The 125,835-nt window shown below is 46.5% G+C and overlaps 2 protein-coding genes, 1 long non-coding RNA gene and 1 pseudogene across 6 annotated transcripts; 3 read left to right on the top strand and 1 right to left on the bottom strand.

Annotated features, from left to right (window-relative positions):
* The first annotated feature begins 4,468 nt into the window (after positions 1-4,468).
* LOC135525440 (proton-activated chloride channel-like) lies at positions 4,469-13,349 on the top strand (annotated as a pseudogene).
* A 6,903-nt stretch (positions 13,350-20,252) lies between these two features.
* On the top strand, positions 20,253-26,016 carry LOC135526902 (uncharacterized). The gene is made up of 3 exons (XR_010453359.1): positions 20,253-20,514; positions 25,067-25,185; positions 25,981-26,016. It is a non-coding gene; the product is annotated as an uncharacterized LOC135526902 (long non-coding RNA).
* Positions 26,017-40,003: 13,987 nt separating this feature from the next.
* LOC135526867 (zinc finger protein 106-like) lies at positions 40,004-71,989 on the top strand. The gene is given in 20 exon segments (XM_064955537.1): positions 40,004-40,756; positions 44,809-47,577; positions 47,955-48,511; positions 49,802-49,956; positions 51,570-51,630; positions 51,838-52,179; positions 52,280-52,462; positions 52,465-53,116; positions 55,882-55,971; positions 56,404-56,548; positions 59,454-59,588; positions 60,302-60,418; positions 60,785-61,039; positions 62,466-62,585; positions 62,720-62,791; positions 64,085-64,269; positions 65,492-65,593; positions 69,082-69,095; positions 69,583-69,665; positions 71,927-71,989. Coding segments are annotated over 20 exon segments (6,342 nt in total). The 5' UTR covers positions 40,004-40,514.
* A 5,037-nt stretch (positions 71,990-77,026) lies between these two features.
* On the bottom strand, positions 77,027-125,552 carry LOC135525438 (calpain-3-like). 4 transcript variants are annotated; one of them, XM_064953067.1, is made up of 22 exons: positions 125,159-125,552; positions 120,484-120,553; positions 115,919-116,037; positions 115,460-115,593; positions 107,430-107,598; positions 106,752-106,834; positions 106,350-106,445; positions 103,820-103,897; positions 101,687-101,847; positions 100,679-100,848; positions 100,435-100,446; positions 100,043-100,251; positions 96,387-96,423; positions 94,458-94,562; positions 92,827-92,835; positions 88,183-88,240; positions 87,376-87,440; positions 84,364-84,432; positions 84,173-84,251; positions 78,773-78,889; positions 78,216-78,268; positions 77,027-77,298 (listed from the first exon to the last, which is right to left on the bottom strand). In XM_064953067.1, the coding sequence occupies exons 1-22, from the start codon at positions 125,408-125,410 to the stop codon at positions 77,272-77,274; spliced, it is 2,172 nt and encodes a 723-aa protein (XP_064809139.1). In that variant the 5' UTR covers positions 125,411-125,552; the 3' UTR covers positions 77,027-77,271. The 4 variants fall into 4 exon arrangements, with proteins under 4 accessions (XP_064809139.1, XP_064809137.1, XP_064809138.1 ...); XM_064953065.1 differs by lacking the exon at positions 92,827-92,835 and adding an exon at positions 94,392-94,424 and having other exon boundaries at positions 94,476-94,562; XM_064953066.1 differs by lacking the exon at positions 92,827-92,835 and having other exon boundaries at positions 94,476-94,562; positions 106,350-106,435; positions 106,751-106,834.
* Between the last annotated feature and the right edge of the window lie 283 nt (positions 125,553-125,835).

Raw genomic sequence — 125,835 nt, 5'->3', positions numbered from 1 at the left:
AATGATTCCCCTCTAATCAGGGCCTGATTTAGACCTGGGACACTAGGTGAGTGATTCCCCTCTAATCAGGGCCTGATTTAGACCTGTGACACCAGGGGGGTGCAATTAATTATCAGGTAGAACGTAAAACGTAAAACCAGCAGGCTCCAAACTTTCCCCTCATCAGTCTACACACCATAATGAAAAACCGAAAACCGTTTTTTTAAATTTTAGCAAATGTAATAAACATTTAAAACAGAAATACCTTATTTACATACAGTGGCAAGAAAAAATATGTGAACCCTTTGGAATTACATGGATTTCTGCATAAATTGGTCATCAAATTTGATCTGATCTTCATCTAAGTCACAACAATAGACAAACATAGTGTGTCTAAACAGCTTAGGGCTGTTGTTCTGTTGGAAGGTGAAACTTTGTCCCAGTCTGAGGTCCTGAGGGATCTGGAGCAGGTTTTCATCAAGGATCTCTCTGTACTTTGCTCCGTTCATCTTTGCCTCGATCCTGACTAGTCTCCCAGTTCCTGCCGCTGAAAAACATCCCCACAGCATGATGATGCCACCACCATGCTTCACTGTAGGGATGATGCCAGGTTTCCTCCAGACTTAACGCTTGGCATTCAGACCAAAGAGTTCAATCTTGGTTTCATCAGACTAGAGAATCTTGTTTCTCATGGTCTGAGAGTCCTTTAGGTGCCTTTTGGAAAACTCCAAGCAGGCTGTCATGTGCCTTTTACTGAGGAGTGGCTTCCGTCTGGCCACTCTACCATAAAGGCCTGATTGGTGGGTTACTGTAGAGATGGTTGTCCTTCTGGAAGGTTCTCCCATCTCCACAGGGGAACTTTGGAGCTCTGTCAGAGTGACCACCGGGTTCTTTGTCACCTCCCTGACCAAGGCCCCTCTTCCCCGATTGCTCAGTTTGGCCGGGCAGCCAGCTCTATGAAGAGTTGTTCCAAACTTCTTCAATTTAAGAATGATGGAGGGCACTGTGTTCTTGGGTACCTTCAATGCTTCAGAAATGTTTTGGTACCCTTCCCGAGATCTGTGCCTCGACACAATCCTGTCTCGGAGCTCTACGGATAATTCCTTTGACCTCATTGCTTGGTTTTTGCTCTGACATGAACTGTCAACTTGTGGGTCCTTTTTAGACAGGCGTGTGCCTTTCCAAATTATGTCCAATCAATAACATTTACCACAGGTGGACTCCAATCAAGTTGTAGAAACATCTATCTAAAGGATGATCAATGGAAACAGGATGCACCTGAGCTCAATTTAGAACCTCATACCAAAGGGTCTGAATACTTACAGTACCAGTCTAAATTTTGGAAACACTGACTCATTCAAGGGGTTTTCTTTATTTTTTTTTTACTATTTTCTACATTGTAGAATAACAGTGAAAACATCAAAACTATGAAATAACACAAATGGAATCATGTAGTAACCAAAGAGGTGTTAAAAAAAATCAAAATATATTTGAGATTCTTCAATGTAGCCACCCTTTGCCTTGATGACAGCTTTGCACACACTCTCAATCAATTTTTTTAAATATTCTTTTATTTTTTTTATTTCACCTTTATTTAACCAGGTAGGCTAGTTGAGAACAAGTTCTCATTTGCAACTGCGACCTGGCCAAGATAAAGCATAGCAGTGTGAACAGACAACAGAGTTACACATGGAGTAAACAATTAACAAGTCAATAACACAGTAGAAAAAAAGAGTCTATATACATTGTGTGCAAAAGGCATGAGGAGGTAGGCGAATAATTACAATTTAGCAGATTAACACTGGAGTGATAAATGATCAGATGGTCATGTACAGGTAGAGATATTGTTGTGCAAAAAAGCAGAAAAGTAAATAAATATAAACAGTATGGGGATGAGGTAGGTAAAATTGGGTGTACAGCTGCAGCGATCGGTTAGCTGCTCAGATAGCAGATGTTTGAAGTTGGTGAGGGAGATAAAAGTCTCCAACTTCAGCAATTTTTGCAATTCGTTCCAGTCACAGGCAGCAGAGAACTGGAACGAAAGCCGGTCAAATGAGGTGTTGATTTTAGGGATGATCAGTGAGATACACCTGCTGGAGCGCGTGCTACGGGTGGGTGTTGCCATCGTGACCAGTGAACTGAGATAAGGCGGAGCTTTACCTAGCATGGACTTGTAGATGACCTGGAGCCAGTGTGTCTGGCGACGAATATGTAGCGAGGGCCAGCCGACTAGAGCATACAGGTCGCAGTGGTGGGTGGTATAAGGTGCTTTAGTGACAAAACGGATGGCACTGTGATAAACTGCATCCAGTTTGCTGAGTGGAGTGTTGGAAGCTATTTTGTAGATGACATCGCCGAAGTCGAGGATCGGTAGGATAGTCAGTTTTACTAGGGTAAGTTTGGCGGCGTGAGTGAAGGAGGCTTTGTTGCGGAATAGAAAGCCGTCTCTAGATTTGATTTTCGATTGGAGATGTTTGATATGAGTCTGGAAGGAGAGTTTACAGTCTAGCCAGACACCTAGGTACTTATAGATGTCCACATATTCAAGGTCGGAACCATCCAGGGTGGTGATGCTAGTCGGGCGTGCGGGTGCAGGCAGCGAACGGTTGAAAAGCATGCATTTGGTTTTACTAGCATTTAAGAGCAGTTGGAGGTCACGGAAGGAGTGTTGTATGGCATTGAAGCTCGTTTGGAGGTTAGATAGCACCGTGTCCAAGGACGGGCCGGAAGTATACAGAATGGTGTCGTCTGCGTAGAGGTGGATCAGTGAATCGCCCGCAGCAAGAGCAACATCATTGATATATACAGAGAAAAGAGTCGGCCCGAGAATTGAACCCTGTGGCACCCCCATAGAGACTGCCAGAGGACCGGACAGCATGCCCTCCGATTTGACACACTGAACTCTGGCTGCAAAGTAGTTGGTGAACCAGGCAAGGCAGTCATCAGAAAAACCGAGGCTACTGAGTCTGCCGATAAGAATGTGGTGATTGACAGAGTCGAAAGCCTTGGCAAGGTCGATGAAGACGGCTGCACAGTACTGTCTTTTATGGCGGTTATGATATCGTTTAGTACCTTGAGCGTGGCTGAGGTGCATCCGTGACCGTCTCGGAAACCAGATTGCACAGCGGAGAATGTACGGTGGGATTCGAGATGGTCAGTGACCTGTTTGTTGACTTGGCTTTCGAAGACCTTAGATAGGCAGGGCAGGATGGATATAGGTCTGTAACAGTTTGGGTCCAGGGTGTCTGCCCCTTTGAAGAGGGGGATGACTGCGGCAGCTTTCCAATCCTTGGGGATCTCAGACGATATGAAAGAGAGGTTGAACAGGCTGGTAATAGGGGTTGCAACAATGGCGGCGGATAGTTTCAGAAATAGAGGGTCCAGATTGTCAAGCCCAGCTGATTTGTACGGGTCTAGGTTTTGCAGCTCTTTCAGAACATCTGCTATCTGGATTTGGATAAAGGAGAACCTGGAGAGGCTTGGGCAAGTAGCTGCGGGGGGGGGGGGGGGGCAGAGCTGTTGGCCGAGGTTGGAGTAGCCAGGCGGAAGGCATGGCCAGCCGTTGAGAAATGCTTGTTGAAGTTTTTGATAATCATGGATTTATCGGTGGTGACCGTGTTACCTAGCCTCAGTGCAGTGGGCAGCTGGGAGGAGGTGCTCTTGTTCACCATGGACTTCACAGTGTCCTAGAACTTTTTGGAGTTGGAGCTACAGGATGCAAATTTCTGCCTGAAGAAGCTGGCCTTAGCTTTCCTGACTGACTGCGTGTATTGGTTCCTGACTTCCCTGAACAGTTGCATATCGCGGGGACTATTCGATGCTATTGCAGTCCGCCACAGGATGTTTTTGTGCTGGTCGAGGGCAGTCAGGTCTGGAGTGAACCAAGGGCTATATCTGTTTTTAGTTCTGCATTTTTTGAACGGAGCATGCTTATCTAAAATGGTGAGGAAGTTACTTTTAAAGAATGACCAGGCATCCTCAACTGACGGGATGAGGTCAATGTCCTTCCAGGATACCCGGGCCAGGTCGATTAGAAAGGCCTGCTCACAAAAGTGTTTTAGGGAGCATTTGACAGTGATGAGGGATGGTTGTTTGACTGCGGATCCGTAGCGGATACAAGCAATGAGGCAGTGATTTTCCAACAGTTTTGAAGGAGTTCCCACATATGCTGAGCTGAGCACTTGTTGAAATTAAATGACACCATATATAGATTCTACAGACCCTACTTTTACATTGGCACAAAGAAACATTTATTTTTCACTATAAGCCCAATATTGGCAACATGGTCTTAAAATAACGTTTAACTATTTTTTTAACATAAATTCCTTCTTGCATTTGTTTATAAGCACAATAAAATTCGACATTGATTAAAATGTAATATCTTTTACATTAGTTATCCACCTTGCAATGTTTTGAAACGCGGGCTTTTATTTTGAAAGTTTCCTCATTACCATAGGAAATGGACGTCACATCGTCAGTGCTCGCAGAATAACTAGGGACAATAAAGGTGTTTTCTACTGCTTTAAAACTACGCACGAACGTGAACGAATCCGCCGGTTTAATATCTCCAAATGCGCGAGATCCACATGATGAGAAAATTATATTATGAATAAAAATGGATCATTTATAATATCCGGAGTTTTAATGAACTATATAGTAATTCGAAGTATTCTTTAAAGACGAATCGGAATGCTTCGGAAGGAGACCTCCCGGTCATACCACGAAGTAAGTTCTGTTATGGCCACTGACTGTTATGGATTTTAATTGATTATTGATTTCATATCATTATCAATTACTTTACAATCGCATCTATCTGTATTGATCGATCACTTTTCAGGAAATTGGGGGGAAAACATTGGGACTTCTCTAGGAGGTGATCCTCGTATAGAAACAATATCATGTGACTTTTAAGACGTTTGTTTTACAATTACAGTAGGGAACTTGGAAGTCTACAGACCTACATGATCTAAAAGTGGATGACACTGTGTACTTTATATACGCTGGTACTTTGTGTTAAATCAACCATTAACAATGTAAATCTGTACCCTTATTTGATACAGTTCAATGACGAGGAAGAACTTCAAACCCCCGACTTCTACCAAGACAATGACAGTGCCAACGGTGGCCCGGAGGAGCCAGAAGAATCCATTGCCAGTGTTCTACCAGGTTCTATTTTTTTCTCTCACTATATTCAATTGTATTTTCTATTCTATTATAGTCTATCCTATAATAGTCTATTATATTATATCCTATTCTTTTCTATCCTATTATAGTCTATTATATCCTATTATAGTCTATTATATTATATTATATCCTATTCTTTTCTATTCTATTCTATTATAGTCTATAGTCTATCCTATTCTTTTCTATCCTATTATATTATATCCTATTCCTTTCTATCCTATTATAGTCTATCCTATTATAGTCTATTATATTATATCCTATTCTTTTCTATTCTATTCTATTATAGTCTATTATAGTCTATCCTATTATATCCTATTCTTTTCTATTCTATTCTATTATAGTCTATTATAGTCTATCCTATTATAGTCTATCCTATTATAGTCTATTACATTATATTATATCCTATTATTTTCTATCCTATTATAGTCTATTATAGTCTATCCTATTATAGTCTATTATATTATATCCTATTCTTTTCTATCCTATTATAGTCTATTATAGTCTATCCTATTATAGTCTATTATTTTATATCCTATTCTTTTCTATCCTATTATAGTCTATTATATCCTATTATAGTCTATCCTATTATAGTCTATTATATTATATCCTATTATAGTCTATCCTATTATAGTCTATTATAGTCTATTATATTATATCCTATTCTTTTCTATCCTATTATAGTCTATTATAGTCTATCCTATTATAGTCTATCATAGTCTATTATATTATATCCTATTATAGTCTATTCCAAAAAAATAATATTGTAAAGACTACTGTAATATTCATATTATCTCTATTTTATTACCTATAATATGTAATTCATGTATTGATTAACAATCTTTCCTTACTATTGAAGTATTATTTGAGTAGTTTTGTCCTTTATATTTACTGCATTATTCCAGAGGAGGACATGGTGAACAGCAATCCATTTACACTGTTCAACAAGGCCTGTCTGAAGAACGTGTTCACTGTCCTGCTGCTGTTCATCTACCTGGTGCTGACTGCTGTGGCTGTGTTCCTGGCCTATCAAACCATCACTGACTTCATGGAGAAGCTCAGTCACCCTGTCATGTCTGTCACATACAAGGAGGTGGATGCCTTCTCTCCCCAGGTTGGTGGAACTGCTCTTAAGTACAGATCTAGGATCAGCCTCGCTCAATCCTAACCTTAAAAGGGTGGGATGCAGAAACTGACCCTAGATTAACGTCCAGGGGCAACTTCACCCTATGTTTAATAAAGGTGTCAATTTAGCAGGTTGTATTTTTACAATACTGATCAGAGAGAATATCGTTTTTAAACATAAAAAAAACAGAATTACATGCTTATATTTATCTTTTTTTGAAAGAACAAGTTCAAGTTGATTGAATTCTTAGTTTTCTTGATGAAACTTTATTTTCTTGTCTTTGTTTGTGAGCAGGCATCGCCCTGTACCCTGGTTCGGCTCAGTTGCTGAGCTGTAAACACCACTACCACGCCCATATCCCCCCGCTGGTTACCCCAGGGAAGCCCCAGCCAGGAGATTGTGTCATGGAGGAAGTGACCTACACTGGCCCCTACACCAACCACACTGTGGTGAGAACCATACTATTATAGAGCCCCTACACCAACCACACTGTGGTGAGAACCATACTATTATAGAGCCCCTACACCAACCACACTGTGGTGAGAACCATACTATTATAGAGCCCCTACACCAACCACACTGTGGTGAGAACCATACTATTATAGAGCCCCTACACCAACCACACTGTGGTGAGAACCATACTATTATGGAGCCCCTACACCAACCACACTGTGGTGAGAACCATACTATTATGGAGCCCCTACACCAACCACACTGTGGTGAGAACCATACTATTATGGAGCCCCTACACCAACCACACTGTGGTGAGAACCATACTATTATGGAGCCCCTACACCAACCACACTGTGGTGAGAACCATACTATTATGGAGCCCCTACACCAACCACACTGTGGTGAGAACCATACTATTATGGAGCCCCTACACCAACCACACTGTGGTGAGAACCATACTATTATGGAGCCCCTACACCAACCACACTGTGGTGAGAACCATACTATTATGGAGCCCCTACACCAACCACACTGTGGTGAGAACCATACTATTATGGAGCCCCTACACCAACCACACTGTGGTGAGAACCATACTATTATGGAGCCCCTACACCAACCACACTGTGGTGAGAACCATACTATTATGGAGCCCCTACACCAACCACACTGTGGTGAGAACCATACATTATGGAGCCCCTACACCAACCACACTGTGGTGAGAACCATACGGAGCAACATTTCCATTCTTAAGAGCATTTTCACTTCAGAACTCATTATGGAGCCCCTACACCAACCACACTGTTGAGAACCATACTGATTGGTCACCAACCACACTTGGTGAGAACCATACTTTATGGAGCCCCTGACTGTGGTGAGAACCATACTATTATGGTACACCAACCACACTGTGGTGAGAACCATGGTATTATGGAGCCCCTTCACACCAACCACACTGTGGTGAGAACCATACTATTATGGAGCCCCTGGTTGAGAACCATTGGAGCCCCTACACCAACCACACTGTGGTTGGTTATGGAGCCCCTACACCAACCACACTGTGTTGAGAACCATACTTTATGGAGCCCCTACACCAACCACACTGTGGTTACTTTATGGAGCCCTGCTGTGGTGGTACTATTATGGAGCCCCTACACCAACCACACTGTGGTGAGAACCATGGTTGATTGGTTATTAATGGAGCCCTACACCAACCACAGGTGGTGAGAACCATACATAAATGTGGTATTTGATAGGTTATGTGAGAACCATATTTTAGTCTCACCAACCACACTGGGTTTCTGGAGATTAGTTGAGAACCATACTGGTTGGTTCAGTCAGCCATTCAGTCATTCATTTAATACATTAATTCCTCTCCTGGGTGTTGTAGAAGCAAGCCTTGGTGGTCAGGGTCCAACAGATGTCAGAAACAGATGGAGTTGATCTTCCTGCAGTTCAGTCAGAACCATACTATTATGGAGACAGAAGAGAACCATTTAGTGCCATCACACTGTGGTGAGAACCATGCTCTTACACCAACCACACTGTGGTGAGAACCATGTCCGGGAGCCCCTACACCAACCACTGTGGTGAGAACCAGTTTAGTACACCAACCACACTGTCAGCCCAGTTTAATACAACACCAACCACACTGTGTCAGAACCATACTTTATAGAGCCCCTTTACCAACGGTGAGAACCATACTGTCAACCCAGTTTAGCCCCTACACCAACCACACTGTCAGCCCAGTTTATGGAGCCCCTACAACCACACTGTGTCAGCCATAGTTTATGGATACAACCACACTGTGAGCCCAGTTTAGTACAACGACCATCAGCCCAGTTTAGGTACATACTATTATGGAGCCCCTACCTGTCAGCCCAGTTTAGTACACCAACCACACTGTGGTGAGAACCAGTTTATGGAGCCCCTACACCAACCACACTGTCAGAACCATTTATTATGGAGCCCCTACAAACCACCTGTCAGAACCATACAGTTTGGAGCCCCTACAACGACACTGTCAGCCCAGTTTATGGATACACCAACCACCTGTCAGCCCAGTTTGGAGCCCCTACAACCAACCACACTGTGGTGCCCATAGTTTATGGAGCCCAAACCAACCACACTGTCAGAACCATTTATTATGGAGCCCAAACCAACCACACTGTCAGAACCAGTTTGGAGCCCCTACACCAACCACACTGTGTCAGAACCATACAGTTATGGAGCCCCTACACCAACCACACTGTGGTGAGAACCATACTTTATGGAGCCCCTACACCAACCACACTGTCAGAACCATACAGTTTAGTACACCAACCTGTGGTCAGCCCATGGAGCCCCTACACCAACCACACTGTGGTGAGAACCATACTATTATGGAGCCCCTACACCAACCACACTGTGGTCAGCCATACTAGTTTGGAGCCCTACACAACCACACTGTGGTGAGAACCATACTTTAGTACACCAACCACACTGTGGTGAGAACCATACTATTCAGCCCAGTGGTGAGAACCATACTATTATGGAGCCCCTACCCAACCACACTCAGAACAACCAGTTTTGATAGATCACAACATTTCTTCTAAGCATTTTCATTCACTCATTAGTCAGCCCATTGTTTGGTTGATTGGTCAATTGGTCGGTTGTCATTGGTCAGGTTTGGTTGATTGGTATTGGTCAATTGGTCGGTTGGTTGCTTGGTTGGTTGGTTGATTGGTCGGTTGGTTGCTTGGTTGATTGGTTGGTTGATTGGTCGTTTGGTTGGTTGATTGGTCGCTTGGTTGGTTGATTGGTTGCTTGGTTGATTGGTTGGTTGGTTGATTGCTTATTAATCTCTCATGGACAGGGCACGTAACATAAATGGTATTTGACAGAGTTATGTAATATTTTAGTTCTGGGTTTCTGAGATTAGTTGGTTGGTTGGTTCAGTCAGCCATTCAGTCATTCATTTAATACATTAATTCCTCTCCTGGTTGTTGTAGAAGCAGTTTGGTCAGTCCAACAGATGTCAGAAACAGAGAGTTGATCTTCCTGCAGTTTAGTCACAACGAGACAGAAGAGGATTTTAGTGCCATCACATACATGTTTAAAATACAACACCCCGGTCACTGCCCAGTTTAATACAATGACCTGTCCGGGAGGTAATGCACTGGCCCAGTTTAATACAACGACCTGTCAGCCCAGTTTAGTACAACGACCTGTCAGCCCAGTTTAGTACAACGACCTGTCAGCCCAGTTTAGTACAACGACCTGTCAGCCCAGTTTAGTACAACGACCTGTCAGCCCAGTTTAGTACAACGACCTGTCAGCCCAGTTTAATACAACGACCTGTCAGCCCAGTTTAGTACAACGACCTGTCAGCCCAGTTTAGTACAACGACCTGTCAGCCCAGTTTAGTACAACGACCTGTCAGCCCAGTTTAGTACAACGACCTGTCAGCCCAGTTTAGTACAACGACCTGTCAGCCCAGTTTAGTACAACGACCTGTCAGCCCAGTTTAATACAACGACCTGTCAGCCCAGTTTAGTACAACGACCTGTCAGCCCAGTTTAGTACAACGACCTGTCAGCCCAGTTTAGTACAACGACCTGTCAGCCCAGTTTAGTACAACGACCTGTCAGCCCAGTTTAATACAACGACCTGTCAGCCCAGTTTAGTACAACGACCTGTCAGCCCAGTTTAGTACAACGACCTGTCAGCCCAGTTTAATACAACGACCTGTCAGCCCAGTTTAGTACAACGACCTGTCAGCCCAGTTTAATACAACGACCTGTCAGCCCAGTTTAATACAACGACCTGTCAGCCCAGTTTAGTACAACGACCTGTCAGCCCAGTTTAGTACAACGACCTGTCAGCCCAGTTTAGTACAACGACCTGTCAGCCCAGTTTAATACAACGACCTGTCAGCCCAGTTTAGTACAACGACCTGTCAGCCCAGTTTAGAACAACGACCTGTCAGCCCAGTTTAGTACAACGACCTGTCCGGGAGGTAATGCACTGGCCCAGTTTAATACAACGACCTGTCAGCCCAGTTTAATAGCCCAGTTTAGTACAACGACCTGTCCCCAGTTTAAGGTCCAGAATAATGCACTGCCCCAGTTTGTTCGTTTAGAGCACAGGTTTCAAACTTAATTGATTAGTTCGGAACTCCTCTCACCTCCCCTTATCTAGGTCTTGATTGGACATGATTTGAAAGGAGATTTAAAAAAACACCAGCACAAACTCAGCCCTCCAGGAATAGAGTTTAAAATCCCTGGTTTAGAGTAATAAAGTTTAACATTTCTAGTTTAGAGTGTAATATTGTTTAAAATCCATGGGTTAGAGTGTAATATTGTTTAAAATCCCTGGTTTAGAGTAATAGAGTTTTAAATCTCTGGTTTAGAGTAATATTAAAATCCCTGGTTTAGCGTAAGAGTTTTAAATCTCTGATTTAGAGTAATAGAGTTTTAAATCTCTGGTTTAGAGTAATATTAAAATCCATGGTTTAGAGTAATAGAGTTTTAAATCTATGGTTTAGAGTAATATTTAAATCCCTGGTTTAGCTTGTAATAGAGTTTAAAATCCCTGGTTTAGAGTAATAGAGTTGAACATTTCTAGTTTAGAGTGTAATATTGTTTAAAATCCATGGTTTAAATCAAAATTTCAAATCAAATGTATTTATATAGCCCTTCGTACATCAGCTGATATCTCAAAGTGCTGTACAGAAACCCAGCCTAAAACCCCAAACAGCAAGCAATGCAGGTGTAGAAGCACGGTGGTTAGGAAAAACTCCCTAGAAAGGCCAAAACCTAGGAAGAAACCTAGAGAGGAACCAGGCTATGAGGGGTGGCCAGTCCTCTTCTGGCTGTGCCGGGTAGAGATTATAACAGAACATGGCCAAGATGTTCAAATGTTCATAAATGACCAGCATGGTCGAATAATAAGGCAGAACAGTTGAAACTGGAGCAGCAGCACAGCCAGGTGGACTGGGGACAGCAAGGAGTCATCATGTCAGGTAGTCCTGGGGCATGGTCCTAGGGCTCAGGTCCTCCGAGAGAGAGGAGATTATTAGAGAATGCACACTTAGATTCACACAGGACACCGAATTGGACAGGAGAAGTACTCCAGATATAACAAACTGACCCCAGACCCCCGACACATAAACTACTGCAGCATAAATACTGGAGACTGAGACAGGAGGGGTCAGGAGACACTGTGGCCCCATCCGAGGACACCCCCGGACAGGGCCAAACAGGAAGGATATAACCCCACCCACTTTGCCAAAGCACAGCCCCCACACCACTAGGTTTAGAGTGTAATATTGTTTAAAATCCCTGGTTTAGAGTAATAGAGTTTTAAATCTCTGGTTTAGAGTAATAGAGTTTAAAATCCCTGGTTTAGAGTAATAGAGTTTAAAATCACTGGTTTAGAGTAATAGAGTTTTAAATCCCTGGTTTAGAGTGTAATAGAGTTTTAAATCTCTGGTTTAGAGTGTAATAGCGTGAAACCTACGTGTAATGAGATGTGCGTTACAACAACAACCGTTTTGCCCTCGACCTTCTGTTGTAGCGTGGATAAATCAGGGTTCATGCAGGACTGTGAGAGGAACTACTCCATGGTGACCTTCTCTGGAGGCTTCAGGACCTGGGTCAAGATGTCACTGGTCAAGACCTCTGGGAAGAAAAACGAGTCCATGGAGTTCCGGCAAGAGGTCAGTATATCGTTTGTAAACATTCAGGTTTCCTTAAATGTTGTCTTTATTTTTTTTTTATAAGATTAGCAAAATTATTAATTTTAGCATCTACTGTGGCAGAAAACATACAACATGTCGCACAAAGATGATTGTTGTAGCTGACATTATTTTGTAACGACAGCTGTTGTCTGTTCTTCCCAGTCTAGTGTGGTCAAATATAATGACAAGAGGCCTGTATCAGAGCAAAAAGCCATTCAGCTTTTCTTTGTTGTGTTTGAATGGAGGGATCCCTTTGTACAAGAAGTCAGAGATGTAAGTGAACACATTCATATTGTATTATTAGAAAAGTATCTGTTTTGTATTTTTCTATATTCGGTTTTAGTCCATTCTATCCTATTCTAGTTTATCTTATTCGAGACCGCTCGTGTAGTTATTTCTCCTATCTCCGTTCTGAGGGGGGGGGGGGAGCCTATAACGAATCAATGAATTATTTGACCCATTGTTTCCTCCACAGATTGTGACAGCCAATCCGTGGAATACCGTAGCCATCCTGTGTGGTGTGTTCATGGCTCTGTTCAAGGCGGCAAACTTTGCCAGTTTCAGTGTGAAATGGGTCATCAAGATTCGTAAGAGGCATCTGAGGAACAGAAACAGGGACCTGGCCACATCATCTCAGAGATACGTAGTAACTAATACTGACATTAATAATAGAACAGAAGAATAACTTTCATTTTTCCCGTGAACAAACTTCTTTCAATCAATCAATGAGACACCTGCTTTGAACTGTAAATATTGCCCTTAGGTTATGGGCAGCGGGTTTTTTTTTTTTAAATGTTGTTTTGGGATCATCATATCACATTTTGTATGTTTAAGTATTGATGAGATTGTAACGTATCTGATTTTAGACAACTCAACTAAAGGTCAAATTCACAACGATTTTTTATTCCTTTATACAGACGTCATATGTAGCGTTCCAAAATGTGACGGGGAAAATAGGATTGTAAAATTGATTTATGAATGTTATGAAACTGGGTTATACCATCAACAACTGACATGAACTACTGACATGAACTACTGACATGAACTACTGACATGAACTACTGACATGAACCACTGACATGAACCACTGACATGAACTACTGACATGAACCACTGACATGAACCACTGACATGAACTACTGACATATGAACTACTGACATATGAACTACTGAAACCACTGACATGAACCACTGACATATGAACTACTGACATGAACCACTGAACCACTGACATGAACTACTGACATGAACCACTGACAACTACTGAAACTACTGACATATGAACTACTGACATGAACCACTGACTGACATGAACCACTGACATATGAACTACTGACATGAACCACTGACATGAACTACTGACATATGAACTACTGACATATGAACTACTGAACACTGAACCACTGACATGAACCACTGACATATGAACTACTGACATGAACCACTGACATGAACTACTGACATGAACTACTGACATGAACTACTGACATGAACCACTGACATATGAACTACTGACATGAACTACTGACATGAACCACTGACATATGAACTACTGACATATGAACTACTGACATGAACCACTGACATATGAACTACTGACATATGAACTACTGACATGAACCACTGAACCACTGACATGAACCACTGACACTGAACCACTGACATGAACTACTGACATGAACCACTGACATGAACCACTGACATGAACTGACATGAACATGACATGAACTACTGACATATGAACTACTGACATGAACCACTGACATGAACCACTGACATATGAACTACTGAACCACTGAACCACTGAACCACTGAACTACTGACATGAACACTGACATGAACTGACATGAACCACTGACATGAACCTGACATGAACATGACATGAACTACTGACATATGAACTACTGACATGAACCACATGAACACTGAAACTGACATGAACCACTGACATGAACTACTGACATATGAACTACTGACATGAACTACTGACATGAACCACTGACATATGAACTACTGACATGAACCACTGACATGAACCACTGACATGAACTACTGACATGAACTACTGACATGAACTACTGACATGAACTACTGACATGAACTACTGACATGAACTACTGACATGAACTACTGACATGAACTACTGGCATATGAACTACTGACATGAACTACTGACATATGAACTACTGACTTGAACTACTGACATGAACTACTGACATATGAACTACTGACATGAACTACTGACATATGAACTACTGACGTGAACTACTGACGTGAACTACTGACGTGAACCACTGACGTGAACCACTGACGTGAACCACTGACATGAACGACATGAACCACTACTGACATGAACCACATGAACACTGACATATGAACTACTGACATAACTACTGACACTACTGACATGAACTACTGACATGAACTACTGATATGAACTACTGACATGAACCACTGACATGAACCACTGACATGAACTACTGACATGAACTACTGACATATGAACTACTGACATATGAACTACTGACATGAACTACTGACATATGAACTACTGACATGAACTACTGACATGAACTACTGACATGAACTACTGACATGAACTACTGACATGAACTACTGACATGAACTACTGACATGAACCACTGACATGAACTACTGACATGAACCACTGACATGAACCACTGACATGAACCACTGACATGAACTACTGACATGAACCACTGACATATGAACTACTGACATATGAACTACTGACATATGAACTACTGACATATGAACTACTGACATATGAACTACTGACATGAACTACTGACATGAACCACTGACATGAACCACTGACATGAACCACTGACATGAACTACTGACATGTAAGCCAAAGGGAACTCCCTCAGTTAACCTTCCATAACATTCTTAAATCTGAGTTTCAATTGAGCAGTGAGATGTTTTAAAACGTGTTTTTTTTATATATATATTTTTTAATAACTTCAATTCTTAAGTATCTTATCACCTCTAAATTACTGGATATTTTATGTATATAATGTATATAAAAATGAGTAATACTTAATGTGGACCATGATGCAATTGCTTATTTGTTTGTTTTTCCGTTGTTTCCTTTTTTTATACAAAGAATGGGTGAATCTAGAACGAAGGAGTCAATCTCACTGGATGACTCATACGACTGAACAACTGACTCACGACTGAACAACTGACTCACGACTGAACAACTGACTCACGACTGAACAACTGACTCACGACTGAACAACTGACTCACGACTGAACAACTGACTCACGACTGACTCATACAACTGAACGACGGACTCACGAATGAACGACGGACTCTATACGACTGAACGACTGACTCACGACTGAACGACGGACTCATACAACTGAACAACTGACTCATACGACTGAACAACTGACTCATACAACTGACTCATACAACTGAACGACGGACTCATACAACTGAACGACTGACTCATACAACTGAATGACTGACTCATACAACTGACTCATACGACTGAACGACTGACTCATACAACTGAATGACTGACTCATACAACTGAATGACTGACTCATACAACTGAACGACTGACTCATACAACTGACTCATACAACTGAACAACTGACTCATACAACTGACTCATACAACTGAACGACGGACTCATACAACTGAACGACTGACTCATACAACTGAACGACTGACTCATACAACTGAACAACTGACTCATACGACTGAACGACTGACTCATACAACTGAATGACTGACTCATACAACTGACTCATACAACTGAACAACTGACTCATACAACTGACTCATACAACTGAACGACTGACTCATACAACTGAACAACTGACTCATACAACTGACTCATACGACTGAACGACGGACTCATACAACTGAACGACTGACTCATACAACTGAATGACTGACTCATACAACTGACTCATACGACTGAACGACGGACTCATACAACTGAACGACGGACTCATACGACTGAACAACTGACTGTTACTGAACCCAGAGTAATAGTCTACTACTGTTTTCTTTGCTTCTACACACTAGGCAAATATTTATGACTACCACCTCATCCTGCCTGTGGGCTTTCTACTTTATTTACACATCTTGGAAAAACTGGACTGACCAACAAGCACCTGGGATTTACTTGAAATTGTGTAGAGCTTTTACTGTGAAATAAAACCGTTTGCTGTGCAAATTGATTGTGTTTAGTCACTTTCTATGACCATGCGCCCCAAATCCACTATAAGAATCTGCAAAACATACTTGCCACTGTACCTACATCAACGTTATGGCCTCCAGTCATAAGCAGTCAGTTGTTGGTTAAACGAATGATTTATATCCAGTATACACTAGATGACTACTGTGGGGGGAGGGGGGCGCTGTTGAAGCCACCGTGCCTCCATCTTGGAACTCCCCCACCATAGTAACAAGTATTTAGGAATCTATAGAAATCCATTTATGAATGTCTACATTCGTCTTTGCCACATGTCTTCTATTACAGACACCTTCATTCATACTTTTAAATGATATTATGTGAACTAAACATAACAAATAAAATAAAAAAAAAAACCTTTCTAAAGTATATACTTAAATGCATGTAATTTTGTCCTTGAAATATTTCATTGAAATACTGTAGAATTCTATTCATTCCTATGGAGGACTGCTCCTACTGGGGAGTACCAATATGGCCGACCTGGTGGCTTCAATCCCATCAGTACCCTGGGTTGGGGAGTAATAGATTACATGTAATCTGTCACATGTAAGTGATTACAACAAAAAGTAACTTTAATGAGTTATGTTACCTGCAAAAATATTGTAATCAGATTACAGATTATTTTGAAAAACTAGATGATTATTTTCGAGGATTATTTTTAAACTCAGAGGATTTTTTGCAAAAAAATATTTTGACACTTCTCTGTTTTCTCAATGACATTCAAATAAGCATTGAAGAAAGGCGCAAGTTTAAGTTTGTTCCACCTGAGCGAGTTTGACCACCAATCAGTGACCACTATGATGACACATCAAAGGATGACCACCAATCAGAGACCACTATGATGACACATCAAATGATGACCACCAATCAGAGACCACTATGATGACACATCAAATGATGACTACCAATCAAAAACCACTATGATGACACATCAAATGATGACCACCAATCAGAGACCACTATGATGACACAAATGATGACCACAAATGATGACCACCAATCACCAATCAGAGACCACTATGATGACACATCAAATGATGACCACCAATCAGAGACCACTATGATGACACATTAAATGATGACATCAAACAACTATGATGACCATCCAACCAATCAGAGACCACTATGATGACACATCAAATGATGACCACCAATCAGAAACCACTATGATGACACATCAAATGATGACCACCAATCAGAGACCACTATGATGACACATCAAATGATGACCACCAATCAGAGACCACTATGATGACACATCAAATGATGACCACCAATCAGAAACCGCTATGATGACACATCAAATGATGACCACCAATCAGAAACCACTATGATGACACATCAAATGATGACCACCAATCAGAAACCGCTATGATGACACATCAAATGATGACCACCAATCAGAGACCGCTATGATGACACATCAAATGATGACCACCCATGACACATCAAAATGATGACCACCAATCAGAAACCATCAAATGATGACCACCAATCAGATGATGACACATCAAATGATGACCACCAATCAGAGACCGCTATGATGACACATCAAATGATGACCACCAATCAGAAACCACTACGATGACACATCAAATGATGACCACCAATCAGAAACCACTACGATGACACATCAAATAATGACCACCAATCAGAAACCACTACGATGACACATCAAATGATGACCACCAAACAGAAACCACTATGATGACACATCAAATGATGACCACCAATCAGAAACCACTATGATGACACATCAGATGTGTTTGATGGACTGCGGGAAAAGAGCAGGAATAGACTTTTTTGTAGGCTACATAATGTATTATACAAACTAAGTGTGCAAAGCTGCCTTGGAGGAAAGGGTGGCTACTTTAAATAATCTCAAATATAAAATACATTTCAGGTTTGTTTAACACTTTTTTGGTTACTTTCTGAATGGATCCTTTGTTTGGGCATGAATCTGTGGTGTTTTAATGTATGCATTTATTATTTTGATGGATAAATCTCTTAGTGTTGTATTGGCATCCTGGCATCCCCTAATCTACATTGACACACACACACACACACACACACACACACACACACACACACACATACACACACACACACACACACACACACATACACACACACACACACACAGAGATATGCACCCACTCATGCATACACACACTTGCACTTCTACACTTGCATACATTCACCCACACACACACACACACACACACACACACACACACACACACACACACACACACACACACACACACGCCCTTTCAAAACATGTATATGTTATCTCCTGTTATGGCCTATATATATATATATTTATTTCATAACATAACGTCCGTTCCGCCATCGTGTCTCAAATCGTACTTCTATGAGTTATTATTTCCATACTATATTTTTAATTAATTGTATCTTTCCAATTGGTTATTTGTGGTCCCAGCTTTTTAAGCCAGTTTCTTTATAGTTATCTGTTTAAACGCTGTTATTCTCATAATTCTGAAGAGGTATATTTATCAGAGTAGAGGAACAGCGCATGAGGGGTTCTCCCCTCAGAGTATGTGTTCTGGATTTAGAGAAAGCGCCAAACGTTTGAAAGTATCATCCAATACTTTCTATACTTCAATCCAGAAATGATTGAGGACCGGGCAGGAATATAATATGTGAGTTAACTCTGCTCTCCCTCCAGTAACGCCAGCAGCTTGGTGTGATGTCACGGTTGTATTTTCATTGTATTATAGGAGTTTTCCAAGAATGTTACCTCCTCCAAAGTAGAGAGTTGGTTATCTTGGATGTGTCTCTTGATATGTCCTCTCAGTCCTCTTTGGTTATTACTATTTGCAGCTCATCTTCCCAATTAGTTACCACTGTAACGTTCTCATGTTTTGTTTCTTCTTGGATAATTCTGTATATGTCCCCCAGCACATTCTTAGCATTTACTTGGTTATAGATCTTTGTTATATATTTAATTAAAGGATGTATATCACGAAGCGTTTTGGGTTACGGGTTTTATTACGGTCCACTGCTTTAGTAAGATGGCTTCTTACTTGTAAATAATTGTAAAACTGAGAGTTCTGGATGTTGCACTTTTTTTGATAGATTCTCAATTCTACTCGATCAAATAAGCCTCACATAGTAAATTAGCAATTACATTTTTTTGCTGACCAATTTCGACAATCTCTCTCGGTGACACAAAAATGCCACTCTTCTTGGGCTTATTTTCATGGACAGATTTTGGGTTGAATAAAACCAAAGATTTTATAACTAAACCAAGATAACCCACAGCCTGTCGTTTCAAACGGAAACAAATGAGTCATAGTGGGCAGAACAAGCAAGGAGGTTGGCAGAGCCAAGCACGATTTCGCGAGAACCTATTGGTTCGTTCTGTCATGTATTTGCATATTTCCGTTAGAGAGCGCCGACTCTGCGAAGTGCGCTTGTGCCTTTGCGCCCCTTCAAAACAATGCGAATTTAAAAAAAAGTCTAACTGGGTAAAGTCTGTCGTAACATATTTTAGATTTTGGAAAATAAAACTGTATTGAGATTAAATATTTAATCGATGAGAAAATTAGTAAAATGTTCGAATACATCCAATCTTCTCCCCACTGATTTTGGTATTGGCCATATTTGGTAGTGAGGGGAAATGCCAAGCGGAAGCTTCAAATAGATACATCCGGTGAAATATTTGTCTCATTGTTCTGTGGTAAAAACCTTTTTGGCTTCGCGTCTTCACGGCCCGGTCCACATCTGGGAGGGTCAACCGGGTCGATGCAGCGACAAGACGGGAAGTGGATGAACTTGCGCCACTAAACGATATATTTTCACAGGTATTCTTGCTAAATGTACATGCGTTTAGCTACATACACACAGTTATAACTTAAAATGAGAAGAGTTTTTGGTCAGTTTTGAAGAATTGCCGTGAGAACAGTGCGTTTGTTTCTTGCTAGATAGAAGTAACTAACGGCTAACTAGCTAACGTTATGTAGTTAGTAGCTAACCTCATGCGTATACAAACAACAATATAACAAAGTAGCTAATATATTTACATTTGGGTCTGAAGTAGCTACGTTGGCTAGCCACTTGTTCGCCAAAGCAGTTAGCTAGTTGTGAACAGAGCCATGTGTACTGAAAGGCCCCATCCTAAACAAGGCGAGCTTGCTAGCAAAACAATGGACTGGATCTGGCTGGTGTTTGTTGATAGCCACGCAACGCATGTATTGACAACCCACGCCCCCCCACACACACAAACACACAAAACAGTGGCGATTTTAGCGTGTCAGTCTTGGTTGGCAAACTATTTTTTAAATATATTTTTTTAGGTACATGTCAGCAAAGCCAGTACACAATACAACACATTATTTACACTATAACGGTGACGAACGGTGCCCATCAACTGTTAGGGTATACGTAAAGCTGTCCCAACAGCAGAGCTTTTTTTGTTCAGCACCATGGAGTGAATCCTTACCACTGCTACACCTGGCTATCAGTGGAGCCTTGTCTGGCAGTGAAGCAGTTCATTCAGCCTCATTTACTGCCTTTGAAAGAAACATAGCTGATATGACTGACTTGTTTAAACAAATGTGGTTTCTACTGACAACTGAGATGTACAAACTATGGGATGAGGAGCAGATAAGAGGCAATCTGTAATATACATATCTCCCTGGCATATTACATCATATATGCAGCAGCATACAATGCATATTTGGACTCACCTTGTTGTGCTGTGCTCACTTGAACAGGAAGGTGGCACAGCGGTCCTTCTGGTGGGCATATTTTGTCAGCATATTGTGGCATTCTCTGGATATATGGTGCTTTCAAGACAATTGGGAACTCTGGGGGGGGGACACACAATGTTGAATCATGACGTCAGGGATCTTCAGGTTGGAGATCTAGACAGAGGCCAGAGTTCCCGACTTGGAATACCGAGTCGGAAGAGTTCCCAGAAGTCCTGCAGGATTGACCGCATGACCAATGTTCTCAATCTTTTCTGGCTGATGGTGTTGCACGTGAATGTTTATCCTTTCAAGCTTGGAAAAGAGACCCTTACACACAGCAGGCCATTGATTGCTTTGCAGTTAGCCACTGATTCCTTCCAAACCACTCCGCGTTGAATTTGCAATTTCCAACCTGTTGTGTAATGTTTGTCCAATTGCCGATGAGCTAAGATTTTGAAAGTATGACGTTGACGTTATCAGCCCAATCAAAGCTACGGTAGATATAGTGTGATTTGACCTCATTTTATCTGTGGCCAATGACCTTGAGCGTTCTTGGATGGGCACTTTTAATGTAACTATGGCAGCACCCAAGGGGCGTGAATGTTTGAGTTCTACCCTTAGATTTTTGCAGTGATTGGGTGTCCCCATGAGTGACAGAACACTGAGCCAATCACGGCACAACTAGAGAACATTACCAACCCCTATGCTCTGTTTTTTTCTGCATTGCTGCCAACCACCACCACTACCACAGAAAGCAGGGATCTAGGCTGAAACACCTGTATTTTGGAGCTGCGAGAGAGACCATGTTTGTATCCGGCTTTATTAACTCAATTATTATTTTTTACATTGTTTTCAAACTGATATGTGACACGTATCAATGCCAAAATAACAAGCAAAACAGGCAATAATAAACTAAAATCTTTATTTTTTTTTAATAGCCAAACAGGTCAAAGCCCTGAATGACGGGTCGCTACCACACACACACACACACACAGCTAGTTAGCAAACTACTAAGGTTCGTCTGATGAATCAGGCTGTAATACACAATGAATTGATATACATCCTGAAACTAGGTAAAGTTAATTGTATATTTGATATTCGGTTTTACCTCTGTGGTAAACTGAACCATATACAGGGCCTTCAGAAAGTATTCATACCCCTTGACTTATACCACATTGTGTTGCAGCCTGAATCTAAAATGGATTACATTGAGATGTTTTGTCAATGGCCTACGCACAATACCCCATAATGTCAAAGTGAAATAGTTTTTCGCCATTAAAAAAAAATGTAAATAATAAAAGTTTTTTTTAAAAGTTGAAATTTCTTGTCAATAAGTATTCAAGCCCTTTGTTATGGTAATCCTAAATAAGTTCAGGAGTCAAAATTAGCATACATTGCATGGGTTTTGACCCCACACATAGAATTAAGGTCCCTTGGTCGAGCAGTGAATTTCAAACACACAGACCAGGGAGGTTTTCCAATGCCTCACAAAGAAGGGCACCTATTGATAGATGGGTAAAATGCAGACATTGAATATCCCTTTGAGCATGGTGAAGTAATTAATTACAATGTGGATGGTGTATTAAAAAACCCAGTCATGACAAAGATATAGGCGTCCTTCCTATCTCAGTTGCCAGAGAGGAAGGAAACCGCTTAGCGATTTCACCATGGAGGTCAATAGTGACTTTAAAACAGTTACAGAGTTTAACGGCTGTGATAGGAGAAAACTGAGGATGGATCAACAACATTGTAGTTACTCCACAATACAAACCTAAATGATAGAGTGAGAAGAAGGAAACCTGTACAGATACAAAATATCCCTGGCCTCCCAAAGGGCACTGTGGTCTAAGGCACTGCATCGCTGTGTTGCAGCGTCACTACAGCCGGTGGTTCGATCCTCTACTTGACTAATCGCGCTCTAGCGGCTCTTTGTGGCGGGTCGGGCGTCACAACCTGCTGACTTCGGTCGTCAGTTGAACAGAGTTTCCTCTCATTGGTGTTGCTGGCTTCCGGGTTAGGGGAGGGTTTGGCCAGGGGCGGGCTTTACTTGGCTCATCGCCCTCTAGCGACCCCTTGTGGCAGGCCGTGCACCTGCAAGCTGACTTCGGTCATCAGTTGACACTGGTGCTGCTGGCTACCGGGTTTAAGCGAGCGTGGTTAAGCGGGTCATGTTTCGGGGGACGCATGACTCTACCTTCGCCTCTCCTGAGCCCGTTGGGGAGTTGAAGCGACGAGACAAGATAATAATCACGAAATTGGAAAAAAATACAAATAAAATAAATACTAATATTCCAAAACATTCTTCCTGTTTGCAAAAAGGAACTAAAGTAAAACTACAAAACATGTGACAAAGCAATTGTTCCTGGAGAGATACCGTCCTGTGGGTTTTCCCTCCAAACCTGCTCCTTGAGAGACCGTCCTGTGGGTTTTCACTCCAACCCTGTTCCTTGAGAGAGACCGTCCTGTGGGTTTTCACTCCAACCCTGTTCCTGGAGAGGGGTTGGAGTTTTTCTCTCCACAAGCTTCTCCACCAGCCCTGCTGTCTGGCTCTAGAGCTGTTCTATCATCAGGTCATCCAAATGGCACCCTATTCCCTATGTAGTACACTACTTTTAACCACAACTGGCACCCTATTCCCTATGTAGTGCAGTAATTTGTAACAGCAGTGCACTATATATAGGGAAAATTACCATTTGAGATGTACTCTGAGTCTGGAATTAGGCTAGTGTGAACTCTGTGGCACTCTGTGGACTGGCAGAGTCTGTGCTGTAGGGCTGGCATTCAGGGGAGGCCAGATTGGGTTAGGGTTGGGTGGGGATCTTAAGCATGTTGAGGAAGTGCCAGCTGATGGAGCGTGGGTCCCAGGATGGGAAATGAGCCCAGCTCTGACCTCCACTCCCTCCGCTGTCCCAGCTGATGGAGCAAAGCTGACCTCCACTCCCCCTCTCCCCTCTGTCCCAGCTGATGGAGCAGAGCTGATCTCCTCTCCCCTCTGTCCCAGCTGATGGAGTAGAGATGACCTCCGACCTCCTCTCTCCCCCCTCTGTCCCAGCTGATGGGGCAGAGACCTGTCCCAGCTGATGGAGCAGAGATGACCTCTCCCCTCTGTCCCAGCTGATGGAGCAGGGATGACCTCCACTCCCCTCTGTCCCAGCTGATGGGGCAGAGATGACCTCCACTCCCCTCTGTCCCAGCTGATGGGGCAGAGATGACCTCCACTCCCCTCTGTCCCAGCTGATGGGGCAGAGATGACCTCCCCCTCTGTCCCACTCCCCTCTGTCCCAGCTGATGGAGCAGAGATGACCTCCTCTCCCCTCTGTCCCAGCTGATGGAGTAGAGCTGACCTCCGCTCCCCTCTGTCCCAGCTCTGACCTCCTCTCCCCGCTGTCCCAGCTGATGGGCCTTTGCCAGTCAAGTCTCATATGCACACACAGACACTCTGCTGGGGCTTTGGGCAGTCAGAGGATAGCTGGTCACTGGCAGCAGTCCTGCATGCTTGTACGTAACATAATAGTGGCCACATGTATTTGGGCAGCTGACGTTTATATATAATTGAGGCAGCCGTGTTATACAAACAATTTGCACAGTGTCTGTTCAGTCAGTGAAGCTTTTTATATAGACTGTTTTCAATAATTCTCCTTTTCAATTTTCTTTCTCCCAACAGTACGCAAATGACCTGATTTTTTTTAAATTAATTTTATTTTTGGAAACCCATCACCAATATCCAACATGGGGAGGGAAAGGAAGTGCATTCTCTGTCAGATCGTATACAGCTCCAAACAGGTAAAACTTTTTCAAAGCCTCCTGGAAAGAAATTGAGTCGTATAAAACATTTTTTATAGCGCTTTTCTAAAACGTTTAGGTCTTTAGGTGTGAATGGTTTGTTGTGATAAATATCATGTCTTTAGGTGTGAATGGTTTGTTGTGATAAATATCATGTCTTTAGGTGTGAATGGTTTGTTGTGATAAATATCATGTCTTGAGGTGTGAATGGTTTGTTGTGATAAATATCATGTCTTTAGGTGTGAATGGTTTGTTGTGATAAATATCATGTCTTTAGGTGTGAATGGTTTGTTGTGATAAATATCATGTCTTTAGGTGTGAATGGTTTGTTGTGATAAATATCAGGTCTTTAGGTGTGAATGGTTTGTTGTGATAAATATCATGTCTTTAGGTGTGAATGGTTTGTTGTGATAAATATCATGTCTTTAGGTGTGAATGGTTTGTTGTGATAAATATCATGTCTTTAGGTGTGAATGGTTTGTTGTGATAAATATCATGTCTTTAGGTGTGAATGGTTTGTTGTGATAAATATCATGTCTTTAGGTGTGAATGGTTTGTTGTGAAAATATCATGTCTTTAGGTGTGAATGGTTTGTTGTGATAAATAACTTACCCATGCTTTAGGTGTGAATGGTTTGTTGTGATAAATATCATGTCTTTAGGTGTGAATGGTTTGTTGTGATAAATATCATGTCTTTAGGTGTGAACTTACCCTGATAAATATCATGTCACTGAATGGTTTGTTGTGATAAATATCATGTCTTTAGGTGAATGGTTTGTGTTCTTGTGTCTCCAGGAGATGGATGAGCATAACTGAAGAGCATGCTGCATCATCGAACTGGAGAACCTGAAGGGACCATGTGAGAACTACTGCTGAACTTACCCATGCACCCATGTACTGAACTTACCCATGCACTGAACTTACCCATGCACTGAACTTACCCTAACTTACCCATGCACTGAACTTACCCATGCACTGAACTTCCCATGCACTGAACTTACCCTAACTTACCCATGCACTGAACTTACCCATGTACTGAACTTACCCATGCACTGAACTTACCCTAACTTACCCATGCACTGAACTTACCCATGCACTGAACTTACCCATGCACTGAACTTACCCATGCACTGAACTTACCCATGCACTGAACTTACCCATGCACTGAACTTACCCATGCACTGAACTTACCCATGCACTGAACTTACCCATGCACTGAACTTACCCATGCACTGAACTTACCCTAACTTACCCATGCACTGAACTTACCCATGCACTGAACTTACCCTAACTTACCCATGCACTGAACTTACCCATGCACTGAACTTACCCATGCACTGAACTTACCCATGCACTGAACTTACCCATGAACTTACCTAACTTACCCATGCACTGACATCCAGTAACTTACCCATGCACTGAACTTACCCCAACTAAATCATGCACTGGACTTACCCATGCACTGGACTTACCCATGCACTGAACTTACCCATGCACTGAACTTACCCATGCACTGAACTTACACTAACTTACCCATGCACTGAACTTACCCATGCACTGTTCCACCTAACTTACCCATGCACTGAACTTACCCATGACTGAACTTACCCATGCACTGAACTTACCCATGCACTGAACTTACCCATGCACTGAACTTACCCATGCACTGAACTTACCCATGCACTGAACTTACCCTAACTGTACCCATGCCTGAACACCCATGCACTGAACTTACTGCACTGAACTTCCCCTCACAGCCCATAGGCAAGCACCATGCACTGAACTTACCCATGCACTGAACTTACCCAACTGGACCCATGCACTGAACTTACCCATGCACTGAACTTACCCTAACTTAGCCATGCACTGAACTTACCCATGTACTGGACTTACCCTAACTTACCCATGCACTGAACTTACCCTAACTTACCCATGCACTGAACTTACCCATGCACTGAACTTACCCATGCACTGAACTTACCCATGCACTGAACTTACCCATGCACTGAACTTACCCATGCACTGAACTTACCCATGCACTGAACTTACCCATGCACTGAACTTACCCTAACTTACCCATGCACTGAACTTACCCTAACTTACCCTAACATACCCATGCACTGAACTTACCCTAACTTACCCATGCACTGAACTTACCCATGCACTGAACACCCATGCACTGAACTTACCCATGCACTGAACTTACCCATGCACTGAACTTACCCTAACTTCCCCATGCACTGAACTTAGCAACTCCGTAACTTACCCATGCACTGAACTTACCCTAACCGTAACCACACTGGACTTACCTGCCAGACATGCAGAGATGGACTTACCCACCTGCACTGAACCCATGCACTGAACTTACCCATGCACTGAACTTACTGCATAGCAATGATAACTTACCCATGAACTTACCCTGAACTTACCCATGCACTGACTTACCCATGCACTGAACTTACCCATGCACTGAACTTACCCATGCACTGAACTTACCCATGCACTGAACTTACCCATGCACTGAACTTACCCATGCACTGAACTTACCCATGCACTGAACTTACCCATGTCTTACCCATGCACTGAACTTACCCATGCACTGAATGCCCATGCACTGAACTTACCCATGCACTGAACTTACCCATGCACTGAACTTACCCATGCACTGAACTTACCCATGCACTGAACTTACCCATGCACTGAACTTTAACTTACCCATGATACTGAACTTACCCATGCACTGAACTTACCCTAACTTACCCATGCACTGAACTTACCCATGCACTGAACTTACATTCTGAACACCCTAACTTACCCATGCACTGAACTTACCATGCACCCACGTTCAACTTACCCATGCACTGAACTTACCCATGCACTGAACTTACCCATGGTCTGAACTTACCCTGACATCGGACCCATCGCACTGAACTTTTTTCAGATGCACTGAACTTACCCTAACTTACCCATGCACTGAACTTACCCATGCACTGAACTTACATGGATGAACTTACCCATGCACTGAACTTACCCATGCACTGAACTTACCCTAACTTACCCATGCACTGAACTTACCCATGCACTGAACTTACCCTAACTTACCCATGTTGTTGGGCGGCCGAACTTACCCATGTACTGAACTTACATCTGGAACTTAGCCATGGGACTGAACTTACCCGAACTTAGCCATGCACTGAACTTACCAGAACTTAGCCATGCACTGAACTTACCCTAACTTAGCCATGCACTGAACTTACCTAACTTTTCAATGCACTGAACTTACCTAACTTAGCCATGCACTGAACTTAGCCATGCACTGAACTTACCCTAACTTGGCATGCACTGAACTTACCTAACTTAGCCATGCACTGAACTTAATTTAGAGCACTGAACTTAGAAAGTGGCTTTATGCACTGAACAGAGGAGGAAAATGTAGCCATGCACTGAACTTACCCAGGTCCGCAACTTAGCCATGCACTGAACTTACCTAACTTAGCCATGCACTGAACTTACCCGGAACTTACCCTAACTTACCCATGCACTGAACTTACCCTAACTGAACCATGCACTGAACTTACCCATGCACTGAACTTAGCTATGCACTGAACTTACCCTAACTTAGCCATGCACTGAACTTACCCTAACTTAGCCATGCACTGAACTTACCCTAACTTACCCATGCACTGAACTTACCCTAAATTAACCATGCACTGAACTTACCCATGCACTGAACTTACCCTAACTTAACCATGCACTGAACTTAACCATGCACTGAACTTAACCATGCACTGAACTTAACCATGCACTGAACTTAACCATGCACTGAACTTAACCATGCACTGAACTTACCCATGCAATGAACTTAGCCATGGAAGAACAGCATCTAGCCATGCATGAACTTACCGTAACTTGCCTGCCTTGTGAGTGGGGGGAAGGTAGACCATGCAAACTTAACCATGCACTGAACTTAATGCACTGAACTTAACCATGCACTGAACTTAACCATGCACTGAACTTAACCATGCACTGAACTTAACCATGCACTGAACTTAACCATGCACTGAACTTAACCATGCACTGAACTTAGCCATGCACTGAACTTAGCCATGCACTGAACTTACCCTAACTTAGCCATGCACTGAACTTACCCTAACTTAGCCATGCACTGAACTTACCCTAACTTAGCCATGCACTGAACTTACCCTAACTTAGCCATGCACTGAACTTACCCTAACTTAGCCATGCACTGAACTTACCCTAACTTAGCCATGCACTGAACTTACCCAACTGCCATGCACTGAACTTACCCTAACTTAGCCATGCACTGAACTTACCCTAACTTAGCCATGCACTGAACTTACCCTAACTTAGCCATGCACTGAACTTACCCTAACTTAGCCATGCACTGAACTTACCCATGCACTGAACTTACCCTAACTTACCCATGCACTGAACTTACCCAAACTTACCCTAACTTACCCATGCACTGAACTTACCCTAACTTACCCATGTACTGAACTTACCCTAACTTACCCTAACATACCCATCTACAGGTGCACAAATTGTTGCACATTTACCCTCATCTTTCCTGCAGACGAGCTGGATTATGTTCTCTTACCCTAACTTAACCATGCATTATGTTCTCTTGAGATGAATTAATTCCCACAACAGGAGATGATGCTGCAACTCTTGTCAAGTCTTGATCAGGAAAACCTTCCAGCACTTGACATTGGTCACGCGTGTGATTGGCCACGCGTGTGATTGGTCACGTGTGCCTGGTCACGTGTGCCTGGCCTTGCATTATCTGGAAAATGGGTAGGAGCACAGCTGCCACAACTATGGCATATATGTATATATATAGATACAATCAGACTCGAACAAGTCTCAGACCAGCTGCCTGGAACAACTGGCCCGGACCTACTGATGACTGGAACAGGACCTACATTTTTATTTTTGGCCCACCAGGCATTGTGGTAGGTAGATAATAAAAAATCTACCAGCCATTAATTTTTACTCCCCAAAATATTTTTCCCGCCATAATTACATCCAAAAAATGTAAATTAATGGATGACCATACTTTGTAATGTCATTTTAAAAAAACAACACATTTTTTGTTGTTGTTGCCCTGAGTCTTTTAACCAAAATATCAGACGAGACAAAATGTTCAGCTGCCTCTTTAAGGGTGGGAGGTTACCGTGGCAACGGGGCCACTCGCATGGTGAGATTTGGGATCTGGCTCTTCACTATCAGCTGAAGCAGCAGGCTCAAACTAACTTCGAAAAACAACCGAGCTTGGGAACAGAGCAATGTAAATATCTAAGAAACAAAAGGACAAAGTCTCACTCTGTAGACTTTAGAGTAAATTAGACTTCTATGCCCGTGTGCAGCGTCTTCCAAAATAAATCCCTCATCACTTCACTCAGTGGACACAGTGGGCTTCCAGGCAGCCAGAGGTGGGATATAGGATTCATGTTTATTTGTGTGATTAGCAGCTATGAAACAAAACAGAAGAAATACTTTGAAAACAGCTACTGCAGCATTTAACTGTTATAAAACGAAGCTCGCACGTGCTCGTACATGACTTTGACTATTTTTATTCGCAAATGTAATGTTCTCTGCGTATTGACCACCCGCCAGTACCTAAATCTAACCGTTTTAAATTTATGCCCTGGACGGAAACAACAGGGCCCGACCAACTGACTGGAGCAACAGGCCCGACCAACTGATGACCGACTGACTGGAGCAACAGGCCCCGACCAACTGACTGGAGCAACAGGCCCGACCAACTGATGACCGACTGACTGGAGCAACAGGCCCCGACCAACTGACTGGAGCAACAGGCCCCGACCGACTGACTGGAGCAACAAGCCCCGACCGACTGACTGGAGCAACAAGCCCCGACCGACTGACTGGAGCAACAGGCCCCGACCGACTGACTGGAGCAACAGGCCCCGACCGACTGACTGGAGCAACAGGCCCCGACCGACTGACTGGAGCAACAGGCCCCGACCGACTGACTGGAGCAACAGGCCCCGACCGACTGACTGGAGCAACAGGCCCCGACCGACTGACTGGAGCAACAGGCCCCGACCGACTGACTGGAGCAACAGGCCCCGACCGACTGACTGGAGCAACAGGCCCCGACCGACTGACTGGAGCAACAGGCCCCGACCGACTGACGACCAGCTGACTGGAACGACGGATTGCGTGTAAATCCCTAATGGCACCCTATTCCCTACATAGTGCACTACTTTTGACTAGTGTCCTTTATTAGGCCTTTGTCAAAAGAAGTGCACTAAATGGGAGACGGGTTGTCATGTGGCACGCAGTCGGCACTCTGCAACTATTTCAAGTGACTGTCCTGGAGATTACTGAAATATGTGACCGCAGCGGGCTCTTAACTAACATCTAGAGGAAAGGAGAGGCTCTTAACTAACATCTAGAGGAAAGGAGAGGCTCTTAACTAACATCTAGAGGAAAGGAGAGGCTCTTAACTAACATCTAGAGGAAAGGAGAGGCTCTTAACTAACATCTAGAGGAAAGGAGAGGCTCTTAACTAACATCTAGAGGAAAGGAGAGGCTCTTAACTAACATCTAGAGGAAAGGAGAGGCTCTTAACTAACATCTAGAGGAAAGGAGAGGCTCTTAACTAACATCTAGAGGAAAGGAGAGGCTCTTAACTAACATCTAGAGGAAAGGAGAGGCTCTTAACTAACATCTAGAGGAAAGGAGAGGCTCTTAACTAACATCTAGAGGAAAGGAGAGGCTCTTAACTAACATCTAGAGGAAAGGAGAGGCTCTTAACTAACATCTAGAGGAAAGGAGAGGCTCTTAACTAACATCTAGAGGAAAGGAGAGGCTCTTAACTAACATCTAGAGGAAAGGAGAGGCTCTTAACTAACATCTAGAGGAAAGGAGAGGCTCTTAACTAACATCTAGAGGAAAGGAGAGGCTCTTAACTAACATCTAGAGGAAAGGAGAGGCTCTTAACTAACATCTAGAGGAAAGGAGGGGCTCTTAACTATAACATCTAGAGGAAAGGAAAGGCTCTTAACTAACATCTAGAGGAAAGGAGGGGCTCTTAACTAACATCTAGAGGAAAGGAGAGGCTCTTAACTATAACATCTAGAGGAAAGGAGAGGCTCTTAACTAACATCTAGAGGAAAGGAGGGGCTCTTAACTATAACATCTAGAGGAAAGGAGAGGCTCTTAACTAACATCTAGGGGAAAGGAGAGGCTCTTAACTATAACATCTAGAGGAAAGGAGGGGCTCTTAACTAACATCTAGGGGAAAGGAGAGGCTCTAAACTATAACATCTAGAGGAAAGGAGAGGCTCTAAACTATAACATCTAGGGGAAAGGAGGGGCTCTTAACTATAACATCTAGAGGAAAGGAGAGGCTCTAAACTATAACATCTAGAGGAAAGGAGAGGCTCTTAACTATAACGTCTAGAGGAAAGGAGAGGCTCTAAACTAACATCTAGAGGAAAGGAGAGGCTCTTAACTAACATCTAGAGGAAAGGAGAGGCTCTTAACTAACATCTAGAGGAAAGGAGGGGCTCTTAACTATAACATCTAGGGGAAAGGAGAGGCTCTTAACTATAACATCTAGAGGAAAGGAGAGGCTCTAAACTATAACATCTAGAGGAAAGGAGAGGCTCTTAACTAACATCTAGAGGAAAGGAGAGGCTCTAAACTATAACATCTAGAGGAAAGGAGAGGCTCTTAACTAACATCTAGAGGAAAGGAGAGGCTCTTAACTAACGTCTAGAGGAAAGGAGAGGCTCTAAACTATAACATCTAGAGGAAAGGAGAGGCTCTTAACTAACATCTAGAGGAAAGGAGAGGCTCTTAACTAACATCTAGAGGAAAGGAGAGGCTCTTAACTAACATCTAGAGGAAAGGAGGGGCTCTTAACTATAACATCTAGAGGAAAGGAGAGGCTCTTAACTAACATCTAGAGGAAAGGAGAGGCTCTTAACTAACATCTAGAGGAAAGGAGAGGCTCTTAACTATAACATCTAGAGGAAAGGAGAGGCTCTAAACTAACATCTAGAGGAAAGGAGAGGCTCTAAACTAACATCTAGAGGAAAGGAGAGGCTCTTAACTATAACATCTAGAGGAAAGGAGAGGCTCTTAACTATAACATCTAGAGGAAAGGAGAGGCTCTTAACTAACATCTAGAGGAAAGGAGAGGCTCTTAACTAACATCTAGAGGAAAGGAGAGGCTCTTAACTATAACATCTAGAGGAAAGGAGAGGCTCTAAACTAACATCTAGAGGAAAGGAGAGGCTCTAAACTAACATCTAGGGGAAAGGAGAGGCTCTTAACTAACATCTAGAGGAAAGGAGAGGCTCTTAACTAACATCTAGGGGAAAGGAGAGGCTCTAAACTAACATCTAGGGGAAAGGAGAGGCTCTTAACTAACATCTAGAGGAAAGGAGAGGCTCTTAACTAACATCTAGAGGAAAGGAGAGGCTCTTAACTAACATCTAGAGGAAAGGAGAGGCTCTTAACTAACATCTAGAGGAAAGGAGAGGCTCTTAACTAACATCTAGAGGAAAGGAGAGGCTCTTAACTATAACATCTAGAGGAAAGAAGAGGCTCTTAACTAACATCTAGAGGAAAGGAGAGGCTCTTAACTATAACATCTAGGGGAAAGGAGAGGCTCTTAACTAACATCTAGAGGAAAGGAGAGGCTCTTAACTAACGTCTAGAGGAAAGGAGAGGCTCTTAACTAACATCTAGAGGAAAGGAGAGGCTCTTAACTAACATCTAGAGGAAAGGAGAGGCTCTTAACTAACATCTAGAGGAAAGGAGAGGCTCTTAACTAACATCTAGAGGAAAGGAGAGGCTCTTAACTAACATCTAGAGGAAAGGAGAGGCTCTTAACTAACATCTAGAGGAAAGGAGAGGCTCTTAACTATAACATCTAGAGGAAAGGAGAGGCTCTTAACTAACATCTAGGGGAAAGGAGAGGCTCTTAACTATAACATCTAGAGGAAAGGAGGGGCTCTTAACTAACATCTAGAGGAAAGGAGGGGCTCTTAACTATAACATCTAGAGGAAAGGAGAGGCTCTAAACTAACGTCTAGAGGAAAGGAGAGGCTCTTAACTATAACATCTAGGGGAAAGGAGAGGCTCTTAACTATAACATCTAGGGGAAAGGAGAGGCTCTTAACTATAACATCTAGGGGAAAGGAGAGGCTCTTAACTAACATCTAGAGGAAAGGAGAGGCTCTTAACTAACATCTAGAGGAAAGGAGAGGCTCTAAACTATAACATCTAGAGGAAAGGAGAGGCTCTTAACTATAACATCTAGAGGAAAGGAGAGGCTCTTAACTAACATCTAGAGGAAAGGAGAGGCTCTTAACTAACATCTAGAGGAAAGGAGAGGCTCTTAACTAACATCTAGAGGAAAGGAGAGGCTCTTAACTATAACATCTAGAGGAAAGGAGAGACTCTTAACTAACATCTAGAGGAAAGGAGGGGCTCTTAACTAACATCTAGAGGAAAGGAGAGGCTCTTAACTAACATCTAGAGGAAAGGAGAGGCTCTTAACTAACATCTAGAGGAAAGGAGAGGCTCTTAACTAACATCTAGAGGAAAGGAGGGGCTCTTAACTAACATCTAGAGGAAAGGAGAGGCTCTTAACTATAACATCTAGGGGAAAGGAGAGGCTCTTAACTAACATCTAGAGGAAAGGAGGGGCTCTTAACTAACATCTAGAGGAAAGGAGAGGCTCTTAACTAACATCTAGAGGAAAGGAGAGGCTCTTAACTATAACATCTAGGGGAAAGGAGAGGCTCTAAACTAACATCTAGAGGAAAGGAGAGGCTCTTAACTAACATCTAGAGGAAAGGAGAGGCTCTTAACTAACATCTAGGGGAAAGGAGGGGCTCTTAACTAACATCTAGAGGAAAGGAGGGGCTCTTAACTAACATCTAGAGGAAAGGAGGGGCTCTTAACTAACATCTAGAGGAAAGGAGAGGCTCTTAACTATAACATCTAGGGGAAAGGAGAGGCTCTTAACTAACATCTAGAGGAAAGGAGAGGCTCTTAACTAACATCTAGGGGAAAGGAGAGGCTCTTAACTAACATCTAGGGGAAAGGAGAGGCTCTAAACTAACATCTAGGGGAAAGGAGAGGCTCTTAACTAACATCTAGGGGAAAGGAGAGGCTCTTAACTAACATCTAGAGGAAAGGAGAGGCTCTAAACTAACATCTAGAGGAAAGGAGAGGCTCTAAACTAACATCTAGGGGAAAGGAGAGGCTCTTAACTAACATCTAGAGGAAAGGAGAGGCTCTTAACTAACATCTAGAGGAAAGGAGAGGCTCTTAACTAACATCTAGAGGAAAGGAGAGGCTCTTAACTAACATCTAGAGGAAAGGAGAGGCTCTTAACTAACATCTAGAGGAAAGGAGGGGCTCTTAACTATAACATCTAGAGGAAAGGAGGGGCTCTTAACTAACATCTAGAGGAAAGGAGAGGCTCTTAACTATAACATCTAGAGGAAAGGAGAGGCTCTTAACTAACATCTAGAGGAAAGGAGGGGCTCTTAACTATAACATCTAGAGGAAAGGAGAGGCTCTTAACTAACATCTAGGGGAAAGGAGAGGCTCTTAACTATAACATCTAGAGGAAAGGAGGGGCTCTTAACTAACATCTAGGGGAAAGGAGAGGCTCTAAACTATAACATCTAGAGGAAAGGAGAGGCTCTTAACTATAACATCTAGAGGAAAGGAGAGGCTCTAAACTATAACATCTAGAGGAAAGGAGAGGCTCTTAACTAACGTCTAGAGGAAAGGAGAGGCTCTTAACTAACGTCTAGGGGAAAGGAGAGGCTCTTAACTATAACATCTAGAGGAAAGGAGAGGCTCTTAACTATAACATCTAGAGGAAAGGAGAGGCTCTTAACTATAACATCTAGAGGAAAGGAGAGGCTCTTAACTAACATCTAGAGGAAAGGAGAGGCTCTTAACTAACATCTAGAGGAAAGGAAAGGCTCTAAACTAACATCTAGAGGAAAGGAGAGGCTCTAAACTAACATCTAGAGGAAAGGAGAGGCTCTTAACTAACATCTAGAGGAAAGGAGAGGCTCTTAACTAACATCTAGAGGAAAGGAGAGGCTCTTAACTAACATCTAGAGGAAAGGAGAGGCTCTTAACTAACATCTAGAGGAAAGGAGAGGCTCTTAACTAACATCTAGAGGAAAGGAGAGGCTCTTAACTAACATCTAGAGGAAAGGAAAGGCTCTAAACTAACATCTAGAGGAAAGGAGAGGCTCTAAACTAACATCTAGAGGAAAGGAGGGGCTCTTAACTAACATCTAGAGGAAAGGAGAGGCTCTTAACTAACATCTAGAGGAAAGGAGAGGCTCTTAACTAACATCTAGAGGAAAGGAGAGGCTCTTAACTAACATCTAGAGGAAAGGAGAGGCTCTAAACTAACATCTAGAGGAAAGGAGAGGCTCTTAACTATAACATCTAGGGGAAAGGAGAGGCTCTTAACTATAACATCTAGAGGAAAGGAGAGGCTCTAAACTATAACATCTAGAGGAAAGGAGAGGCTCTTAACTAACATCTAGAGGAAAGGAGAGGCTCTTAACTAACATCTAGGGGAAAGGAGAGGCTCTTAACTATAACATCTAGAGGAAAGGAGAGGCTCTAAACTAACATCTAGAGGAAAGGAGAGGCTCTAAACTAACATCTAGGGGAAAGGAGAGGCTCTAAACTAACATCTAGAGGAAAGGAGAGGCTCTAAACTAACATCTAGAGGAAAGGAGAGGCTCTTAACTATAACATCTAGGGGAAAGGAGAGGCTCTAAACAAACATCTAGAGGAAAGGAGAGGCTCTTAACTATAACATCTAGAGGAAAGGAGAGGCTCTAAACAAACATCTAGAGGAAAGGAGAGGCTCTTAACTATAACATCTAGAGGAAAGGAGAGGCTCTTAACTATAACATCTAGAGGAAAGGAGAGGCTCTTAACTAACATCTAGAGGAAAGGAGAGGCTCTTAACTATAACATCTAGAGGAAAGGAGAGGCTCTTAACTATAACATCTAGAGGAAAGGAGAGGCTCTTAACTATAACATCTAGAGGAAAGGAGAGGCTCTTAACTATAACATCTAGAGGAAAGGAGAGGCTCTTAACTATAACATCTAGAGGAAAGGAGAGGCTCTTAACTAACATCTAGGGGAAAGGAGAGGCTCTTAACTAACATCTAGAGGAAAGGAGAGGCTCTTAACTAACATCTAGAGGAAAGGAGAGGCTCTTAACTATAACATCTAGAGGAAAGGAGAGGCTCTTAACTATAACATCTAGAGGAAAGGAGAGGCTCTTAACTAACATCTAGAGGAAAGGAAAGGCTCTAAACTAACATCTAGAGGAAAGGAGAGGCTCTAAACTAACATCTAGAGGAAAGGAGGGGCTCTTAACTAACATCTAGGGGAAAGGAGAGGCTCTAAACAAACATCTAGGGGAAAGGAGAGGCTCTTAACTATAACATCTAGAGGAAAGGAGAGGCTCTTAACTAACATCTAGAGGAAAGGAGAGGCTCTAAACTAACATCTAGAGGAAAGGAGAGGCTCTTAACTATAACATCTAGAGGAAAGGAGAGGCTCTAAACTAACATCTAGGGGAAAGGAGAGGCTCTTAACTATAACATCTAGAGGAAAGGAGAGGCTCTTAACTATAACATCTAGAGGAAAGGAGAGGCTCTTAACTATAACATCTAGAGGAAAGGAGAGGCTCTTAACTAACATCTAGAGGAAAGGAGAGGCTCTTAACTAACATCTAGAGGAAAGGAAAGGCTCTAAACTAACATCTAGAGGAAAGGAGAGGCTCTAAACTAACATCTAGAGGAAAGGAGAGGCTCTTAACTAACATCTAGAGGAAAGGAGAGGCTCTTAACTAACATCTAGAGGAAAGGAGAGGCTCTTAACTAACATCTAGAGGAAAGGAGAGGCTCTTAACTAACATCTAGAGGAAAGGAGAGGCTCTTAACTAACATCTAGAGGAAAGGAAAGGCTCTAAACTAACATCTAGAGGAAAGGAGAGGCTCTAAACTAACATCTAGAGGAAAGGAGGGGCTCTTAACTAACATCTAGAGGAAAGGAGAGGCTCTTAACTAACATCTAGAGGAAAGGAGAGGCTCTTAACTAACATCTAGAGGAAAGGAGAGGCTCTTAACTAACATCTAGAGGAAAGGAGAGGCTCTAAACTAACATCTAGAGGAAAGGAGAGGCTCTTAACTATAACATCTAGGGGAAAGGAGAGGCTCTTAACTATAACATCTAGAGGAAAGGAGAGGCTCTAAACTATAACATCTAGAGGAAAGGAGAGGCTCTTAACTAACATCTAGAGGAAAGGAGAGGCTCTTAACTAACATCTAGGGGAAAGGAGAGGCTCTTAACTATAACATCTAGAGGAAAGGAGAGGCTCTAAACTAACATCTAGAGGAAAGGAGAGGCTCTAAACTAACATCTAGGGGAAAGGAGAGGCTCTAAACTAACATCTAGAGGAAAGGAGAGGCTCTAAACTAACATCTAGAGGAAAGGAGAGGCTCTTATCTATAACATCTAGGGGAAAGGAGAGGCTCTAAACAAACATCTAGAGGAAAGGAGAGGCTCTTAACTATAACATCTAGAGGAAAGGAGAGGCTCTAAACTAACGTCTAGAGGAAAGGAGAGGCTCTTAACTAACATCTAGGGGAAAGGAGAGGCTCTTAACTAACATCTAGAGGAAAGGAGAGGCTCTAAACTAACATCTAGAGGAAAGGAGAGGCTCTTAACTATAACATCTAGAGGAAAGGAGAGGCTCTAAACTAACGTCTAGAGGAAAGGAGAGGCTCTAAACTAACATCTAGCGGAAAGGAGAGGCTCTAAACTAACATCTAGAGGAAAGGAGAGGCTCTAAACTAACATCTAGAGGAAAGGAGAGGCTCTAAACTAACATCTAGAGGAAAGGAGAGGCTCTAAACTAACATCTAGAGGAAAGGAGAGGCTCTAAACTATAACATCTAGAGGAAAGGAGAGGCTCTAAACTAACATCTAGAGGAAAGGAGAGGCTCTAAACTATAACATCTAGAGGAAAGGAGAGGGGAATGTGTTACAATTTAACATACATTTGTTATTTCTGGTTGTTCTGAGATGAATAAGTGTATTATATTATCACGAGTTCCTCGTCTAGTTGAGATGTAACTCTTTCTTATGACTTTAAAACATGGTTCATTTATTGAAAATGAGTTAATGTCTTTGTCATTGACAGTAAAATGGACATGCAGACATTACCCCCTCCCCCCCCCCCAAGTGAGAATTGCAAACCTATGAAAAACACATTTTGATGAGAGACTATATGCAAAGATATAGCTAGTATTGATTCACTGATTACATTATTGAACCCATTGTTTTTTTTGAGAGGGGGGGGAGGGGGTCCTTGTGCCCTTTGTACTTTTGCACAAGACAAAACAGTACACTTCTAAATCACCCCCCCCCCCCCCCCCCCCCCCCGAGCCAATGAAGTCATGGTGCCTCTCAGCCCTTCTACAGTGAGAGGTTTGTGTAGGTGTCCTAAATAGAACCCTATTCCCTATAGGGGGCTCTGATCAACACGAGTGCACTATATAGCGTTTTAGGGTGCCATATAGGATGCACACTTCTGTGGTGAATTATCTACAGCTGTTACTTGGCCAAGGCTCCGGTTACAATCAGCCTCGTGATTGGTTCACAGGCTAAGCAGCTCCACAGTTGGGTATTCAGTAGGATGAAGTGGGAGGGGAGTGGAGGGGTGGGTTGTTATCTGAGGTGCATAGCAGAAATAGAGAGAGTCTGGCTGAGCACAGTGGACTACCACCATGACAGCAGCAGCGTGCTAGGCTGAGGCAGCCGTCCCTCCCTGCCTGTCTCCACATCGGCCACCGCTCGGCCGTGCTCCGTCAGCTGGCTGTGTCGTGTGTATCTCGTGGGGTAAATGTTACCGACGACACACGAGCCTCCCATCCCCCGACAAAACTGCCGCCACCGGCCCGCTGGAAACAACTAGAAGCCTCGAAGATGTTCACGAAGACTTAACCAGCTGATCTTAACTCCTTTAAAAAAAAATAATAATCTTAAAACGACCGGAAATAATATGTAATTTTGCCTCCTGATCTCTGAAGAACAAAAGAAACAGGAAGAGTTTTATCTTAATAAGGATTGTTGAGTACTCTCCTTTCCTTTTAAAAAAAATTATTGAATAATTCCTTAAGCCTTGAGCCGCCGGTATTGTCCAAGTGCTCTGCAGACGAACAGGGAGACCAGACCAGTTGTGACGAGAAGCGCATATCGCCATGCCAGAGGGGGTTATTGAGCGCCCGCTGTCCCCTTCCCTCCCCAGGGACTGTGGCCACGAGTGCCCGGTGTGCCGGGTGACCGTGGTGAGTCTGACGGACTACGCCAACCACATATCCAGCAGGGTGCACAAGCAGCGCGTGGAGACGGCGGAACGCGAGGGTGCCGGGAACGACCAGGAAGTGGAGTACTTCGACAAGGATCTGATCAAACTGATCGAGACCCGGAAGGAAGTGATCAGGTGAGAGTGAGTGAGTGAGTGATGCTTGATTTCACTTAAAAAGAATGTCACTTGAAAGTGATGTCGTCACAATGGGGCACTTGAGTTTCTTGAGAGATCCAATGATCTCTAATTCTCTCATGTATTTGTTTGTCTGTGTGCTAAACTCTTGATGATTTTGAATGGAGAATGTGTGTTTCTGGGTTGGGGAAACCCCCTTAGAACGAGAGCTGAGAACTTCTCAATGGCCTTAGTCTGATCATAATGCTAATTAGCACGATGTTTATCATGATGTTTGGTCTGTGTGTCTGAACGAGTGGACCATGTATAGTCACATATTAGGTGTCATGGTTTTGGGTCACTCCATTTAGCTGTGACGTGAACCATACTGCTGCTCATAGACGTAGACAGAGTACTCTAGATGGGATATGAGGCAGCGTCCTGCCACAGATGCCATAAGATGGCACCGTTACAAAGATGAGACCTCTTTTTTTTTTTTTTTATCTCTATGGTCGCGGCTCATAGAGCCCAGGGCTGGGGGAGGGAGGGAGGGGTCGTGTGTCAGGGAGTCCAGGGCAGAGAGTCCAGGGCAGAGAGAGAGGGAGGGAGGGGTCGTGTGTCAGAGAGTCTTGGGCAGAGAGAGGGGGCGAGGGAGGGATGGGTCGTGTGTCAGAAAGACCAGGGCAGAGAGAGAGAGAGAGGAAGGGAGGGAGGGGTCGTGTGTCAGAGTCCAGGGCAGAGAGAGAGAGAGCGAGAGGAAGGGAGGGGTCGTGTGTCAGGGAGTCTTGGGCAGAGAGAGAGAGGGAGGGAGGGGTCGTGTGTCAGGGTTACATACTAAAAAAAGCCTTACAGTCACAGCACCCTCTCACTCCAGCTTGATCACATTCCACAACATGTCCTCTATGGCTTCCAGAAAGAGTGTTCACAGAGACCATCATAATGCCTAATTTGTCGACTGCAAATCGACAGCGAGAATCCCAAACAGATATAATATTTGACTAAAACATAATTTCATATCTTGCTTATGTTTGTATATGATCACGTGTGTCTCTAATTATCAAATGTATTTATATAGTCCTTCGTACATCAGCTGATATCTCAAAGTGCTGTACAGAAACCCAGCCTAAAACCCCAAACAGCAAGCAATGCAGGTGTAGAAGCACGGTGGCTAGGAAAAACACCCTAGAAAGGCCAAAACCTAGGAAGAAACCTAGAGAGGAACCAGGCTATGAGGGGTGGCCAGTCCTCTTCTGCCTGTGCCGGGTGGAGATTATAACAGAACATGGCCAAGATGTTCAAATGTTCATAAATGACCAGCATGGTCAAATAATAATAATCACAGTGGTTGTCGAGGGTGCAACAGGTCAGCACCTCAGGAGTAAATGTCAGTTGTCTTTTCATAGCCGATCATTCAGAGTATCTCTACCACTCCTGCTGTCTCTAGAGAGTTGAAAACAGCATGTCTGGGACAGGTAGCACGTCCGGTGAACAGGTCAGGGTTCGATAGCCGCAGGCAGAACAGTTGAACCTGGAGCAGCAGCACAACCAGGTGGACTGGGGACAACAAGGAGTCCTCAGGCCAGGTTAAGAGTATCATTAAGATGATCTCTACCACACACCACAAGCTAATTATGCGTTTGATTACTTAGGAAACACATTTCCAAAATTCAAATCACTTGGAGCTGATTTCCCGGTGTTTTTAGTCTCCTTTACATTTCTTTTTGGCTCAGAAAACTAAAATAAAACCACCCATGGGCCAAAATCGGGCCGTGGGCCACGAGTTGGGGAACCCTTCCCTAGGCTAAAGGAAGTGCTTTCAGTGGAAACTGAAATGGGTCTTAAGATGGATGTTTGAGGCTTGTCCAACTAGAACAGTGTGTGTGTGATGATTGTCACCAGCAGCAGAGGGCTTGCAGCTGTCCCTGTCCCCGTGTCATATGACAGACCTTCTGCCCGCTGCCACAGACCTCGTGGAGTTTAACACTCTGGGCAGGAGCCCGTCCCAAATGCCACGTTATTCTTTATAGTGCACTGGAACCTGGTCAAAGGAAGGAGGGTGCTGTTTGGAATGCAACCCCAGGGGCACAAGGAGGGCCGTGCCAAAACTCAGCAGACCACTGGGGGAAATATATATTGTTGCTAGGCAGACTTTCAAATGTCACGATTTGTATGGTTACATGCACACAATAATCTGTTTGTGTTGTGTAGTCAGATTAATAGAATAGCTTGTTGTGTATTGTCAGATTAATATAATAGCTTGTTGTGTATTGTCAGATTAATATAATAGCTTGTTGTGTATTGTCAGATTAATATAATATTTTGTGGTGTGTAGTCAGATTAATATAATAGTTTGTGGTGTGTAGTCAGATTAATATAATATTTTGTGGTGTGTAGTCAGATTAATATAATAGTTTGTGGTGTGTAGTCAGATTAATAGAATAACTTGTTGTGTGTAGTCAGATTAATATAATAGCTTGTGGTGTGTAGTCAGATTAATATAATAGCTTGTGTTGTGTAGTCAGATTAATAGAATAGCTTGTTGTGTATAGTCGAAAAAATGAGTAGCTTGTGGTGTGAAGTTATATCATGAAGGCTCCGTAGACTAGGTCTATGAAGGATGTTAGAGTAGGTTATATCATGAAGGCTCCGTAGACTAGGTCTATGAAGGATGTTACAGTAGGTTATATCATGAAGGCTCCGTAGACTAGGCCTAATGAAGGATGTTACAGTAGGTTATATCATGAAGGCTCCGTAGACTAGGTCTATGAAGGATGTTACAGTAGGTTATATCATGAAGGCTCCGTAGACTAGGTCTATGAAGGCTGTTACAGTAGGTTATATCATGAAGGCTCCGTAGACTAGGGCTATGAAGGATGTTACAGTAGGTTATATCATGAAGGCTCCGTAGACTAGGTCTATGAAGGCTGTTACAGTAGGTTATATCATGAAGGCTCCGTAGACTAGGTCTATGAAGGATGTTACAGTAGGTTATATCATGAAGGCTCCATAGACTAGGTCTATGAAGGATGTTACAATAGGTTATATCATGAAGGCTCCGTAGACTAGGTCTATGAAGGATGTTACAGAGGTTACATCATGAAGGCTCCATAGACTAGGGCTAAGAAAGGATGTTACAGTAGGTTATATCATGAAGGCTCCGTAGACTAGGTCTATGAAGGCTGTTACAGTAGGTTATATCATGAAGGCTCCGTAGACTAGGTCTATGAAGGATGTGACAGTAGGTTATATCATGAAGGCTCCGTAGACTAGGGCTATGAAGGATGTTACAGTAGGTTATATCATGAAGGCTCCGTAGACTAGGTCTATGAAGGCTGTTACAGTAGGTTATATATGAAGGATGTTACAGTAGGTTATATCATGAAGGCTCCGTAGACTAGGTCTATGAAGGCTGTTACAGTAGGTTATATCATGAAGGCTCCGTAGACTAGGTCTATGAAGGATGTTACAGTAGGTTATATCATGAAGGCTCCGTAGACTAGGTCTATGAAGGTTGTTACAGTAGGTTATATCATGAAGGCTCCGTAGACTAGGTCTATGAAGGATGTTACAGTAGGTTATATCATGAAGGCTCCGTAGACTAGGTCTATGAAGGATGTTACAGTAGGTTATATCATGAAGGCTCCGTAGACTAGGTCTATGAAGGCTGTTACAGTAGGTTATATATGAAGGATGTTACAGTAGGTTATATCATGAAGGCTCCGTAGACTAGGTCTATGAAGGATGTTACAGTAGGTTATATCATGAAGGCTCCGTAGACTAGGTCTATGAAGGATGTTACAGTAGGTTATATCATGAAGGCTCCGTAGACTAGGTCTATGAAGGATGTTACAGTAGGTTATATCATGAAGGCTCCGTAGACTAGGTCTATGAAGGCTGTTACAGTAGGTTATATATGAAGGATGTTACAGTAGGTTATATCATGAAGGCTCCGTAGACTAGGGCTGATTCAGGACAGACGGTAGAACTACAGTGTGAAAGTGCATGCCAGTCAGATTTACAGGAGCTGTGAGTTGTTTTGACGCGCGCGCGTGTGTTTTCTCTCATGTCTCCAGGAGGGAGGAGGAGGCTGCAGCAAAGCGTGCCAGAGAGGTGGAGGCGCAGAGGAGAGAGGAAGAGGAGAGTAGGAAACGGCAGCAACAGATCCAGAAGTGGAGTGACGCACGGCAGTACTTCTGCCAGAAGGGGGCGTTGTGGGACTGGAGATACCCCAACAAAACCCCTCCACCAGCACCACCACCACCTCGAAAATGCAAGGGGCCCGCCTGGCAGGAGCAGGGGGGCTGGGACTGCAGTTCTACCCCCGCCGGGTGTCGAGGTCCCTGGGAGAGCCAGGAGGACATCAGGTTCAACTGGTACGACAGGAAACAGGGCCGCAGTGCGACCTGGCACGCCCAGGAACCACCCAACGTCTACAAGTGGAGCGCCGGACAGAGAGGCAGTGGCAGCCTGCACAGCAGGGAGGGAACCAATAAGAGATGGCAGCAGGAGGAGTATCTCCATCTCCCAGCACAGCAGCAGAGCGGAGGGAGGGAACCCTGGCAGCAGAACAGCGGAGGAGGAGGTGCTACCGCTCTATACGGCAGCAGCAGAGGGGGTCACAGACTTCCTGGTGTGCTCGCTGACCGTGTCATGACGGAAGGGCTGAGCAGCACGGAGTCTCTTCACAGGATGGACTTCACCAGCGACCAGCTGGATCCGGTCGGGTCCTTCGACCAGCTACACAGATACGCTCGCTTCGAACCGCAGGATGACGGCCGGAAGAGTGGACACCAGAACATGGCCCAGGAAGGGCCAGCCGGTGGAGCAGAACATGATCGTAAAAGTGGCATGGGGCCCAAGGCGTTCGGTAGTAATCCTAAACTCGACAAGGCCTGTCGCTGGTCCCCTTATCCGTCCCATAAGGAGACTCATCCTCACCCCTCAGAGAAGCACCCAAAGGGTCCTCCTCCTCCCCCAACCTTCCAGACCCCCCAGACCCCCTTGGTCCAGGGCAGAGATGTGGATCTGAGGCCCAGACGTGACATAACGCTGGACCTCCACCGCTCCTCGGGTCTGAAGCCGACTCAATCCAGACAGGACCTGCGAGCAGTCCAGCAGCAGAGGTCTCCTGACCATAGTGTAGAAGGGAGGGAACCCAGGAAGCTTAGAGACATCTCTACAAGGATCAGTAGCAGTGATAACAGCAATAGTTTGAGGACAGACAGACAAACCTCCTCTTCCTCTGGGTCCACCTCCACCAGACGGAGGGCAGCTCAACCATCAGAGTGCCTTGAGAAAGGCCTGTCCTCCTCTTCGACTACCAGCCTCAAGACCCACCTGGTTAGGGCCTCCAGCCCCACCCTCAATCTAACTTCCAGCCCCAAGACCCACCTCAGTAGGGCCTCCAGCCCCACCCTCAATCTAACTTCCAGCCCCAAGACCCACCTCAGTAGGGCCTCCAGCCCCACCCTCAATCTAACTTCCAGCCCCAAGACCCACCTCAGTAGGGCCTCCAGCCCCACCCTCAATCTAACTTCCAGCCCCAAGACCCACCTCAGTAGGGCCTCCAGCCCCACCCTCAATCTAACTTCCAGCCCCAAGACCCACCTCAGTAGGGCCTCCAGCCCTAGCCCCTCTACCACCCCCAGGACCCAGCTGAGCCGAGCCTCCAGCCAGGACTCGGACCAGCCAAGGTTGTCCAGACACAGAAGCCAGGATTTGGTGAGGAGGCAGGAATCAATATCCCCCCAGCAGGACCAGGAGCAGCTGCTGACGGAGATGCTGAGGAGAGCCAAGGAGACACTGCTAGACAAGAGGAGCTCCGTGGAGCTGTCTGCTGTTAACAACAGGACCGAGGGACAGAAGGCAGTGTCCAATGACCATAGGATGGAGAAAAAGGAGAGGAAGATGGTGCTACACATCGAGGAACAACAACAGGTGGAGAGCTCTGCTGGCGTTACGGTCGCAGACGACAACAGACAGAAGAGAGGGAAGTCGTCTAGACAGACCAGACAGGACAGCGCGAGCAGCAGAGCTACGAACCCAGCTGAGGACAGAGCTACCAGCAGAGCTACGAACCCAGCTGAGGACAGAGCTAGCAGCAGAGCTACGAACCCAGCTGAGGACAGAGCTAGCAGCAGAGCTACGAACCCAGCTGAGGACAGAGCTACGAACCCAGCTGAGGACAGAGCTAGCAGCAGAGCTAACCCAGCTGAGGACAGAGCTAGCAGCAAAGCTAACCCAGCTGATGACAGAGCTGCTGCTACTGAGCCTTTAGAGACAATGATGGAGTTTGTGACGTCTCCCTCAGACAACCACCTATCTGTTCAGTCTGTCCAGGTCAGCACTTCCACCATGGAGTCCCCAGGGGGGGCTGTGCTCTCTCTCTCTCCCAGGGAGGAGGCGGTGGGGGAGAGGGAGGAGGCGAGGGGCCTGGTGGCTGGTGCTGGAGAGGAGGCCATGGAAGTAGCAGACGCAGGGCTATGGTCAGACAGTGACCCCTTGAGAACCGTCGACCCTAACCTTGACCTCCACACGACCTCTGACCCCTCCCCAGGCTCCACCCAGACCAAACCCACCCTGCCCCTCGGCCTAAAGAGGGACCTCACCCGACACATCGGCTCCAAGACCAAGAGCGGCAGCCACGAGCCCAATCTGAACATAGCCCGGCGGATCAGGAACGTGAGCGGGACGAGGAGAGGGGATGCGGAGAAGGATTTGGGGCTGAAGCCAACGTTAAGACAGCTCATCAGTTCGTCGGGGTCACGACGCTGTGTCAACTGGGACCAGGTGTACCAGGAAGTCCACAGGAAGAAGCAGCAGCAGGGGAAAGGCATGCCCAGGTGAGCAGCATCTCGGTGTGGGAGTTCTGCTCTAGGTTCAGTTTAGCCTTTTAGTAATATACACTGAGCTCTTTCCATGACGTAGACTGACCAGGTGAATCCAGGTGAAAGTTATGATCCCTTATTGATGTCACTTGTTAAATCCACTTCAAATCAGTGTAGATGAAGGCTAGGTGCCAATCTGTTTCTCATCTCTTGCCAACTCCTTATGGAATCCATAATGCCCCCCAAAAAATGGTTTGGCTTGACAATGACAAAAGCACTTAGAGATCTGGGACCTTTTTTAGAAGAGTACATGTGTCCTGTCAGTCATGTTACACGTATGTGGAGTTGATGGTCATGTATGACTGAACATGCATCCTGCTTCGTCTTGTCAGGTTTGGTATCGAGATGGTGTCCTGTGACCAGGAGGGGGAAGACGTTCCTCTGGCCGAAGGGTTTCAGTGGGAGACCCTCTTCGGCCTCGGAGACTCTGGACCCGCCTTCGCCCCAGTGACTCCTCGCAAACGCAGCCTCTCGGAGAGTAGCGTGGCTCCAGACCGCTCGACCGCCAACCTCTCCTCTCTCTTCGGGGGTCAGACCCCTGGTCAGGCGTTGCCAGGTGAGAGGGCACCCGGAGATGGGGCTGGAAGGGAAGTGAGATGCAGCTCAGACCAGCAAAGCTCCTCGTTCTTCAGAGACCCCCAGCAGCCTAAAGTGGAGGCGACACCGTGTGAAGACAGAGCACAGAGAGGAGTACAGGGGCCACTACCAGAGGGGCCACCAGGGGTCGAGCCGAGACCTGACTCCGTGATAGGGGACAGCAGCTCGGGGACGGAGCAGACCGACACGCAGGGAGCCAGGATGAAACGACGTGCAGCTGGGGAAATTGCATGTCCTGAAATCCCTCATTCAGAGAGGAAGAATAAAAGAATGAAGGTCAAGTCCAAAAAAGGTGAACATCCTGTTACTGTAGTAACTGTTACTATGGTAACCCCTCTAGGACAGCAGGACACTGGTGAACATCCTGTTACTGGTAGGACAGCTGGACACTGGTTCCTGTTACTATAACTGTTACTATGGTAACCCCTCTAGGACAGCTGGACACTGGTGAATGTCCTGTTACTGTAGTAACTGTTACTATGGTAACCCCTCTAGGACAGCAGGACACTGGTGAACATCCTGTTACTATGGTAACCCCTCTAGGACAGCAGGGCACTGGTGAACATCCTGTTACTGTAGTAACTGTTACTATGGTAACCCCTCTAGGACAGCAGGACACTGGTGAACATCCTGTTACTGTAGTAACTGTTACTATGGTAACCCCTCTAGGACAGCAGGACACTGGTGAACATCCTGTTATTGTAGTAACTGTTACTATGGTAACCCCTCTAGGACAGCTGGACACTGGTGAATGTCCTGTTACTGTAGTAACTGTTACTATGGTAACCCCTCTAGGACAGCTGGACACTGGTGAATGTCCTGTTACTGTAGTAACTGTTACTATGGTAACCCCTCTAGGACAGCAGGGCACTGGTGAACATCCTGTTACTGTAGTAACTGTTACTATGGTAACCCCTCTAGGACAGCTGGACACTGGTGAACATCCTGTTACTGTAGTAACTGTTACTATGGTAACCCCTCTAGGACAGCAGGACACTGGTGAACATCCTGTTACTGTAGTAACTGTTACTATGGTAACCCCTCTAGGACAGCAGGACACTGGTGAACATCCTGTTACTATGGTAACCCCTCTAGGACAGCTGGACACTGGTGAACGTCCTGTTACTGTAGTAACTGTTACTATGGTAACCCCTCTAGGACAGCAGGACACTGGTGAACATCCTGTTACTATGGTAACCCCTCTAGGACAGCAGGGCACTGGTGAACATCCTGTTATTGTAGTAACTGTTACTATGGTAACCCCTCTAGGACAGCAGGACACTGGTGAACATCCTGTTATTGTAGTAACTGTTACTATGGTAACCCCTCTAGGACAGCAAGACACTGGTGAACATCCTGTTATTGTAGTAACTGTTACTATGGTAACCCCTCTAGGACAGCAGGACACTGGTGAACATCCTGTTACTATGGTAACCCCTCTAGGACAGCAGGACACTGGTGAACATCCTGTTACTGTAGTAACTGTTACTATAATACTAGATGTGATGCTGTCTGAGATGGTCACTGTTCAGGCCAGGTATTTGTTTGTCACTCAGTAAACCATCATCTTATTGTCCTTCAGAGCGTCTACAGGTGGACCATCTCCTTGCTGTGTCTCTGAGAGAGGAGGATCTGAGCCGGTCTCTACAAGGGGTCGACAACAGCCTGATCCAGGCCAGGGCTGCTCTACAGGCTGCCTACATGGAGGTCCAGCGCCTCCTGGTGGTCAAACAGCAGGTACTGCACCTCCCAGCCCAGCCTACACTGGTCCTGTCAGATTACATTCATTTCAGTTCAAATATGACATTCTTAATCCCCGAGTGACAACCAGGAAGTCCTTGTCAGTGTGTGTCCCCCACCATGTGGTATGAGCTGTTGGGGACAACCAGGAAGTCATTGTGTGTGTGTGTCCCACCATGTGGTGTGAGCTGTTGGGGACAACCAGGAAGTCCTTGTCAGTGTGTGTCCCCCACCATGTGGTGTGAGCTGTTGGGGACAACCAGGAAGTCCTTGTCAGTGTGTGTCCCCCATCATGTGGTGTGAGCTGTTTGGGACAACCAGGAAGTCCTTGTCAGTGTGTGTCCCCCACCATGTGGTATGAGCTGTTTGGGACAACCAGGAAGTCCTTGTCAGTGTGTGTGTGTCCCCCATCATGTGGTATGAGCTGTTGGGGACAACCAGGAAGTCCTTGTCATTGTGTGTCCCCCATCATGTGGTATGAGCTGTTGGGGACAACCAGGAAGTCCTTGTCAGTGTGTGTCCCCCACCATGTGGTGTGAGCTGTTGGGGACAACCAGGAAGTCAGTGTGTGTGTGTCCCCCATCATGTGGTATGAGCTGTTGGGGACAACCAGGAAGTCCTTGTCATTGTGTGTCCCCCATCATGTGGTATGAGCTGTTGGGGACAACCAGGAAGTCCTTGTCAGTGTGTGTCCCCCACCATGTGGTGTGAGCTGTTGGGGACAACCAGGAAGTCCTTGTCAGTGTGTGTCCCCCATCATGTGGTATGAGCTGTTGGGGACAACCAGGAAGTCCTTGTCAGTGTGTGTCCCCCACCATGTGGTGTGAGCTGTTGGGGACAACCAGGAAGTCCTTGTCAGTGTGTGTCCCCCACCATGTGGTGTGAGCTGTTTGGGACAACCAGGAAGTCCTTGTCAGTGTGTGTCCCCCACCATGTGGTATGAGCTGTTTGGGACAACCAGGAAGTCCTTGTCAGTGTGTGTGTGTGTGTGTCCCATCATGTGGTATGAGCTGTTGGGGACAACCAGGAAGTCCTTGTCAGTGTGTGTGTGTGTCCCATCATGTGATATGAGCTGTTGGGGACAACCAGGAAGTCCTTGTCATTGTGTGTCCCCCATCATGTGGTATGAGCTGTTTGGGACAACCAGGAAGTCCTTGTCAGTGTGTGTGTGTGTGTCCCATCATGTGGTATGAGCTGTTGGGGACAACCAGGAAGTCCTTGTCATTGTGTGTCCCCCATCATGTGGTATGAGCTGTTGGGGACAACCAGGAAGTCCTTGTCAGTGTGTGTCCCCCACCATGTGGTGTGAGCTGTTGGGGACAACCAGGAAGTCAGTGTGTGTGTGTGTGTCCCATCATGTGGTATGAGCTGTTGGGGACAACCAGGAAGTCCTTGTCAGTGTGTGTCCCCCACCATGTGGTGTGAGCTGTTGGGGACAACCAGGAAGTCCTTGTCAGTGTGTGTGTCCCATCATGTGGTAAAGAAAGAGGAAGGTACAGCTGTAGACAGAAATGACCCAGAAGTCCATGATGACAACATGATGATAAGGAACTTAACCCATCCAAACGCCTTGGGCCTGACAGCATGTTATTGTTTTGGTGGTCTCTCAGGTTTCCATGGAGATGAGTACTCTCAGAAGGAAGCGTATTGAGTTGCTCCAAGGGATACAAGGTAAAGCAAGGCTTTAACTCATGATTTTGTGTCAACTAAATGAGCACTCTCTTTTTTTTTTATTAAGTCTGGTGTGGATGTGACATCTTGTCTTTTCTCACTATCTGAAATATGGGTAACTTGTTATAAGCATGTATGAACCTTTTTGTAATGTCTTAAAATACATCTTTTAATCTATTCTGTTTTGACTCTTGGTGTGTCTCTCAGGTGGTGTTGAGAGCCTTTCCCTGCCCAGAGTGAAGAGCTGTGAAGAGGAGATGCCTTTAGAGATGCCCTCCGCCCTGCTGTCGCCTCTAACAGAACCCCCTGTCGCCAGTCCTAACCAGGTTCCCCTCTACCTCCCCCCCTGCTCCACGCCCCCCTCCCTGTCCCCTAGCCGCCAGACCCACCCCCAGCCTATCACACAGTCAGTAGTTATCAAGCAGGAGCCCCTGTCCCCTGGCAGGGTGACCACTAAGACAGAGGATGCGGAGAGCGCAGTGACCGTTCACCACGGCTCTCACAGCACCACGTCAGAGCCCACGCCCATCGCTACAGCCCCTCACGCAGGTATGGCCTGTCACCACACACACACACACACACTGGTAAACATTCACTCAGAAATGGCCTGAATTTAATCTGTCGTTTCTCTCGTTCTCTCTTTTCTTAGATTGTGCCGCCAGCTGCCAACCGGTCCGAGGGAGGAGGTCTGAGCGTCACAGAGTCCACAGAGAGCTCTCTCAAGAGGGCAGCAGTCTCCCCGTAGGCGCATGTGTAGAATGGAAGGACCCCTCGGCAGGTTCACCAGGCCCGATCCAGTCGGGAGAGAGGGGTGTTCAGGTTACCACAGAAGACGGGGTAACTCCAAGCCCCACCCAGCCCCACTGTCAGCCCCACCCAGCCGCAAGAGCTCCAGAGCCGGGATCCAGGACCCAGAAACCTCCCCCGTCCTTCCTCTGTCCCTCGCTCCGTCCAACGCGCCGCCTCAGGTGGAGGCGAAGACCATAAAGCGCGTGAGGAAGTTGAAGAAGAAGAGGGTGCTGAGGAAGGCCAAGGGGGAGGAGCAACAGCTTGACAACAGCGACACAGAATTGGAGGCGGAGACTACCTTCTCCCGACCCGTCAGACTCCTCGGAACCCGCAGGAAACCCAACGGCGGATTCCGGCCCCAGGTCACCACGTCCTCCTCCACGTCCAGCCCGCCCGGGACATCAGAGGACAAGGGAGAGCGTCCAGGACCACCGGGGTCTCCAGCCACAAGACCCGAGGTGAGGCAGGAGGACTCTGACTGCTCTCTGGAGATGGTCGTGCTCCCCCAGGCAGCTCCAGGTGAGGTGGTCACCATTGACACCTCGGGTCCAGAGGATGGAGACATGAACATCTGCCCCCAGCCACAGCCCACTGTCTCACCCCCAGCTCCAGACACACTGAAGACGGAGCCCCAGAAGCTGGCCTGCAATGAGGTGACCTCCACAAGCGAGATGGATGGTCGCTCTGTAGGCAAGAGGTGAGAGTGATATGTCATGTACAGGTCTGGACAGATATATTGGCATCTTGACACTTTTCTAAGATAATTCCCTATTTTTCTTCTAAAATAAGTTGAATTTTAAAATAATAATAAATAAAAAAGTGTTATTGTATTTTCAACATTTTCAGAAGCAATTTTATTTTTGGTACCGCTACGCTAGTACTTGGTTAAACACACTTTGGCTAAAATAACTGCAGACAAACGCTTCTTGTAGCCATCAGTGAGCTTGCTGCAACTTGGCACAATCTTCAGCATCACACTGCTCTTATTTTTTAATTTGACCTTTATTTAATTTGACCTTAATTTAACGAACAAATTCTTATTTTCAATGACGGCCTAGGAACAGTGGGTTAACTGCCTGTTCAGGGGCAGAACGACAGATTTGTACCTTGTCAGCTCGGGGTTTGAACTTGCAACCTTCCGGTTACTAGTCCAACGCACTAACCACTAGGCTACCCCGCCCCAAAACATTTTGCCTGGCATTCTGCTCATTTTTTCTCTGGGTTACATTTGATCTCCATAGAGTTAGAAAATCTTTGCTTACCGTGCTCTGAGCTGCAAAACACACAGCAAGCTCATTGATGGTTTGTTAAGCTTTTGTCTCCAGTTATCTTGGCCAAAGGCTGTGTTCAAGTCCTAGCTCCGTGGTGCCAGTAATTAGGTCCATGCCATTTGTCTTTATTTTCTACATTTTAAAATTCTTAACTAAAGTTTATCTTGGGTTACGAAAATAAAATTTGCTTTCTACGATGTTGAAAATCCAGTGACAAGATGTGGAGAAGAAAAAATATTTTTGAAAAATGTCTTTTTTATTTGAGAAGAAATAGGAAGTGATTTCTGAAAAGTGCCAGGATGTTGATGTATTTGTCTGGAACGGTGCTAGTAGGGCTGTTTTGACTGCAACTCTTATGCTTGTAACAGTATTATAGTTGACAGGAGGTGTTGCTGATCCACAGTTAACAATGGCTTCCGCTCATTTTAGTTGATCTGAGCATAGGCTAAAAGGCTATAGGTTAGGCTAAAAGGCTATAGGTTAGGCTAAAAGGCTATAGGTTAGGCTAAAAGGCTATAGGTTAGGCTAAAAGGCTATAGGTTAGGCTAAAATGCTATAGGTTAGGCTAAAAGGCTATAGGTTAGGCTAAAAAATTTGCTATAGGTTAGGCTAAAATCCTATAGTTTAGGTTAAAAATGCTATAGGCTAAAAATAGGCTGTGAGGTTAAAAGGCTATAGGTTATGTATTTGCTAAAACGGCTATAGGTTAGGCTAAAATGCTATAGTTTAGGTTAAAGGTGCTATAGGCTAAAATGGCTGTAGGCTAAAAGGCTATAGGTTAGGCTAAAAGGCTATAGGTTAGGCTAAAAGGCTATAGGTTAGGCTAAAAGGCTATAGGTTAGGCTAAAAGGCTATAGGTTAGGCTAAAAGGCTATAGGTTAAAAGGCTATAGTTTAGGTTAAAGGGCTATAGGCTAAAAGGCTTAGGTTAAAAGGCTATAGGTTAGGCTAAAAGGCTATAGGCTAAAAGGCTATAGGTTAAAAAAGCTGTAGGTTAGGCTAAAAGGCTATAGGTTAGGCTAAAAGGCTATAGGTTAAAAGGCTATAGGTTAGGCTAAAAGGCTATAGGTTAGGCTAAAAGGCTATAGGTTAAAAGGCTGTAGGTTAGGCTAAAAGGCTATAGGTTAGGCTAAAAGGCTATAGGTTAAAAGGCTAAAAGGCTATAGGTTAAAAAGGCTATAGGTTAAAAGGCTGTAGGTTAGGCTAAAAGGCTATAGGTTAGGCTAAAAGGCTATAGGTTAAAAAACTAAAGGTTAGGCTAAAAGGCTATAGTTAAAAAGGCTATAGGTTAGGCTAAAAGGCTATAGGTTAAAAGGCTAAAAGGCTATAGGTTAAAAAGGGCTATAGGTTAAAAGGCTATAGGTTAGGCTAAAAGGCTATAGGTTAGGCTAAAAGGCTATAGGTTAGGCTAAAAGGCTATAGGTTAAAAGGCTGTAGGTTAGGTTAAAAGGCTATAGGTTAGGCTAAAAGGCTATAGGTTAAAAGGCTATAGGTTAGGCTAAAAGGCTATAGGTTAAAAGTTAAAGGTTAGGCTAAAAGGCTATAGGTTAAAAGGCTGTAGGTTAGGCTAAAAGGCTGTAGGTTAGGCTTAAAAGGCAATAGGCTAAAAGGCTAGTAGGTTAAAATGCTATAAAGGCTAGAGGTTAGGCTAAAAGGCTAGAGGTTAGGCTAAAAGGCTATAGGTTAAAAGGCTGTAGGTTAGGCTAAAAGGCTATAGGTTAAAAGGCTGTAGGTTAGGCTAAAAGGCTATAGGTTAGGCTAAAAGGCTATAGGTTAGGCTAAAAGGCTGTAGGTTAGGCTAAAAGGCTATAGGTTAGGCTAAAAGGCTGTAGGTTAGGCTAAAAGGCTATAGGTTAAAAGGCTATAGGTTAGGCTAAAAGGCTATAGGCTAAAAGGCTAGAGGTTAGGCTAAAAGGCTAGAGGTTAGGCTAAAAGGCTAGAGGTTAGGCTAAAAGGCTAGAGGTTAGGCTAAAAGGCTGTAGGTTAGGCTAAAAGGCTATAGGTTAAAAGGCTATAGGTTAGGCTAAAAGGCTATAGGCTAAAAGGCTAGAGGTTAGGCTAAAAGGCTAGAGGTTAGGCTAAAAGGCTAGAGGTTAGGCTAAAAGGCTAGAGGTTAGGCTAAAAGGCTATAGATTAAAAGGTTCTGTTTCTCATTCTTTACGTGTCTGTCCTGTCTGCTCCTCCTCCTACAGTGAAGTCCAGCTTCCCTCGACATCTGTCAAGCTGTCCAAGACTTCCTCAGGTAGGTCACATGATCTCATACTGGTCCAAGACTTCCTCAGGTAGGTCACATGATCTCACACTGGTCCAAGACTTCCTCAGGTAGGTCACAGATCCCACACTGGTCCAAGACTTCCTCAGGTAGGTCACATGATCTCAAACTGGTCCAAGACTTCCTCAGGGAGGTCACATGATCTCACACTGGTCCAAGACTTCCTCAGGTAGGTCACATGATCTCACATGCTCAGGTGGGATAGGCTAGATCCAGACACTCTCACCAGACCAGAAATAGTCCATTGGACCTGATTTTAGTTCCAGTACCCAGACCCTCGTGCTGTTTGGTCTTGAACTAGACAGACAGCATGGCTTTGGCCTGTGATAAATCATATGTATGTTTAACGAAACAAATGGATGCGTCATCTCACTCTCCTGGCATTTCAATAAGGACATTTGGAGTCGGCCGGTTTGGAGTCGTATTTACGTCTCTGTCCAAGATCTGTCTCTGGACGGTCAGCCCGGGGGATGATCTGCCATCTGAGGGGATGTTTGTCACAGGAGACTGTTAATGCCATGCAGGTCCACATGGGTCGACTCTATACCTGTTCTGGAGACCGCACTGTTAGAGCCTTCAGCCTGGTGGTAAGTCCACGTGATCTGTGTGTGTGTGTCCAAGACTGTGTGTGTGTGTGTCTCTGTGTGTGTGTCTCTCTGTGTGTGTGTCACATGTGTGTGTGTGTCTCACTCTGTGTGTGTGTGTCTCTCTCTGGTAGGTCACATGATCTCACACTGTGTGTCTCATGATCTCACATGTGTGTGTGTGTCTCTCTGTGTGTGTGTGTGTCTCTCTGTGTGTGTGTGTCTCTCTCTGTGTGTGTGTGTCTCTCAGACCAGTGTGTCTCATTGTGTGTGTGTGTCCTCTCTGTGTGTGTGTGTCTCTCCCAGTGTGTGTGTGTCCTCTCTGTGTGTGTGTGTGTCTCTGTGTGTGTGTGTGTGTGCTCTGTGTGTGGTGTGTGATCTCTCATGTGTATGTGTGTGTCTCTCTGTGTGTGTGGATGAGTCATCTCTCTGTGTGTGTGCATTTCTGTAAGGACATTTGGTGTGTGTGTGTGTGTGTGTGTGTGTGTGTCTCTCTCTGTGTGTGTGTGTGTCTCTCTGTGTGTGTGTGTCCTCTGTGTGTGTGTGTGTCTCTCTCTGTGTGTGTGTGTGTCTCTCTGTGTGTGTGTGTGTCTCTCTCTGTGTGTGTGTGTCCTTGTAGATCTGTCTCTGGGCGGGTCGTCGGAGCCCGGGGGATCTCTCTGTGTGTGTGTGTCTCTCAGTGTGTGTGTGTGTCTCTCTCTGTGTGTGTGTCCACATGGTGTGTGTCTCTCTACCTGTTGTGGAGTCCTCTCTGTGTGTGTGTCCTTCTGCCTGTGTGTGTGTGTCCACACTCTGTGTGTGTCTCTCTCTGTGTGTGTGTCTCTGTGTGTGTGTGTCTGTCTCTGTCTGTGTGTCTCTGTCTGTGTGTGTGTGTGTGTGTGTCTCTCTGTGTGTGCGTGTCTCTGTCTGTGTGTGTGTGTGTGTGTGTCTCTCTGTGTGTGTGTGTGTGTGTGTGTCTCTGTGTGTGTGTGTGTCTCTCTGTGTGTGTGTGTGTGTGTCTCTCTGTGTGTGTGTGTGTGTCTCTCTGTGTGTGTGTGTGTGTGTCTCTCTGTGTGTGTGTGTGTGTGTCTCTCTGTGTGTGTGTGTCTCTCTGTGTGTGTGTGTGTCTCTCTGTGTGTGTGTGTCTCTCTCTCTCTCTCTCTCTGTGTCTCTCTCTCTCTCTGTGTCTCTCTCTCTCTCTGTGTCTCTCTCTCTCTCTGTGTCTCTCTCTCTCTCTGTGTGTCTCTCTCTCTGTGTGTCTCTCTCTCTGTGTGTCTCTCTCTCTGTGTGTCTCTCTGTGTGTGTCTCTCTCTGTGTGTCTCTGTGTCTCTGTCTTTTACCCGTCTGTTGCTAACCTCACCTTTATTTGATTACAAAGCATCCATTTACAGTGCCTTGCGAAAGTATTCGGCCCCCTTGAACTTTGCGACCTTTTGCCACATTTCAGGCTTCAAACATAACGATATAAAACTGTATTTTTTGTGAAGAATCAACAACAAGTGGGACACAATCATGAAGTGGAATGACATTTATCGGATATTTCAAACTTTTTTAACAAATCAAAAACTGAAAAATTGGGCGTGCAAAATTATTCAGCCCCCTTTAGTTAATACTTTGTAGCGCCATCTTTTGCTGCGATTCCAGCTGTAAGTCGCTTGGGGTATGTCTCTATCAGTTTTGCACATCGAGAGACTGACATTTTTTCCCATTCCTCCTTGCAAAACAGCTCGAGCTCAGTGAGGTTGGATGGAGAGCATTTGTGAACAGCAGTTTTCAGTTCTTTCCACAGATTCTCGATTGGATTCAGGTCTGGACTTTGACTTGGCCATTCTAACACCTGGATATGTTTATTTTTGAACCATTCCAATGTAGATTTTGCTTTATGTTTTGGATCATTGTCTTGTTGGAAGACAAATCTCCGTCCCAGTCTCAGGTCTTTTGCAGACTCCATCAGGTTTTCTTCCAGAATGTTCCTGTATTTGGCTCCACCCATCTTCCCATCAATTTTAACCATCTTCCCTGTCCCTGCTGAAGAAAAGCAGGCCCAAACCATGATGCTGCCACCACCATGTTTGACAGTGGAGATGGTGTGTTCAGGGTGATGAGCTGTGTTGCTTTTACGCCAAACATAACATTTTGCATTGTTGCCAAAAAGTTCAATTTTGGTTTCATCTGACCAGAGCACCTTCTTCCACATGTTTGGTGTGTCTCCCAGGTGGCTTGTGGCAAACTTTAAATTACACTTTTTATGGATATCTTTAAGAAATGGCTTTCTTCTTGCCACTCTTCCATAAAGGCCAGATTTGTGCAATATACGACTGATTGTTGTCCTATGGACAGAGTCTCCCATCTCAGCTGTAATCTCTGCAGTTTCCAGAATGATCATGGGCCTCTTGGCTGCATCTCTGATCTTTCTCCTTGTATGAGCTGAAAGTTTAGAGGGACGGCCAGGTCTTGCAGATGGTGGTCTGATACTCCTTCCATTTCAATATTATCGCTTGCACAGTGCTCCTTGGGATGTTTAAAGCTTGGGAAATCTTTTTGTATCCAAATCCGGCTTTAAACTTCTTCACAACAGTATCTCGGACCTGCCTGGTGTGTTCCTTGTTCTTCATGATGCTCTCTGCGCTTTTAACGGACCTCTGAGACTATCACAGTGCAGGTGCATTTATACGGAGACTTGATTAAACACAGGTGGATTGTATTTATCATCATTAGTCATTTAGGTCAACATTGGATCATTCAGAGATCCTCACTGAACTTCTGGAGAGAGTTTGCTGCACTGAAAGTAATTGTAATCCGTTCATTTAGAAAACAAACTCAAGACAAGAACATTGCCTTATACATCATACCAAGTTGATTCTATCCAAAGGGAGGGTGGTCTCTCTCTGTGTGTCTGTGACAGTTTGTCCTCTCCTGTCCCCTGCAGAGCCGCGAGTGTGTGGCTGTGTTTGAGGGCCACAGCACGAAGGTCAACTGTTTGCTGGTTTCTTCTGGACCAGGTCTTCAACAACGACTTTATTCTGGCTCCAGTGACCAGACTATCCGCTGCTACAACCTCAGGGTAAGAAACTACAATACAACTATTACTACTACTATAATAATAATACTACTACTACTACTATAATACTACTACTACTACTACTACTATAATACTACTATAATACTACTATAATACTACTACTACTACTACTGCTGCTACTACTACTACTACTATAATACTACTACTACTACTATAATACTACTACTACTACTATAATACTACTATAATACTAATACTATAATACTACTACTACTACTATAATACTACTACTACTACTACTACTATAATACTACTACTACTGCTACTACTATTATAATTCTACTACTACTACTACTACTACTACTACTACTACTACTATAATACTACTACTACTACTATAATACTACTACTACTACTACTATAATACTACTATAATAATACTACTACTATGATGCTACAACTACTACTGCTACACTAATAATACTACTACTACCACTACTACTACTACTACTATAATACTACTACTACTACTACTACTACTACTACTACTACTACTATAATACACTAATAATACTACTACTACTACCACTACTACTACTATAATACTACCACTACTACTACTACTATAATACTACTACTACCTCTACTACTAATATAATACTACCACAATAATACTACTACCACTATAATACTACTATTACTACTACCACTATAATACTACTACTATATGACTCTGTGTTCTATGTTCTCCACAGTCCAGGGAGTGTGTGGATCAGTTCTCTCTCCCAGACCGGGTTCTTTGCCTCCACAACCGCTGGAAAGTTCTGTACGCTGGCCTAGCTAACGGCTCCGTGGTCACCTTCAGCATCAAGGTCAGAACCAGATCACCGTCTAACACATTCTGTTCTAGAACCGTCACTAGAACACATTCTGTTCTAGAACACATTGTAGAACCGAAAATAGAACACAGTCTAGAATATATTGAAATCTAGAACACATTCTAAAATACACTTTAGAACCCAACTAGAAGTAAAGCATTATGGAACCACCAAAGGCAGTTGGCAGTCGCCGGCAGTTGGCAGTCGCCGCCAAAGGCAGTCGCCGGCAGTTGGCAGTCGCCGCCAAAGGCAGTCGCCGGCAGTTGGCAGTCGCCGGCAGTTGGCAGTCGCCTCCAAAGGCAGTCGGTCAAACACATTTTGAGATGTTATTTTGTATTTCCTGTGTTGTTCCTTGTTCAGACCAACAAGCAGCTGGATGTGTTCGAGTGTCACGGGCCGCGGGCGGTGAGTTGCCTAGCGACAGCCCAGGAAGGAGCTCGCCGCATCCTATTGGTCGGGTCCTACGACAGCACCATTAGCATCCGGGATGCCAAGAGTGGCCTGTTGCTACGGACTCTCAAGGGACACACCAAGACAGTGCTATGTATGACGGTAGTCAATGACCTGGTCTTCAGTGGCTCCAGTGACCAGTCGGTCCATGCACACAATATACACGTGAGTTATAGAAATAAAATATTCACTTTGGTTACATGTTTATCTACATTTTGTTTTGTATAGAAGTTGGCAATAGAAGTCATTCTGATGAATATTGGTTGATTTTAATTGGCCTGGGTGTGTCTCTCTCTTCATGTGTGTTAACCATTTGGGCTGTTGCGGTCATCTTATTGACCATCAAATCAGCCGATGTCACAAAGTGCTGTACAGAAACTCAGCCTTTAAACCCCAAACAGCAAGCAATGCAGGTGTAGAAGCACGGTGGTTAGGAAAAACTCCCTAGAAAGGCCAGAACCTAGGAAGAAACCTAGAGAGGAACCAGGCTATGTGGGGTGGCCAGTCCTCTTCTGGCTGTGCTGGGTGGAGATTATAAACCTAGAGAGGAACCAGGCTATGAGGGGCGGCCAGTCCTCTTCTGGCTGTGCTGGGTGGAGATTATAAACCTAGAGAGGAACCAGGCTATGTGGGGTGGCCAGTCCTCTTCTGGCTGTGCTGGGTGGAGATTATAAACCTAGAGAGGAACCAGGCTATGTGGGGTGGCCAGTCCTCTTCTGGCTGTGCTGGGTGGAGATTATAAACAGAGAAGGAACCAGGCTATGATGGGCATGGCCAAATCCTCTTCTGGCTGTGCTGGGTGCTGAGATTATAACCTAGAGAGGAACCAGGCTATGTGGGGTGGCCAGTCCTCTTCTGGCTGTGCTGGGTGGAGATTATAAACCTAGATGTCACAGGCTATAGTCTCTTATCTGGTCACAGCCAGTCCTCTTCTGGCTGTGCCGGGTGGAGATTATAATTGGCCAAGATGTTCAAATGTTCATAATGACCAGCAGGGTCAAATAATAATAATCACAGTGGTTGTCGATAGTGCTAATCTGGCCACAGGTCAGCACCTCAGGAGTAAATGTCAGTTGGTTTTTCATAGCCTATCATTCAGAGTATCTCTACCTCTCCTGCTGTAGAGATGGCTGGCCACCCAAATTAAACACACATGTCACATGTTTCCTATAGTCTCTTATCTGGTCACAGGTTTCCTATGGTCTCTAATCTGGTCTCTAATCTGGCCACACCACAGGTTTCCTATGGTCTCTAATCTGGTCACAGGTTTCCTATGGTCTCTAATCTGGCCACACGTTTCCTATGGTCTCTAATCTGGTCACAGGTTTCCTATGGTCTCTAATCTGGTCACAGGTTTCCTATGGTCTCTAATCTGGCCACAGGTTTCCTATGGTCTCTAATCTGGTCTCTAATCTGGCCACAGGTTACCTATGGTCTCTAATCTGGTCTCTAATCTGCTCACATGTTTCCTATGGTCTCTAATCTGGCCACATGTTTCCTATGGTCTCTAATCTGGTCTCTAATCTGGCCACAGGTTTCCTATAGTCTCTAATCTGGTTATTTAGTGGTATGGATCTCTCTCTCTCTCTAGACTGGAGAGTTGGTGCGTATCTATAAAGGACATAGTCATGCTGTCACAGTGGTGGCCATCCTGGGGAAGGTGATGGTCACTGCCTGTCTTGACAAACTGGTCCGGGTCTACGAGCTACAGGTCAGTCTCCTCTCTCCTACTCACGGTAGAGCTGGTAGCCATGTGTCTGTCCCTCCACATTAAAGCCAGACTGTACACTAACCAGTTTATTTTTATGCTGTAGTTAATTCTCTGAATTTGAATTACCCCCACAGTCACATGATCGTCTGCAGGTGTACGGTGGACACACAGACATGGTGATGTGTATGGCAATCCACAAGAATATGGTGAGTCCTCTGTCCTCAGTCCCAAATCTATGGTGCTACAGGTCAGTCCCCCTCTCTCTCAGGTCAGTCCCCCTCTCTCTCTGGTCAGTCCCCCTCTCTCTCTGGTCAGTCTCCCTCTCTCTCTGGTCAGTCCCCCTCTCTCTCAGGTCAGTCCCCCCTCTCTCTCAGGTCAGTCCCCCTCTCTCTCTCTGGTCAGTCCCCCTCTCTCTCTCTCTGGTCAGTCCCCCTCTATCTCTGGTCAGTCCCCTCTCTCTCTCTGGTCAGTCTCCCTCTCTATCTCTGGTCAGTGTCCCCCTCTCTCTCAGGTCAGTCCCCCTCTCTCTCTGGTCAGTCCCCCTCTCTCTCTGGTCAGTCCCCCTCTCTCTCTGGTCAGTCCCCTCTCTCTCTGGTCAGTCCCCTCTCTCTCTCTGGTCAGTCCCCTCTCTCTCTCAGGTCAGTCCCCTCTCTCTCTCAGGTCAGTCCCCCCTCTCTCTCTCTCTCTGGTCAGTGTCCCCTCTCTCTCAGGTCAGTCCCCTCTCTCTCTCTCTCTGGTCAGTCCCCTCTCTCTCTCTCTGGTCAGTCCCCTCTCTCTCTCTCTGGTCAGTCCCCCTCTCTCTCAGGTCAGTCCCCCTCTCTCTCTGGTCAGTCCCCTCTCTCTCTCTCTGGTCAGTGTCCCCTCTCTCTCTCTCTGGTCAGTGTCCCCCTCTCTCTCTCTCTCTGGTCAGTCCCCCTCTCTCTCTCTGGTCAGTCCCCCTCTCTCTCTCTCTGGTCAGTCCCCTCTCTCTCTCTGGTCAGTCCCCCTCTCTCTCTGGTCAGTCCCCCCTCTCTCTCTGGTCAGTCCCCCTCTCTCAGGTCAGTGTCCCCTCTCTCTCTCTCTCTCTCTCAGGTCAGTGTCCCCTCTCTCTCTCTCTCTCTGGTCAGTGTCCCTCTCTCTCTGGGATCCAGAACTCTCTGGTCAGTGTCCCCTCTCTCTCTCTCTCTGGTCAGTGTCCCCTCTCTCTCTCTCTCTCTCTCTGGTCAGTGTCCCCTGAAGGGGTCTCTGCTCGGGTCTCTCTGGTCAGTGTCCCCTCTCTGCTCTCTCTCTGGTCAGTGTCCCCTCTCTCTCTCAGGTCAGGGAACTCCTCTCTCTCTGGTCAGTGTCCTCTGTGAAGGGGTCTCTCTGGTCAGTGTGTGAAGGGGTCTCTCTGGTCAGTGTCCCTGCTCTCTCTGAAGGGGTCTCTGGTCAGTGTCCCCTCTCTCTCTCTGGTCAGTGTCCCCTGGGATGTCTCTCTCTGGTCAGTGTCCCCTGGGATGTGAAGGGGTCTCTCTGGTCAGTGTCCCCCTCTCTGGGATGTGGTCACCGTCCCCCTGGGTCTGGGATGTGAAGGGGTCTCTCTGGTCAGACGTCCCCCTCTGGGATGTCTGAAGGGTCCCCCCCCTCTGCTGGGTAAGACTGGGAACTGGGATGTGAAGGGGTCTCTCTGGTCAGACGTCCCCTGGGATGAAGGGGTCTCTGCTGGGTAAGACTCTCTGGTCAGACGTCCCCCTGGGATCTGAAGGGGTCTCTCTGGTCAGCGTCCCTCTCTCTCTCTCTCTCTGGTCAGACGGGGAACTGGGATGTGAAGGGGTCTCTCTGGTCAGACGGGGGAACCCCTCTGTCTCTGCTCTCTGACAGGGGAACTGGGATCTCTCTGCTGGTCAGTGTGAAGGGGTCTCTGCTGGTCAGACGTCCCCTCTCTCTCTCTCTGGTCAGTGTCCCCTCTGCTCTCTCTCTGGTCAGTGTCCCCCTCTCTCTCTGGTCAGCGGTCCCCCTGCTGGGTAAGACTCTGGGATGTGAAGGGGTCTCTCTGGTCAGACGTCCCCTGGGATCTCTCTGGTCAACTGGGATGTCCCCCCTCTCTCTCTCTGGTGTGAAGGGTCCCCTCTCTCTCTAAGACTCTGGGATGTCCCCCTCTCTCTCTCTGGTCAGACGGGGAACTGGGATCTCTCTCTGCTGGTCAGCGGAACTGGGATGTCTCTCTGCTGGTCAGCTGGGATGTGAAGGGGTCTCTGCTAAGACTGGGGAACTCTCTGGGGGGATGTCCCCCTCTCTCTCTCTGGGATGGGTAAGACTGAAGGGGGTCTGGGGTCAGCGTCCCCTGGGATGTCTCTCTCTAAGACAGGGAACTGGGATGTGAGGTCCTGCCGGGTCTCTGTGAAGGGGTCTCTCTCTCTGGTCAGACGTCCCTGGGATCTCTCTCTCTAAGACTGGTCATGTGAAGGGGTCTCTGGGTAAGACTCTCTCTCTGCTGGTCAAGACGGGGAACTGGGATGTGAAGGGGTCTCTCTGGGTCAGACAGGGTGGGATGTGAAGGGTCTCTGCTCTGGTCAAGTCCCCCTGGGATGTGAAGGGGTCTCTCTGGTCAGACGTCCCTGGGATGAAGGGGTCTCTGCTCTGGTCAACTGGGATGTGAAGGGGTCTCTCTCTCTCTGGGATCAGTCCCCCTGGGTAAGACTCTCTGGTCAAGGGGTCTCTGCTCTCTAAGACAGGGGAACTGGGATGTCCCCCTCTCTGCTGGGTAAGACTGGGAACTGGGATGTCAGTCCCCTGCTCTAAGACTCTGGTCAAGTCCCCCCTCTGCTCTCTCTGGGATCAGTCCCCCCTCTCATTAAAACATGGCTGAAGGGGTCTCTGCCGGGTCAGATGGGATGTTAAGGGTCATCTGTGGGTAAGACTACACTGGTTGCTGACGGCATGTGCAGGGGTCAAGACTGGGGAACTGGGATCCAGAACTATCTCTGCCGGGTAAGACTGGGGGAACTGGGGTCTCTGCTGGGTGAAGGGGATGTGAAGGTCTCTGCTGGGTAAGACAGGGGAACTGGGATGTGAAGGGGTCTCTGCTGGGTAAGACTGGGGAACTGGGATGTGAAGGGGTCTCTGCTGGGTAAGACAGGGGAACTGGGATGTGAAGGGGTCTCTGCTGGGTAAGACAGGGAACTGGGATGTGAAGGGGTCTCTGCTGGGTAAGACTGGGGGAACTGGGATGTGAAGGGGTCTCTGCTGGGTAAGACAGGGGAACTGGGATGTGAAGGGGTCTCTGCTGGGTAAGACTGGGGGAACTGGGATGTGAAGGGGTCTCTGCTGGGTAAGACAGGGAACTGGGATGTGAAGGGGTCTCTGCTGGGTAAGACAGGGGAACTGGGATGTGAAGGGGTCTCTGCTGGGTAAGACTGGGGAAACTGGGATGTGAAGGGGTCTCTGCTGGGTAAGACAGGGAACTGGGATGTGAAGGGGTCTCTGCTGGGTAAGACAGGGAACTGGGATGTGAAGGGGTCTCTGCTGGGTAAGACTGGGAACTGGGATGTGAAGGGGTCTCTGCTGGGTAAGACTGGGAACTGGGATGTGAAGGGGTCTCTGCTGGGTAAGACTGGGGAACTGGGATGTGAAGGGGTCTCTGCTGGGTAAGACTGGGGAACTGGGATGTGAAGGGGTCTCTGCTGGGTAAGACTGGGAACTGGGATGTGAAGGGGTCTCTGCTGGGTAAGACTGGGAACTGGGATGTGAAGGGGTCTCTGCTGGGTAAGACTGGGGAACTGGGATGTGAAGGGGTCTCTGCTGGGTAAGACAGGGGGAACTGGGATGTGAAGGGGTCTCTGCTGGGTAAGACTGGGGAACTGGGATGTGAAGGGGTCTCTGCTGGGTAAGACAGGGGGAACTGGGATGTGAAGGGGTCTCTGCTGGGTAAGACTGGGAACTGGGATGTGAAGGGGTCTCTGCTGGGTAAGACAGGGGAACTGGGATGTGAAGGGGTCTCTGCTGGGTAAGACTGGGGAACTGGGATGTGAAGGGGTCTCTGCTGGGTAAGACAGGGGGAACTGGGATGTGAAGGGGTCTCTGCTGGGTAAGACAGGGAACTGGGATGTGAAGGGGTCTCTGCTGGGTAAGACTGGGGAACTGGGATGTGAAGGGGTCTCTGCTGGGTAAGACAGGGGGAACTGGGATGTGAAGGGGTCTCTGCTGGGTAAGACAGGGGGAACTGGGATGTGAAGGGGTCTCTGCTGGGTAAGACAGGGAACTGGGATGTGAAGGGGTCTCTGCTGGGTAAGACTGGGGAACTGGGATGTGACGGGGTCTCTGCTGGGTAAGACTGGGGAACTGGGATGTGAAGGGGTCTCTGCTGGGATGTGTCTCTTCTCTCCTGCAGTGGCATGGCTGTTCTCTGATCTAATTCCCCTGTCTCTTCTCTCCTGCCAGTGGCATGGCTGTTCTCTGATCTAAGGGGTCCCCCTGTCTCTTCTCTCTGCTGCCAGTGGCATGGCTGTTCTCTGATCTAATGTCCCCCTGTCTCTTCTCTCTGCTGCCAGTGGCATGGCTGTTCTCTGATCTAACTCCCCCTGTCTCTTCCTCCCTGCCAGTGGCATGGCTGTTCTCTGATCTAATTTCCCTGTCTCTTCTCTCCTGCCAGTGGCGTGGCTGTTCTCTGATCTAACTCCCCCTGTCTCTTCTCTCCTGCCAGTGGCATGGCTGTTCTCTGATCTAATTGTCCCCCTGTCTCTTCCCTCTGGGTGCCAGTGGCACTGGCTGTTCTCTGCTGATCTAATGTCCCCTGTCTCTTCCCTCTGCCAGTGGCATGGCTGTTCTCTGCTCTAACTCCCCCTGTCTCTCTCCCTGCCAGTGGCATGGCTGTTCTCTGATCTAATTTCCCCCCTGTCTCTTCTCTCTTGCCAGTGGCATGGCTGTTCTCTGATCTAATGTCCCCCTGTCTCTTCTCTCCTGCCAGTGGCATGGCTTTTCTCTGATCTAATTTCCCCCCTGCTGTCTCTTCTCTCCTGCCAGTGGCATGGCTGTTCTCTGATCTAACTCCCCCTGTCTCTTCTCTGCTTGCCAGTGGCATGGCTGTTCTCTGATCTAATGTCCCCCCCTGTCTCTTCTCTCCTGCCAGTGGCATGGCTTTTCTCTGATCTAATTTCCCCCTGTCTCTTCTCTCCTGCCAGTGGCATGGCTGTTCTCTGATCTAACTCCCCCTGTCTCTTCTCTCTGCCAGTGGCATGGCTGTTCTCTGATCTAATTTCCCCCTGTCTCTTCCTCCCTGCCAGTGGCATGGCTGTTCTCTGATCTAACTCCCCCTGTCTCTTCTCTCTGCCAGTGGCATGGCTGTTCTCTGATCTAATTTCCCCCTGTCTCTTCTCTCTGCTGCCAGTGGCATGGCTGTTCTCTGGGTAAGATCTAATTTCCCCCTGTCTCTTCTCTCCTGCCAGAGGCATGGCTGTTCTCTGATCTAATTTCCCCCCTGCCTCTTCTCTCCTGCCAGACTGGCATGGCTGTTCTCTGATCTAATTTCCCCCTGCCTCTTCTCTCTGCCAGTGGCATGGCTGTTCTCTGATCTAATTTCCCCCTGTCTCTTCTCTCCTGCCAGTGGCATGGCTGTTCTCTCTGATCTAATCTCCCCCTGTCTCTTCTCTCCTGCCAGTGGCATGGCTGTTCTCTGATCTAATTTCCCCCTGTCTCTTCCTCCCTGCCAGTGGCATGGCTGTTCTCTGATCTAACTCCCCCTGTCTCTTCTCTCCTGCCAGTGGCATGGCTGTTCTCTGATCTAATTTCCCCCTGTCTCTTCTCTCCTGCCAGTGGCATGGCTGTTCTCTGATCTAATTTCCCCCTGTCTCTTCTCTCCTGCCAGAGGCATGGCTGTTCTCTGATCTAATTTCCCCCTGCCTCTTCTCTCCTGCCAGTGGCATGGCTGTTCTCTGATCTAATTTCCCCCTGCCTCTTCTCTCCTGCCAGTGGCATGGCTGTTCTCTGATCTAATTTCCCCCTGTCTCTTCTCTCCTGCCAGTGGCATGGCTGTTCTCTGATCTAATCTCCCCCTGTCTCTTCTCTCCTGCCAGTGGCATGGCTGTTCTCTGATCTAATTTCCCCCCTGTCTCTTCCCTCCTGCCAGTGGCATGGCTGTTCTCTGCTCTAACTCCCCCTGTCTCTTCTCCCTGCCAGTGGCATGGCTGTTCTCTGATCTAATTTCCCCCTGTCTCTTCTCTCCTGCCAGTGGCATGGCTTTTCTCTGATCTAATTTCCCCCTGTCTCTTCTCTCCTGCCAGTGGCATGGCTGTTCTCTGATCTAACTCCCCCCTGTCTCTTCTCTCCTGCCAGTGGCATGGCTGTTCTCTGATCTAATTTCCCCCCTGTCTCTTCCTCCCTGCCAGTGGCATGGCTGTTCTCTGATCTAACTCCCCTGTCTCTTCTCTCCTGCCAGTGGCATGGCTGTTCTCTGATCTAATTTCCCCCTGTCTCTTCTCTCCTGCCAGTGGCATGGCTGTTCTCTGATCTAATTTCCCCCCTGTCTCTTCTCTCCTGCCAGAGGCATGGCTGTTGGTCAGAGGTCTCTGATCTAATTTCCCCCTGCCTGTTCTCTCCTGCCAGTGGCATGGCTGTTCTCTGATCTAATTTCCCCCCCTGCCTCTTCTCTCCTGCCAGTGGCATGGCTGTTCTCTGATCTAATTTCCCCCTGTCTCTTCTCTCCTGCCAGTGGCATGGCTGTTCTCTGATCTAATCTCCCCCTGTCTCTTCTCTCCTGCCAGTGGCATGGCTGTTCTCTGATCTAATTTCCCCCCTGTCTCTTCCCTCCTGCCAGTGGCATGGCTGTTCTCTGCTCTTAACTCCCCCTGTCTCTTCTCCCTGCCAGTGGCATGGCTGTTCTCTGATCTAATTTCCCCCCCTGTCTCTTCTTTCCTGCCAGTGGCATGGCTGTTCTCTGATCTAATTTCCCCCCTGTCTCTTCTCTCTGCCAGTGGCATGGCTGTTCTCTGATCTTTGGCGTGTTGGATCACCTTCAGCAGCACCTGCTCCTAGACCACGCTGTGATGGTCTCCCAGCACACAGAACCTGAAGTGTCGATGGAAGAACTGCGATGAGTATTTCGCCGCTCGCAATGTCTCCAAGCAGGTACACCAGATACTGTAACACACGCACTGCTGTGATGGTTACGGTGGTTGGTCAGAGGTAGAGCTGTGTTGGTTATAGGTTGTATTAGTTGGTCAGACGTAGAGCTGTGATGGTTATAGGTTGTAATAATTGGTCAGATGTAGAGCTGTGATGGTTATAGGTTGTATTAGTTGGTCAGACGTAGAGCTGTGATGGTTATAGGTTGTATTAGTTGGTCAGATGTAGAGCTGTGATGGTTATAGGTTGTATTAGTTGGTCAGACGTAGAGCTGTGATGGTTATAGGTTGTATTAGTTGGTCAGATGTAGAGCTGTGATGGTTATAGGTTGTATTAGTTGGTCAGACGTAGAGCTGTGTTGGTTATAGGTTGTATTAGTTGGTCAGATGTAGAGCTGTGATGGTTATGTTTTTTTTAATGGTAGTAATTTGCAAACCAAATGACCTTGGTCTCCATTAATACAGTGGGGCAAAAAAGTATTTAGTCAGCCACCAATTGTGCAAGTTCTCCCACTTAAAAAGAGAGAGGCCTGTAATTGTCATCATAGGTACACTTCAACTATGACAGACAAAATGAGAAAGAAAATCCAGAAAATCACATTGTATGATTTTTAATTTATTTATTTGCAAATTATGGTGGAAAATAAGTATTTAGTCACCTACACTCCAAACTCCACTATGGCCAAGACCAAAGAGCTGTCAAAGGACACCAAAAACAAAATTGTAGACCTGCACCAGGTTGAGAAGACTGAATCTGCAATAGGTAAGCAGCTTGGTTTGAAGAAATCAACTGTGGGAGCAATTATTAGGAAATGAAAGTCATACAAGACCACTGATAATCTCCCCGATCTGGGGCTCCACGCAAGATCTCACCCCATGGGGTCAAAATGATCACAAGAACGGTGAGCAAAAATCCCAGAACCACACGGGGGGACCTAGTGAATGACCTGCAGAGAGCTGGGACCAAAGTAACAAAGCCTACCATCAGTAACACACTACGCCGCCAGGGACTCAAATCCTGCAGTGCCAGACGTGTCCCCCTGCTTAAGCCAGTACATGTCCAGGCCCGTCTGAAGTTTGCTAGAGAGCATTTGGATGATCCAGAAGAAGATTGGGAGAATGTCATATGGTCAGATGAAACCAAAATATAACTTTTTGGTAAAAACTCAACTCGTTGTGTTTGGAGGACAAAGAATGCTGAGTTGCATCCAAAGAACACCATAACTACTGTGTAGCATGGGGGTGGAAACATCATGCTTTGGGGCTGTTTTTCTGCAAAGGGACCAGGACAACTGATCCGTGTAAAGGAAAGAATGAATGGGGCCATGTATCGTGAGATTTTGAGTGAAAACCTCCTTACATCAGCAAGGGCATTGAAGATGAAACGTGGCTGGGTCTTTCAGCATGACAATGATCCCAAACACACCGCCCGGGCAACGAAGGAGTGGCTTCGTAAGAAGCATTTCAAGGTCCTGGAGTGGCCTAGCCAGTCTTCAGATCTCAACTCCATAGAAAATCTTTGGAGGGAGTTGAAAGTCCGTGTTGCCCAGCAACAGCCCCAAAATATCACTGCTCTAGAGGAGATCTGCATGGAGGAATGGGCCAAAATACCAGCAACAGTGTGTGAAAACCTTGTGAAGACTTACAGAAAACGTTTGACCTCTGTCATTGCCAACAAAGGGTATATAACAAAGTATTGAGAAACTTTTGTTATTGACCAAATACTTATTTTCCACCATAATTTGCAAATAAATTCATTAAAAAATCCTACAATGTAATTTTCTGGATTTTTTCCCCCTCATTTTGTCTGTCATAGTTGAAGTGTACCTATGATGAAAATTACAGGCCTCTCTCATCTTTTTAAATGGGAGAACTTGCACAATTGGTGGCTGACTAAATACTTTTTTTGCCCCACTGTAGCCGTTCGAATAGCAACAAAAATCCATTCCATTGCATGAGCCACGCCAGGTGAAATCATTAGAATGTACATCATACGTTTCCATGGAAATGATTGCATCACAATACCAGGCAGCCATTGAGTGTGCCCATGATGCGTTTGGTCAAACTGTCTGTCAGCTGTTATTACATCCTATTGTTTTCGTCCGCAACCGTTGGTGACACAGTTTGTGCGGTAATTGTGCCAGCCATAGTAAGAGGCAGACCACCTTCTGCTCAGTGGATCGATTCTCCAATCACCCCTATTGACATATCTACTATCTGAGTCAAACAACGTGTTTGTGTGTGTTTCTGTCTCCTGCCTTACAGGGGGCTCCAAGGCACATGCTGCAACATATTGAGGAGGAGTGGAGTGGACCAGCCCACCCCTGAGGGAGTCTGGAGTGGACCAGCCCACCCCTGAGGGAGTCTGGAGTGGACCAGCCCACCCCGGAGGGAGTCTCACACTCCTAAAACCCCCCCCCCCTTAATTCCCATATTGGGGTGACCCAGTCTATAAGGTCACCTGGTTGAACCTGAATGATGAGCGTCTCAGTGAAACACTGGGGTGATTCAGCTTGGTGCCAGGTGACTACTAGCCTGAGAACCAGACCTGTTTGGTGCTAACGTTCCGCTTCTTGCCAATGTTAGGCATTGACGAGGAGTGGCAATAATGAGTGGAATGATAGCACAAAACCGACTGGTATCCAGGCTAAGTTGACCATCCATCCCAGATGATATAATGATGACGAATCTGTGGTTTTGTTATGAAAGGAGAGATGTGTTCTCGTTCTTTTACCAACTGGAACACATCTCTTCCTCCCCATGGTTCTCTCATGAATAAATCAACACCGCTTAATGTCAGTTGCCTTGAACCACTTGACCAAATAAGACAAAGGAACACAGGACTGACTGACTGTTCACCAAGCAAAGAAACCAGGTCTGAAAGAGTCATTGTTATGTTTTCTATTCAAATGGCTGCAAATACATTTTTAAAAATGAATCCAACCCTCAGTTTTATAAAGACGACAAATGTTTGCCACTGTATGTTTTGTTTTGGAGTGAAGTTGGGATGCTAGTGTCTTGTGTTTTGGAGGGAAGTCGGGATGCTAGTGTTTTGGAGGGAAGTCGGGATGCTAGTGTCTTGGTGTGTTTTGGAGGGAAGTCAGGATGCTAGTGTCTTGTGTTTTGGAGGGAAGTCGGGATGCTAGTGTTTTGGAGGAAGTCGGGATGCTAGTGTCTTGTGTTTTGGAGGGAAGTCGGGATGCTAGTGTTTTGGAGGGAAGTCGGGATGCTAGTGTCTTGGTGTGTTTGGAGGAAGTCGGGATGCTAGTGTCTTGTGTTTTGGAGGGAAGTCGGATGCTAGTGTTTTGGAGGAAGTCGGGATGCTAGTGTCTTGTGTTTTGGAGGGAAGTCGGGATGCTAGTGTCTTGTGTTTTGGAGGGAAGTCGGGATGCTAGTGTTTTGGAGGGAAGTCGGGATGCTAGTGTCTTGGTGTGTTTGGAGGAAGTCGGGATGCTAGTGTCTTGGTGTGTTTGGAGGAAGTCGGGATGCTAGTGTCTTGTGTTTTGGAGGGAAGTCGGGATGCTAGTGTCTTGTGTTTTGGAGGGAAGTCTGGGTGCTAGTGTCTTGTGTTTTGGAGGGAAGTCTGGGTGCTAGTGTCTTGTGTTTTGGAGGGAAGTCGGGATGCTAGTGTCTGTTGCGACTCTACTCTTGGTTTATTTTTGTCACAACCTCTTTGGATACAACTGTGATTCACTCATTCATCAGACTTGGCTAGCTTTAATGATGTCATGACCTAGATTTTTCTGGGACATATTTCGGTGCAATGGAGTGTAATTTCAGGCGTTTTAAGAAGTAAAAATTGTAAATCAATTAAAAATGGTCTGTTTTTGAGAGTGATGTCTCATTTTGATAAACTTGTCACTCGATCCCCCTCACTACCATATATTTTTCTTAGTTTATTTTAACAGGGGTCTTTGTCTTGGTCTTTTTCTTTCTGGCATTGAGTGTGGTTGGTCCTTGATATTTTGGTGTTTGTTGAAGGACAGTGTAAAGTGTCTGAGATTGCCATTTGAAAATGTGGTTTTGCAGTGATGAGGAACTGAGAGACATACTAGTGTGTGTTTGTAGTGTCGGTTCTAGAATGTGCTCTGGAATAGGTTTTAGAATGTGTTCTAGAATATGCCCTAGAATAGGTTCTAGAATGTGCTCTGGTGTCGGTTCTAGAATATGCTCTAGTGTCGGTTCACTGTGTTCCAATGCGTGAACAGGTGTTTATGATGTGTAGTTAATCTGTCATCATTAAAGACAGACGTGAGAGAAATTCAAAAGAATCACTGTTTGTTAGTTTTTTTCCTGAATGAGTGAGTTTGTACTTACCAGTAATTGTTGGATATTGCTGTGCATCTTTTGTGGAACTCCTACAGTATATGGGTGTTGTTGTTTAAAAAAAAATAGGGTGTATCTATTCCACAGTAAGTAAGGGTTTGTTTTGAAACACGGCCGTTTGTGTAGAGATGTAGATGGTACAGAGACGGTGTGTTGAGGGGTTCCTCTGTCCCAGAGGGACAGAATCAGGATCCAGCCCCCCCATGCCATACCTCAAAACCCCCGATGACACACACATCACACAAACCAATATAAACTTCTGACACACACACACACACATCACACAAACCAATATAAACTTCTGACACACACACACATCACACAAACCAATATAAACTTCTGACACACACACACATCACAAAACCAATATAAACTTCTGACACACACACACATCACACAAACCAATATAAACTTCTGACACACACACACATCACACAAACCAATATAAACTTCTGACACACACACACATCACACAAACCAATATAAACTTCTGACACACACACATCAAGCTGATACGTTGATCCATCATGCCTCTTTGTTTTTTTTGTTTTTTCAAACAGGTTTTTTTCTTTTATAGTATTATAAAACACGTTTTTAAAATTTTAATTGTAATCAATGTGAAGAAGAAGAAGAAAAGTTGAACCGATGTTGTCGACCGAACGCTCCTTATCCGTGTCGTGGCAGCTCTGGGGGTTGTACATGGTGCTGTTGTAGGTGTGTGTGTGTTCGGCTGAGGTGAGATCTCATCCACTCGGTTCAACCTGTGATCTTTACAGCCGCATCCTCCTTTCGAGAAGACATACCTCCAGACGTGTGTAACCCCCTTCCTCTGTTATTTGAGGGGAAAACAAGCAGTCTTACCTGACATTCCTGAGTTTCTTTGACGAGTTTGTGTTTTTTTTAGTTCTTGCCCGAACGGTTGTGAACTTGTTCTGTATTTTATTTTAAAGAAAATGTTACAAAAACCTGGAGAGAAAAAATTCTATGGCCTTTTTTTGGTTTTCTGTCTTTCATCTGTAGTTGTGTTAAATTGTCTTGAACTGAACTGCATTCAGACACAGCAGCTGTTTAGTTAAATTCTACTGATTTTACTGCTTCTACATTCACTGAATAAAACAAAACAAACAAAAACAGTCCAACCAACAACTACACAATTATTTATTGGGTTAAAAATGTTTAAAAATGCATTACACTCATTTGACCAAAACTTTTAATAGGAAACCACAACAAGTCCAACCCATAGTCATATTCCCAACTCCACATGTTGAACCCACTCTGTAGGGAGCTCTACAACAGGCTAGGAGGCTCCTGCCTGGTCGTGGCCGTACAGCGGAGGGGAAAGGGTGGGTCTCATTCTCTGTCTCATCCATCCATTGGTAGGACTGGCAGACGAGCAGATTCTATAGCCATTAACTCTGACACCAGTGTTTCAGAGCTGATAGGGGGTTCGTTCCGGTTCCCACGGACCAACCAATCCGGTGCTGAGGCAGGATGTCCAAGACTGAAGGAAGGGAGCACTGGGTCCTTCTCCAACATCTCATCCATTGGCCAATGAGAGAGCCGTGGTCTTCGCTGGAGAAGGGGCTTGACAGTGCATCGTGTCAGGGTGGGTTATCAAATGTTATGGGATGGTAGGTGGTATAGGGGAGACGTCGAGGGTGGTAGGTGGTATAGGGGAGACGTCGAGGGTGGTATAGGGGAGACGTCGAGGGTGGTAGGTGGTATAGGGGAGACGCGAGGGTGGTATAGGGGAGACGTCGAGGGTGGCATAGAGGAGACGCGAGGGTGGTAGGTGGTATAGGGGAGACGTCGAGGGTGGTATAGGGGAGATGTCGAGGTGGTGTAAATAAAACGGAATATTTAAAGAGAGATTCGATGGGTTATGGAGAGATATGGAGACAGAAAAAGAGAGGTTGTGTGTGTTTGATGCCTGAGAGAGAGAACGGTACATCTGGTAAGGAGTGGGGTGTGTTTAAAAAAAAAAAAAACATGGCCGACCGAAGAGACTGATGTTTCAGCAGTACTGGGACATGGTCAGGAGAGGAAATTAGAGAAGCCTGAGACCTAGAGAGAGGGAAGAGGATAAGGATGGCTAACTGGTATGGTAGCAGTCTAATGTGAGGACTGGACTGGTAGGTAGGTAGCTGTCTAATGTGAGGACTGGACTGGTAGGTAGGTAGCAGCCTAATGTGAGGACTGGACTGGTAGGTAGCAGTCTAATGTGATGACTGGACTGGTAGGTAGGTAGGTAGCTGTCTAATGTGAGGACTGGACTGGTAGGTAGGTAGCAGCCTAATGTGAGGACTGGACTGGTAGGTAGCTGTCTAATGTGAGGACTGGACTGGTAGGTAGCTGTGTAATGTGAGGACTGGACTGGTAGGTAGGTAGCAGTCTAATGTGAGGACTGGACTGGTAGGTAGCAGTCTAATGTGAGGACTGGACTGGTAGGTAGCTGTCTAATGTGAGGACTGGACTGGTAGGTAGGTAGCAGCCTAATGTGAGGACTGGACTGGTAGGTAGGTAGCAGCCTAATGTGAGGACTGGACTGGTAGGTAGCAGCCTAATGTGAGGACTGGACTGGTAGGTTGGTAGCAGCCTAATGTGAGGACTGGACTGGTAGGTTGGTAGCAGCCTAATGTGAGGACTGGACTGGTAGGTAGGTAGCAGCCTAATGTGAGGACTGGACTGGTAGGTAGCAGCCTAATGTGAGGACTGGACTGGTAGGTAGGTAGCAGCCTAATGTGAGGACTGGACTGGTAGGTAGGTAGCAGCCTAATGTGAGGACTGGACTGGTAGGTAGCAGCCTAATGTGAGGACTGGACTGGTAGGTTGGTAGCAGCCTAATGTGAGGACTGGACTGGTAGGTTGGTAGCAGCCTAATGTGAGGACTGGACTGGTAGGTAGGTAGCAGCCTAATGTGAGGACTGGACTGGTAGGTAGCAGCCTAATGTGAGGACTGGACTGGTAGGTAGCTGTCTAATGTGAGGACTGGACTGGTAGGTAGCTGTCTAATGTGAGGACTGGACTGGTAGGTAGCTGTCTAATGTGAGGACTGGACTGGTAGGTAGCAGCCTAATGTGAGGACTGGACTGGTTGGTAGCAGTCTAATGTGATGACTGAGGATTGAAGTGAGGTGTAGGAGCTGGTGGTACGGGCAGGGTTAGGGCTACGTTTTGGTACGGTCAATATTGAGGTACATTCTGGTCATAAAGTTCTGCTCTGTTCTTCATGTGGGATGGGTCTCACCTGGGAGGACATCTGGCTGAGAACACCTGTCTGGCAATCTAGGCATACATGGTCAGCTGGAGCCACTGGACAATGAGGAGAGACAGAGGGGTTGTAACAGTCAGGACATAGGGGTAATGTCAGTCAGGACATAGGGGGGTAGTAACAGTCAGGACATAGGGGTAGTGTCAGTCAGGACATAGAGGGGTTGTAACAGTCAGGACATAGGGGTAGTGTCAGTCAGGACATAGAGGGGTTGTAACAGTCAGGACATAGGGGTAGTGTCAGTCAGGACATAGAGGGGTTGTAACAGTCAGGACATAGGGGTAGTGTCAGTCAGGACATAGAGGGGTTGTAACAGTCAGGACATAGAGGGGTTGTAACAGTCAGGACATAGAGGGGTTGTAACAGTCAGGACATAGAGGGGTAGTGTCAGTCGGGACATAGGGGTAATGTCAGTCAGGACATAGAGGGGTAGTGTCAGTCGGGACATAGAGGGGTAGTGTCAGTCGGGACATAGAGGGGTTGTAACAGTCAGGACATAGAGGGGTTGTAACAGTCAGGACATAGAGGGGTTGTAACAGTCAGGACATAGAGGGGTTGTAACAGTCAGGACATAGAGGGGTTGTAACAGTCAGGACATAGAGGGGTAGTGTCAGTCAGGACATAGAGGGGTAGTGTCAGTCAGGACATAGGGGTAGTGTCAGTCAGGACATAGGGGTAGTGTCAGTCAGGACATAGGGGGGTAGTGTCAGTCAGGACATAGGGGTAGTGTCAGTCAGGACATAGAGTGGTAGTATCTGTTAGCGCGCTGACACACGTCTTCTGTCAACACAGCCCCTAAGGCGGTAGTGTCAGTCAGGACATAGAGGGGTAGTGTCAGTCAGGACATAGAGGGGTAGTATCTGTTAGCGCGCTGACACACGTCTTCTGTCAACACAGCCCCTAAGGCCGTAGTAACACCATGTTTGTTCCACGTCACTCATTAGCATTAGCAGCTTACCTCCAAGACACTAAGTCTGATTGTACCATCCTGATCAAAAGCCTGGAATGCCCCTGTAAACAAAAACCCCATTTCATTAATCAATAAAACATGAACATGACCAGACAGAATACTAAGGTGAAGAGCGTGCGGGACTTACTGAACATGGCTTCTAGCCGGACCAGACAGAATAATAAGGTGAAGAGCGTGCGGGACTTACTGAACATGGCTTCTAGCCGGACCAGACAGAATACTAAGGTGAAGAGCGTGCGGGACTTACTGAACATGGCTTCTAGCCGGACCAGACAGAATACTAAGGTGAAGAGCGTGCGGGACTTACTGAACATGGCTTCGAGCCGGACCAGACAGAATACTAAGGTGAAGAGCGTGCGGACTTACTGAACATGGCTTCTAGCCGGACCAGACAGAATACTAAGGTGAAGAGCGTAAGGACTTACTGAACATGGCTTCTAGCCGGACCAGACAGAATACTAAGGTGAAGAGCGTGCGGGACTTACTGACCATGGCTTCGAGCCGGACCAGACAGAATACTAAGGTGAAGAGCGTGCGGGACTTACTGAACATGGCTTCGAGCCGGACCAGGCAGCTGATGAAGCTGTCAAAGTCGATGTTCATACCCTCATTGGCGTAACGCATGGTGATGATGTCATACAGCTGGTTGTTGAGACGGAAGCCTGAACGGGGCACAAGGACACAATAACGGAGTAGTGACAAGACTGTAAAATATATTGGACGTAGACATTAGACTGTGGAGTGGATGGAGTCTGTTATCAGGCGGCCATTTAACAATGATTCTAGGGTCTGGATACATTTACTCTTGACTTTTAAATTACCTCTAACAATGTCAGATGTTCTTGAACACTTTTCTTACCTCGTCCCTCGGGCTTGAATTCCTGGCTCATAGACCCTGGTAACATTGTGCAACAAAGTGGGACTTTGGGTGTGGTTAAAATAGAGGCTGGAGAGCGCTATATATGCTGAGTTTAATTCACTGAAAACAAACTTCAGTGATACCAACAAACAAAAAACGATTTTGTCCAAGATATGCCGCTAAATATCATGTGGCTGTGCTTGGTACTGATTTGTATGTGTGTGGGTGCAAGGAAAGGACAATTGGGAACTCGCCCTACTTGTCGACTGCCGTCCTCCTATCTATCCCTTTAACGGAACGGTCGATGGCTCTCACAGCTTTTACTTTTTTGGGTTTCATAAGCTAGCTCAAGCATTTTAGCTACGGGTAGGCAGCCTTACTTCCTCACATTGGCAACAATTAACGAGCTAAGTTAGCTAGCTAGTTAATGTGAGCCTACCAGGCTACATATTGAACTTCGATCGTCTCAGGCCAGTGGCACAATATATATCAATGTATGGTTAGATCAGACTCACTGTCATAATCAGTGGTGACGATTTAAGTCAAAATCACAAATCCAAATCCCCGTTTCCATGCATGGTTTAGGAAAGGACCGATTTAGCTAGCTAGCTCCTGCAGGACAACAACGCTAGCAGACCAAAAGCAGACGTTTTTCTGACAATGATAACGTTTTGCTCCGGGTGTGATTTGATTGGTGTGAAGCCAAATCCAAACTGGCCTCCCCTTGGGGGCGTTTTGCTGCGCCAGGACAACCTACAGTTGAGCTCAGCTCAATGCTGATTGGCTAATTCTTTATTTTATTTTTAATCAAGGGAGGTCAAATGCTTGCTGGCATCAATCAATCAAATTCTACAGAAGCAACATGTCATACTCTTTCATTCCAGACAGCATCAGTTACACGGTCTACGCATACTGAGACAGAGGGGTGCTGTTTCACTGTCCAGACAGCATCAGATACATGGTCTACACATACTGAGACGGAGAGGTGCTGTTTCACTGTCCAGACAGCATCAGATACATGGTCTACACATACTGAGAGGTGCTGTTTCACTGTCCAGACAGCATCAGATACATGGTCTACACATACTGAGACAGAGAGGTGCTGTTTCACTGTCCAGACAGCATCAGATACATGGTCTACACATACTGACTGACACAGGGGTGCTGTTTCACTGTCCAGACAGCATCAGATACATGGTCTACACATACTGAGACGGAGAGGTGCTGTTTCACTGTCCAGACAGCATCAGATACATGGTCTACACATACTGAGACGGAGAGGTGCTGTTTCACTGTCCAGACAGCATCAGATACATGGTCTACACATACTGAGACAGAGAGGTGCTGTTTCACTGTCCAGACAGCATCAGATACATGGTCTACACATACTGAGACAGAGAGGTGCTGTTTCACTGTCCAGACAGCATCAGATACATGGTCTACACACACTGAGACAGAGATGCTGTTTCACTGTCCAGACAGCATCAGATACATGGTCTACACATACTGAGACAGAGAGGTGCTGTTTCACTGTCCAGACAGCATCAGATACATGGTCTACACATACTGAGACAGAGAGGTGCTGTTTCACTGTCCAGACAGCATCAGATACATGGTCTACACATACTGAGACAGAGAGGTGCTGTTTCACTGTCCAGACAGCATCAGATACATGGTCTACACATACTGAGACAGAGAGGTGCTGTTTCACTGTCCAGACAGCATCAGATACATGGTCTACACATACTGAGACAGAGAGGTGCTGTTTCACTGTCCAGACAGCATCAGATACATGGTCTACACATACTGAGACAGAGAGGTGCTGTTTCACTGTCCAGACAGCATCAGATACATGGTCTACACATACTGAGACAGAGAGGTGCTGTTTCAATGTCCATACAGCATCAGATACATGGTCTACACATACTGAGACAGAGAGGTGCTGTTTCACTGTCCAGACAGCATCAGATACATGGTCTACACATACTGACTGACACAGGGGTGCTGTTTCCCCTCGCTTTGATGATTTCTCTGGTGAGATTCAGCATCTTGCGAAATTGATTGAACATAAAAAATCAAATAAAAAGACAAAAGTTAAATGTATTTTATAATTTTAATGTTTTTATTGGTCAAGTGTTTGGATAAGCCTGGCTTCCCTTATAAATACACACCACTGGTTCGGGCATATCAAGTTATGTGAGACCAGTTAGATGACATGCTGCTACATTTCAGACTACGTTTCTATTCAGGGCGACTGAACTGAGCCAAACAGCATCGACTTGGCTGCCTGAGCCATGGATAACATTTTTAAAAGCCCAGCAACAACAGATAATGTTAGCAAAATAGCTAACTAGCTAATGTTAGCATGCTAGCTACCTAAACGGACAGCTGTCCAGTTCCCTATTTGTTGATGTTTGTCCACTCACAACGTTCCATCCCCTAATCTCGTGAATATGTATGAGTAGCTTGCGTCATTCTTCGGAGGTGGAAGTGAAACAAGCATTTCCGCTCTAGGGGAGGAATTACGTGGAAATAGGGGCTGCATTGATCTCTGGTGGGTGCCTTTTTAAATCACTTGTGCTGCTCGCTCTTTATTAAAGTAGGTAGGGCGGAGGTTCTAAGGCGGGTGATGAACTGAGAGATGAGCCAATTAAAACCGGGTGGCACGCCCCGTTGTGAGGTGTTGAGAAACCAGACATCTCGACAGAGAGAGCCGGCTGGTGGTCGAGACTAACAGTTTTCTTCCTTCTAGAAGTATCTACCGTAACATCACCTCTGCTCTGGATCCTTTCCATACAGATAATAATAAAATAATTATAATTATAATTCAGTTCATTCGGAAAGTATTCAGACCCCCTTTTTCTACATTATGTTACGTTACAGACTTATTCTAAAAATAACGAAAAAGTATGTTTTTAAAAAATATATATATATATATATATACACACCTTACTTACATAATAAGTATTCAAACCTTTTGCTAATGAGACTTGAAATTGAACTCGGGTGTATCCTGTCTCCATTGATCATCCTTGAGATGTTTCTACAAGTTGATTGGAGTCCACCTGTGGTAAATTCAATTAATTGGACATGATTTGGAAAGGCACACGCCTGTCTGTATAAGGTCCCACAGTTGACAGTGCATGTTAGGGCAAAAACCAGGTCATGAGGTCGAAAGGAATTGTCCTTAGAGCTCCGAGACAGGATTGTGTCGAGGCACAGATCTGGGGAAATGTACCAAAAATGTCTGCAGCATTGAAGGTCCCCAAGAACACAGTGGCCTCCATCATTCTTCAATGGAAGAAATTTGGAACCACCAAGACTCTTCCTAGAGCTGGCTGCCTGGCCAAACTGAATAGTCAGGGGAGAATGGCCTTTGTCAGGGAGGTGACCAAGAACCCGATGGTCACTCTGACAGAGCTCTAGAGTTCCTCTGTGGAGATGGGAGAACATTCCAGAAGAACAACCATCTCTGCAACACTGCACCAATCAGGACTTTATGGTAGAGTGGCCAGACGGAAGCCACTCCTCAGTAAAAGGCACATGACACGTCTGAAGGAAACCTGGCGCCATCCCTACGGTGAAGCGTGGTGCTGGCAGCATCATCCCTACGGCGAAGCATGGTGCTGGCAGCACCATCCCTACGGTGAAGCATGGTGCTGGCAGCACCATCCCTACGGTGAAGCATGGTGCTGGCAGCATCATGCTGTGGGGATCCTAGTCAGGATTGAGGGAAAGATGAACGAAGCTAAGTACAGAGAGATCCTTGATGAAAACCTGCTCCAGAGGGCCCAGGACCTCAGACTGGGGTGAAAGTTCACCTTCCTAATACAGGTGTTCCAAGCTTGTAGCGTTATAGCCAAAAAGACTTGAGGTTGTAATCGCTGCCAAAGGTGCTTCAACGATGTACTGAGTAAAGAGTCTGAATACTTATGTAAATGTGATATCTTATTTTTTTTGTCATTTGCGAAAATGTCTAAAAACCTGTTTGCATCGTCATTATAGGGTATTGTGACGTCATTATGAGGTATTGTGATGTCATTATGGGGTATTGCGACGTCATTATGGGGTATTGTGACGTCATTATGGGGTATTGTGATGTCATTATGGGGTATTGTGATGTCATTATGGGGTATGGTGATGTCATTATGGGGCGGAAACTAATCAATTTTAGAAAAAGGCTGTAACGTAACAAAGTGTGAAAAATGTGGAGGGGTCTGAATACCGTCCCGAATACACTGTATATCTACTGTAGTACTCAATGTTAAGAACTTCATTGCTGAGTGTGTTCTGGAACGTAAAGGGTATAAATCACCATATGAAGATAAATAAAAATGATATCCTTCCTGGAAAGGAGAAGGCGGCTATTTGCTTTCTATGTGGTGGAAAAAATACCCAACTGTCATACTTGAGTAAAAGTAAACAGGAAATGACTCAATTAAAAGTGAAAAATGTACTACTCGAGTAAAAGTCTAAATGTATTTTGTTTTAAATATACTTAACTATCAAAAGTTAATTTAATTGCAAAAATATACTTAAGTAGTACAAGTGTAAGCATTTGTGTTTAGTGAGTCTGCCAGATCAGAGGCAGTAGGGATGACCAGGGATGTTCTCTTGATAAGTGTGTGAATTGGATAATTTTCCTGTCCTGGTTAGCATTTTTATTTTTAAAATTTCACCTTTATTTATCCAGGTAGGCCAGTTGAGAACAAGTTCTCATTTACAACTGCGACACAACACAGAGTTACACATGGAATAAACAAACATACAGTCAAGAATACAATAGAAAAAAGTATATATACAGTGTGTGAAAATTCAAAATGTAACGAGTACTTTTGGGTGTCAGGGAAAATGTATGGAGTAAAAAGTACAGTATTTTCTTCACGAAGATAGTAAAGTCAAAGTTGTCAAAAATACCAATAGTAAAGTACAGATACCCCCCCCAAAAACCTACTTAAGTAGTACTTTAAAGTATTTTTACTTAAGTACTTCACATCACTGCTATAGAGGACATGTCTTTCCATCTTGTTGTAGATGCCGAAACAGGGATACGATCTGTTCTATTCTATTGTATCTGGTAACTAACCTGCATCGTTGATGGCATTTCTCATCTCGTAGCTGTTGATGATACCAGCCTGGTCCGAGCTGTAGTGTCTAAAGATCCCCTGAGAAACAGAGCATTTATTAAATCTACTAATCTGACCCTATTTACAGTGTCATTGGGAGTGGTGAACCCTGTATTCTGAAGAAGAAGATGATGAAGAAGAGCATTCTCACCTGCCACTGCTTGATCTTGTTCCAGAGATGTCTGAACTCTTGCAGGCTGAGTCTGCCCGTCCCGTCCATCTAGACATTCGCTTTAGTTAAGACCACAGTGACCACAGTGACGGACGTCAACGTGGCACACTTTACAATCACTTCCTGTCAACAAAGTCACTTACACTGAATAAGCTATTTCAACACTTCCTGGTTGTTACATTAGTAACACCCTTGACCTCGGTAACACCCATGACCTCGGGCACGTGCTACTGAGAACTACTGCAGTAAAAGGTGAATTTGGCCTTGATGTTCGTCCACCGTAGGCCCTGTCTGTGATCCCAACAGGCTGTGCTGTCTCGAGATAATTCAGACCTCTCATGGGGACCCACAACTGCTGCATGTTCTACATGTGAAGCCGATGTGTCCTCTCAGGAATACATTGTAAACTAATCCTCAAGGCGTTTTACGAAGTGAATCAGGTGATCTAGTTCAGGACTACAACTCAATTGTGTGGGGGTCCCGAGGAGAGGTTTGAGAACCACTGCTATAGACAACACAACCTGACCCGGGCGGGTCTCTGTGTACAGACAACACAACCTGACCCGGGAGGGTCTCTGTCTACAGACAACACAACCTGACCCGGGCGTGTCTCTGTCTACAGACAACACAACCTGACCCGGGCGGGTCTCTGTCTACAGACAACACAACCTGACCCGGGAGGGTCTCTGTGTACAGACAACACAACCTGACCCGGTCGGGTCTCTGTCTACAGACAACACAACCTGACCCGGGCGGGTCTCTGTGTACAGACAACACAACCTGACCCGGGCGGGTCTCTATCTACAGACAACACAACCTGACCCGGGCGGGTCTCTCTCTACAGACAACACAACCTGACCCGGGCGGGTCTCTGTCTACAGACAACACAACCTGACCCGGGCGGGTCTCTCTCTACAGACAACACAACCTGACCCGGGCGGGTCTCTGTCTACAGACAACACAACCTGACCCGGGCGGGTCTCTCTCTACAGACAACACAACCTGACCCGGGCGGGTCTCTGTCTACAGACAACACAACCTGACCCGGGAGGGTCTCTGTCTACAGACAACACAACCTGACCCGGGCGGGTCTCTGTCTACAGACAACACAACCTGACCCGGGCGGGTCTCTGTCTACAGACAACACAACCTGACCCGGGCGGGTCTCTCTCTACAGACAACACAACCTGACCCGGGCGTGTCTCTGTCTACAGACAACACAACCTGACCCGGGCGTGTCTCTGTGTACAGACAACACAACCTGACCCGGGCGGGTCTCTGTCTACAGACAACACAACCTGACCCGGGCGGGTCTCTGTCTACAGACAACACAACCTGACCCGGGAGGGTCTCTATCTACAGACAACACAACCTGACCCGGGCGTGTCTCTGTCTACAGACAACACAACCTGACCCGGGCGTGTCTCTGTGTACAGACAACACAACCTGACCCGGGCGGGTCTCTGTGTACAGACAACACAACCTGACCCGGGCGGGTCTCTGTCTACAGACAACACAACCTGACCCGGGCGGGTCTCTGTCTACAGACAACACAACCTGACCCGGGAGGGTCTCTGTCTACAGACAACACAACCTGACCCGGGCGTGTCTCTGTGTACAGACAACACAACCTGACCCGGGCGGGTCTCTGTCTACAGACAACACAACCTGACCCGGGCGGGTCTCTGTCTACAGACAACACAACCTGACCCGGGCGGGTCTCTCTCTACAGACAACACAACCTGACCCGGGCGGGTCTCTGTCTACAGACAACACAACCTGACCCGGCGGGTCTCTCTCTACAGACAACACAACCTGACCCGGGCGGGTCTCTGTCTACAGACAACACAACCTGACCCGGCGGGTCTCTCTATACAGACAACACAACCTGACCCGGGCGGGTCTCTCTATACAGACAACACAACCTGACCCGGGCGGGTCTCTCTATACAGACAACACAACCTGACCCGGGCGGGTCTCTGTCTACAGACAACACAACCTGACCCGGGCGGGTCTCTGTCTACAGACAACACAACCTGACCCGGGCGGGTCTCTGTCTACAGACAACACAACCTGACCCGGGCGGGTCTCTGTCTACAGACAACACAACCTGACCCGGGCGTGTCTCTGTCTACAGACAACACAACCTGACCCGGGCGGGTCTCTGTCTACAGACAACACAACCTGACCCGGGAGGGTCTCTGTCTACAGACAACACAACCTGACCCGGGAGGGTCTCTGTGTACAGACAACACAACCTGACCCGGGCGGGTCTCTGTCTACAGACAACACAACCTGACCCGGGCGGGTCTCTGTCTACAGACAACACAACCTGACCCGGGAGGGTCTCTGACCCGGGCGGGTCTCTGTCTACAGACAACACAACCTGACCCGGGCGGGTCTCTGTCTACAGACAACACAACCTGACCCGGGAGGGTCTCTGTCTACAGACAACACAACCTGACCCGGGCGGGTCTCTGTCTACAGACAACACAACCTGACCCGGGCGGGTTTCTCTGTCTACAGACAACACAACCTGACCCGGCGGGTCTCTTTCTACAGACAACACAACCTGACCCGGGCGGGTCTCTCTCTACAGACAACACAACCTGACCTGGGCAGGTCTCTGTCTACAGACAACACAACCTGACCCGGGCGGGTCTCTGTCTACAGACAACACAACCTGACCCAGGAGGGTCTCTGTCTACAGACAACACAACCTGACCCAGGAGGGTCTCTGTCTACAGACAACACAACCTGACCCGGGAGGGTCTCTGTCTACAGACAACACAACCTGACCCGGGCGGGTCTCTCTCTACAGACAACACAACCTGACCCGGGCGGGTCTCTCTCTACAGACAACACAACCTGACCCGGGCGGGTCTCTGTCTACAGACAACACAACCCGACCCGGGCGGGTCTCTCTCTACAGACACCACAACCTGACCCGGGCGGGTCTCTCTCTACAGACACCACAGATACAGAGGATACGTCCACGAGTGCAATCATGCTCCTGCAGCACTCCAGGCTAAAACCCTCTGTGTTCAGGTCCTTATCTGTGGGAGAGAGAGATAGTGATTGGTTGATTAGTTACAGTATCTCTAACAAACCCTAACTTAGTTGAATCAGGTGTCAGTGCAGGGCTAATCTGTCATTGACAGACAACGTAAACATAAATGGGGCCTTGTTGAAGCCCTTCTCTAATGATGCAGAAGATGACTGTAATGCGAAGTGCTTCTCAAATGTGACATTTTATCTGTTTTCCACACTATCGTCCTCACAAGAATGTACTCGGGAGAACGTACTCGAGAACCTCCTCGGGAGAACGTACTCGGGAGAACCTCCTGGGAGAACGTACTCGGGAGAACGTACTCGGGAGAACGTACTCGGGAGAACGTACTCGGGGGAACCTCCTGGGAGAACGTACTCGGGAGAACGTACTCGGGGGAACCTCCTGGGAGAACGTACTCGGGGGAACCTCCTGGGAGAACGTACTCGGGGGAACCTCCTGGGAGAACGTACTCGGGAGAACCTCCTGGGAGAACGTACTCGGGGGAACCTCCTGGGAGAACGTACTCGGGGGAACCTCCTGGGAGAACGTACTCGGGAGAACCTCCTGGGAGAACGTACTCGGGGGAACCTCCTGGGAGAACGTACTCGGGGGAACCTCCTGGGAGAACGTACTCGGGGGAACCTCCTGGGAGAACGTACTCAGGAGAACCTCCTCGGAGAACGAACTCGGAGCATAAGCGTGTGGAGTACGGTTGTATGCATATTGAGAAACACGCTTAGTCTTACGTTTGGAGACAACCCTGTTGAGTACATTCTTCAGCTCGTTGGCGGTAACTTCCATTTCCTGTGAGAGAGGAGAAAGCGGGAGAAGGACATAGGGACTCACCTGAGTGTGTATCTGGACCCTTCTAACATTTTAAACATGAACATTGTTAATGTTTCTATGCCAGTAGTTGTTTGTGTTTATCTTTTGCTGTCTGAAAGCCTCCTCACCTGATACATAGAACCTCATCAAAGTCATTTGATAAACAGATCTGAGTTCAAATAGTTTTTAAAAACATTTTTGTTAATACTTAAATCATTTGATTGAGCCATTCATTTCACCAGGCAAGCTCAGTCAAATGTTGAACCCAGGTCTGATGACAACAGGATAGGTATACAGGAGGCCTGACAACAACAGGACAGGTATACAGGAGGCCTGACAACAACAGGACAGGTATACAGGAGGCCTGACAACAACAGGACAGGTATACAGGAGACCTGACAACAACAGGACAGGTATACAGGAGGCCTGACAACAACAGGACAGGTATACAGGAGGCCTGACAACAACAGGACAGGTATACAGTAACATGACAGATATACAGTAACATGACAGATTTACAGGAGGTGTGATACAGTAACATGACAGATATACAGGAGGTGTGATACAGTCACATGACAGATATACAGGAGGTGTAATACAGTAACATGACAGATATACAGGAGCTTTTCCGGTTCCGGGTTGGAGCGAGCGGTCGCATCTACACTTCGGTCCGCAGGTAGTATAACTTTTCATTACATTTTTCATTACATTTCATTATAGTACAACGGTTTGATTTGTCTAATCTTAGCAATTTCTTCTTAGCTAGCTACATAGCCGTCTTTGTATCAAAGATAATTGCATAATTATCGTATTTCGTCGTCCTAACGTAGTCTACACTGCTATCTGCCCAGCAGCTAGCTAAGCAGCTAGCTAACGTCCACTGTCCACCAGCACTGTAGAAACTATTACACTCAACTGAACGACTCGATTAGCGTAGTGTCAGCTAGCTACATAGTTGTCTTCGCTGTCTTCGTATCCAAGATAATTGTGTAGTTTAGAGTGTGTAGACTTAGAGTGATTATCTTATTTACCGAGGTTAGCTAGCCAGCTATTTGTCGTCCTTAACGTAGGAGATGCTGCTAGCTAGCTAGCCAACAGCTAGCCAACCTCTACCGAATTGAACTTCAACTACCCGGTCAACATTCCGCGTCGCTCCACAGGTAGTATCACATTTTCATTTCACTTCATTACAGTACAACGGTTTGATTTGTTTGATCGTAGCTAGCTAGCTACATAGCCGTCTTTGTATCTAAGACAATTGTGTAATCTAGAGCGATTTTCTAGGTTAGCTAGCCAGCTATTGTCGTTCTTTTAACGTAACGTAACGCAATCAACACTGCTAGCTAGCCAGCTAGCCCCCCGAATAGCAGCACTGTAGAAACTATTACAGTACAACGGTTTGATTTGTTTGATCATAGCTAGCTAGCTACATAGCCGTCTTTGTATCTAAGACAATTGTGTAGCCTAGAGCGATTTTCTAGGTTAGCTAGCCAGCTATTGTCGTTCTTTTAACGTAACGTAACGCAATCAACACTGCTAGCTAGCCAGCCAGCCCCCGAATAGCAGCACTGTAGAAACTATTACACTCATTTACATTACATTTAAGTCATTTAGCAGACGCTCTTATCCAGAGCGACTTACAAATTGGTGAATTCACCTTCTGACATCAGTGGAACAGCCACTTTACAATAGTGCATCTAAATCATTTAAGGGGGGGGGGGTGAGAAGGATTGCACTCGACGGAACGACTTGATTAGTGTAGTGTCAACATCGCAGCCACTACCAGCTAGCCTACAAAGTCAACAACGCAGCCACTGCCAGCTAGCCTACTCCAGCAGTACTGTATCATTTCAATCATTTTAGTCAATAAGATTCTTGCTACGTAAGCTTAACTTTCTGAACATTCGAGACGTGTAGTCCACTTGTCATTCCAATCTCCTTTGCATTAGCGTAGCCTCTTCTGTAGCCTGTCAACTATGTGTCTATCTATCCCTGTTCTCTCCTCTCTGCACAGACCATACAAACGCTCCACACCGCGTGGCCGCGGCCACCCTAATCTGGTGGTCCCAGCGCGCACGACCCACGTGGAGTTCCAGGTCTCCGGTAGCCTCTGGAACTGCCGATCTGCGGCCAACAAGGCAGAGTTCATCTCAGCCTATGCCTCCCTCCAGTCCCTCGACTTCTTGGCACTGACGGAAACATGGATCACCACAGATAACACTGCTACTCCTACTGCTCTCTCTTCGTCCGCCCACGTGTTCTCGCACACCCCGAGAGCTTCTGGCCAGCGGGGTGGTGGCACCGGGATCCTCATCTCTCCCAAGTGGTCATTCTCTCTCTCTCCCCTTACCCATCTGTCTATCGCCTCCTTTGAATTCCATGCTGTCACAGTTACCAGCCCTTTCAAGCTTAACATCCTTATCATTTATCGCCCTCCAGGTTCCCTCGGAGAGTTCATCAATGAGCTTGATGCCTTGATAAGCTCCTTTCCTGAGGACGGCTCACCTCTCACAGTCCTGGGCGACTTTAACCTCCCCACGTCTACCTTTGACTCATTCCTCTCTGCCTCCTTCTTTCCACTCCTCTCCTCTTTTGACCTCACCCTCTCACCTTCCCCCCTACTCACAAGGCAGGCAATACGCTCGACCTCATCTTTACTAGATGCTGTTCTTCCACTAACCTCATTGCAACTCCCCTCCAAGTCTCCGACCACTACCTTGTATCCTTTTCCCTCTCGCTCTCATCCAACACTTCCCACACTGCCCCTACTCGGATGGTATCGTGCCGTCCCAACCTTCGCTCTCTCTCCCCCGCTACTCTCTCCTCTTCCATCCTATCATCTCTTCCCTCTGCTCATACCTTCTCCAACCTATCTCCTGATTCTGCCTCCTCAACCCTCCTCTCTTCCCTTTCTGCATCCTTTGACTCTCTATGTCCCCTATCCTCCAGGCCGGCTCGGTCCTCCCCTCCCGCTCCGTGGCTCGACGACTCATTGCGAGCTCACAGAACAGAGCTCCGGGCAGCCGAGCGGAAATGGAGGAAAACTCGCCTCCCTGCGGACCTGGCATCCTTTCACTCCCTCCTCTCTACATTTTCCTCCTCTGTCTCTGCTGCTAAAGCCACTTTCTACCACTCTAAATTCCAAGCATCTGCCTCTAACCCTAGGAAGCTCTTTGCCACCTTCTCCTCCCTCCTGAATCCTCCTCCCCCCCCCCTCCTCCCTCTCTGCAGATGACTTCGTCAACCATTTTGAAAAGAAGGTCGACGACATCCGATCCTCGTTTGCTAAGTCAAACGACACCGCTGGTTCTGCTCACACTGCCCTACCCTGTGCTCTGACCTCTTTCTCCCCTCTCTCTCCAGATGAAATCTCGCTTCTTGTGACGGCCGGCCGCCCAACAACCTGCCCGCTTGACCCTATCCCCTCCTCTCTTCTCCAGACCATTTCCGGAGACCTTCTCCCTTAACTCACCTCGCTCATCAACTCATCCCTGACCGCTGGCTACGTCCCTTCCGTCTTCAAGAGAGCGAGAGTTGCACCCCTTCTGAAAAAACCTACACTCGATCCCTCCGATGTCAACAACTACAGACCAGTATCCCTTCTTTCTTTTCTCTCCAAAACTCTTGAACGTGCCGTCCTTGGCCAGCTCTCCCGCTATCTCTCTCAGAATGACCTTCTTGATCCAAATCAGTCAGGTTTCAAGACTAGTCATTCAACTGAGACTGCTCTTCTCTGTATCACGGAGGTGCTCCGCACTGCTAAAGCTAACTCTCTCTCCTCTGCTCTCATCCTTCTAGACCTATCGGCTGCCTTCGATACTGTGAACCATCAGATCCTCCTCTCCACCCTCTCCGAGTTGGGCATCTCCCGGCGCGGCCCACGCTTGGATTGCGTCCTACCTGACAGGTCGCTCCTACCAGGTGGCGTGGCGAGGATCTGTCTCCTCGCCACGCGCTCTCACCACTGGTGTCCCCCAGGGCTCTGTTCTAGGCCCTCTCCTATTCTCGCTATACACCAAGTCACTTGGCTCTGTCATAACCTCACATGGTCTCTCCTATCATTGCTATGCAGACGACACACAATTAATCTTCTCCTTTCCCCTTCTGATGACCAGGTGGCGAATCGCATCTCTGCATGTCTGGCAGACATATCAGTGTGGATGACGGATCACCACCTCAAGCTGAACCTCGGCAAGACGGAGCTGCTCTTCCTCCCGGGGAAGGACTGCCCGTTCCATGATCTCGCCATCACGGTTGACAACTCCATTGTGTCCTCCTCCCAGAGCGCTAAGAACCTTGGCGTGATCCTGGACAACACCCTGTCGTTCTCAACCAACATCATGGCGGTGGCCCGTTCCTGTAGGTTCATGCTCTACAACATCCGCAGAGTACGACCCTGCCTCACACAGGAAGCGGCGCAGGTCCTAATCCAGGCACTTGTCATCTCCCGTCTGGATTACTGCAACTCGCTGTTGGCTGGGCTCCCTGCCTGTGCCATTAAACCCCTACAACTCATCCAGAACGCCGCAGCCCGTCTGGTGTTCAACCTTCCCAAGTTCTCTCACGTCACCCCGCTCCTCCGCTCTCTCCACTGGCTTCCAGTTGAAGCTCGCATCCGCTACAAGACCATGGTGCTTGCCTACGGAGCTGTGAGGGGAACGGCACCGCAGTACCTCCAGGCTCTGATCAGGCCCTACACCCAAACAAGGGCACTGCGTTCATCCACCTCTGGCCTGCTCGCCTCCCTACCACTGAGGAAGTACAGTTCCTGCTCAGCCCAGTCAAAACTGTTCGCTGTTCTGGCCCCCCAATGGTGGAACAAACTCCCTCACGACGCCAGGACAGCGGAGTCAATCACCACCTTCCGGAGACACCTGAAACCCCACCTCTTCAAGGAATACCTAGGATAGGATAAGTAATCCTTCTCACCCCCCCTCCCTTAATGATTTAGATGCACTATTGTAAATTGGCTGTTCCACTGGATGTCAGAAGGTGAATTCACCAATTTGTAAGTCGCTCTGGATAAGAGCGTCTGCTAAATGACTTAAATGTAAAATGTAAATGTAGGTGTAATACAGTAACATGACAGATATACAGTAACATGACAGATATACAGGAGGTCTGATAACAACAGTAACATGACAGATATACAGGAGGTGTAATACAGTAACATGACAGATATACAGGAGGTGTAATACAATAACATGACAGATATACAGGAGGTGTGATACAGTAACATGACAGATATACAGGAGGTCTGATACAGTAACATGACAGATATACAGGAGGTCTGATAACAACAGTAACATGACAGATATACAGGAGGTGTAATACAGTAACATGACAGATATACAGGAGGTCTGATACAGTAACATGACAGATATACAGGAGGTGTAATACAGTAACATGACAGATATACAGGAGGTGTAATACAGTAACATGACAGATATACAGGAGGTGTAATACAATAACATGACAGATATACAGGAGGTGTGATACAGTAACATGACAGATATACAGGAGGTCTGATACAGTAACATGACAGATATACAGGAGGTGTAATACAGTAACATGACAGATATACAGTAACATGACAGATATACAGGAGGTCTGATAACAACAGTAACATGACAGATATACAGGAGGTGTAATACAGTAACATGACAGATATACAGGAGGTGTAATACAGTAACATGACAGATATACAGGATTTGTAATACAATAACATGACAGATATACAGGAGGTGTGATACAGTAACATGACAGATATACAGGAGGTCTGATACAGTAACATGACAGATATACAGGAGGTCTGATACAGTAACATGACAGATATACAGGAGGTGTAATACAGTAACATGACAGATATACAGGAGGTCTGATAACAACAGTAACATGACAGATATACAGGAGGTGTGATACAGTAACATGACATATATACAGGAGGTGTGATACAGTCACATGACAGATATACAGGAGGTGTAATACAGTAACATGACAGATATACAGTAACATGACAGATATACAGGAGGTCTGATAACAACAGTAACATGACAGATATACAGGAGGTATATCCCGGCACTAAATTGGGAGCATATTAGTTGACCAACCACCCCAGCACTATACTCACACTCCCCCAAGCGCTCACTGGCCTCCCTGGCATCTCTCACTGGCCTCTCTCACTGGCCTCTCTCACTGGCCTCCCTGTACTCACCGTACTCACATCCGCGGCTATCTGCTGAAAGAGGCTCCGGAACTGCTGGTCCTCCTCACTCTCCTCCCCCGCATTGGCTGGGGCCGGCTGAGAAGGAGAAGACGACACAGAGGAGAGAGAGAGATATGGGGAAGGTGAGAGGGGGAGAAAGAGATAATGGGAGGGGGAGATGTGGGAGAAAGAGATAATGGGAGGGGGAGATGTGTGGGAGAAAGAGATAATGGGAGGGGAGATGTGGGAGAAAGAGATAATGGGAGGGGGAGAAAGAGATGGGGGAGAAAGAGAATGGGAGGGGGAGAAAGAGATAATGAGAGGGGGACGGGGAGAAAGAGATAATGGGAGGGGGAGAAAGAGATAATGGGAGGGGGAGAAAGAGATAATGGGAGGGGGAGAAAGAGATAATGGGAGGGGGAGAAAGAGATAATGAGAGGGGGACGGGGAGAAAGAGATAATGGGAGGGGGAGAAAGAGATAATGGGAGGGGGAGATGTGGGAGAAAGAGATAATGGGAGGGGGAGAAAGAGATGGGGGGAGAAAGAGAATGGGAGGGGGAGAAAGAGATAATGAGAGGGGGACGGGGAGAAAGAGATAATGGGAGGGGAGAAAGAGATAATGAGAGGGGGACGGGGAGAAAGAGATAATGGGAGGGGGAGAAAGAGATAATGGGAGGGGGAGAAAGAGATAATGGGAGGGGGAGAAAGAGATAATGAGAGGGGGACGGGGAGAAAGAGATAATGGGAGGGGGAGAAAGAGATAATGGGAGGGGGAGAAAGAGATAATGGGAGGGGGAGATGTGGGAGAAAGAGATAATGGGAGGGGGAGATGGGGAGAAAGAGATGGGGGGGGAAAGAGATAAAGAGATGGGGGAGAAAGAGAATGGGAGGGGGAGAAAGAGATAATGAGAGGGGGAGAAATAGATAATGGGAGGGGGAAGGGGAGAAAGAGATGGGGGGGGAGAAAGAGAATGGGAGGGGGAAGAGAGACAGAGAGATGGGGAGGGGGAGAGAGAGACAGAGAGATGGGGAGGGAGAGAGAGACAGAGAGATGGGGAGGGAGAGAGAGACACAGAGAGATGGGGAGGGAGAGAGAGACACAGAGAGATGGGGAGGGAGAGAGAGACAGAGAGATGGGGAGGGGGAGAGAGAGACACAGAGAGATGGGGAGGGGGAGAGAGAGACACAGAGAGATGGGGAGGGGGAGAGAGAGACACAGAGAGATGGGGAGGGGGAGAGAGAGACACAGAGAGATGGGGAGGGGGAGAGAGAGACAGAGAGATGGGGAGGGGGAGAGAGAGACAGAGAGATGGGGAGGGAGAGAGAGACACAGAGGGATGGGGAGGGAGAGAGAGACACAGAGAGATGGGGAGGGAGAGAGAGACAGAGAGATGGGGAGGGGGGAGAGAGAGAGACAGAGACATTGGGAGGGGGGAGAGAGAGAGACAGAGATGGGGAGGGGGGAGAGAGAGAGACAGAGATGGGGAGGGGAGAGAGAGAGACACAGAGAGATGGGGAGGGGGAGAGAGAGACACAGAGAGATGGGGAGGGGGAGAGAGACACAGAGAGATAATGGGAGGGGGAAGAGAGAGACAGAGAGATGGGGAGGGGGAGAGAGAGACAGAGAGGTAAACACAATCAGCCAATATCACTTCTGAATACGGATGTAAAAATGTTAACACAAAAAATAAATACTGTCCTTTTCATTTACTATAGGCCTGTTTCAGGGCTGCCGAAACATCCAAACTACCATCTTATTGTCATCTCTCACTGATCCAAGACAAGGGCTCACTGATGGTGATGGTGAGCCAATAGAGACGGGACAAGACCGACCGAAACAGGAAGTTGGACTGTGGTCTGGTGAGACAGGTGAATACATGACGTTGACAGAATAAAGAAACCGAGAGAACTTTACTCACCACTGTATGGTCAGCCTCGATCCTGTTCTCTATCTCCCTGAGTAGAAACCGAACAAACAGCAGTCACCATGGTGACACGAGCAGGACTTTAAACATCTCATCGGACCATAAGCCTCACACATTTCCTGACAAAGAGCCAAACACGCGACAACATCCTGACTAAACATTTCATCACATTTACAAGTTGTCTATGGGTATTCCTACGTGTCTTTATATCTCTGAATATTGTTCCTAACTGTACTATGCAACATCAATAATATGCAGCTATAATGCTCTCAGTACATTCTAAAGGATTATGGTTCCATACCCAATAGCATTGAGTTGAATGACAATATTGTACAACACACTCTTACCGCCTTGCACCGAGCTGTGAACAAAATGTTAGTCACATTTACCACGTGTTTTATATATATATATATATATATATATATATATATATTATTATTTTATCAGTGTTTTGTTATTTTTCCTCTTCTTCTTGAGAACTTGTTTTCTTTTAATAAACTTCTAATATAAGTCTTATTGACCATATTCTTCTGAAGGCCAATATTTAAGACCAAGGACTCTTGTGGGCAATTGTCTGCCTTGTCTCGGCCTCTTAGGTTCAGTCCATGTTTGTTGGTCATGTCTACTCTGTAGGAGCGTTGGCTCCAGACCTGGTCTATTCTGTAGGAGTGTTGGGTCCAGACCTGGTCTTCTCAGTAGGAGACGTTGGGTCCAGACCTGGTCTACTCTGTGGGAGCGTTGGGTCCAGACCTGGTCTACTCTGTAGGAGCGTTGGGTCCAGACCTGGTCTACTCTGTAGGAGCGTTGGCTCCAGACCTGGTCTACTCTGTAGGAGCGTTGGCTCCAGACCTGGTCTACTCTGTAGGAGCGTTGGGTCCAGACCTGGTCTACTCTGTAGGAGCGTTGGCTCCAGACCTGGTCTACTCTGTAGGAGCGTTGGCTCCAGACCTGGTCTACTCTGTAGGAGCGTTGGCTCCAGACCTGGTCTACTCTGTAGGAGCGTTGGCTCCAGACCTGGTCTACTCTGTAGGAGCGTTGGCTCCAGACCTGGTCTACTCTGTAGGAGCGTTGGCTCCAGACCTGGTCTACTCTGTAGGAGCGTTGGCTCCAGACCTGGTCTACTCTGTAGGAGCGTTGGCTCCAGACCTGGTCTACTCTGCAGGAGCGTTGGCTCCAGACCTGGTCTACTCTGCAGGAGCGTTGGCTCCAGACCTGGTCTACTCTGTAGGAGCGTTGGCTCCAGACCTGGTCTACTCTGTAGGAGCGTTGGCTCCAGACCTGGTCTACTCTGTAGGAGCGTTGGCTCCAGACCTGGTCTACTCTGTAGGAGCGTTGGCTCCAGACCTGGTCTACTCTGTAGGAGCGTTGGCTCCAGACCTGGTCTACTCTGTAGGAGCGTTGGCTCCAGACCTGGTCTACTCTGTAGGAGCGTTGGCTCCAGACCTGGTCTACTCTGTAGGAGCGTTGGCTCCAGACCTGGTCTACTCTGTAGGAGCGTTGGCTCCAGACCTGGTCTACTCTGCAGGAGCGTTGGCTCCAGACCTGGTCTACTCTGCAGGAGCGTTGGCTCCAGACCTGGTCTACTCTGTAGGAGCGTTGGCTCCAGACCTGGTCTACTCTGTAGGAGCGTTGGGTCCAGACCTGATCTACTCTGTAGGAGCGTTGGCTCCAGACCTGGTCTACTCTGCAGGAGCGTTGGGTCCAGACCTGGTCTACTCTGCAGGAGCGTTGGGGCCAGACCTTGTCTACTCTGTAGGAGCGTTGGGTCCAGACCTGTCTACTCTGTAGGAGCGTTGGGTCCAGACCTGTCTACTCTGTAGGAGCGTTGGGTCCAGACCTGGTCTACTCTGTAGGAGCGTTGGGTCCAGACCTGTCTACTCTGTAGGAGCGTTGGGTCCAGACCTGGTCTACTCTGTAGGAGCGTTGGGTCCAGACCAGGTCTACTCTGTAGGAGCGTTGGGTCCAGACCAGGTCTACTCTGTAGGAGCGTTGGGTCCAGACCAGGTCTACTCTGTAGGAGCGTTGGGTCCAGACCAGGTCTAATCGGTAGGAGCGTTGGGTCCAGACCAGGTCTAATCGGTAGGAGCGTTGATTCCAGACCTGGTCTACTCCGTAATAGCGTTGGGTCCAGACCTGGTCTACTCTGTAGGAGCATTGGGGCCAGACCTGGTCTACTCTGTAGGAGCGTTGGGTCCAGACCTGGTCTACTCTGTGGGAGCGTTGGGTCCAGACCTGGTCTACTCTATAGGAGCGTTGGGTCCAGACCTGGTCTACTCTATAGGAGCGTTGGGTCCAGACCTGGTCTACTCTATAGGAGCGTTGGGTCCAGACCTGGTCTACTCTATAGGAGCGTTGGGTCCAGACCTGGTCTACTCTATAGGAGCGTTGGGTCCAGACCTGTCTACTCTGTAGGAGCATTGGGGCCAGACCTGGTCTACTCTGTAGGAGCGTTGGGTCCAGACCTGGTCTACAACTTGATTATATAACCTAAAATCTGACACATACTCTGTCCATGTTTCTTTAAAACACATGGATGAAAACAGTGACTCCCACTGAGATTAAATAAAAGCCAGGCTTTGTTATGTCAAAACTGTTAGGGGCGGTTTCCAGACACAGACTAAAAAACATTTTGCTTCATCTATGTCCAGGAAACCGGCCCATAATCAAGTCGGTGTGTTGTTCTGACTGTCATACTGTATCTCTTTGCAACTTCTTCCTTTAGGTCCCCCTCTTCCATCAGAGCTAAGAGCTCTTGTCGTCTAGGGTGGAAATTGTTTTGTGATGCTTGGAGTCAGAGCAGGAGGCTTATTTTAATACTGAAAGAAAATGTTTACCCGAGCATGGCCAAATCTGAAGTCGCTTGTCCTAAAAAGGATTCCATAACAGCTTCAAACTGTGGCTGATTCCTTCCAGCTCTACAAATCAAATCGCAGTTAAAATAGTTTGTCCTTTAGCGGTCTGACCCCACCACTATAACCCCAGTACCCCCCTCTCCCCAAAGGGGCCGCTCTAACCTGACAATAACCCAACACACACCCACCCACATTGGTTAGCCCATCTTTAACATAGGGCCAGATACTGTGACATAGGGCCAGATACTGTGACATAGGGCCAGAGCCAGATACTGTAACATAGGGCCAGATACTGTGACATAGGGCCTGATACTGTGACATAGGGCCAGATACTGTAACTGGGAAACGCCAGAGAAGCTGGCGATAACAAATACTAATTTCCCATCTCATACTATTACCAAGATAGCAGTTAAGTATATAGAATGGATACATGTATTTGCAGATCTATTGATATATATAGTTAACCAGTGGCCTAGGAAAACATAACCCGGGATTCAAACAAACGCAGATAAACAACCTGTGAGCTGCGATTTACTTTTTAAAAGGTGATTTAATCTTTAAACAACGACATCTGCAACATGATCGCAGGCAAAACGTCTGGGGGGGGAATGGCCTTTTAAAAAGTCTATCGCAGTGCACAGGCCGTTTATCTGCGTTTGTTTAAATCCCGGACATACTGCTAATAAAACCTCTTCGACACTTCACTATGGCCTTGCATTGCTTTTCCCCGGGGGACTAGGTATATTCCCATATTCCCTTTGCGCTCCACCACCACCCCGCTCTCTCTCTCTCACTCACTCTGAGGTGTTCCTCTTTTCGGAGAAGACTCTGAGGATGAACTCTCCCTCCTGGTGCGGCTCGTAGGTGGACGGGATGATCACATACTCCCCGGGGCTCAGACGGAAGCGCTGGGTCACCTCCCTCAGGTTGATGTAGGACTTGCAGCGAGCCTTGGATGAATTGAACAGGAAGAAGTCCTTCTGCATGTGCTGCTTGTTTCCGTGCATCTGGTCAGAAACACACAGACGGAGGAGGCAGGAGAAGAAGAAAGACTGTGAATGAAAAGTGCGAAAACAAAAGTGTTGAATTAGTTATTGTTGTTAGACTATTAATCAAACAAACTTTCATAGTAACACATTTATAAATAAATATGGCGGTGATAAAACCTCAACAATCCCACATCTCCTTACCTCCTTCGGCACCTGCAGACAGACAGAGAGAAGAGTTGTGTTTACACAAAAAAAGGGGAAATCTGTGATTTGTATATCCATTTTTTGACTTTTTAAACTAACTATGTGCTTTGTTGTTGTTCTGATCTGCAGATTTCCCCTTTAAAGAATAATAAAAGTTATCTTAGAGTCTTTAGAAGTGGATTTTTTTTTTTTTTTTTTTTTTTTTTTTTTTTTTTTTTGTGGGGAGGGCAGACAGGGACACCTCGTAGATGGCAAATCCGATGGTGAAGAGATTGGCTCCCAACTTCCTCTCTTTCCGTCTGTTCTTCTGCATCAGAGAGACCACGAAGGAACACGCCACCTCGTTGTCCTCTGAGTCATCATCCTCCTCCAAGAGACGCAGGCGGAACTGAGGGTTGGTCCAGAAAGTATCTGCAGGTCGGGAGCGGGTTCAGAACCAAACACAACACATTACTATGCATAGGTCCAGAACCAAAACACACCACAACACTATGCATAGGTCCAGAACCAAACACACCACATCACTTAAAAGTCCAATGCTACTGATTTTATCTTAATATAAAACATTTTTTTTGGTTAACAATTAAGTACCTTACTATGATTGTTTTCAATTAAAATGGTCAAAAATAAACTAAAATATTTTCTTAGCAAAGAGCAATTTCTCAAGCAAAACATGTTCTAGGAATGTCTAGGAGTGGTCTGAGTGGGGAGGGGAAAACTGAAAACTAGCTGTTATTGGCAGAGAGGTTTGGAACTCTTTGTTATTGGTCTATTACCTCATTTACAGCCTGGTGATGTCACCAGGCAGGCCAAAACTCCATCTTACCAAAACAGCTGAAATTTCATGCAATCTTTTCAAACAGCTTTTATACTAAAAACTCATTATTATAATTTTCACAATTTCACAGTATTATTCTAACTTCAAAGTGTGGAAATATAATTTTTGACTACTACGTAATGGTGCCCCATATGAGGACAATCCTATACACGACGCAACAAGTCCTGGGTTAAAATAACATTTGATTGAGCCTGACCCGGAGCGCCAGGTGGAAGGGAAGTGCAATTGTAAGTCTATTCAATTGGTTCCATTGCATCAGGCAAGCTCAATCAACCACAGCTAAAGGTTTTAAAATAAAACAATTACTGTAATTACGACCCAAGTCTGAATTCAACTAAAATAATAACAAATTACAGATGAGGGTTCATATAATACAGGGTTAGAGTTTAGAGGTTAGGGGTCATCTCCTACCTGGGTAGTTCCTGCAGCCCCCGGCAGAGCAGCCTCTGACCCAACGACCCTCGTTCACAGACACCGTCCACTTGTGGATCTTATCGTCCTCCAGGGCATCAGGGGTCAGGTTGCAGATCTCAATCTTGGTGTAGTTCTTCTTGAAGTCCTCAAAGGACATCCTGGGGAGACAGAGGAAGGGGAGACAGAGGAGAGGGTTAGGGAGACAGCGGAGAGAAAGTGGGTGAGAGAAGAGGGAGACAGAGGAGAGAAAGGGAGAGAGTAGAGAGAGGAGAGAAAGAGGGAGAGAGAGGGGGAGACAGAGAAGAGGGAGACGGGCTGTCTTCCTTCAGGAATCTGTGGAGAAAATTGCTGCCTCACCTCTCAAACACTAAGCCCGGGACAGACCTGTGCTGGCAGTGCCAGAGGAACAACTATCAGGTATTCAGATCTGACAATCTGCCAGAAGCTGTTAAATCAGCCAAGCTAAAGACGCAAGGGAAGCATCTCCTGCTTGTTCAGAGTGAGCGGTCTGTTTACCAGAAGATGGTTGCTGACTGCAAGACCACCTGCCAAGACCTGCAGTTGTCTCTGGGGCCCCTACTGAACCAGCAAGCAAAGACATCAGGATGCATTACAGCTTTGATTTCGCTCAACAAGTAAGCAACATTTCCTCCTTTATACTGATTAAAGACATAGATGGATAGATATACAAACACTACATACATACAACACTTTTTATTAGACATTTTTGCAAATATATATATATATATATATGTCTGAAATGTCTCATAAATACAAGTAGTGATGAAGTCAATCTCTCCTCCACTTTGAGCCAGGAGAGATTTGCATGCTTATTATTATGCTCTCTGTGTACAATTAAGGGCCAGCCGTGCTGCCCTGTTCTGAGCCAAGACTGAACAGTAGTGCAGGTGTGACAAAACTATGGCCTGTAGGACCTGCCTTGTTGATAGTGTTGTTAAGAAGGTAGAAACTAGGGCCTGTAGGACCTGCCTTGTTGATAGTGTTGTTAAGAAGGCAGAGCAGCGCTTTATTATGGACAGACCTCTCTCCATCTTAGCTACTGTTGTATCAATATGTTTTGACCATGACAGTTTACAATCCAGGGTTATCTAAAGCAGTTTAGTCATCTCAACTTGCTCAATATCCACATTATTTATTACAAGATTTAGTTGAGGTTTAGGGTTTTGTGAATTATTTGTACCAAATACAATGCTTTTAGTTTTTGAAATATTTCGGACTAACTTGTTCCTTTCTGAAACTAACTGCAGCTATTTGTTAAGTGTTGCAGTCATTTCAGTCGCTGTAGTAGCTAACGTGTATCATGTTGAGTAATCGGCATACATAGATACACTGGCTTTACTCGTTAGTAAAGATTTTAAAAAGTAAGGGCCTTAGACAGCTGCCCTGGGGAATTCCTGATTCTACCAGGATTTTGTTGGAGTTCTGTCCTTGAGCTGTCCTTGTCTATTGATGTTCTGTATTATGTCATTCTGTATTATGTTTCATGTTTTGTGTTGACCCCAGAAAGAGTAGCTGCTGCTTTCGCAACAGCTAATTGGGATCCTAATCAAATACCAAATACCATTAAATACCTCTGTGTTCTGATAGACAGGTATCAACAATATAGAAGGGGGTGTAAAGCCAAAACACATATTTTCAGAAGACTGATTGACAGAGGAGAGGGAGACAGAGGAGAGGGAGATGGAGACAGAGGAGTGGGGGACAGAGGAGTGGGAGACGGAGAAAGAGAAGTGGGAGACAAAGGAGAGGGAGACAGAGGAGAGGGAGACAGGGGAGTGGGAGACAGGGGAGAGGGAGACAGAGGAGAGGGAGACAGAGGAGTAGGAGACAGAGGAGAGGGCGAGTCAAGAATTGGCATGCTCTACTCAATCATTTGTAATCAAACATATTTTGTTACACTGGAAAAGGAAGACTGAAACAGTCTCTACATTTAGCTGTTCTTCAGCAGCAGAAGAGCTTTAAAACTGAAAGACAATTTCAGTGAGTGTGGGTCTTCCTTTTCCAGTCGAGACAGACGAGAGGACACGAAACGTGGGTAGAGAAAACAACAAGTGTACATTTTCAAGAAGCAAACTAGAAGGACATTGTTGAAGAGAGGAACAGACTCACCAGAACTCCCCGTCCTCAGCACTCTGATGCTGGAGCTGGTCCTTCTCTCCCTTAGACAGAGACACCCACTCCTTAGAGCTGTGGATGGGGAGGCAACAACATCAACAACAACAGACAAACTCAATAGTATGATACATGGACCTTCCCTGACATGGGAATATACAGCTGTAGGATCTTTATTTGATCACTCAGTTGTCGCAGAGATTTTTCCTGGGCTGCAGGAAATTCAAAAGGAGCCTTAAGATTGACATAAATTCACAGAAACTCTGCAGGTCTCTTTATCAGTAATGTAGTCCTTTGGATTACTCAAAACGAGTACTGTAATCTGAATACTTGTCCACGCCCTGACCTTAGAGAGACTTTTTATTTCTCTGTTTGGTTAGGTCAGGGTGTGATTTGGGGTGGGCGTTGTAGTTTTTCTATTTCTTTGTTGGCCGCTGTCTATCGTTGTCTCTGATTGGGAATCATACTTAGGCAGCCTGTTTTCCACCTGAGTTTGTGGGAACTTGTTTTTTTTTTTCTCATTCCGACGATGGGCGTAACAATACTTTGGGATTCCCTTCTTACAAACAGACATATTTTTAAAAATGTGCACCTGATAAAGCATTATTTAATTTAGCAACATTACTACTTTCAAATTAGGGACTATTGTGAGAGCATATGTCACATCCTGACCTTAGAGCGAGAGAGAAAGAGAGCGAGAGAGAGAGCGAGAGAGAGAGGGAGAGCGAGAGGGAGAGCGAGAGAGAGCGAGAGAGAGCGAGAGAGAGCGAGAGAGAGCGAGAGAGAGCGAGAGTGATAGAGAGAGAGCGAGTGATAGAGAGAGAGCGAGAGCGAGAGAGAGAGAGAGAGCGAGAGAGAGAGAGAGAGTGATAGAGAGAGAGAGAGAGTGATAGAGAGAGAGTGATAGAGAGAGAGTGATAGAGCGAGAGTGATAGAGAGAGAGACATGCTCAACATGAGTGCCACGTCCTGACCTTAGTTCCTTTTTTATGTCTATTTTAGTTTGGCCAGGGCGTGAGTTGAGGTGGGCATTCTATGTTTTTGTTCTATGTTTTGTATTTCTGGTTTTGGCCTGGTATAGGTCCCAATCAGAGGCAGCTGGCAATCGTTGTCTCTGATTGAGAAACATACTTAGGTAGCCTGTGTTCCCACTATTATTTGTGGGTAGTTGTTTTCTGTTTGGTATCTGTGCCAGACAGAACTGTTTCGGTTTCGTTTGTTCACATTGTTGGTTTTTGTATTTTTCAGAGTTCTATTAAAATATTATGAACAAGTAACCACGCTGCACCTTGGTCCTCACCTTCTTCCACCCACGACAGCCGTTACAGCATAAATACTCTATAATTCATCCTATAGTTCTAATTTTATCGTGTATGTGTGAGAGCATAAATACTCTATCATTCATCATTCACCATAACCTCACCCACCCACTCTGCTCACAACGTTGACATCAGCAAACCGCTTACCCACACAATGCCACATGCGGTCTGCCATCTGCCCGGTACAGTTGAAACCGCGATTGCTCCGTGAAGAGCACACTTCTCAAGCATGCCAGTGGCCATCGAAGGATTTGCCCCCTGAAGTCGGGTGAGGATGACGAGCACTCAGATGAGCTTCCCTGATACGGTTTCTGACAGTTTGTGCAAACACAAGTGAAGAAGCCGGATGTGGAGGTCCTGAGCTGGCGTGGTTAAACGTGATCTGCGTTTGTGAGGCCAAATTTTCTAAAACGATGTTGGAAGCGGCTTATGGTAGAGTCATTCCTACAGTCAACATGCCAATTGCACGCTCCCTCAAAATTTGAGACATGGTGTTGTGTTGACAAAACTGCACATTTTAGAGTGGCCTTTTATTGTCCCCGGCACAAGGTGCACCTGTGTAATGATCGAGCTGTTTAATCAGCTTCTTGATATGCCACACCTGTCAGGAGAAATGCTCACTAAAAGGGATGTAAAGAAATTTGTGCCCAAAAATTGAGATTAATAAGCTTTTGGTGTGTATGGAACATTTCTGGGATCTTTTTATTTCAGCTCATGAAACATGGGACCAACACTTCGTTGCGTTTTATATTTTTGTTCAGTGTAAATCCTCCTGCTGCAGGATTATTTTACTCCTGCGACGAAACTGGTCAAATTAAGATCCTACACATGCACAATAATTGTAGAATTGCAGAATTGTATAAATTACATTCCAATACCTACTCTAGACTGATTGGCTGGCTGATTGGTTGCCTGATTGGCTGACTAGGTACTTAGAAGGATGAGGCAATGTATTGGGAATGTTAGCATGGACATCGGAACACAACCTGTGTCTATCACTGGTGCCAGTTAAACCAATCAGTTAATCAATCAACCAATCACCCAACCAATCAGTCAACCAACCAATCAGTCAACCAACCAATCAGTCAACCAATCAATCACCCAACCAATCAGCCAATCAGTCCAACCAATCAGTCCAACCAATCAGTCCAACCAACCAGTCCAACCAATCAGCCAATCAGTCCAACCAACCAATCAGGTTTGTCTTACTTATCACTCCAGGGCCCGTTCCACTCCACCTGACCCCAGGGGTTCCTGAGGCGCACCAGACGCACCTTCGACGCTTTGTGCTGGGACTGCTTACACAGAGGAGAAACACACACCCCGGTCCATGTAACAATGGCAACAACCACTGGCCCAGTCAGTCAGCTTCCAAAAGGCCTAGTCATCTAATCACAGCTCTGTATCTCATGGTCTATCTATCTAGTAATGTAGTGTATCTCATGGTCTATCTATCTAGTAATGTAGTGTATCTCATAGTCTATCTATCTATCTACCTACCTACCTATCTAATAATGTAGTGTATTTCATGGTCTATCTAATAATGTCATCCAATAACTCACGATAATTGGCGTAAAGTGAATCTATATGTTTCTATAGTTGTATCTCACCTCCTCGACGGCAGTCACAGAGTAGGCGTGGCCCTTCACAAGGCCAGACACAGTGCGCGTCTCAAAACGAGCAGGAACCAGGGACTGGAGAATGGAATGAACAACAAGACAGGATCACAATTCCGGATCGTCAACGGCGACATGAGGAACAGCACTGATTGGATACAGTTGATTAAACCAATGGAAGGGGACAGTTTTGAAATTGCACGTGATCATCGACGAGTTCCAACACTCAGTACATTCAAATGGGGGGGGGGGGGGGGGGGGTGTTTCCAATCCTCTTGTAATTCTACATACATTAATGGACAGGACAATGAGTAGAGGAAGCAGGAAAGACAGAAGAAGATATGTGTGGATTTGTACCCCCACCGACACGGTATCTGTGTGGATTTGTACCCCCACCGACACGGTACCTGTGTGGATTTGTACCCCCACCGACACGGTACCTGTGTGGATTTGTACCCACACCGGCACGGCACTGAGGGTGGCGGCACTAATTGCGGGCAAGACCTCCACAGACAGGCCATACAGCTTTTTTATTTACTGAAATGGCTACTTTTGTCTGTTCTGAACCGTAACTAAAGAGCGAGGCTCCCTGACGGGCTGCTGTATTTACGTGAGACTCTTCCATTACGGGTTCATGAGGTCAGGGGTCACGCGTCTAAGGTCAGAGACTCACGTCGATAGAGCAGCCCATCATAGAGCCTCTCTCCAGGGCCTTCTTCATGATCTTGTACAGCTCCTTGGGCGCCTCCTTCATCTCATAGAACTCTGTCACGCCCCCGGTGAAGTCTTCCATGGCCTCCGTGGTGTTACCGCCCTTCAGGGCCTCGTAGGAACCGTGAAGCCTGGGGAGGGGGGATGGGAGAGTGAGGGTTAGGGTCGCGGTGTTAGCCTGGGGAGGAGGGGGATGGGAGAGTGAGGGTTAGGGTCGTGGTGTTAGCCTTCAGGGCCTGGGAGAACCGTGAAGCCTGGGGAGGGGGGATGGGAGAGCGAGGGTTAGGGTCGTAGTGTTAGCCTGGGGAGGGGGATGGGAGAGTGAGGGTTAGGGTCGTAGTGTTAGCCTGGGGAGGGGGATGGGAGAGTGAGGGTTAGGGTCGTAGTGTTAGCCTGGGGAGGGGGGATGATAGAGTGAGGGTTAGGGTCGTAGTGTTAGCCTGGGGAGGGGGGATGGGAGAGTGAGGGTTAGGGTCGTAGTGTTAGCCTGGGGAGGGGGGGATGGAGGGTGAGACAGGGTGAGGGTTAGGGTCGTGGTGTTAGCCTGGGGAGGGGGGGGGATGATAGAGTGAGGGTTAGGGTCGTAGTGTTAGCCTGGACCGGAGCCTGGGGGATGGGAGGGTGAGACAGGGTGAGGGTTAGAGGTAGTGTTGAGCCTGGGGGGAGAGGGTCATGGGGAGACAGAGTGAGGGTCAGGGGGTGTTGATGATATGTTAGCCTGGGGAACAGGCATGGGAGCCTAGTGAAAATTGTATTCATTGACTGTTAGGGTTCAGTAGTGTTAGCACACAAACTGGGGAATGGGGGATGGGATAAACTGGTGAATTTGGGTTGAAGTTCAACTCCGTCTCTATATCTAGAACAGTTGGGGAGCCCCTCAAGGTTGCGTATGGGACCGATACTGTACACAAACGATTGTCAAGCCTCTGAGTGTTTTTAACAAAATATACAGATGACACCGCTGTTAGCCTCCACCCAGACCAAGCCTGATGGGAGGGTGAGGGTTAGGGTCGTGGTGTTAGCCTGGGGGAGGGGGGATGGGAGAGTGAGGGTTAGGGTCGTGGTGCTGTGCCCTTCAGCCTGGGGAGGGGGGGATGGGAGAGTGAGGGTTAGGGTCTGTAGTGTTAGCCTGGGGAGGGGGGGGATGGGAGAGTGAGGGTTAGGGTCGTGGTGTTAGCCTGGGGAGGGGGGGGATGGGAGAGTGAGGGTTAGGGTCGTAGTGTTCAGCCTGGGGAGGGGGGGATGGGAGAGGGAGGGTTAGGGTCGGGTGCTGTGCCCTTCAGCCTGGGGAGGAGGGGGATGTTCAGGGCCTTAGGAACCGTGAAGCCTGGGGGAGGAGGGGGATGGGAGAGTGAGGGTTAGGGTCGTGGTGCTGGGGAGGGGGATGGGAGAGTGAGGGTGAGCCCTTCAGGGCCTCATAGGAACCGTGAAGCCTGGGGGATGTGAGGGGAGACAGGGTGAGGGTTAGGGTCATGGTGCTGTCCTTCAGGGCCTCATAGGAACCGTGCAGCCTGGGGATGAGAGGGTGAGACAGGGGGAGGGTTAGACCAAGCCTCTCCAAGGTTTTTGACAGAGAATAAGCTACATTTAGCCAGGGTGTGCAGATAACTTTCTTGAATTAAACCTTAAGAAGGGGGATGAAATTGATTTCAGAAGGTGAAACAATTTATTTTAACAGGCAATACCTAGTGAAAGCATTTTATTCAGGACAGTGACTCATCCCACTTCACACAAAACTCAACAAAACTTGAAAGCATTTTACAGGACACTACTATCCCAACTCAAAACTCATCCTTCTAAAACGTGAAAATTGGTCAGTACTCATCCCATTCACTCAAACCTCATCCTCCGAAAACTTGAAAGGCATTTTACAGGACAGTACTCATCCCCTCCACTGAAAACAGAGTGACAGCAGCAGCCAGACAAGGGGAACTTGTCATGAAAACTTGGGTGTGATTAGTGTTCAACATCCGCCACTACCATCTCTATATCAGTACTGAACAGTCAATAAGATTCTTGCGGAGCCCTTTCTCAAGGTTGCGTCCACTTGTCACCGATACTGTACACAAACGATTGTCAAGCCTCTGACGCAGCCCACAAGTTTTTAACAAAATATACAGATGACACCGCTGTGGAGTTCCTGGGTTTCCTCTGGAACCAGACCAAGCCTGATGGGAGGAGTGAGGGTTCCAGGGTCCCTGGTGTTACTTCCTTCAGCCTGGGGATGGGAGGGATCACCAGAGATAACACTGCTACTCGTGGCTCTCTGTCGCCCACGTTCAGCCTGGGGCTTCTGGTCAGGGGGTGGGAGGTGAGGGTTAGGGTCATGGTGCTCTCGCCCCCTTACCAGGGACTCATCGGAATTCCATGCTGACCAAGCCTGATGGGAGAGTGAGGGTTAGGGTCACCTGGTCCTGGGCGCTTTAACCTCCCTTCAGGGCCATTCCTCTCTGCCTCCTTCTTTCCACTCCTCTCCTCTTTTGACCTCACCCTCTCAGGGTCCCCCCTACTCACAAGGTTTCATCTTTACTAGGATGCTGTTCCCACTCCTCACTGCAACTCCCCTCCAAGGACCAACCTTGTATCAGGAATCCAACACTTCCCACACTGAACTGGATGGTAGCCTGGGGCTATGGGGGCTCATACCTTCTCCAACCTTTCTCCTGACCAAGCCCTCCTCTCCAAGGTTTCAGGGCCTCATAGGAACCGTGAAGCCTGGGGAGGGGGATGGAGGAAACCAAGGTCCTCCAAGGTTTCAGGGCCTCATAGGAACCGTTCTAAGCCTGGGGATCTGGATAGGAGACCCAAGGTCTCCAAGGTTTCAGGGCCTCCTAGAATTCCTCCCTCCTGGATGACTTCGTCAACCATTTTGAAAAGAAGGGATAGGGCTAGGGTCCTCCACTGCCCTACCCTGGTTTCTTTCTCCTCATCTCCAGATGAAATCCGTGAAGCCTTGGACGGGGGCCCATAACCTGGAGACCCTATCCTCTCCTCTTCTCCAGACCATTTCCGGGGACCTTCTCCCTTACCTCACCTCGAAGCCTGGGGATGGGGGGAGAGTGAGAGTTAGAAAAAACCTACACTGGATGTTACCACCCTTCAGCCTGGGGAGGGGGATGGGAGCCTCCCGCCTCTCCAAGAATTTTTGATCCAAATCAGTCTTGGTTAAACCTCAAGACTAGTCATTCAACTGAACTGCTTTTAGCCAGTGGGTGCAAATAACTTTCTTGAATTTTAAACCTTCGAAAACCAAAGAGATTCCACTCTCCGAAAGGAATGAAAAACTCTCCTCGAACCACTGGTGTCCCCCATTTTACAGGACAAGTACTCATCCCATTCACTCAAAAACTCATCCTTCTAAAACCAGGTGAAAGCATTTTACAGGACAATCACCACCCCTTCACTCCCAAAACGTGAAAGCTTCTTCCTCCCGGGGAAATGCTCATCCCATCACTCAAAACTCATCCTTCTAAAACGTGAAAGCATTTTACAGGACAGTACTCATCCCATTCACACAAAACTCATCCTCCTAAAACTTGAAAGGCATTTTACAGGACAGTACTCATCCCCTCCACTGAAAACGGAGTGACAGCAGCAGCAGACAAGGGGAAAGATACTTCTTTAAAAGAAGATCAGAACAGATAGATATGGGGACTCTTTTATTGGGGCGGCAGGGTAGCCTAGTGGTTAAACCCCCAAGCTGACAAGGTACAAATCTGTCGTTCTGCCCCTGAACAGGCAGTTAACCCACTGTTCCCAGGCCGTCATTGAAAATAAGAATTTGTTCTTAACTGTTCTTGCCTAGTTAAACAAAGGTAAAATAATAATAGATATAATAATAATAGATATATAATAATCGATAGTCTGTTGGTTCCTCCAGTATAAATCATATTGCGCTTTCAACTTTAAATGTGAAAGTGCAATATTATTGTGTGTAGTTCCTGTGCTTTCATGTTTAATGTACTGTCTTTTTAAGCACATGACCAAATGAATGTCAGGGCGAGGATTAGGGGAGAGAACAGGGAGAGCAAGGTCGAGTAGTCATTGGAAAGCTGTTGTATATTTAAGCAATAAGGCCTAACGGAGTGTGGTATATGGCCAATATACCATTGCTTAGGGTTGTTCTTATGCACGACGCAACACGGAGTGCCTGGACACTGCCCATAGTCGTGGTATATTGGCCATATACCACAAACCCCAGAGTTGCCTTATTGCTGTTATAAACTGGTTACCAATGTAAATTAGAGCAGTGTAAGTAAACGTGTTGTCATACCTGTGGTATACAAACAGGCAAAGCGTCAATACAGGACTAAGATCGAATCCTACTACATGGGCTCTGATGCTCGTTGGATGTGGCAGTACTTGTAAACTATTACAGACTACAAAGGGAAGCAAAGCCACGAGCTGCCCAGTGACATGAACCTACCAGACGAGCTAAATTACTTCTATGCTTGCTTCGAGGCAAGCAACACTGAAGCATGCATGAGAGCATCAGCTGTTCCGGATGACTGTGTGATCACGCTCTCCATAGCCGATGTGAGTAAGACCTTTAAACATTGACAAGGCCGCAGGGCCAAACAGATTACCAGGACGTGTACTCCGAGCATGCGCTGACCAACTGGCAAGTGTCTCCACTGACATTTTATTACGAGTGGATTATCCACTCGCCAACTAATTCTCACCAAGCACCCGGATCTGTAGCCCCTGTATCGGTGTCTCCTCTTCGTGAGAATGACGGGGCTTTGTGTCTGGTCCGGGAGGAGACGTAAATCTTTCCCTCCAATTGTTTAAATAAAAGGTCTGCGTCCAGTCCGGTGATAAGTTGCTGTTTCCGATGTCCAAAATCTATTTTCTGTCATAAGAGACGGTGGCAGAAATATTACGTAAAATAAAAAGTTTACAAACAAAACGGAAAAAAAACTGAATAGCACGATTGGTTAGGAGCCCGTAAAACAGTAACAGCCTCCAGTGCCAATTACACTGAGTGGGTTACACTGAGTGGGTCAGTTATCCTGCTTTTGTGGAGAAACCACTGAGTGGGTTAAACTGAGTGGGTTACACAGAGTGGGTGACACTGAGTGGGTTACACTGAGTGGGTCAGTTATCCTGCTTTTGTGGAGAAACCACTGAGTGGGTTACACTGGGTGGGTCAGTTATCCTGCTTTTGTGGAGAAACCACTGAGTGGGTTACACTGAGTGGGTCAGTTATCCTGCTTTTGTGGAGAAACCACTGAGTGGGTTACACTGAGTGGGTTACACAGAGTGGGTCAGTTATCCTGCTTTTGTGGAGAAACCACTGAGTGGGTTACACTGAGTGGGTTACACTGAGTGGGTCAGTTTATCCTGCAGTTTCCTGCTTTTGTGTCGAATCCACTGCGCTGTTTCAGGCGTAACGTTTACGGTCATGTTGCAGCCGTGTGTAGGAGGGAGATTCCAAAATGTGGGAAGTGTGCAGGAGGTCATGGGACAGAGGATTGTGCCCTTTCTGTGGATAAAGTTGTGTGAGTCAACTGTAGGGGTGCCAGTGTTGCTGGGGATTGGAAGTGTCTGGTGGGAGAGAGGCAGGTTGAGGTGGCTAGAATCAGAGTAGTGCAGAAGGTGTCATGCTGAGGCAGTGAAGAAAGTAGTCTATATCTAGCGTATAGACTTCTACAGTATATAGATTTCATTTCCCTTATTCATCTAGACTTGGCACAGAGTTAGGGGTACGTACTTTGCATAGAGTTAGGGGGGCACGTACTATAGAGTTAGGGGGTACGCTTTGGCATAGAGTTAGGGGTACGCACTTGGCATAGAGTTAGGGGTACGCACTTGGCATAGAGTTAGGGGTACGTACTTGGCATAGAGTTAGGGGTACGTACTTGGCATAGAGTTAGGGCTACGTACTTGGCATAGAGTTAGGGCTACGTACTTGGCATAGAGTTAGGGCTACGTACTTGGCATAGAGTTAGGGGTACGTACTTGGCATAGAGTTAGGGCATAGATAGAGTTAGGGGTACGTACTTGGCATAGAGTTAGGGGTACGTATAGAGTTAGGGGTACGTACTTGGCATAGAGTTAGGGGTACGTACTTGGCATAGAGTTAGGGGTACGTACTTGGCATAGAGTTAGGGGTACGTACTTGGCATAGAGTTAGGGGTACGTACTTGGCATAGAGTTAGGGGTACGTACTTGGCATAGAGTTAGGGGTACGTACTTGGCATAGAGTTAGGGGTACGTACTTGGCATAGAGTTAGGGGTACGTATTTGGCATTTAGGGGTACGTACTTGGCATAGAGTTAGGGGTACATATTGGCATAGAGTTAGGGGTACGTTTGGCATAGAGTTAGGGGTCGTACGTAGAGTTGGCATAGAGTTAGGGGTACGTTAGGGGTCGTACTTGGCATAGAGTTAGGGGTCGTATTTAGTATAGAGTTAGGGGTACGTACTTGGCATAGAGTTAGGGGTCGTATTTAGTATAGAGTTAGGGGTACGTACTTGGCATAGAGTTAGGGGTATGTACTTGGCATAGAGTTAGGGGTACGTACTTGGCATAGAGTTAGGGGTTACGTGTACTTGGCATAGAGTTAGTTTAGGGGTACATGTTTGGCATAGAGTTAGGGGTACGTACTTGGCATAGAGTTAGGGGTACGTACTTGGCATAGAGTTAGGGGTACGTGTTTGGCATAGAGTTAGGGTACGTACTTGGCATAGAGTTAGGGGTACGTACTTGGCATAGAGTTAGGGGTACGTACTTGGCATAGAGTTAGGGGTATAGTTAGGGGTCATTGGTTGGCATAGAGTTAGGGGTACGTACTTGGCATAGAGTTAGGGGTACGTACTTGGCATAGAGTTAGGGGTACGTACTTGGCATAGAGTTAGGGGTAGTGGCATAGAGTTAGGGGTACGTGTTTGGCATAGAGTTAGGGGTACGGCATATTTGGCATAGAGTTAGGGGTACGTACTTGGGCATAGAGTTAGGGGGTACGTGCTTGGCATAGAGTTAGGGGTACATACTTGGCATAGAGTTAGGGGTACGTACTTGGCGTAGAGTTAGGGGTACGTACTTGGTATAGAGTTAGGGGTACGTACTTGGTATAGAGTTAGGGGTACGTGTTTGGCATAGAGTTAGAGGCATTAGGGGTACGTACTTGGCATAGAGTTAGGGTACGTACTTGGCATAGAGTTAGGGGTACGTACTTGGCATAGAGTTAGGCATAGAGTTAGGGGTACGTACTTGGCATAGAGTTAGGGGTCGTACGTATAGAGTTGGCATACTTGAGTTAGAGTTAGGGTACGTACTTGGCGTAGAGTTACTTGGGAGTTACGTACTTGGCATAGAGTTAGGGGTACGTACTTGGCGTAGAGTTAGGGGTACGTACTTGGTATAGAGTTAGGGGTACGTGTTTGGCATAGAGTTAGGGGTACGTACTTGGCATAGAGTTAGGGGTCGTATTTAGTATAGAGTTAGGGGTACGTACTTGGCGTAGAGTTAGGGGTACGTACTTGGTATAGAGTTAGGGGTACGTGTTTGGCATAGAGTTAGGGGTACGTACTTGGCATAGAGTTAGGGGTAGTATTTGGCATAGAGTTAGGGGTACGTACTTGGTATAGAGTTAGGGGTACGTGTTTGGCATAGAGTTAGGGGTACGTACTTGGCATAGAGTTAGGGGTCGTACTTGGCATAGAGTTAGGGGTACGTTAGGGTACGTTTGGCATAGAGTTAGGGGTACGTACTTGGCATAGAGTTAGGGGTACGTGTTTGGCATAGAGTTAGGGCTACGTTACTTGGCATAGAGTTAGGGGTACGTATTTGGCATAGAGTTAGGGGTACGTACTTGGCATAGAGTTAGGGGTACGTGTTTGGCATAGAGTTAGGGGTACGTACTTGGCATAGAGTTAGGGGTACGTACTTGGCATAGAGTTAGGGGTACGTACTTGGCATAGAGTTAGGGGTACGTACTTGGCTTAGAGTTAGGGGTACGTACTTGGTATAGAGTTAGGGGTACGTACTTGGCGTAGGCCTTCTCCAGCAGGGCGCTCCAGAACTCGTTCCTCTCAGCAGACTTGGTGAACACCAGCTGGTTGTTGAAGGTGGGGATGCGGTCGTCAATGACAACGTCAACCCAGTCGCCATAGCGCCAGAACTTGGTGGAGGAAAAGATGTGCCATGCAGGAAAAGACACGGTTGAAGACATTTGACAGGAGTTGATAATGTATTGTAATCAGGGTCTGGGGGGGGGTTGATTTCAGTTCAATTCAGTCAAGCACACCCGGAATGCCTATCCCACTTTTGAGGAAATTCAATTTCAGTTCCATATGTCAGTGTACTTCCTGAACTCACTGACTTGAAATGGAATTGAGCCCTTCCCTGATTACAATACAACATAGAAATAGTCTACGGTTTGTAAAATGCGTTATTGTTTCTAGTTATCTAATAATGAGGGTTGTTTTGATTGGTGAGTTTCTGACCTGGAAGTGGAAGATTCCTCCATATCCCTCGGAGTAGCTCTGATCCTGAGGTACGACCCGGTAGAGAAGCTTCTCATTCAGAGTCAGACAGGCTATAGCAGCCAGCAGCCAGCAGTCACCTTTGGAAAAACGCAGTGAGACACACACCAATAACATAGTTGTGCATTTGTATAACAACAACACTGTGATGTGAATCTAAAAATACCGATACAATATTTTCAGCCAGCAGTCACCCACAGACACACACACACACACACACACACACACACACACACACACACACACACACACACACACACACCATCATCATCACGCACTTACACACAATGATCACAGTCAATGAAGACAGTCAACAACACAGTCAATGATTCTTGTAAAATGTACACAGCATGTAAAATCATTGTTCTCTGAAGCCATTACAGTTGATTGGAGTTAATGGACGAGAGCTGTCATTTTTCCCCCTTATTGTTTGACTATTGAGTAGTGGCCATCATCCCATTGGTTGTCAGTGGCCACCATCCCATTGGTTGTCAGTGGCCACCATCCCATTGGTTGTCAGTGACCATCATCCCATTGGTTGTCAGTGGCCATCATTCCATTGGTTGTCATTGGCCATCATCCCATTGGTTGTCAGTGGCCATCATTCCATTGGTTGTCAGTGGCCATCATTCCATTGGTTGTCAGTGGCCATCATTCCATTGGTTGTCAGTGGCCATCATTCCATTGGTTGTCAGTGGCCATCATTCCATTGGTTGTCAGTGGCCACCATTCCATTGGTTGTCAGTGACCACCATCCCATTGGTTGTCATTGGCCATCATCCCATTGGTTGTCAGTGGCCATCATCCCATTGGTTGTCAGTGGCCACCATCCCATTGGTTGTCAGTGGCCACCATCCCATTGGTTGTCAGTGGCCACCATCCCATTGGTTGTCAGTGGCCACCATCCCATTGGTTGTCAGTGGCCATCATCCCATTGGTTGTCATTGGCCATCATCCCATTGGTTGTCTCCAGATGTGACTTGATATCTGAATAATACTAATATTATATAATATTATATTTATAATATTTCCTCTGATATCTTTGTGTTGTTGAGGAAAAGTCTCCCTCCTGACCTCAGTGTTTTCTGGTTGTCCCTCAGTGTTTGCTGGCTGTCCCTCAGTGTTTGCTGGCTGTCCCTCCACCCCGGTGTGGAGGATGTGCCCAGTCAGGGAGTTAACTGACATTGTTCAACAGTTTTGAGCATTTAGAATATTTTGGTCCCAGCCTGCATGGATCTTTGTTCCCCAGGATGGACGAACAGCTCAACAATGAGAAGTGCTGCTAGCTGGAATCTCTTCCATAGAGCCAGTACAATATAGAGAGGCCCCTGGTAGAGAGGTGGAGAGGCCCCTGGTAGAGAGGTGGAGAGGCCCCGGGTAGAGAGGTGAGGAGTCCCATGGTAGAGAGGTGGAGAGGCCCCTGGTAGAGAGGTGGAGAGGCCCCTGGTAGAGAGGTGAAGAGGCCCCTGGTAGAGAGGTGGAGATGCCCCTGGTAGAGAGGTGGAGAGGCCCCTGGTAGAGAGGTGGAGAGGCCCCTGGTAGAGAGGTGAAGAGGCCCCTGGTAGAGAGGTGGAGAGGCCCCTGGTAGAGAGGTGAAGAGGCCCCTGGTAGAGAGGTGGAGAGGCCCCTGGTAGAGAGGTGGAGAGGCCCCTGGTAGAGAGGTGGAGAGGCCCCTGGTAGAGAGGTGGAGAGGCCCCTGGTAGAGAGGTGAAGAGGCCCCTGGTAGAGAGGTGGAGAGGCCCCGGGTAGAGAGGTGAAGAGGCCCCTGGTAGAGAGGTGGAGAGGCCCCTGGTAGAGAGGTGGAGAGGCCCCTGGTAGAGAGGTGAAGAGGCCCCTGGTAGAGAGGTGGAGAGGCCCCTGGTAGAGAGGTGGAGAGGCCCCGGGTAGAGAGGTGAGGAGTCCCCTGGTAGAGAGGTGGAGAGGCCCCTGGTAGAGAGGTGGAGAGGCCCCTGGTAGAGAGGTGGAGAGGCCCCTGGTAGAGAGGTGAAGAGGCCCCTGGTAGAGAGGTGAAGAGGCCCCTGGTAGAGAGGTGAAGAGGCCCCTGGTAGAGAGGTGAAGAGGCCCCTGGTAGAGAGGTGAAGAGGCCCCTGGTAGAGAGGTGAAGAGGCCCCTGGTAGAGAGGTGAAGAGGCCCCTGGTAGAGAGGTGGAGAGGCCCCTGGTAGAGAGGTGAAGAGGCCCCTGGTAGAGAGGTGGAGAGGCCCCTGGTAGAGAGGTGAAGAGGCCCCTGGTAGAGAGGTGGAGAGGCCCCTGGTAGAGAGGTGGAGAGGCCGGTTATGAGGCTCGCAGGGGGAGAGATTAGATGTTTTCTCCCTTGAAGGGACGGGTTACCAGGGCTATAGTGGGACAGGTTACCAGGGCTATAGTGGGACAGGTTACCAGGGCTATAATGGGACAGGTTACCAGGGCTATAATGGGACAGGTTACCAGGGCTATAATGGGACAGGTTACCAGGGCTATAATGGGACAGGTTACCAGGGCTATAATGGGACAGGTTACCATACATAATACATCACACCTGACCTCTCCTCACCATAAGCATCCACAGGCGTAGCAACAACAGAGGATAAAGGGGACCTGTCCCACACAAATATTCAAAGCACTCAACTCAACTGTCCAAAGTTAACAGCAAACTAGCAAGAGAAGAGACAATCGTGTTGGGGTCAGTGTAGTGTAGTGTTGGGGTCAGTGTAGTGTAGTGTTGGGGTCAGTGTAGTGCTGGGGTCAGTGTAGTGTAGTGTTGGGGTCAGTGTAGTGTTGGGGTCAGTGTAGTGTAGTGTTGGGGTCAGTGTAGTGTAGTGTTGGGGTCAGTGTAGTGCAGTGTTGGGGTCAGTGTAGTGTAGTGTTGGGGTCAGTGTAGTGTAGTGTTGGGGTCAGTGTAGTGTAGTGTTGGGGTCAGTGTAGTGTAGTGTTGGGGTCAGTGTAGTGTAGTGTTGGGGTCAGTGTAGTGTAGTGTTGGGGTCAGTGTAGTGTAGTATTGGGGTCAGTGTAGTGTTGGGGTCAGTGTAGTGTAGTGTTGGGGTCAGTGTAGTGTTGGGGTCAGTGTAGTGTAGGGGTCAGTGTAGTGTTGGGGTCAGTGTAGTGTAGTGTTGGGGTCAGTGTAGTGTAGTGTTGGGGTCAGTGTAGTATAGTGTTGGGGTCAGTGTAGTGTAGTATTGGGGTCAGTGTAGTGTTGGGGTCAGTGTAGTGTTGGGGTCAGTGTAGTGTAGTGTTGGGGTCAGTGTAGTGTTGGGGTCAGTGTAGTGTAGGGGTCAGTGTAGTGTTGGGGTCAGTGTAGTGTAGGGGTCAGTGTAGTGTAGTGTTGGAGTCAGTGTAGTGTAGTGTTGGAGTCAGTGTAGTGTAGTTTTGGGGTCAGTGTAGTGTAGTGTTGGGGTCAGTGTAGTGTAGTGTTGGGGTCAGTGTAGTGTAGTGTTGGGGTCAGTGTAGTGTTGGGGTCAGTGTAGTGTAGTGTTGGGGTCAGTGTAGTGTAGTGTTGGGGTCAGTGTAGTGTAGTGTTGGGGTCAGTGTAGTGTAGTGTTGGGGTCAGTGTAGTGTAGTGTTGGGGTCAGTGTAGTGTAGTGTTGGGGTCAGTGTAGTGTAGTGTTGGGGTCAGTGTAGTGTAGTGTTGGGGTCAGTGTAGTATAGTGTTGGGGTCAGTGTAGTGTAGTATTGGGGTCAGTGTAGTATTGGGGTCAGTGTAGTGTTGGGGTCAGTGTAGTGTAGTGTTGGGGTCAGTGTAGTGTAGGGGTCAGTGTAGTGTTGGGGTCAGTGTAGTGTAGTGTTGGGGTCAGTGTAGTGTAGTGTTGGGGTCAGTGTAGTGTAGTGTTGGGGTCAGTGTAGTGTTGGGGTCAGTGTAGTGTTGGGGTCAGTGTAGTGTTGGGGTCAGTGCAGTGTAGTGTTGGGGTCAGTGTAGTGTTGGGGTCAGTGTAGTGTAGTGGTGGGGTCAGTGCAGTGTAGTGTTGGGGTCAGTGTAGTGTAGTGTTGGGGTCAGTGTAGTGTTGGGGTCAGTGTAGTGTAGTGTTGGGGTCAGTGTAGTGTAGTGTTGGGGTCAGTGTAGTGTTGGAGTCAGTGTAGTGTAGTGTTGGAGTCAGTGTAGTGTTGGGGTCAGTGTAGTGTAGTGTTGGGGTCAGTGTAGTGTAGTGTTGGGGTCAGTGTAGTGTAGTGTTGGGGTCAGTGTAGTGTTGGGGTCAGTGTAGTGTAGTGTTGGGGTCAGTGTAGTGTTGGGGTCAGTGTAGTGTTGGGGTCAGTGTAGTGTAGTGTTGGGGTCAGTGTAGTGTAGTGTTGGGGTCAGTGTAGTGTAGTGTTGGGGTCAGTGTAGTGTAGTGTTGGGGTCAGTGTAGTGTAGTGTTGGGGTCAGTGTAGTGTAGTGTTGGGGTCAGTGTAGTGTAGTGTTGGGGTCAGTGTAGTGTAGTGTTGGGGTCAGTGTAGTGTGGTGTTGGGGTCAGTGCAGTGTGGTGTTGGGGTCAGTGTAGTGTAGTGTTGGGGTCAGTGTAGTGTAGTGTTGGGGTCAGTGTAGTGTTGGGGTCAGTGTAGTGTAGTTATTATTTACCAAGGTCTCCTTGGCAAATGTCTGTCCTGCTGGCTCCGCCCACAATGAACTGAGGGTTCTCACAGATCTCCTGAAACAGACAGAAACAGACAGACATGTGGATTAGCTGACTGGGAGGATATGTATTGAAGACACAGACAGACATGTGGATTAGCTGACTGGGAGGATACATATTGAAGACACAGACACAGACAGACATGTGGATTAGCTGACTGGGAGGATATATATTGAAGACACAGACACAGACATGTGGATTAGCTGACTGGGAGGATACATATTGAAGACACAGACACAGACAGACATGTGGATTAGCTGACTGGGAGGATATATATTGAAGACACAGACAGACATGTGGATTAGCTGACTGGGAGGATATATATTGAAGACACAGACACAGACAGACATGTGGATTAGCTGACTGGGAGGATATATATTGAAGACACAGACACAGACAGACATGTGGATTAGCTGACTGGGAGGATATATATTGAAGACACAGACAGACATGTGGATTAGCTGACTGGGAGGATATATATTGAAGATACAGACACAGACAGACATGTGGATTAGCTGACTGGGAGGATACATATTGAAGACACAGACACAGACAGACATGTGGATTAGCTGACTGGGAGGATATATATTGAAGACACAGACAGACATGTGGATTAGCTGACTGGGAGGATATATATTGAAGACACAGACAGACATGTGGATTAGCTGACTGGGAGGATATATATTGAAGACACAGAAACAGACAGACATGTGGATTAGCTGACTGGGAGGATATATATTGAAGACACAGACAGACATGTGGATTAGCTGACTGGGAGGATATATATTGAAGACACAGACACAGACAGACATGTGGATTAGCTGACTGGGAGGATATATATTGAAGACACAGACAGACATGTGGATTAGCTGACTGGGAGGATACAGTTGAAGTCAGAAGTTAACATACACTTAGGTTGGAGTCATTAAAACTCATTATTCAACCACTCTACAAAATTATTGTTAACAAACTACAGTTTTAGCAAGTCGGTTAGGACATCTACTTTGTGCATGACAAGTAATTTTTCCAACAATTGTTTACAGACAGATTATTTAACTTATAATTCATTGTATCACAATTCCAGTGGGTCAGAAGTTTACATACACTAAGTTGACTGTGCCTTTGAACAGCTTGGAAAAATCCAGAAAATTATGTCATGGCTTTAGAAGCTTCTGATAGGCTAATTGACAACATTTGAGTCAATTGGAGGTGTACCTGTGAATGTATTTCGAGGCCTACCTTCAAACTCAGTGCCTCTTTGCTTGACATCATGGGAAAATCAAAATAAATCAGCCAAGACCTCAGAAAAATAATTGTAGACCTCCACAAGTCTGGTTCATCATTGGGAGCAATTTCCAAACGCCTGAAGGTACCACCTTCATCTGTACAAACAATAGTACGCAAGTATAAGCACCATGGGACCACGCAGCCGTCATACCGCTCAGGAAGGAGACGCGTTCTGTCTCCGAGAGATGAATGTATTTTGGTGTGAAAAGTGCAACTCAATCCCAGAACAACAGCAAAGGACCTTGTGAAGATGCTGGAGGAAACAGGTGCAAAAGCATCTATATCCACAGTAAAACGAGTCCTATATCGACATAACCTGAAAGGCCACTCAGCAAGGAAGAAGACACTGCTCCAAAACCCCCATTAAAAAAAGCCAGACTACAGTTTGCAACTGCACATGGGGACAAAGATCGTACTTTTTGGAGAAATGTCCTCTGGTCTGAGGAAACAAAAATAGAACTGTTTGGCCATAATGACCATCGTTATGTTTGGAGGAAAAAGGGGGAGGCTTGCAAGTCAAAGAACACCATCCCAAACATGAAGCACAGGGGTGGCAGCATCATGTTGTGGGGGTGCTTTGCTGCAGGAGGGACTGGTGCACTTCACAAAATAGATGGCATCATGAGGGAAGAAAATTATGTGGATATATTGAAGCAACATCTGAAGACATCAGTCAGGAAGTTAAAGCTTGGTCTCAAATGTCTTCCAAATGGACAATGACCCCAAGTATACTTCCAAAGTTGTGGCAAAATGGCTTAATGACAAAGTCAAGGTATTGGAGTGGCCATCACAAAGCCCTGATCTCAATCCTATAGAAAATTTGTGGGCAGAACTGAAACAGCGTGTGTGAGGAAGGAGGCCGACAAACCTGACTCAATTACACCAGCTCTGTAAGGAGGAATGGGCCAAAATTCACCCAACTTATTGTGGGAAGCTTGTGGAAGGCTACCCAAAACATAAAAGCTTAAATAAATCATTCATTATTCTGTCATTTCACATTCTTAAAATAAAGCGGTGATCCTAAATGACTTAAAACAGGGATTTTTTTTTTTTTACAAGGATTAAATGTCAGCAATTGTGGAAAAACTGAGTCTAAATGTATTTGGCTAAAGGTGTATGTAAACTTTCTGTCTTCAACTGTATATCTGTCACTTTAGGTTTGCATGTATTCTAAACTAGTTCACTGCTGTGAAATAGTGGCCCATTACAGTGAATAACACTGTAACAGCAACAGTGTGGAGCTGATGAAGCACTTTCATTGTTTGGAAACAGAAGGAAAGTACCGGCTAACACTATGCCAATACTCACATAGAAACACAGACACGTGGATTAGTTAACATGTGACCTAGCTGGGTGGTTCCTGCTCTGAATGCTGATTGGGCTGACAGCTGTGGTATATCGGAGTGTATACCACGGGTATGACAAAATATTCATTTTTTTTGCTGCTCTAATTACGTTGATAACCAATTTATAACAGCAATGAGGCACCTCGGGGGGGTTGTGGTATACGGCCAATATACCACGGCTAATGGCTGTGTCCAGGCACTCTGTGTTGCGTCGTGCATAAGAACAGCCTTATTGCTTAAATATTCTATACTGAACAAAAAATAAAACCGCAACATACAACAATTTCAATGATTTTACTGAGTTACAGTTCATATGAAGAAATGAGTCAACTGAAATAAATTCATTAGGCCCTAATCTATGGATTTCACATGACTGGGCAGGGGAGGGCAAAGGCCCACCCACTTGGTCCCTGGTTCGAGCCCAGGTTGGGGCGAGGAGAGGGACGAAAGCTGTACTGTTACACATGCAGACTCAATTAGCCAACTAGCTTCTCTCGGTTTGATGCCGCCAAGACAGGTACTAGTAATCCTAAACTCAGCAAAAAAAGAAACGTCCTCTCACTGTCAACTGCGTTTATTTTCAGCAAACTTAACATGTGTAAATATTTGTATGAACATAACAAGATTCAACAACTGAGATGTAAACCACAGACATGTGACGAACAGAAATGGAATAACGTGTCCCTGAACAAAGGGGGGGTCAAAATCAAAAGTAACAGTCAGTATCTGGTGTGGCCACCAGCTGCATTAAGTACTGCAGTGCATCTCCTCCTCATAGACTGCACCAGATTTGTCAGTTCTTGCTGTGAGATGTTACCCCACTCTTCCACCAAGGCACCTGCAAGTTCCTGGATATTTCTGGGGGGAATGGCCCTAGACAATGGCCCTAGCCAATGGCCCTAGACAATGCCAGGAACATTGTGGATTATTTCACAGAAACTGGACTTGGGCACATAGTGTGCTTTTGATTTAGCGTATTTTGCCAAATAAGCAGAAATTCACTACAGTAACTGTTATTAAATGTCCTTTTTACGTTGTACTGTATCCGACCAGTAACCCCAAAACCGCAGTACATGCTGAACAGTGGGTTTGGTGAACTGTTACTCCCCTATACCCGTGCATTACCTTGAATAGTTTTGTTAAACCAACCAACGTCACATCCTGCCACATTCAGCTTTTTCTAACCTAAAGCCGATGTAACCCCATGCTAATCACGTCAAAGTAAATCCGCATCCAGGCAATAAGGTACACAGTCCACTTCAGAGACGTCGGACCTGTTGCCATCTGTTTTACATTAACCATATGATTCAGAACCATTTCTAACCATTCTATAACCATATGATTCAGAACCATTTCTAACCAAATGATTCAGAACCATTTCTAACCATATGATTCAGAACCATTTCTAACCATATGATTCAGAACCATTTCTAACCATTCTATAACCATATGATTCAGAACCATTTCTAACCATATGATTCAGAACCATTTCTAACCATTCTATAACCATATGATTCAGAACCATTTCTAACCATATGATTCAGAACCATTTCTAACCATATGATTCAGAACCATTTCTAACCATTCTATAACCATATGATTCAGAACCATTTCTAACCATATGATTCAGAACCATTTCTAACCATATGATTCAGAACCATTTCTAACCATATGATTCAGAACCATTTCAGAACCATTTCTAACCATTCTATAACCATATGATTCAGAACCATTTCTAGCCATACATCTTCCTCTCCTGTATGCCCCCCCCCCTCTCCTACCTTGGGTCTCCTCCAGATCCCCCCCCCCTCCTCTCCTACCTTGGGTCTCCTCCAGATCCACCCCACTCCCCCCCTCCTCTCCTACCTTGGGTCTCCTCCAGATACACCCCATTCCCCCCCCCCTCCTCTCCTACCTTGGGTCTCCTCCAGATCCACCCCCCTCCCTCCTACCTTGGGTCTCCTCCAGATCCACCCCCCCCCCCTACCTTGGGTCTCCTCCAGACGATGTTCTTGACCTTGTTGGACTTGTGTCCCAGCTCCCTGTAGCCCAGAGACTCCACGGAGGCTGGGAAGGTGTCATCCTCAAACAGGCTCTTCTTGGCGAGGCACTCTTGTCTGAGTGCGGTAAAGTCCTGTCCGCTGAAGCGCAGGGGCTTGCTGAGGGATCCTTCTCCATCTCTTCTCTCTCTCTCCCGGATCAGCCGGTCACAGAAGAAGCCGGACGGTGTATAGGGCATTCTGGATTATTATTTTTTAAACTGCTGGCTTTTGCCACTTCCACTAAAGTCTTTACAAGCCTAAAAAGCTAAGCTCTGATTGGCTGTGTCGTTGTATGACGTCCCCCTCTCTCTTGGTCATAGAGTAGACTCTAAAAGGCATGTCGGGGCGAACAAGACTCCACGTGCATTCACATTCACCTGCATGAACGCACACACACACACACTGACACACATACACACACACACACACACAGACACACACACACATACTGACACACATACTGACACACACACACACACACACACACACACACACTGACACACACACTGACACACACACACACACACACACTGACACACATACTGACACATGCGCTCACATGCAGACACACACACACACTGACGCACGCAGGCACGCACGCACGCACGCACGCACACACACG

This window comes from Oncorhynchus masou, chromosome 32 (assembly GCF_036934945.1).
Source record: "Oncorhynchus masou masou isolate Uvic2021 chromosome 32, UVic_Omas_1.1, whole genome shotgun sequence".
NCBI lineage: Eukaryota > Metazoa > Chordata > Actinopteri > Salmoniformes > Salmonidae > Oncorhynchus > Oncorhynchus masou.
Note: the sequence above shows the minus strand (reverse complement) of the source record. Positions and strands in the feature narration are given on the sequence as shown.

What these genes read in the sequence shown, in the direction of transcription:
- LOC135525438 (XM_064953065.1), bottom strand. Translation starts at nt 125,410, where the DNA reads ATGCCCTATACACCGTCCGGCTTCTTCTGTGACCGGCTGATCCGGGAG. An exon ending in GAAAAGAGGAACACCTCAGA is followed by an intron (nt 96,424 to 100,042) that starts GTGAGTGAGAGA and finishes GTTTCTACTCAG; the next exon opens with GGAGATAGAGAACAGGATCG. An exon ending in TCGAGGCTGACCATACAGTG is followed by an intron (nt 94,563 to 96,386) that starts GTGAGTAAAGTT and finishes TCTCCTTCTCAG; the next exon opens with CCGGCCCCAGCCAATGCGGG.